We start from the raw sequence: 143,096 nt of genomic DNA, 5'->3' as shown, positions 1-143,096 counted from the left end.
GCAGTGTACGAGTCCCTGGAGTCGGCAGGTGTGTACGGCAGCCTTGGCGCCCCCAGCCCCGCCGCTCAGAGAGCCTTGCGTGGCACCGGTAGCACCAGCAGCAGCGCCAGCTTTCTCAGCACAGCCACCGAGGACGACCCTCTCTACCAGACCTGCCTGTACCAAGCAGACGGCAGCGTGGACTCAGACTGCGGCAGTGCAGACAAAAAGAAAGACCAGCAGCAGCAGCAGCCGCCGCACAGGCAACAACGTCTCCGACCGGCCAGCGAGCTCTTCACAACGGCCAAGACGCATCTGACCCGCAGCGCCAGCACGCGCAGCTACATGAGGGGGTCGTCGTCATCGTCTTCTGCCTCTGGCGAGAAGCAGGGAGGATTCAACTCGCTGCAGAGGAAGCCCAAACCGAAGAGCTTCCGCAGGCGCCTCCTCAAATTCATCCCGGGTCTGAATCGTCCGTTGGAGGAGGAGGAGAGCAAACTGTGAGCTGTTCACCTAAACAGATCCAAAGACTTAAAGCATCAGTGACTGTCAAACTAAACTGCCAAAGAAAACAGAGCAAGCAGTCCGGAAGAGTGAAGAAATCGAGACCAAAGTGTAAAAGCTCTACAGTTGCACCTCTCCTTCTTTGAATAGGTAGACCAATGAACATTTGGCTACATTCAGTAGCCTTCAGTGTTTCACAGCTGTACATAACTTTGTTTTCATTTGTTTTCCTCTTTAAGTTATTTATTTATTTTAACATGTTTGGTTTATGTACAGAATGAAGCATTTTTCAGTTTTTACTGCATGCAAGACTTTTATTTTGACAGCTGAATAAATGACCATGATCATGACTGTGTTTGTGCAAAGCAACATTTTGTAAGTTTGATATCTGCTTTAGATCATTCAAATTGATCCAGTTCTTATTTTTCTGCCTAAGTCACGGTCTCTAAAAATAAAACACGGAGCAATTATTTTGTGCAGAACTTGCAAGAAAAGCTGTTTTGTTCAACAAGCCACAACCGTCAGTGGGAATTATTGCTCCCAACTTAAATTAGCACTCAGACCTTGATTGTACACACAAATCTGTTTGTAATTTCCCTCCAGTGGCTATATGACCTTTTCCACATGGTGCTGTTAAATTTAGTAAGCCTTCAACTTTTCCTCCTATTTAAGAACGTTATCACCCAAGTTTTGGAGGTTACCGTGCGGTTTCAGATGCTTTGAGGGTTTTTGAAGTGTGAAGTCTCCAGAATGGAGGCTGTTGTATCGGCTCTGACACACTTTATTGTTGGGAGAATAGTGAGGAATGTGCGGAGAAAGGCATGACCCAAAATTCCAAACACAACCGCTTTCTTTCAGCTCCTGCACACCACTGCTGATTCCTCCTCTTCCACGCTCCCATATTCCCATGGCGGCTTCAGTTGTCCAAGAGCTCACTGGGTGTGTGTGTGTGTGTGTGTGCGTGCATGCATGTGTGTTGGGCGGGGGTTGCTTGGAGTCTTTTCATTCCTGGCTCCCAGCTGACCCATGAGGTCATGGTGGTCACTCTCTCTGTTGGCTCTGCAGCGCTGATCCCTTTTGTCCCCTGCCGCTCATTCACAGATGCGTCAAGAGTGTTGATGGTGAGGGATGGTATGCGGCCATGTGTTCGAGCCGGGGTCCTCTTCTTCATGCTCTCTTCTGACTGTTGTGAGAAGGGGGTGGACTGAAAAGGGACGCTAACATGAGGGATTGTTATGCAAGCTTGCTGATGCTTGAAACATGGGTGTAGATCGAATGGGCTGAACGCATAACGAGGTGATAATTAGTCAAGATGACGGTGCACTAAAAACAATACAAGAAAGGGCCATTTAACAGACAGACGGCCCAAACAAGGAGGGTGCAGTTGGTTGCTCAGCAATTAACCCAGTGGGAGGTTAGGAAAGAGGGGGGTGGCTATAGTCAATAATGCTGTTGCTAATGTTTGGATCTCGTCCTGGTGCTAAAAACACCACTGTTGATTCAAGGACTCAGTGGTGAATTTATTTTATCTGTGCAGCAGTGGGTTTGAAGGAGTTTGCATGCTCCAAAAGGACATAATGAACCACATCACACAGGGCACTGAAAGAAGAAAATGATAAACTCCTCACTCAAGACAGCTAATTGAAAAACAAAACTGCATTCATATAGTGCTCCCATTGTTTTTTATTCACTGCAAACCAACCTGTCGTGCTTCTTTACATGTGACTTCATACTGATTATAGCGTCAAATTAAAAATCATTAAAAGATAATGGAATGAATGGATTTTTGTTTTAATCACTCAATTTGCAGTAGTAGGACACAACTAGGGGAAGAGAAGTGCCCGTTGGTCCAGTCCTGTTTCCCGCCTGTCAGTTTTGAGATATGAGTTTTGAAAAGGGGAAACAGAGGGGCCTGTAGGACTCAGTCTAGCCTCTGTGGTGAAACAGTTCAGACCAGAGCGCTATTTCTCAATTGTCGCGTGCGTCACTCTGATGGGCCGTTACTGCCGCTGGTCAAATGAATGGATCGGTGCAGATGTTCTTGTTGGTTTAAAAATAAGGAAGTGGTTGGATGTTTGAGCACTTTTTTTTTTTTTTTACACTTCCTTTTCATAAAGGAAAAAAAGACGCCATACAAAAGCCACTAATTTTATTCTCGTGCAAGAAATGATGTGTTTGATGATGTTTGAAGCAGAAAAATTGTTAAAAAAAGGAAAGGTTGTGGCGTCATAAAGCGTGGGTGGCCGGTTTTGGAGTCGTGTGTCTGTTGTGTCTGATAGAGGGATACAAGCTTGCGTGGGCTGTCAAGGCACAGGATGTGGCTGACAAATGTGCCGGAAATCCACCATAAAGATAAGAGAGTACAACTGACTGCATGGTTAAAAAAAGACGGCATCATACGCATGTGATTATCTCTATGTTTGTCTTGTCAATATGTGCCTTTAACTAAGACAGAGAAGATGTGAGATGCAGTGAAGTAAGCAAGCACCACACTATAGACCGGACACCTGCCTCAGGAGGTGACAGGTGTGACAGAAAGAGGAGTTCGGGTCAGAAGTGACAAACGAAAGCCTCTGAGATGTCTTCAAGTTCAGCACACGTGGCCAACGAGAGGATGGTGACATGGATGATTAAGCAAATCTTCACACCCTCAACAACTGCAGCATCTGAACACTGAAATAAATGCAAAGTGATGTTTGATCTTCATAATCTGCATCTGAGATAAACACTCTGCATTTGGTTTCCCAGCAGCAGCAGCAGCAATAGCGAGCTGACACCTTAAAGTTTATAATCGTTGTGGCTTTATTAGTCTCTTTGGAGGAGCTGCTGATCATAATTTCCAGCAAACAGCTTTTTAATGAACAACACTGTTACACAATTCCTTATTTAACAGAACAGCTGTGTATTTTATTAACGCCTAGTACATAAAATGTTTTCCAGTAGCAACACAGGTCTAAATGATCTAAAGAACACATCTTAATATACATTTCCTGGTGCTTAATATAAATAAAGCAGCTTACATATGAAAGAATAAAAGAGCCCAGAAAATGTCTTATTATGAGTGATGAGGTCATGTGTGAACACACAATTTTCTGTAAGTTCTGTGGTTATTTTACATCAAAGATGTCTATCTGATTTTTTCCATTGCACTGGTTTGAAGCAGGCAGGCCTCAGTTCAAGAGAAGTGATATCACATGTTTCCATGTACCAATCAAGTTTATCATTAAAATAAAATCAGATGAAAGTTGTGGGATTGTTAGTTACCAACCACTGCCAACGAAATCTGATCAAACACCAACCACACAGTCCTGAAGATGAGCTGAGTATTTGAATAATGACAATATTTTTAGTATTTTTGTTTTAGGGAACTAGAGAACTGTGAAGAGATGCATCAGTGCAGAAGAAAAGCAGTTAGAGTATGTTAATGGTTCAGCTGGACTTGAAAAATTCTTATGTTTTTCAGGGCTGCATCTAAAAGTAGCTGAGAGATGTGATGGCCATCTGACAAAAATGACAGAATGATGTTTCTGACAGATCTTACGATCTCACTGGACAAGGCTGCACTAAACATGAATTATGGGTCTGGTAGACTCCTGTTAGGTCTGTGAAAGATGAACTGATTGTGTGTACATTGTAAAGCTTAGTTTACTGGTATTGCAGCGAACAACTAGGCTTGTGGAAACAGTTGCATGATGTCCTCTGTGGTGCTGAAGGAAACATTTGCAAGACTGATAACTTGTAAAGAACAACTGTATTGTTTGGTATGATGATTCTGACGGAGGCAACAAGCTGAAATGCACTGGTCTCACAACAAAGTTGGTCTTTATACGTGCATTTAAGTGTTGCTGGAGTTTTGACCTCTTGAAACTTTTTCCAATTTTCATCGCATCTGCTCTGATTTACATTTTTAACAGAAAACTGGAGTCAGAGACAAACCCATATCCCTCAGTGTGAAGCAACAGCTCTAACCACTGCACTACCAAGCAACCCTATAAATTCATGCTTATTATACTAAGGCTTAAAAATGTCATAGTATAAAACGTCACGGTTTAGAGTCATAACACATAAAGTATATTAAGGCATAAAAATCATCATAGTATAATAAGACATGAAAACGTCTAAAAACGTCATAATATGGTAAGGCAAAAAAACATCAAAAACGTCATAGTATAGTAAATAATGAAAACATCAGAACACCTCATAGTATATTCAGGCATAAGAATAGACATATAGTATAGCATAAAAATGGCAAAAATCATCATAGTATGGTAAGGCATCGAATGAAATAGTATTGTAAGGCTCAAAAATAATAAAAAAATAGTAGGCTATGGTAAGGAATGAAACAACATAATATAGCAAGGCATAAAAATGCCGAAAAAAGGTCACAGTATAGTATGGCATAAAAAGTCAAAAAAACATCATAGTATATTAAGGCATAAAAGGACATAAAAACGTCATAGTGTGGTATGGCATCAATTGAAATTGCATTGTAAGGCATATAAAATGCCAAAAAACATCATAGTATGGTGAGGCATCAATTGAAATTGTATTGTAAGGTATATAAAATGCCAAAAAACATCACAGTATATTAAGGCATAAAAGGACATAAGAACATCAAAGTATGGTAAGGAATGAAACAACATAGTATATCAAGGCATAAAAATGCCAATGAAATGTCACAGTATAGTGTGACATAAAATGTCAAAAAGTCATTACAATATATTAAGGCATAAAAGGTCATAAAAACGTCATAGTATGGTAAAGCATCAATTAAAATTGTATCGTAAGGCATATAAAATGCCAAAAAACGTCATAGTATAGTATGGTATAAAAATGTCAAAAAACGTCATAGCATATTAAGACATAAAAGATCATAAAAACGTCATAGTATGGTAAGGCATCGAAGGAAATAGTATTGTAAGTCACAAAAATGCCAAAAAGCGTCATAGTATGGTATAGCATAAAAATGTGAAAAAACATCATAGTATGGTAAGAGATCAATTCAAATAGTGTTGTAAGGCATAAAAATTCCAAAAAACGTCATGGAAAAGTATAGCATAAAAATGCCAAAAAACGTCATAGTAAGGTATGGTATAAAAAGTCAAAAAATCATTACAGTATATTAAGGCATAAAATGCCAAAAAACGTCATATTATAGTATGGCATAAAAAGTAAAAAAAACCATCATAGTATATTAATGCAAAAAGGTCATAAAAACGTCATAGTATGGTAAAGCATCGAATGAAATAGTATTGTAAGACACAAAAATGCCAAAAAACATCATGGTATATTAAGGCCTAGAAGGACATAAAAACGTCATAGTATGGTAAGGCATCAATTGAAATACTGTTGTAAGGCATAAAAATGCCAACAAACATCATAGTATGGTATGGTATAAAAAGTAAAAAAATCATTACAGTATATTAAGGCATAAAAAGTAAAAAAAACGTCATAGTATATTAAGGCATAAAAGGACATAAAAACATCAAAGTATGGTAAGGAATTAAACAACATAGTACAGCAAGGCATAAAAATGTCAAAAAAACGTCACAGTATAGTATGACATAAAACTTCAAAGAATCATTACAATATATTAAGGCCTAAAAGGTCATAAAAACGTCATAGTATGGTAAGGCATCAATTAAAATTGTATTGTAAGGCATATAAAATGTCAAAAAACGTCATAGTATAGTATGGCATAAAAAGTCAAAAAAACGTCATAATATATTAAGGCATAAAAGGACATAAAAACATGATAGTATGGTGAAACAACGTAGTATAGCAAGGCATAAAAGGTCATAAAATCGTCATAGTATTGTAAGGCATCAAGTAAAATAGTATTATAAGGCATACAAAATGCCAAAAAGCGTCATAGTATTGTATGGCAAAAAAATGCCAAAAAAACATCATAGTATAGTATAGCATAAAAATGCCAAAAATCGTCATGGTATAGTATGGCATAAAAAGTCAAAAAAACATCATAATATATTAAGGCATAAAAGGTCATAAAAACGTCGTAGTATGGTGAGGCATCGAATGAAATAGTATTGTAAGGCACAAAAATGCCAAAAAACATCATAGTATATTAGGGCATAAAAATGCCAAAAATCTTCATAGAATATTAAGGAATAAAACGTCATAAAAACGTCATAGTATGGTAAGGCATCAATTGAAATTGTATTGTAAGGCATATAAAATGCCAAAAAACGTCATAGTATAGTATGGCATAAAAAGTCAAAAAAACGTCATAGTATATTAAGGCATAAAAGGACATAAAAACATCATAGTATGGTGAAACAACGTAGTATAGCAAGGCATAAAAGGTCATAAAAACGTCATAGTATTGTAAGGCATCAAGTAAAATAGTATTATAAGGCATACAAAATGCCAAAAAGCGTCATAGTATTGTATGGCACAAAAATGCCAAAAAACATCATAATATATTAAGGCATAAATGGTTTTAAAAACGTCATAGTATGGTAAGGCATCGAATGAAATGGTACTGTAAGGCACAAAAATGCCAAAAAACATCACAGTATATTAGGGCATAAAAATGCCAAAAATCGTCATAGTATAGTATGGCATAAAAAGTCAAAAAAACATCATAGTATATTAAGGCATAGAAGGACATAAAAACGTCATATTATGGTAAGGCATCGAATGAAATAGTAATGTAAGGCACAAAAATGCCAAAAAACATCATAGTATAGTACAGCATAAAAATTCCAAAACTCGTCATAGTACAGTATGACATGAAACGTCAAAAAAACATCATAGTATATTAAGGAATAAAACGTCATAAAAACATCATAGTATGGTAAGGCATCAATTGAAATTGTATTGTAAGGCATATAAAATGCCAAAAAACGTCATAGTATTGTATGGCATAAAAAGTCAAAAAAAGGTCATAGTATATTAAGGCATAAAAGGACATAAAAACATCATAGTATGGTAAGGAATGAAACAACGTAGTATAGCAAGGCATAAAATGCCAAAAAGCGTCACAGTATTGTAAGGCACAAAAATGCTAAAAAACATCATAGTATAGTATAGCATAAAATTGCCAAAAATTGTCATAGTATAGTATGGCATAAAAAGTCAAAAAAACATCATAATATATTAAGGCATAAAAGGTCATAAAAACGTCATAGTATGGTAAGGCATTGAATGAAATAGTATTGTAAGGCACAAAAATGCCAAAAAACGTTATAGTATAGTATAGCATAAAAATGTGAAAAAGCGTCATAGTATGGTAAGGAATCAATTCAAATAGTGTTGTAAGGCATAAAAATGCAAAAAAAACGTCATGGAAAAGTATAGCATAAAAATGCCAAAAAACGTCATAGTACAGTATGGCATAAAAAGTCAAAAAAACATCATAGTATATTAAGGCATAAAAGGACATAAAAACGTCATAGTATGGTAAGGCATCAATTGCAATTGTATTGTAAGGCATATAAAAATGCCAAAAAACGTCATAGTATAGTATGGCATAAAAAATGTCAAAAAACGTCATAGTATAGTATGGTATAAAAAGTCAAAAAATCATTACAGTATATTAAGGCATAAAAGGTCATAAAAACGTCATAGTATATTAAGGCATAAAAGGACATAAAAACATCATAGTATGGCAAGGAATGAAACAACATAGTATAGCAAGGCATAAAAATGCCAAAAATACGTCACAGTATAGTATGACATAAAATATATTACAAAAACCGTCATAGTACAGTATGGCATAAAAAGTCAAAAAAACATCATAGTATATTAAGGTATAAAAGGATATAAAAACTTCATAGTATGGTAAGGCATCAATTGCAATTGTATTGTAAGGCATATAAAATGCCAAAAAATGTCATAGTATAGTATGGCATAAAAATGTCAAAAAACATCATAGTACATTAAGGCATAGAAGGTCATAAAAACATCATAGTATGGTAAGGTATCAATTAAAATTGTATTGTAAGGCATATAAAATGCCAAAAAACGTCATAGTATAGTATGGCATAAAAATGTCAAAAAATCGTCATAGTATAGTATGGCATAAAAAGTCAAAAAAACATCATAGTATATTAAGGCATAGAAGGTCATAAAAACGTCATAGTATGGTAAGGAATGAAACAACATAGTATAGCAAAGCATAAAAATGCCAAAAAAACGTCACAGTATAGTATGACATAAAATATCAAAAAAACATCATAGTATATTAAGGAATAAAAGATCATAAAAACGTCATAGTATGGTAAGGCATCGAATGAAATAGAATTGTAAGCCACAAAAATGCCAAAAAACATCATAGTATAGTATGGCATAAAAAGTCATAAAAACATCATAGTATGTTAAGGAATCAAGTAAAATAGTATTATAAGGCATACAAAATGCCAAAAAGCGTCATAGTATTGTATGGCACAAAAATGCCAAAAAACATCATAATATATTAAGGCATAAATGGTTTTAAAAACGTCATAGTATGGTAAGGCATCGAATGAAATGGTACTGTAAGGCACAAAAATGCCAAAAAACATCACAGTATATTAGGGCATAAAAATGCCAAAAATCGTCATAGTATAGTATGGCATAAAAAGTCAAAAAAACATCATAGTACATTAAGGCATAGAAGGACATAAAAACATCATAGTATGGTAAGGTATCAATTGAAATTGTATTTTAAGGCATATAAAATGCCAAAAACCGTCATAGTATAGTATGGCATAAAACTGTGAAAAAACGTCGTAGTATATTAAGGCATAAAAGGACATAGAAACGTCATAGTATGGTAAGGCATCAAATGAAATAGTATTGTAATACACAGAAATGCGAAAAAACGTCATAGTATAGTATAGCATAGATCTATAATTGTATCCTAAGCCATAAAATGTCATATTTTAGTAATGCAGGAAAACATGGTGTTACAGTAATACATTAAGTTTGGTAAGGCATAAAATCATCATACTATAGTAATGCATGACATGTCATAGTATAGTAACGCATAAAAATATCAAAAAACGTCATTGTACAGTAAGACATGAGAACGTCATAGTAAGTAAAGCAAAAAGCAGTAAAGCAAAAAATAGTAAAGCAAAAAATGTCACTAAACATCACAGTATAATGCATAAAATGTCATGATAATGTCATAGCATTGTAAGGCATTAAAACATCTAAAACGCCATAGTACACTCACACAGAAAAACAGCATACTATAGTAAGGCATAAAAACGTCATAGTATAGTTAGGCATAATTTGTCATAATAATGACATAGTATAGTAAGGCATAATAAAGTCTGAAAAAGTTACATTATAATAAAGTATTAATGTCATAAAATATTTCCGGAGGAACCCCATGCAGGCACTGGGAGAACATGCAAAATCCCAGCAGCATGGCCCTAGGTAGGGATCGAACCCACATTCTTCTTACTGTGAAGCAGCAACTCTAACCATTGAACTATGATGACATGGCATTGCTAGTTATCAGAATATGACAAATCGTAAAATGTCACAGTATAGTAGGACAGGAACACATCATGGTATAGTAAGACATAGAGTATAGTAAGGCATAAAAACATTATGGTATCATAATGCATAAAACATCATGGATTAGTAAGCAATAAAAACGTCAAAAAAGTTATAGTATAGTTATGCAAGAAAACATCAAGAAACATAGTATGGTAAAGTATAAAATTCCATAAAAACACCATAGTATCGTTAAGGCAAATAAACGTCAAAAAACGTGACAGTAAAGTATAAATGTAATAAAATATTTCTGGAGGAACCCCATGCAGGCATTGGGAGAACATGCAAAATCTTGACTATACGGCTCCAAGCAGGACTTGAACCCACAACCTTGACAATGTGAAGCAAGGGCTCTAACCATTGCACTACTATGACACACCATACACTTTAAAATTGTATAATAAGACATTAAATGTCATAGTTTAGCAAAGCATGACAACATTGTTTTATATTAATATGGAATTTATAGTAAGGCATAAAATCATCATACCATAGTAAGGCATAAAAACATCAAAAAACACCATAGTATAGCAAGGTATGAAAACAGCAAAACACCTCATAGTATATTAAGGCATAAGTATAGATGTATAGTATAGCATAAAAATGCCAAAAATCATCATATTATATTAAGGCATAAAAAGTCATAAAAATGTCATAGTATAGTATGGCATAAAAAGTCAAAAAAACATCATAATATATTAAGGCATAAAAGGTCATAAAAACGTCATAGTATGGTAAGGCATTGAATGAAATAGTATTGTAAGGCATAAAAATGCAAAAAAAACGTCATGGAAAAGTATAGCATAAAAATGCCAAAAAACGTCATAGTATGGTATGGTATAAAAAGTCAAAAAATCATTACAGTATATTAAGGCATAAAAGGTCATAAAAACGTCATAGTATATTAAGGCATAAAAAGACATAAAAACATCATAGTATGGCAAGGAATGAAACAACATAGTATAGCAAGGCATAAAAATGCCAAAAATACATCACAGTATAGTATGACATAAAATATATTAAAAAAACCGTCATAGTACAGTATGGCATAAAAAGTCAAAAAAACATCATAGTATATTAAGGCATAAAATGCCAAAAAACATCATAGTATAGTATGGCATAAAAATGTCAAAAAACGTCATAGTATAGTATAGCATAAAAATGCCAAAAATCGTCATAGTATAGTATGGCATAAAAGTCAAAAAAACATCATAGTACATTAAGGCATAGAAGGTCATAAAAACATCATAGTATGGTAAGGAATGAAACAACGTAGTATAGCAAGGCATAAAATGCCAAAAAGCGTCATAGTATTGTAAGGCACAAAAATGCTAAAAAAACATCATAGTATAGTATGGCATAAAAAGTCAAAAAAACATCATAATATATTAAGGCATAAAAGGTCATAAAAACGTCATAGTATGGTAAGGCATTGAATGAAATGGTACTGTAAGGCACAAAAATGCCAAAAAACATCACAGTATATTAGGGCATAAAAATGCCAAAAATCGTCATAGTATAGTATGGCATAAAAAGTCAAAAAAACATCATAGTACATTAAGGCATAGAAGGACATAAAAACATCATAGTATGGTAAGGTATCAATTGAAATTGTATTTTAAGGCATATAAAATGCCAAAAACCGTCATAGTATAGTATGGCATAAAACTGTGAAAAAACGTCGTAGTATATTAAGGCATAAAAGGACATAGAAACGTCATAGTATGGTAAGGCATCAAATGAAATAGTATTGTAATACACAGAAATGCGAAAAAACGTCATAGTATAGTATAGCATAGATCTATAATTGTATCCTAAGCCATAAAATGTCATATTTTAGTAATGCAGGAAAACATGGTGTTACAGTAATACATTAAGTTTGGTAAGGCATAAAATCATCATACTATAGTAATGCATGACATGTCATAGTATAGTAACGCATAAAAATATCAAAAAACGTCATTGTACAGTAAGACATGAGAACGTCATAGTAAGTAAAGCAAAAAGGAGTAAAGCAAAAAATAGTAAAGCAAAAAATGTCACTAAACATCACAGTATAATGCATAAAATGTCATGATAATGTCATAGCATTGTAAGGCATTAAAACATCTAAAACGCCATAGTACACTCACACAGAAAAACAGCATACTATAGTAAGGCATAAAAACGTCATAGTATAGTTAGGCATAAATTGTCATAATAATGACATAGTATAGTAAGGCATAATAAAGTCTGAAAAAGTTACATTATAATAAAGTATTAATGTCATAAAATATTTCCGGAGGAACCCCATGCAGGCACTGGGAGAACATGCAAAATCCCAGCAGCATGGCCCTAGGTAGGGATCGAACCCACACCCTTCTTACTGTGAAGCAGCAACTCTAACCATTGAACTATGATGACATGGCATTGCTAGTCATCAGAATATGACCAAGCGTAAAATGTCACAGTATAGTAGGACAGGAACACATCATGGTATAGTAAGACATAGAGTATAGTAAGGCATAAAAACATCATGGTATCATAATGCATAAAAACATCATGGATTAGTAAGCAATAAAAACGTCAAAAAAGTCATAGTATAGTTATGCAAGAAAACATCAAGAAACATAGTATGGTAAAGTATAAAATTCCATAAAAACATCATAGTATCGTAAGGCAAATAAAAATCAAAAAACGTGACAGTAAAGTATAAATGTAATAAAATATTTCTGGAGGAACCCCATGCAGGCATTGGGAGAACATGCAAAATCTTGACTGTACGGCTCCAAGCAGGACTTGAACCCACAACCTTGACAATGTGAAGCAAGGGCTCTAACCATTGCACTACTATGACACACCATACACTTTAAAATTGTATAATAAGACATTAAATGTCATAGTTTAGCAAAGCATGACAACATTGTTTTATATTAATATGGAATTTATAGTAAGGCATAAAATCATCATACCATAGTAAGGCATAAAAACATCAAAAAACACCATAGTATAGCAAGGTATGAAAACAGCAAAACACCTCATAGTATATTAAGGCATAAGTATAGATGTATAGTATAGCATAAAAATGCCAAAAATCATCATATTATATTAAGGCATAAAAAGTCATAAAAATGTCATAGTATAGTATGGCATAAAAAGTCAAAAAAACATCATAATATATTAAGGCATAAAAGGTCATAAAAACGTCATAGTATGGTAAGGCATTGAATGAAATAGTATTGTAAGGCATAAAAATGCAAAAAAAACGTCATGGAAAAGTATAGCATAAAAATGCCAAAAAACGTCATAGTATGGTATGGTATAAAAAGTCAAAAAATCATTACAGTATATTAAGGCATAAAAGGTCATAAAAACGTCATAGTATATTAAGGCATAAAAAGACATAAAAACATCATAGTATGGCAAGGAATGAAACAACATAGTATAGCAAGGCATAAAAATGCCAAAAATACATCACAGTATAGTATGACATAAAATATATTAAAAAAACCGTCATAGTACAGTATGGCATAAAAAGTCAAAAAAACATCATAGTATATTAAGGCATAAAATGCCAAAAAACATCATAGTATAGTATGGCATAAAAATGTCAAAAAACGTCATAGTATAGTATAGCATAAAAATGCCAAAAATCGTCATAGTATAGTATGGCATAAAAGTCAAAAAAACATCATAGTACATTAAGGCATAGAAGGTCATAAAAACATCATAGTATGGTAAGGAATGAAACAACGTAGTATAGCAAGGCATAAAATGCCAAAAAGCGTCATAGTATTGTAAGGCACAAAAATGCTAAAAAAACATCATAGTATAGTATGGCATAAAAAGTCAAAAAAACATCATAATATATTAAGGCATAAAAGGTCATAAAAACGTCATAGTATGGTAAGGCATTGAATGAAATAGTATTGTATGGCACAAAAATGCCAAAAAACGTCATAATATAGTATAGCATAAAATTTTGAAAAAATGTCATAGTATGGTAAGGAATCAATTCAAATAGTGTTGTAAGGCATAAAAATGCCAAAAAGCGTCATAGTATAGTATGGCATAAAAAGTAAAAAAAAACATCATAATATATTAAGGCATAAAAGGTCATAAAAACGTCATAGTATGGTAAGGCATTGAATGAAATAGTATTGTAAGGCAAAAAAATGCCAAAAAACGTCATAGTATAGTATAGCATAAAAATGTGAAAAAGCGTCATAGTATGGTAAGGAATCAATTCAAATAGTGTTGTAAGGCATAAAAATGCAAAAAAAACGTCATGGAAAAGTATAGCATAAAAATGCCAAAAAACGTCATAGTACAGTATGGCATAAAAAGTCAAAAAAACATCATAGTATATTAAGGCATAAAAGGACATAAAAACGTCATAGTATGGTAAGGCATCAATTGCAATTGTATTGTAAGGCATAAAAATGCCAAAAAACGTCATAGTATAGTATGGCATAAAAAATGTCAAAAAACGTCATAGTATAGTATAGCATAAAAATGCCAAAAATCGTCATAGTATAGTATGGCATAAAAAGTCAAAAAAACATCATAGTATATTAAGGCATAAAAGGACATAAAAACGTCATAGTATGGTAAGGCATCAATTGCAATTGTATTGTAAGGCATATAAAAATGCCAAAAAACGTCATAGTATAGTATGGCATAAAAAATGTCAAAAAACGTCATAGTATAGTATAGCATAAAAATGCCAAAAATCGTCATAGTATAGTATGGCATAAAAAGTCAAAAAAACATCATAGTACATTAAGGCATAGAAGGTCATAAAAACGTCATAGTATGGTAAGGTATCAATTGCAATTGTATTGTAAGGCATATAAAATGCCAAAAAACGTCATAGTATAGTATGGCATAAAAATGTCAAAAAACGTCATAGTATAGTATGGCATAAAAAGTCAAAAAAAACATCATAGTATATTAAGGCATAGAAGGTCATAAAAACGTCATAGTATGGTAAGGAATGAAACAACATAGTATAACTAAGCATAAAAATGCCAAAAAGCGTCATAGTATTGTATGGCACAAAAATGCCAAAAAACATCATAATATATTAAGGCATAAAAGGTTTTAAAAACGCCATAGTACGGTAAGGCATCGAATGAAATAGTACTGTAAGGCACAAAAATGCCAAAAAACATCACAGTATATTAGGGCATAAAAATGCCAAAAATCGTCATAGTATAGTACGGCATAAAAAGTCAAAAAAACATCATAGTACATTAAGGCATAGAAGGACATAAAAACATCTTAGTATGGTAAGGTATCAATTGAAATTGTATTTTAAGGCATATAAAATGCCAAAAACCGTCATAGTATAGTATAGCATAGATCTATAATTGTATCCTAAGCCATAAAATGTCATATTTTAGTAATGCAGGAAAACATGGTGTTACAGTAATACATTAAGTTTGGTAAGGCATAAAATCATCATACTATAGTAATGCATGACATGTCATAGTATAGTAACGCATAAAAATATCAAAAAACGTCATTGTACAGTAAGACATGAGAACGTCATAGTAAGTAAAGCAAAAAGGAGTAAAGCAAAAAATAGTAAAGCAAAAAATGTCACTAAACATCACAGTATAATGCATAAAAATGTCATGATAATGTCATAGCATTGTAAGGCATTAAAACATCTAAAACGCCATAGTACACTCACACAGAAAAACAGCATACTATAGTAAGGCATAAAAACGTCATAGTATAGTTAGGCATAATTTGTCATAATAATGACATAGTATAGTAAGGCATAATAAAGTCTGAAAAAGTTACATTATAATAAAGTATTAATGTCATAAAATATTTCCGGAGGAACCCCATGCAGGCACTGGGAGAACATGCAAAATCCCAGCAGCATGGCCCTAGGTAGGGATCGAACCCACACCCTTCTTACTGTGAAGCAGCAACTCTAACCATTGAACTATGATGACATGGCATTGCTAGTCATCAGAATATGACCAAGCGTAAAATGTCACAGTATAGTAGGACAGGAACACATCATGGTATAGTAAGACATAGAGTATAGTAAGGCATAAAAACATTATGGTATCATAATGCATAAAACATCATGGATTAGTAAGCAATAAAAACGTCAAAAAAGTCATAGTATAGTTATGCAAGAAAACATCAAGAAACATAGTATGGTAAAGTATAAAATTCCATAAAAACATCATAGTATCGTAAGGCAAATAAAAATCAAAAAACGTGACAGTAAAGTATAAATGTAATAAAATATTTCTGGAGGAACCCCATGCAGGCATTGGGAGAACATGCAAAATCTTGACTGTACGGCTCCAAGCAGGACTTGAACCCACAACCTTGACAATGTGAAGCAAGGGCTCTAACCATTGCACTACTATGACACACCATACACTCTAAAATTGTATAATAAGACATTAAATGTCATAGTTTAGCAAAGCATGACAACATTGTTTTATATTAATATGGAATTTATAGTAAGGCATAAAATCATCATACCATAGTAAGGCATAAAAACATCAAAAAACACCATAGTATAGCAAGGTATGAAAACAGCAAAACACCTCATAGTATATTAAGGCATAAGTATAGATGTATAGTATAGCATAAAAATGCCAAAAATCATCATATTATATTAAGGCATAAAAAGTCATAAAAATGTCATAGTATAGTATGGCATAAAAAGTCAAAAAAACATCATAATATATTAAGGCATAAAAGGTCATAAAAACGTCATAGTATGGTAAGGCATTGAATGAAATAGTATTGTAAGGCATAAAAATGCAAAAAAAACGTCATGGAAAAGTATAGCATAAAAATGCCAAAAAACGTCATAGTATGGTATGGTATAAAAAGTCAAAAAATCATTACAGTATATTAAGGCATAAAAGGTCATAAAAACGTCATAGTATATTAAGGCATAAAAAGACATAAAAACATCATAGTATGGCAAGGAATGAAACAACATAGTATAGCAAGGCATAAAAATGCCAAAAATACATCACAGTATAGTATGACATAAAATATATTAAAAAAACCGTCATAGTACAGTATGGCATAAAAAGTCAAAAAAACATCATAGTATATTAAGGCATAAAATGCCAAAAAACATCATAGTATAGTATGGCATAAAAATGTCAAAAAACGTCATAGTATAGTATAGCATAAAAATGCCAAAAATCGTCATAGTATAGTATGGCATAAAAGTCAAAAAAACATCATAGTACATTAAGGCATAGAAGGTCATAAAAACATCATAGTATGGTAAGGAATGAAACAACGTAGTATAGCAAGGCATAAAATGCCAAAAAGCGTCATAGTATTGTAAGGCACAAAAATGCTAAAAAAACATCATAGTATAGTAAGGCATAAAAAGTCATAAAAATGTCAAAAAAACATCATAATATATTAAGGCATAAAAGGTCATAAAAACGTCATAGTATGGTAAGGCATTGAATGAAATAGTATTGTATGGCACAAAAATGCCAAAAAACGTCATAATATAGTATAGCATAAAATTTTGAAAAAATGTCATAGTATGGTAAGGAATCAATTCAAATAGTGTTGTAAGGCATAAAAATGCCAAAAAGCGTCATAGTATAGTATGGCATAAAAAGTAAAAAAAAACATCATAATATATTAAGGCATAAAAAGACATAAAAACATCATGGTATCATAATGCATAAAAACATCATAGTATGGTAAGGCATTGAATGAAATAGTATTGTAAGGCAAAAAAATGCCAAAAAACGTCATAGTATAGTATAGCATAAAAATGTGAAAAAGCGTCATAGTATGGTAAGGAATCAATTCAAATAGTGTTGTAAGGCATAAAAATGCAAAAAAAACGTCATGGAAAAGTATAGCATAAAAATGCCAAAAAACGTCATAGTACAGTATGGCATAAAAAGTCAAAAAAACATCATAGTATATTAAGGCATAAAAGGACATAAAAACGTCATAGTATGGTAAGGCATCAATTGCAATTGTATTGTAAGGCATATAAAAATGCCAAAAAACGTCATAGTATAGTATGGCATAAAAAATGTCAAAAAACGTCATAGTATAGTATAGCATAAAAATGCCAAAAATCGTCATAGTATAGTATGGCATAAAAAGTCAAAAAAACATCATAGTATATTAAGGCATAAAAGGACATAAAAACGTCATAGTATGGTAAGGCATCAATTGCAATTGTATTGTAAGGCATATAAAAATGCCAAAAAACGTCATAGTATAGTATGGCATAAAAAATGTCAAAAAACGTCATAGTATAGTATAGCATAAAAATGCCAAAAATCGTCATAGTATAGTATGGCATAAAAAGTCAAAAAAACATCATAGTACATTAAGGCATAGAAGGTCATAAAAACGTCATAGTATGGTAAGGTATCAATTGCAATTGTATTGTAAGGCATATAAAATGCCAAAAAACGTCATAGTATAGTATGGCATAAAAATGTCAAAAAACGTCATAGTATAGTATGGCATAAAAAGTAAAAAAAAACATCATAGTATATTAAGGCATAGAAGGTCATAAAAACGTCATAGTATGGTAAGGAATGAAACAACATAGTATAACTAAGCATAAAAATGCCAAAAAAACGTCACAGTATAGTATGACATAAAATATCAAAAAAATGTCGTAGTATGTTAAGGAATCAAGTTAAATAGTATTGTAAGGCATACAAAATGCCAAAAAGCGTCATAGTATTGTATGGCACAAAAATGCCAAAAAACATCATAATATATTAAGGCATAAAAGGTTTTAAAAACGCCATAGTACGGTAAGGCATCGAATGAAATAGTACTGTAAGGCACAAAAATGCCAAAAAACATCACAGTATATTAGGGCATAAAAATGCCAAAAATCGTCATAGTATAGTATGGCATAAAAAGTCAAAAAAACATCATAGTACATTAAGGCATAGAAGGACATAAAAACATCTTAGTATGGTAAGGTATCAATTGAAATTGTATTTTAAGGCATATAAAATGCCAAAAACCGTCATAGTATAGTATAGCATAGATCTATAATTGTATCCTAAGCCATAAAATGTCATATTTTAGTAATGCAGGAAAACATGGTGTTACAGTATACATTAAGTTTGGTAAGGCATAAAATCATCATACTATAGTAATGCATGACATGTCATAGTATAGTAACGCATAAAAATATCAAAAAAACGTCATTGTACAGTAAGACATGAGAACGTCATAGTAAGTAAAGCAAAAAGGAGTAAAGCAAAAAATAGTAAAGCAAAAAATGTCACTAAACATCACAGTATAATGCATAAAATGTCATGATAATGTCATAGCATTGTAAGGCATTAAAACATCTAAAACGCCATAGTACACTCACACAGAAAAACAGCATACTATAGTAAGGCATAAAAACGTCATAGTATAGTTAGGCATAAATTGTCATAATAATGACATAGTATAGTAAGGCATAATAAAGTCTGAAAAAGTTACATTATAATAAAGTATTAATGTCATAAAATATTTCCGGAGGAACCCCATGCAGGCACTGGGAGAACATGCAAAATCCCAGCAGCATGGCCCTAGGTAGGGATCGAACCCACATTCTTCTTACTGTGAAGCAGCAACTCTAACCATTGAACTATGATGACATGGCATTGCTAGTTATCAGAATATGACAAATCGTAAAATGTCACAGTATAGTAGGACAGGAACACATCATGGTATAGTAAGACATAGAGTATAGTAAGGCATAAAAACATTATGGTATCATAATGCATAAAACATCATGGATTAGTAAGCAATAAAAACGTCAAAAAAGTTATAGTATATTTATGCAAGAAAACATCAAGAAACATAGTATGGTAAAGTATAAAATTCCATAAAAACACCATAGTATCGTAAGGCAAATAAACGTCAAAAAACGTGACAGTAAAGTATAAATGTAATAAAATATTTCTGGAGGAACCCCATGCAGGCATTGGGAGAACATGCAAAATCTTGACTGTACGGCTCCAAGCAGGACTTGAACCCACAACCTTGACAATGTGAAGCAAGGGCTCTAACCATTGCACTACTATGACACACCATACACTTTAAAATTGTATAATAAGACATTAAATGTCATAGTTTAGCAAAGCATGACAACATTGTTTTATATTAATATGGAATTTATAGTAAGGCATAAAATCATCATACCATAGTAAGGCATAAAAACATCAAAAAACACCATAGTATAGCAAGGTATGAAAACAGCAAAACACCTCATAGTATATTAAGGCATAAGTATAGATGTATAGTATAGCATAAAAATGCCAAAAATCATCATATTATATTAAGGCATAAAAGGTCATAAAAACGTCATAGTATATTAAGGCATAAAAGGACATAAAAACATCATAGTATGGCAAGGAATGAAACAACATAGTATAGCAAGGCATAAAAATGCCAAAAATACATCACAGTATAGTATGACATAAAATATATTAAAAAAACCGTCATAGTACAGTATGGCATAAAATTGCCAAAAATCGTCATAGTATAGTATGGCATAAAAAGTAAAAAAAAACATCATAATATATTAAGGCATAAAAGGTCATAAAAACGTCATAGTATGGTAAGGCATTGAATGAAATAGTATTGTAAGGCAAAAAAATGCCAAAAAACGTCATAGTATAGTATAGCATAAAAATGTGAAAAAGCGTCATAGTATGGTAAGGAATCAATTCAAATAGTGTTGTAAGGCATAAAAATGCAAAAAAAACGTCATGGAAAAGTATAGCATAAAAATGCCAAAAAACGTCATAGTACAGTATGGCATAAAAAGTCAAAAAAACATCATAGTATATTAAGGCATAAAAGGACATAAAAACGTCATAGTATGGTAAGGCATCAAATGAAATAGTATTGTAAGGCATATAAAAATGCCAAAAAACGTCATAGTATAGTATGGCATAAAAAATGTCAAAAAACGTCATAGTATAGTATAGCATAAAAATGCCAAAAATCGTCATAGTATAGTATGGCATAAAAAGTCAAAAAAACATCATAGTATATTAAGGCATAAAAGGACATAAAAACGTCATAGTATGGTAAGGCATCAATTGCAATTGTATTGTAAGGCATATAAAAATGCCAAAAAACGTCATAGTATAGTATGGCATAAAAATGCCAAAAAAACGTCATAGTATAGTATAGCATAAAAATGCCAAAAATCGTCATAGTATAGTATGGCATAAAAAGTCAAAAAAACATCATAGTACATTAAGGCATAGAAGGTCATAAAAACGTCATAGTATGGTAAGGTATCAATTGCAATTGTATTGTAAGGCATATAAAATGCCAAAAAACGTCATAGTATAGTATGGCATAAAAATGTCAAAAAACGTCATAGTATAGTAAGGCATAAAAATGCAAAAAAAACGTCATAGTATAGTATGGCATAAAAAGTCAAAAAAACATCATAGTATATTAAGGCATAAAAGGACATAAAAACGTCATAGTATGGTAAGGCATCAATTGCAATTGTATTGTAAGGCATATAAAAATGCCAAAAAACGTCATAGTATAGTATGGCATAAAAAATGTCAAAAAACGTCATAGTATAGTATAGCATAAAAATGCCAAAAATCGTCATAGTATAGTATGGCATAAAAAGTCAAAAAAACATCATAGTACATTAAGGCATAGAAGGTCATAAAAACGTCATAGTATGGTAAGGTATCAATTGCAATTGTATTGTAAGGCATATAAAATGCCAAAAAACGTCATAGTATAGTATGGCATAAAAATGTCAAAAAACGTCATAGTATAGTATGGCATAAAATATCAAAAAAACATCATAGTATATTAAGGAATAAAAGATCATAAAAACGTCATAGTATGGTAAGGAATGAAACAACATAGTATAACTAAGCATAAAAATGCCAAAAAAACGTCACAGTATAGTATGACATAAAATATCAAAAAAACGTCGTAGTATGTTAAGGAATCAAGTTAAATAGTATTGTAAGGCATACAAAATGCCAAAAAGCGTCATAGTATTGTATGGCACAAAAATGCCAAAAAACGTCATAGTATATTAAGGCATAAAAGGTTTTAAAAACGCCATAGTACGGTAAGGCATCGAATGAAATAGTACTGTAAGGCACAAAAATGCCAAAAAACATCACAGTATATTAGGGCATAAAAATGCCAAAAATCGTCATAGTATAGTATGGCATAAAAAGTCAAAAAAACATCATAGTACATTAAGGCATAGAAGGACATAAAAACATCTTAGTATGGTAAGGTATCAATTGAAATTGTATTTTAAGGCATATAAAATGCCAAAAACCGTCATAGTATAGTATAGCATAGATCTATAATTGTATCCTAAGCCATAAAATGTCATATTTTAGTAATGCAGGAAAACATGGTGTTACAGTATACATTAAGTTTGGTAAGGCATAAAATCATCATACTATAGTAATGCATGACATGTCATAGTATAGTAACGCATAAAAATATCAAAAAAACGTCATTGTACAGTAAGACATGAGAACGTCATAGTAAGTAAAGCAAAAAGGAGTAAAGCAAAAAATAGTAAAGCAAAAAATGTCACTAAACATCACAGTATAATGCATAAAATGTCATGATAATGTCATAGCATTGTAAGGCATTAAAACATCTAAAACGCCATAGTACACTCACACAGAAAAACAGCATACTATAGTAAGGCATAAAAACGTCATAGTATAGTTAGGCATAAATTGTCATAATAATGACATAGTATAGTAAGGCATAATAAAGTCTGAAAAAGTTACATTATAATAAAGTATTAATGTCATAAAATATTTCCGGAGGAACCCCATGCAGGCACTGGGAGAACATGCAAAATCCCAGCAGCATGGCCCTAGGTAGGGATCGAACCCACATTCTTCTTACTGTGAAGCAGCAACTCTAACCATTGAACTATGATGACATGGCATTGCTAGTTATCAGAATATGACAAATCGTAAAATGTCACAGTATAGTAGGACAGGAACACATCATGGTATAGTAAGACATAGAGTATAGTAAGGCATAAAAACATTATGGTATCATAATGCATAAAACATCATGGATTAGTAAGCAATAAAAACGTCAAAAAAGTTATAGTATATTTATGCAAGAAAACATCAAGAAACATAGTATGGTAAAGTATAAAATTCCATAAAAACACCATAGTATCGTAAGGCAAATAAACGTCAAAAAACGTGACAGTAAAGTATAAATGTAATAAAATATTTCTGGAGGAACCCCATGCAGGCATTGGGAGAACATGCAAAATCTTGACTGTACGGCTCCAAGCAGGACTTGAACCCACAACCTTGACAATGTGAAGCAAGGGCTCTAACCATTGCACTACTATGACACACCATACACTTTAAAATTGTATAATAAGACATTAAATGTCATAGTTTAGCAAAGCATGACAACATTGTTTTATATTAATATGGAATTTATAGTAAGGCATAAAATCATCATACCATAGTAAGGCATAAAAACATCAAAAAACACCATAGTATAGCAAGGTATGAAAACAGCAAAACACCTCATAGTATATTAAGGCATAAGTATAGATGTATAGTATAGCATAAAAATGCCAAAAATCATCATATTATATTAAGGCATAAAAGGTCATAAAAACGTCATAGTATATTAAGGCATAAAAGGACATAAAAACATCATAGTATGGCAAGGAATGAAACAACATAGTATAGCAAGGCATAAAAATGCCAAAAATACATCACAGTATAGTATGACATAAAATATATTAAAAAAACCGTCATAGTACAGTATGGCATAAAATTGCCAAAAATCGTCATAGTATAGTATGGCATAAAAAGTCAAAAAAAACATCATAATATATTAAGGCATAAAAGGTCATAAAAACGTCATAGTATGGTAAGGCATTGAATGAAATAGTATTGTATGGCACAAAAATGCCAAAAAACATCATAGTATAATATAGCATAAAAATGCCAAAAATCAACATAGTATATTAAGGCATAAAAGGTCATAAAAACGTCATAGTATGGTAAGGCATCAATCAAAATTGTATTATAAGGCATATAAAATGCCAAAAAACGTCATAGTATAGTAAGGCATAAAAATGCCAAAAAACATCATAGTATGGCATAAAAAGTCAAAAAACGTCATAGTATGGTATAGTATGGAATAAAAAGTCAAAAAAAACATCATAGTATATTAAGGCATAAAAGGACATAAAAACGTCATAGTATGGTAAGGCATCAGTTGAAAAATTATTGTAAGGCATATAAAATGCCAAAAAACATCATAGTATTGTATGGCATAAAAAGTCAAAAAACGTCATAGTATGGTAAGGAATGAAACAACATAGTATAGTATGGCATAAAAATGTCAAAAAACATCATAATATATTAAGGCATAAAAGGTCATAAAAACGTCATAGTATGGTAAGGAATGAAATGTCATAGTATAGTATAGCATAAAAATGTGAAAAAACATCATAGTATGGTAAGGAATCAATTCAAATAGTGTTGTAAGGCATAAAAATGCCAAAAAAACGTTGTAGTATGGTATGGTATAAAAAGTCAGAAAATCATTACAGTATATTAAGGCATAAAAGACCATAAAAACATCATAGTATAGACCTGTAGTAGTAGTATAGTAAGGCATAAAAGGTCATAGTACAGCAAGGCGTAAAAATGTCACAGTATACTAAGGTATAACATGTCATAGTATATTAAGGCATAAAAATGTCATGGTATAGTAAGGCATAACAACGTCTTCGTATTTATGGAGTCATTTTCATGGGTTTTTCGACAAAAATTAAACTCATAGGTTGATATATCCAATGTTTTATGTTTACTCCTGCTATCAACCTGACTGCTAGCCTACAGAAGACAGAAGCCAGGTTTAGCTTGCTAGTCAACGCTAGCTAACATGGTTAACATCAGGTGACATTTTTTTGGTGACCAATGTGATATTCTCACATGACTTGAGCCTTCAGATAGTCCCCGCCGTTTCAGTCAATCTAATGCTAGCATGACTAAATCGGTTGTCTTGGAGACATAGCATCTTCGAAGGCACATTGGAATGATCTAATATGACTTCACTCATATTAGATTTAGTTTTCTTACTTCTGGAACAAAACCTGGAAGTTCTGGTTTCATGCTGGCACTGTACGAAAGATAAAGCGTAATGAGCTGCATTATGGGAATTGTAGGATCCAGTTTGTTTGGAGCTAGAAATATACAAGTGAGTCAGGATATCTCAGAATCTGCTGCTGAAACTTTAACTATTCTTCCTTTCCTTTCATCTATCTTTAAACGTAATGAAAGAGCGATGCTAAATGACTGAACAGACCCTTTAAAGGAAAAGTGGGAAAAGCAATTAATACTGGGTTTCATTTAATAGCTCTAAATAATAAAGCAGAGCTGATTTAAATTCTCTTGGGTTCAATATGTCATTGCAGGATCTCTTAGATGCCAGTCCTAAATCTCAGGGTCAACAAAGATGTTGTAAAGTCCAGTGGGATGCAGATCCCAGCTTTGTGTGGTAGATGATGATCAGTGAATGTTTTACTGTAGCAGAGCAGGTAACCGAAGGTGAAGCTGTTAGCAAAGATAACAAGCTGTCCACAGAGAAAACTGAGTGGTGCTCAGTTATTGCAGCACTTCCTAGTCATCACCTCTTCATGTGGCGATCTCCAGTTACAAAGACCTCAAATTACTCCACCCTTCATCCACCCACTCAGCCACACCACACTACATATGCTTTTTAACTCTTTAAGAGGGTGACAGGTGTGACAGTCTGTGTTACTTAATATGCTTTTATTTCCCTTTGCTGCTCATATGTCAGACAGTCACCACTATTTAGCTTTAAGGCCAACACAGGAAACACAACAGCTGCATGTGACTAAACGGAGACTAAATTTAGGGGCAAATGAATGATTCATTTGTTTTTTTTAGTTCATTTTTTCTGCATATCAGTTGGTAGTAAAAACTACTACTTCCTGAAGTGGTGCATCATAGGCTTAGTGTTAATACAACACACATGGGACTTGTGTGCTTTATTAACATGCTGTTTCTTTTTGTCCTGCTTGCAGAGGCATCAGTACAGCAGATTTTGAATAAAGCTGTACATGTGGAGGGTTAAATCTGTAGGGTATTTTCTTGATTTGGAGTATGTGAGATGGCTTTCCTCAGGATGTGAAACATGTAGTGCCTTGTGTGAGTACAGACAGGCCTCAGATTGAACGTTCAGTTATTAAACGAGTTCCTCTTTTTCGTAATGGTTTTATGATGTTTGAGAACAGAGAGTCAGATAAGGAACCACCTGCTTGTTCTGTCACTTCCACCCTCTCTCACACCATGACAAACACACATATAGGCTTTAAAAAAAAAATGCCTGAAAATGTAAGGAGAACTATATTGTCTAATAGGTAAGTATTCAGATTTCCAATCAGTTGTTGTTTAAATTAATCCTTATTAGGTTATTGGAACCCACACTCTTCTATAAGTAGGCCAATAAATTGCCAATATGAATGTGCTTTTGTTAAAATGAATCTATGAATATGAAATATATTTCTCAGAATATAATATTTTTGGTTCCACCCATGCATTTAATTGTTGAGGACTGAGCCTCTGTTATATAAAACCTCTGACAGCTGTGAGTGTGCACACAACAACAGAGAAAGTCCTCAAACACAATAGCAGGAAGTGTCATGGGGTTATATCTTCATAACACACTGTGGCCCCGGTTTGAAAACCTTTCCAAGAAACTGTAACAGCTAAATATTTCACTTAGACTATTTACCATAGTCCAAGCCATCAATTTTCCCACAAAAATAAAGACCCAAAAACTATGGATTTGTGTGGTGTCTGGATCGTGTAGGCCTGTAAACATCCAGTCTTGGGTTGAAAGAAAGAAGCTGGCGACAGTAACTTCTTCCTGTCTCCAATGACAGGAAGTGGTGGGGATCAGCCTGTTCAGGTCTTTTTTTTTTTTCCAGGGGAGATGCTGAACAAATAAAACGACCACGTCCACACTGACTGAACTGTCAGTAGAGACAGACAGACGAGAGTATTGCCTCATCTCCCACCATGTCAGAGCAAATGAAATCAGCATGGCCTCTTGAAAAGCTGAGGCTGTGGAGCAGGGGTGTCTGGGCTTCAGGAATGTTGTAAACTGTAGTTTGTGTTCAAGAGGAGAGAGGATGTTGACTCACTAGGGTTTTTTTTCAAAAGTTAGCTCCCGGAAAACAGAGAGGATGGAGCCCAGAGATACTGTACTTCGTTCCCAGAAAACATTATGATTGCAATTAGTTTGAATTTCTCTGTGCTCATAGAAGATGAGACAATGCCTTTGTTCGATGATAACCTTAACAAATGTCACAAACAGCCCCTTTGTTAAAATGATACAGGGTGTAGTCCAAATGGACTTTGTGCATGGCCGGATTAACCTCCAGGAGGGCCCTGGGGCAAGAATTCGTTGTTGGGCCCCAATTACACCCAGAAGCCAACCAGTGATCTCTAAAACTAAAATGATTAGCTGATTAATTGATTAGTTGATTGACAGCAAATTAATTGTCAACAATTTTGCTAAATGATAAATAAAAAAAGGTTCTCAAATGTGAATATTTGCCGCTTTTCTCTGATAGTAAACTCAACATTTACACTATTTTCTGACATTTTGTGCATGGCCCTTTACCTGCTTTGTCCGACTGTCAATCCAGCCTTGACCTTGAGTATCCATAAAACCCAGTGATGTATCTTATGTATACGCTGTAGTGTGTGGTTCTACTATCTATAGACAGGTGCTTTTATCTGATGCTGTTCAGAATATCAGAATATTCTCACTTTTGCCCACACACACTCCACCTCAAAGTCTCTCTATCTCAATCCAAGAAGGTAGAAGTGAGTCATCTGCTGTGCTGTGATGATGAAGTCCCACACACACTCCACACTGATTTTTTTTTTTTTTTTTTGAGGGGGGTGGTGACATGCGAATGATGACTATGAAAGCAGACGCTCCGTAAGCTGTGTTATTATTTTTCTAAAACTACTGTACTACATTCTTTTTAAAGTGTTGGGAAATTAAGACGTTTACATGTCTGTCTAGTCACTTTGTTGTTTCTTGGCTGCTGCTTCTTCTGTTTTATTTTCCATTTAGTTTTAAAGCGCATGATTACTAAGCAGCATGTTTCTTTGTTTTTCTTAGTGAAGTAAATCCAGCCATTCTAAGGTCATTCCAGTGTTAGAGTCTAAAGACTAAATTTCATGACTCACTGTTTCATCTTTTGGTCTCTTCACTTTAACTAAGAGAGGAGCCTCTCGGGCTGAATTTAGTTCCATAACAGACAGTGACTATACTCTGCATGCTGATGAAACTGGGGAATTCACTGTGATTAGAAAAGAGAGAAAAAAATAAGCACATTGTGGCAAAGCTATTATCCATTTCCAGCTGAATGGCAGCTGTGGTTGTAACGGCTGACGTTTCTCTTCCAGCCTCTACAAGTTTCTTCAATCCCTGTCTAATACTGAAAACCAGGGCTTTGTATTGTTTGGGGATTTCGCTTGCATCAGTGCAATCAACCCCAGTGCACACACAAACTCTTTATAAAGTTCCCCTGCTTACTCTTAAACAACTGCCTCCTGACCTTGAACAGGTCCAGGAAACTTTGAGACAATAACAGCGCCATTTCATCCACAGACTGTATCTGGAAAAACAAGAGGAAATTCATTGAAGAGAGAAAAAAAAGTTTAAGAAGAAAAGGGGCCAAAGTCAGCTAAGAGCCAATATGTGTGAGTCACTGATGGCGACTGTCCCAGGCCTGGAGAGGAATCAAAACAAAAGCACCAGCAGCCCATCGCGGCGGCCGCACAGGCCTGCGAGGAGATGCCGGTTACAGGGAAGTTCCTGGAGGTGTCCAGCACTGACTCCTGGGTTTCTGGCTTCACCAAGTGTTTTTGGACCTTGTGTAATATTTCCTGTGGGACCTGGGAAAACATTCCCCACCCTCGTCAATGCTTCTGCTCAGAGAAAGCAGCGATGACCACAACCACGATGACACCTCCTGAAATCCAGAAGGAAAGAGTCACAAAACTGAGGTGTGAATAAAGGCAAAGGTGTTTCCTGTGACCTCATTGTTGTATTTGAATTGTTTTCTAATGGATATGGAAAGTACATTTACCTAAGTGCTGGACATAAATACAGTTGAGCTACTTGTATTTCATTTGAGCATTTTTATTTTAGGGAAATCCTCTACTTTTTACATCCCTTTTTACATGTAATTGATACCTATAGTTACTACTTTCGCATCAGATAAAGATTTCACATATAATAAGACAATAAAATACAGTGCAGGCTATTAAGGATTTCCGTGTGTAGTTTGGGCCCCTTGTCACATTTTAGATGTCTTTGAGTTGTTAACAGTTCTGCCAGAGAAACATTTCCCCCTTCCAAACTTCTCTGATGGTTTCATTTAAACAAGGATTTGAGGCCCAAAGAGGTAAAACTATCCCATATTTCAATAAAAAAAAAAAAGCAGAGATTAAAGAGAAAGAAAAAACTTATGTAGCAGAACTTTGTTTTACTTCTTTCCTCTCCCATTAATCATCCCACCAGCCCTCATATTTATCTTGTGACGCTTTGGAGGGACCCGACCCCTAGGTTGGGAAACATTGGACTAAGCTACTGAACTGCTGGCTTCAAAGTAGTTCAAACTTGCTACATCATGATCAGCTACAACAGGAAAACACTGCTTATCAGTTGATGGATGGATAACAACTTGAAAATAACAGATAACAGATCAGCCATGGGCATAATTTTTCTGCAGAATAATGCTTCTGTACCCTGATTTGAATATGACTTTGAGTGCAAGACTTTTACTATCTTTATATTGCCGTATTGGTATTGTTTACTTTTTGTTGCTTTCTGACAGAAATGAGCTGGAAGATTGGTACCACGTGCACAACTGTCCCTCAAATACAATGCTGTAGACACTACAGCCAGTTAGCTTAGCTTAGCACAAAGATTGAAAACAAAGGGAAACACCTAGCTTGGCTCTGTTTAATGGTGGCAAAACCTGCTTACCAGCACCTCTAAAACTCAGGAATTGACATGTTATATCTGTTATTGTTTTATCTGTACAGAAACCTGAAATATAAAAATTTGCCTTTTAAAGGTAGTTATCTGCTGGACTATTTCTTGGCTGTGAGCAGTTGTCAGGCATCAAGCAATGATAGAGCGAGGGGAAGAAATAGTCCAGCACACAACCCTCAAAAAATAGTGATTTGTTGTTTTTCACTTTGATTTTAATACAGAATAAACTAACAAGTATAATGAGTTCATTACTGAGCTTAAGAGGCGCTTGTAGTCATACTCTCCCACCGCTGGACAGTCAAGCTAGCTGTTTCCCCCTGTTTTCAGTCTGTTTGCTAAGCTAAGCTAACCAGCTGCTGGCTGGAACCTGAACCTCATTTAACTCTCCACCAAAAAGTGAATGAGTGTTTTTCCCACAATGTTGAACTATTCCTTTAAGTAAAGCAGTTGAGTACTTCTTCCACCACTTTTTCTTTCTGTTACTCAACAATCCACTTGTACAACCTGGAGTTGTACCAATAGTAGTAGTAGTCCGTGTTTGTGCCCCAGTGACATCAACAGATGTGTCCCTGAAAATAAGCCCAGTGCTGGACCAACCCAGTGTGTGTGGCCTAGTGACCGTGGTGGGCAGTTGAAGAGGGAGGAATGTGAGAGTGGGAAGGCTCAATGGGAGACATTCTTGTGACCTACAAATGGATGACAGAAAAGATTTTGTCCTCTGTGGGACAAAGCAAAGCGTGAGGACAGAACTCATTATTCAAAATATGCTGTGATGAAATGTCTCTGATCACTGGACGTAATTTTCTTGCGTCATTTTCCCTTAATGTAATCTGGACGTTCATTTATTGTTCAACACTGACTGTATACTTTGTGGAGTAACTCATAAATATTGATTCTAGGATATTGCATCTACATGGTGTGTATCCATGACATTTAATAGATTTCAATACATTTTTTAATTCCACAACACAGTCTCTGTGTGTGTTAGCAGCAATTTTCATATGAATACATCCCATGTCAATTTTCTTTGGTCCATATAATTATTGGTTGTGGTAGTTTTGTTGTTGTGTTTTTTTCTGTCTTCATTAATAACATATTAGTTTACTTGTCATTGTATTTTCTTGCATTTTTTTGTATTTTTCTCACAGCACAGGCTTTTTATGATCATTTAACATATTATGTTTTGTTATCTGTATAAATAAATAAAAATTAGTGGCCCTGTTGTGTGATGCATTGTTTATATTGCTGATGTTCCACAGCTGTTGATTAACCAGCCAAAACCAAGGAGACGATCAGTCTTTGAAATTAAAAGTTTTCATCCTTGAATTTTCCTTATGAGACAACAACCACGTCCTGTCAGCCCAGCAACATTGCATTCAGTGAGATGAGGTTAATCAGTCATGTTGGGATGCTGCCCTCCAGTGGTAAGTCGGTTCCCTAACATGCAAGTTATACTATCCACTTAGTTCAGGGTATAAAAGTCATAAAATGGGGAAAATCAAACTGTAGAAACTCCATTTCAGAAACAAACCAAGATTTTATTCTTTTTAACACTTTCATGTTTTCAGATATGAAATAAAGATTCAAAAGTGTCCCAGTAAGACATGATGACAGTATGACTGGGAGCCAGCATGTACATCACAATGCTTATTTACACCTGTGCTTTTCCTCCTGTGAGTATTAGGCAGGTATCTGACCCCCTCAACAGTTTCTACAATGTCCACACCAATGTTAAAACCTACAAGTTATGACAAAAGTAATAAAATCACCACAAAGCAATAGAAAATATCAATATTCCTATTGAACTGGTTAGATTTGTAGTTAACTTTTTTTCCCCCTATTTACATCCCATTACATTTAGGCTTTGATGTTCAGATATTCTGTCTATTTCCTGACATACAGTTCTTACTCTAGTTAGTTTTAGGAAATATAAATTGTGTGAACTGTCACAGGAAACTCATGGCCACCATCATTAGCACCAGTGACTCATTAACATGTAAATTACCTTCAGCAGTTTCCCATGATCCTTCAGCTGAACTCCTGAAAGTCTAAAAAAAAAAAAAAAGGCAGGCCAATTAATGAGAACATCCACTATCATTGATGAACAGTTGATTTATATCTCAATATATCTTAATTGTACATGATGTCTGATCTGATAGTTATTGCCAGTGTGAGAGGTTTTGTGTTACAGAGAGAATCTGCAGAGGAAGATTTCAGCTGCTGCTTTTACCAGATCAATGATCAGGGAACTTTGTAATTAAATGTAATGAAAGGAGAAGCTTCAGGCCTCTCAAAGTCAGCTGGTCAGGGCAGATTTTATATTTCTACTTAACAACATTTCAGAGAGGAAGACATTTATCTGACTGCTAGTTACGCATACTTTGTAGATTAAGATTTTCACATAAAAGCACATGGTCTATCAGCTTATAAAATACATTTTTAAAGATGAAACTGGTGATCCACAACATTTTTCAAAAAAGCAGCACAGTCACTTTTACTTCTGATAAGTATAAATGTTCTGAGTGATTTAAGGACTTATTATCAACGTTGGCTTAGAATATGAAACCTAATCTTTGACCTTGGAAACAGCAGTGGCAAAACAGTCCCTCCGCAAAATCCATTTAGTAGCTGGTCTGGAGCTTTCCATTGTATCACCAGTTGTCGTGTCACATTTCGGGGATATTATTTTACTGGTTCCAAGGCCAAGGAAAACTTCTGATCTCAAAATGTATCACACTGTTTGTATCTAATCACATAACCCACTGATATAGTGTGGTTTCTTGCTAAATGTGTCAATGCTGAACCACAGGCTTGGACTCAAATGCAGACACAGACTCCGTTCAAAAATCAGTCCTTTTAATCAGAAGGAGGTAGGTAAACAGGTGATCAGTCAGAAATGCAACAGTGTCCAAACCAGCAGGCAAAAGGCAAGGTCAACAGGTAAAAACAGGTCAGGAAACAATTGGCTCTAGACACTCACAAGGAAAAATGCTGGAACGTTATCACGAGGGAACAAGACGAACTGGCACAGAAGAAACAGGACACTAAGACTATATATTCAGGAGGAGGGGAGACAATGAGACACAGGTGCAACACATTAGGGCAGGGCTGGTAATCACACAGGAGGGAAACACATGAGGGCAGGAAGTAAAAGAGCTTGAAACGACAAGAGGTGAGTATCAAAATAAAACAGGAAGTACGAGACAAAGAACATTAGGAGAAACAAAAAGGTAACTTAACTTTCCAGACAGGGCGTGACGAAGTGAACATTTCCTAATGCCTTTATTTTTGCAAAACAAAGACAAATATTATACTTCAAGAACATTATAACCTTAATGAGAGCAGGTTTTTTTTGCAGGACTGTTGAATTAGATAGACTGCACACCTTATAAACTGCCGACTGAGTGTACATTGAGAATTATGCTTGAATGTCATGCTCCCAGGTTGCACCACCAGATGGAGCATGAACAGTATGTGATGCATCTTCCTGTTGGTGCAAGCATCAGCAAAAGTTGAGAACTCTGAAGTGACCACAGACATAATGGATAAGATGTCACTTGTTCCTGCGCTGACATGTCTGATAGTAAAAGTAGACACAGTCATACAAGTTGAAACGGTCATTAAAAACACAGTGACTCTGTTATGCAGAACAATGGATTAAAACAAAATGACAAAATATGACATTTACATGCAGCTCCGGAGAGGAGGTCATAATTTATGTCAACTGAATCTAAAACGTGATCCATCTTTTATGTGTGATGTCTGATCTGCTTTTCATGGAAAGTGGAACCCGATAAGGACAGCGGCGACTTAAGCCTCGTGGAGGAATGTAGGAGCTGATAGAAAACTGCCTCACGTGTTTGGTCAAAGAAAAGGGGAAGAGTCACAAGGAGGTTGAGTCATGTTTTCGTCATGGGTACAGCAGCTTCTCCAAATATGTCAGTTTCATAGACTGTGAATTCAGTTTTTTTTTGCAACGTATTTCATGTTGTGGTATTGAAGTATACCGCAGACATCTCTCGCTGACATTCTCCTACTTTTCTCATATCCATTTTGTTGAAAAAAAGAAAAATAAATGATCGATTTATTTTTGTTTCATTGTGTAGTTTCAATCAATACAAAAATGTGACTGGTAATGTGATGACCAGTATATTAATTTCTCATCTCTTTAAACTTATTTTCATTTTTACGTTTATCTTCAGTGAGCAAAAAAAAATGGAAAACAGTTCACATACAAGACAGAAATTACCCCTTCACAGTCACCAGGTCTTGACCCATTTGACCACCTATGGCAGATTGTGTTGTGACGTGTTTGACAGCGTTCACTTTAGTGGAAATGGCTCCATAGGGATGGCAATATACAGTATCTCAACAACTATTGGATGGATCGATATGAAATTTGGTTCAGCCATCGATGGCCCCCAGAGAAAGAACCCTGACTTTTCCTCTAGTGTCACCATCAGGCATTTTGGGGTTTTACAACAAAGCACCATTGTGCCTGAGTGCAGCCCTTTAATGTGGCTGTAGACTTAACAAAAGCTGGACTTTTTTAAGTAAGGTAGCATTTATTGCAGGGCTCTTGCAGTGCATTGCATTACATCACACAGGTATTTCTATATTTCAGGCTCTAGAACAACTTGAATAAAACATGCATGAATAAAACATACAAGGAAATACATACAGATATTCAAACACACACACATAGACATGAATTCATATCATTTTGCATGAAAACAATCCCCACTAGCACCATGAAACCATCAGTGTGACAGCTTAGCATGAAGAGGCCAGTGTCACAAAGGTATGTTTGAACCCGACCACCTTGTTCTGGATGTCCTGCCCACTGGGAGAAGCTGATATTTTGGGTGCAGCACACGAACTGTGTCAAGACGCAAAATTTATCTGGAAGTCCTAAGACAGACTGTTCTTAGACGGAGTAAAGGGGCTGATGTAACTCAACTCCAGACATGTTCACACAGAGTGTTAGGAGAGAGCTGAGTAATGGATTTGTGAAGTGACTAGAGGCTTATTTTTTTCTGATTTACATGCAAGATAGAATCTCTTTTCTATCTGACTGGGGCCTTGAAAGATAGTCTTCATTAAAGCCAAAAATAGCGGTGATATTAGGGCACTTACTATCACTTTTTTTTATCATGTGATGACACATAAAATCCGAAAAGTGTTGACACCTCCCTGGCTCACTAAATTACAGGCTACCGCTCAACAATAAAGCGTTTACCTTAAAAATTAGTGTATAAGACTAAAATGTCTTAAATGCAGGGCTAAAATCAACAATACTTGTGCATAAGCAGTGGATTCCTATGAGGTTCGGAAAAAGATGCAAAGCACTGCTGATAGCATCATCTCTGCATGATTTACATCTGTATGCAAACTACCAGCGATCTAATAGACAACTGACTTCAACAGCTATAACAGCTTTTTTTCCAGCCATAACAGTTGGAAATGTTTAAGTCAGGCTGTACATCTGTAATCTATATAAATATAACGCAGTGTGTGCAGCACTCACATCTGAAAATTACAGTATAAACTCACCAGAATCAAACAGGGATGTGTTTTCGGGGTATGACAAGCTGAAGAACTGGAGTATTTCTCCACAATGACAAACATCTTCTCAACACAAAAATAGCACTCTGAGGGGGCAACAGGTGGGGGGCGGAGCGCTGGCTGTGCACATGTGATAATACATAACAAGTACACGTGTGTGGGTGTGCAAGTGTATGAGAACAGTTGCACACAAAGTCCACATTTTTTGCACATTGCATTGTCAAACACAGACACTCACATCAGCCTGCACACACACACACAGATACACAATAAAATCAACATTACAACTTGACCAACAACTTTGTCCCTTCCCCCAAATTATTTGAATGTGCGCCCAAGGGAGATCCAAAGGAAAGATCCTGTTGATGTCACCAAAATGATGACAGTCACTCTTGGCAGGAAGAGACTGTGTTTGATAATCCAGATCAGATAACAAGTGAAATTAGTTTCTGTGCAGCAGGGAGGCCCAGTTAGTGCTGGCATGACATCACAGATGCCCAGTCATTCACTTGCTTCCTCCGTTGCATCAGTAGTTGTGAAAAGCTCTTCCTCCTTCCACAGTGACAGTATGGGTTTATTAATGACATTCAGAGTCAGAGAGCAAAATAGGCTACTGAGGCCTGCGAAAGTGACTTGAAAAAAAACAGTGTCCAGGTGGGGAGGGAAGTGCACGTCTGGGATTTCAGAGAAGGCCTGAAAAGAATGTGTGTGTGTGTGTGTGTGTGTGTGTGTGTGTGTGTGTGTGTGCAAATAAATGTAGATTCTAAGTTAGAGAAGCCAAAGTTTCTGAAGTTGTTTTACTGTGGTTTCTGACTGATCACTTCAGAAAAACACCTGTGCACCTGCTCATGCATGCAATTATCTAACCTGCCAATCATGTAGCAGCAGTGCAATGCAAGAGATAATGCAGACACGTGTCCGGAGCTTCAGTTAATTCTCACATCACACATCAGAATGGGGGAAAAATGTTATCTCAGTGACTTTGATCGTGACGTGATTGTTGGTGCCAGATGAACCTGTTTGAGTATTTCTGAAACTGCTGATCTGATGGGATTTTCACACACAACTATCGCTAGAGTTTTTACTCAGAAGGCTATTGTAACTCAAATAACCACTCTTTACAGCTGTGGTGAGTTGAAAAGCATCTTAATACGAGCATATCCAACCTTGAGGTTAACATTAAAAGCTGTAGAAAGCTTATTATTATCATGCGTCATTGGATTGTATTGTGCTATGTTGTTCTACCCACAGTGCAATGTTTTACAATGCTAAATTTTACCTGGTCCTAGGTTTCCTTTGTGTTGAGTTGATTCAACACATTAATCTGTTATAGATGCACAAAACTGAGGTGTTACAATTAGAGTGTGACAAGTTGCGCCTCATCAAGACAAGGCCTCACAACAGCCTACAGTTTTCATGTCAGTGGATGTTGGTCCTTTTGGTGCATATTCCCCAATACGTTTTCAATTAAATTAACACAAATCAATTCTCACACAGGAGTGTTTGGGACCCTTAGTGCACTGGGATAGTGAACCCTATCACTCACAATGAAAACGCCGGTGTCACATGCAATGTTTAAATGAGCCCTGCACACACACTGACTGATCTGTCTCACTTTCAATACAATATATCAATAATCTCCCCAAAAAAATTTAAAATTTAAAAAATTTCAATTTCACCCTGTTTCGCTCACATATAGATTCCATAGTTCAGGTCCATCCACGACGGCCGTGTGACCTTTTGACCTCGCTTTAGTGTAAGTGTATCCAGTTCCAATAGTCTGCATTGGAGGTTTGCAGGTCAAGAAATAAACTCGCTTTGACAACAAATGAACTCTATGCTGGGAGATACCGTAGTCCAGATAGAAAATGACCAGTGATTAAAGCACAGAGCTGATCCTCCAATTTGGTAATAAAATTAAAGATCCAGCCTTTATCCAGCAATTTAAACCTCAGAGAAGGAGGAGGCACATATTTAGAGGGTAGACCTAGTAGAAAAAGCACAGGATCTTTTTATTTCTTTATTTTGAAAATGCCACTAAATAGGTACTACTTTGATTGTTTTTATGATCTTTTTATGATATAGTCCAGTAATACTTTTTTATGTAGTGTTTAGCAGTATTTCTCCTCACTTTTACCATAAGACAGCAGGCATCAAAAATAGTTTTTCTCCCAGAAATAGAGAAAAAAACATCTGTGGCTTCCTGTTTACAGGCTAAATTATGAAATCACATTTTTCCATTTTATCATCAAAACTTAGCCAACAGCACTACAACAGAGATATTTGTTAAGTATGTCACTCGATAACGACGTTGTAACCTCGCCTCTACCTGCTAAAAATATAAAGTTTTATTTGGCTTTATTGAGTTTTATTTAGTTTTCTGGTTTTGTGTGTCTGTGTGTCTGTGCGTGTCGGCGGTTCTTTGGCGTACGCGCGTCAACGGAATCCCGGAGTGCGTCATCCAACGACTATTGTCCCATATGCGCGCAGTGATTGGCCGGGGGCTGGAAATCTCCCCGCCCACCGCCCAACCTTGTATGGAAACCTTTCTCTGACGTCATGGGTAGGGTAAAGCAGACGGTATAAAAGCGCTGTGGAGGTGAGCGCGGAGGAACTACTCTCAGCTGGGAAATACTGAAGATGACAGACGGTCGTTTGTGGAGCACAGATAGTTCAAACACCTGTAGACGGCCATAAGAGGTAAGAAATGTCTATGATTTCAATACAGTAGACTTATTTTTAGACGTGCAGCGATACTGACACCTGGCCATTAAAATGACTTTAAATCGGGCAGAAAGCAGCCGCCCCTTCACCATTTACCGACAAGAAAGTAAAGTATTTGAAGTTATATTTAGACGTGTTATATCCACAGCCCCTGCATGTGTCTATTAGTAGCCTATGTTTGCAAAATAAAAGTATTTTTTCTGCAATAGCAAAATAACTCCGCACAAATACATTGTGTTGCTACTTGATAGGTTGTTCAAAGCATCTTGAAGAACTCATAAAAATCTGCTCAGATGTACAGTACTTTGTAAAAGATTCAGGTACTTGTGAATAAAAATGCTGTAAAGTGGGGATGCTTTCTAAAATAGCACAATAACATCTGACAATAAAGGGGCTTAAGTGGGGTCCAGCATTATTATCCAATTTTCAAACGTGGAGCACTACATGGCAGACCTGGGACTACATAGTACTCCTGCACAGAAACACTGTGCACAGTGCAGAGAGAGGGGGAATGAAGGCAGAGCTGCTCAGTTTCACTACATGGACTCTTGACAGGTCTTGAAATTTTAAGATAAAGATCCGAAAAACAAGCTTGGTTTGGCTCTAATATTTTTCATGATGTCTTTTTCAGTCTTGCAGCCATGACTTGCATACACCCCCAACATGGATCTCAGCCCTATGAAAACAGCCTTGGCAGCTCGGAGCTTCAAAGTGCAGACTTTATCTCCAGGTTGGCTGTGGATATGAGCAGCCCACGGGACCACCTCTCTGCTCCATCCCTGCCAAGCATCAGCTCCCTGGTGGGCACTAACTCTGGCGACTTTGACGCATATTCATGCCAGTTCACGGCAGCCCCTGCCCACGTCACTCCATCGTCCGGCGTGGAGACCCCCTTCAAGCTGGATGACCTCCAGGTTTACAGCTGCTACCCTGGAACTTTCACCCTGAGTTACCCGGAGGAGGCTGTGTCCCCTGGCGGTTCAGACTATTTTGGCAGCCCCGCATCGGCCTCGTCTCCTTCAACTCCTGGGTTCCAGAGTCAGCATACGTCCGCCTGGGATTCAGCATTTGGTCCATACTCACCCAGTCCAGGATACTGGGCATCTGAAGAGACCTCAGTGCAACATGCACCCTCTTTCTTCACATTTGGTTCAGGGTCTGTGGAGGATATGTCTCACTTGGGTCAACCACACTTAAGAGATCAGGATCCTTTCACTTTGGCCCATCCTCTCCCATCAGCACTGACCTTCCCTGCCTTGTCAATGGAGCAAGCGCGGAGCCTTGATGGCAATGACCAGCTGGATGGAAGCTTATCGCCCAAATTAAAAAGCCCAAGTGGAAATGAAGGCTGCTGTGCTGTGTGTGGGGACAACGCCTCCTGTCAGCACTATGGGGTTCGCACCTGTGAGGGATGCAAAGGTTTTTTCAAGGTAATAAAATCTGACTTTCCTATACAGCCAACTCATTTATTTTTGAAACACACAAGGGTTCAATAAGAAGAGATAAAAATGGGCCATCTAACAGATTGCTTTGTGTCTTTTAGACCATTTTAGAGTAATTCTTCTTTTTACTTTACAGCGTACGGTGCAAAAAAATTCCAAGTATGTTTGCCTTGCCAACAAGGATTGTCCTGTGGACAAGAGAAGGCGGAATCGATGCCAGTTTTGCCGTTTCCAGAAGTGTCTAACTGTAGGCATGGTCAGGGAAGGTGAGTTCAGTACAAACAAAGATGAATCAGTAGAATAATTTGGATGATATAGATGGAATCAAATTAACATTGATGTTGTCTTTTTTTTCCCAGTTGTGAGAACAGACAGTCTAAAAGGAAGAAGAGGTCGCCTGCCTTCCAAGCCTAAAGTCGTCCAGGATGTGACGACCAATGTGTCTCCAGTGAGCATGATTGCTTCTCTTGTGAGGGCGCACATTGACTCAAACCCTGGCATTGGGAAACTGGATTATTCCAAGGTAGGAAAAAAAAGAATTGACATCCCTCCTTTTTCTAAAAAATTCTTTTGCAATAACTGATTGCTCTTTTAGGCGTCAGTCTGAACTTCTCTGCTGTAATTTCAGTACGATGAGACAGAAGTCAGTCCAAACCGGAAGGAGGATGCGAGTGACATCAAGCAGTTTTACGACCTTCTCACGGCCTCCATGGAGGTGATCAGGACGTGGACGAGGAACATCCCAGGTTTCTCCGAGTTCTGCTCAGAAGACCAGGGACTTCTGCTGGAGTCTGCGTTTGTTGAACTCTTCATCCTCCGTCTGGCATATCGGTGAGTGCAGCTTCCCACAGAACCTTTACAATGGATTTAGAGATATGCAACAGACATTATCATTATTATTATTATTATTATGACAGGATTATTATACAACTTACATGAGACATTTGATAACCAAGCTATTTCATTTTTTCTGTCAAAGGTCCAATCCTGAAACGGACAAGCTCATCTTCTGCAATGGGGCTGTGCTTCACAAAATTCAGTGTGTCCGAGGCTTTGGGGACTGGATCGACTCCATCTTGGAGTTTTCTCAGAGCCTCCATCGCATGAAGCTCGACGTTTCCTCCTTCTCCTGTCTCACAGCCCTGGTCATAATCACCGGTAAGAGCTTCACTCATATCAGGCTTTAACTTCTTTGTAAGTGACAAATCAGGATCAGAGTTACTCTCATCCAGCGAGGAAGAAACAGTTTCCATCAGGAATCTTGTTTCACTGGTGTTGACAATATAATGCTGCTACACACATGGGACAAACACAACAGCTGTGTGACAAAATATAACACGACCGCTCATATAGGCCGGAGAAGATGTCATAATTGACAGCAGCCCACAATGAAGGTTTTTTACGTTTAAAGCCAAGGGATTTTCCAGTGTAGTAGCATTAACACTTCCGACATGTCAACTCTAACGATGTAGTATTCAACTAAATATAGTTTGTTTTCTGTAAAGCTTCTTCTGATAAACTCAAGGTGTGTTTTTGGTTAAAGTGATGATAATAAAGCATAAGGCTCATGCTCAACATGTCTCTTATTTTCCTCTGCAGACCGACATGGTCTTAAGGAGCCAAAACGTGTGGAGGACTTGCAGAACCAGCTCATCACCTGCCTTAAAGATCATGTCTCTGGCTGTGGCTCTGACTCCTTGCGGCCCAATTATTTGTCCAGACTTCTCGGGAAACTGCCTGAGCTCAGGACTCTGTGCACTCAAGGCCTCCAGCGAATCTTTTACCTTAAATTAGAAGATCTTGTTCCCCCACCACCGATTGTGGAGAAAATCTTCATGGATACGCTTCCGTTTTGAGTGTGAAATGGGAGATTGACAATCTGCGATATAAAATCTGGAGTTTGTTTGAGAGCCAAAGAGAACAGACTGAGTGCTCATACTTCAGGTAGTATAAACTGAAACCGCAAGAACATAAGAAGAAGAATCATCCTGAGGGATTACGCAGCTCCACAGGAAAAGGGCTACTTTTGTATTATAAAGTGACTGAGTGATTAAACTTGTGGAAGCAACATATATATGGGGGCATTAAAACACGCTCTCACTAGTTTGTTTTTCTAAGAAATTGTGTACTCTCCAGATGGAATCAGACAGGCCAGCTCATGGACCAAGAGGAGACTGTTTACATACAACATGGTGCCATGAATGGAAACATTTCTGATGGAGGGAAGATGACTGCACTTTCCAAAAAAAAAAAAAAAAATTAACTCATATTATATCTGTACCTTCATTTCAAGGATGTAAAGTTTTCTTTTCAGTGACAACCTTTTTTGTGATTTGGATGAATGTAAATTGTACATAAAATATAAGACAAAGCATTATTGTGATATCTTTAGCTCAAGTATTCAAACAGATTTTCCAGCCCCCAAAGTGATGTTGTGAGTCCACACACGTCGGCATCTGAAGCATGAATCACTCAAAGATCCAGATTGGTTTATATTTAATGGCACCGTATGTATTTGGTGATTTAAAAAAAAAAAAAAAAAAAAGTAGGTTAAGCCTACATAATTATTTAGCATATCATTCATGTATCATGAATAGACATTGAGCAGCTAATATACTGTGTAACATCCAGTGCAGTCTTATACACTGGTCTTGTGTGTAAATTATTTTAAATCTGTCTCGAGCCTACAGGTGTTATTGTCACATGAACTGTATTCTACAGTCTGTCAAAGTGTAATTTTATTTTGGGTTTATTGTTTTTACATACTAAGAAGTTATATTTTACTGCAGCTAAACAATAAAATGTAAAACTGCATATTACAACTGCTTTGGTCATCTTTGCTCAGGCCTTTAGTAAGAACTATATTTTTTACATTGTATTAAGTATGTTAATCTGTTCATTTGAAAGTTGTTAAGCAGTGCTAAGTATGCTGCTGTGCCAGCTGCCTGTAACTTCTTCTTTTGGCAAAACATCAGAACATACTCCTGAAAAATGTACCCCTGTTCACCTCCCTCCCAGTTATGTGCTGCTCTCGTTTTAGAAGCCAGAGGTCTGGTCTCAAGTGACCCAGAGTACAGTACATTCAGAAAGTATTCAGACCCCTTAACTTTTTTTACATTTTGTTATGTTGCCACCTTATCCTAAAATAAGTATATTGTATACTAATGATATCTTCTTTTCTCATCAGTCTACTCAATACTCTATAATGACAAAGAAAAATGTTTTAGAAATTTTTGCAAATTTATTAAAAAGGAAAAATGACAAATGTTAGGTCAGGTGCCTTCCATTTCTCCTGGTCATCTTTGAGCCGTTTCTACATGTGGTGAATTCAGCTGATTGGACATGATGTGGAAAGGCACACACCTGTCTATATAAGGTCTTACAGCTGACGATGCATATCAGAGCAAAAACCAAGACATGAGGAGAAGGAACCGCCTGCAGAGCTCAGAGACAGGATTGTGTCACAGATCAGCGGAAGGCTACAAAAAATAACTGCTGCATAGAAGGTTCCCAAGAGCAGAGTGGGCCTCCTTAACTCTTAAATGGAAGGAGTTGGGAACAATCAGGACTCTTAAATCTGCCAATCTGGGCTTTATGGCAGAGTGGCCAAACGGTTGCCCCTCTAAGTGCAAGTTTGGAGGAAAACACCTACGGGAGTTTCAGACTGTGAAAACCAAGATTCTCTGATCTGATGCAATGAAGATTGACCAGTTTGGTCTCAATTCTAAGTGTCATGTTTGGAGGAAACCAGACACTGCTCATCACCTGCCCAACGCCATCTCAACGGTGAAGCATGTTGATAGCAGCATGATTCTGTGGGGGGGTGTTTCAGGGACAGGGACTGGAGGGACTGGTCAGTGTTGAGGGAAAGTTGAACATAGCCAAGTACAGACATATCGTAAATGAAAATCTGATCCATGAGCAGTCAGGATCTCAGACAGGGTCAAAGGTTCACTTTGCAAGACAGTGCAGAAGAGGCTTAGAGACAACTCTGTGAATGTCCTTGATTGGCCCAGCCAGCCAGTCAGGGCAATAAAAGATTATTTATAGATGATCCAAAACAGGCAAAGTCAGCAGGAATACAAAGACTCACGATCAATCAATGATGAACAAGATTGACTGAATCAACAGGAGGAATAACCATAGGCTGGAGTCAAGCAAGAGCACATGACCTGTAAGAACACACAAAGAAAAAGGCTGCATCCACAGTGGAGCTAACATATCAGCCAATATTAGCTAATCATCTTTATAGTAGTGTTGGTGTGTGTGTTAGCCAATAAGTACCAAGGAATTGCTGTACAGTGATGTTAATCCTGCAGTAACAGCTTTTTTTTGGCTACTCAGAGGCAGCAGAAACATGTTGTGAACACAACATTGATATATGATCACCTTTTAAATTGATATAGTGAACTTGTTAGCAAATAGTTGCTTATTTACACGTTCAGCAATTATGGAGCAACATCATCATTCATTTGGAGTTCAAGTATTTTAGCTCTATTTTTGGTCTCCACCATCTTCTGACACAAATATCTTTCTCTTTAGTTGCTAAATGCTCCACTACGTTCAGCAGCTTGTGGCTGACTGTGTCTGTCTGGTCTGCTGTGTGGTGCTGTGCAGGTTGTGTGCAGTGGGATTTTAAAGCTTTTTCTCTGATTGCAGCTTCCTGCTGCGCCCAAAAACAAAGCTATAACAGCAGTACACAGCACACTGGGGTGTAGGCATATATGTATGCATCAGTGTCACCAAGATGTTTTTCTGTAGATGTCATCTCAAACACTGAAGACTTAAGATTTTGCTCTTGAATTTATAAGTAACATCTAAATTATCTGAAGCTGGAACCAGATGGTGTCATCATTCTCTTGAGTTAGATTCTGAAATTCTCTGTCTGGTGTTGTAACGTAACATAATATAGTTGGAGGACTTGATAACCTTTCAAGTATTGGACTTATGCAACAAGAACAGTTGGGAAAAGCCAGCATCACTCTGATTACAGAACCTATGTGGCTGATGTTACACTGATGGCGATAAGACAGGATAAGACAGTTCTCTTATGATCTACAAAACCAGCCTCACTGGAAACTGGGGAAAGCAAGAGCAACTTGAACGCAGCTTGTTTGACTGGAGTATGAAATGCCAGTGATAATAGAGGATCACAAGCTTCACAGAGTTACAGGATTAGAGGCCAGCTCCAGAGACCAAACTGTCCACCACACATTGTGCAGGACTCTTATGTCTGTGAGAATATGAGAATGTCACAATTATAAAACGAGACCGACAGAGAGGCTTTGGTTTCACTTGCAGGCGACAAGCCTGGGGTGCGTGCTTGTAACTTGTTTGCAGGGTGTCCAGCGTGACAAGTTTCATAAGGGTCACATCTCAATGAGACCAGTAGTGTCATATTAACTCTTTGCTGTGTCACAAATGAACCAGAATATTAAGAGTGAACTATGAAATAAGCAGCAGGCAACAGGATTTAAACCTAAACATCATTTCATAGTAAAAGGTGAGGCCGGACACTTAGTTGCTTTCCTTAAACTATCAAATGACCAGCTGCATGCAAATGCATGCCCTAAGATGTAATTTATAAAAAAAGATTAGATTAATTCAATTAATGTGCTCTACAAGTCAATTTTTTTCAAAACTTTAAGAGCTTTTTTGTGTGAATTTTCTCACTGCAATGATAATTTGTCATAAAAAACACTGATTCCTGTGGGGACAAACATGAAGTCAAACTCAGAACCAGTGTAGACAAAATATAATGGTGTCTTATAGGGTGATGCAACTTTAATAATGCCATATTAAGAAAGGTATTTCAATCAAGGGAAGAGCAAAGAAGCTGGTTTTGTGACGGAGAATACCAGTTTTAACAAGTTCTTGTCTTTGCCAGTGTGTTGTACTGGACTCTCAGTCTGGAACAGGCTGTACTAAGGCTATTTAGTTTCATTTTATGTTGCTGGTTGGCAGGAGTGTAAATATGGATTTGGCATTAGATTTCTAGCCAAAATGGCAGAAAGGGTTTCAAATCAATTATGTTTTCTAACTAATCAATGGCCACAACAAGGTGATTTTAGAGGGAAATGGTCTGGTCTGGCATCTTGGTTGAAAAAACAGCATATTATTGAACAAACCCCATCTACATTTCCATTATAAACCTCTCACTTGAGATTAGACTATTTGACATTTAATAAAGTAGTGGAAAGTAACTAATATTTACTCAAGTACGTGTTTGGGGCACTGGTACTTTGCTTGACCATTTCCTTTTTATGATATTTCATATGTTGTACTTTTCACCTTCCTACATTTAATAAGTTATAGTTAAGATTGTTTTATATAAAACATGATCAGCTTATAAAACATGATGCATTTTTATGGATTAAAATATAAGTAAGTATATAACATGCTGAAATTTGTAAAATTTAAGTACTTTCTTTCATATGAATGCATCAATGATGAATGATGATTCAATAATGTAATTGTAAAACACAGGGATCAGGGATATTCTGTATGAGGACTTTTATACTTTAAATACTTTTGGTTGCTACTACTTTCGTACTTTTACTGAAGTTTAATGTTCAGTGCAGGACTTGTAATGAAATTTTTTAGTGTGGCATTGCATGTTTTATCATCATCTTCTAATGTATTTTATTCGGTGTTAATCTTTTTATATGTGCTTGTGTTTCTTTTATATCTTGTCTTGCTGCTTTTTTGTCTTACGTAAAGCACTTAAAATTGCCTTGTTGTTTAAGGGTGCTTTATAAATAAACTTGCCTTGAAATGCCTTTTTACATTCAAATACTTTTTCCTTGGACATTTTACAAAACTCGGACATTGTAAAACATTAAAACACCTCCCTCTCATGTACTTTAATGGACCAGGAGCCTTAAAAGTTTCTGATTTATGTCTGATGAGAGACCAGCAGACTGAGCTGCGGATACCGATACATTTCTGATCATTTTTCCATGTCAAGATATAATCATATTCCAAAAATATTCAAGAAATATCAGAGATAAACACCCACAGTATTTAGAAATCTGAGAACATCTGAGGAGCTATTTATGTCACTGCCTCAGTGCAGATTTTTTTTTTTTTTCCACAGATCGAGTCATATTCATTTGGCAGCATCGGCTCCTACATGGAGCTGTGGCCCACCGACTTGGGTTTTAAAGGGGTTGATATGACATTTAAGACAAGTCAGTGACAGTTTTAAAAGTTCAAAACTAATATGAGTTTCTCCACGTCACCCAGTAAACACTACAGCAGGTAACAACAGAGTAGAGTACATCTAGGAGGGGGTGGCAGTTCCTTGATAGATATGACAGTCTTACATAGACTAAAAGTTCTGCACGTACTCTGCCCTGAGGAGTCATATCTCATCCTTATAGATGGTGACAGGACAGCACAGACCACGCTTGAACACTTCCAATAATAGCCTCAACTAAAATAGACAGTCATCACATGAAATCAATAATGCCACTTAGATATGACAGAGCGCTGGCAGGTCGCCCTCACACAGGGATTATCCTGACACTCACTCGTCACTTGAAGCTCACTCCTGGAGCTTTCACCTGGGGCATTTTCTCAGCATGAAAAACTCTTGTGAACAGCCACATCTGGTCCTTTATACCTGGAAAGTGCCCATATTAAAAAAAAAAAAAAACTATGATGAATCAGAGGTGCTACTTGAATAAAAAGGAGGTCATCAAATAAAAATTATTAAGTTTTGAAAGGTCTGGGAAGTAAGCAGAGATAGTCATAAAGCCAGGTTGCTTCTCAAGTTACTGATGAGTAGCTAGCGCCATCCAGTGGCCGTACAATGACACAGTCAATATGTTCAACCTTCCTCTCTTGGGAAGAGCATCATAAAGATGGACTAACTACTAGAATTTATTATAAAAAGATAAACATTTGAATTTACCCCTAACCAGTCTTGCCGTCTATTTGTACATTGCTTTGTCTTCTGAAAATTTCCACTCAACCATGTTTGTTCTTATAAAGATCAATCACATTTAGACACTAAACAGGCGAGTTTCATGTTTTCAGTCCTGCATGAAGTGTCAGATTTTACACTTTAGGCTTGTTGACCCGTTTTGAGAAGCAATTAAAAAAAAAACAAAGACACAGATGATTAAAATGGTGGTTCCATAGGACAAAATTTCCAATAGCATACTAGGATAGTACAAGTATCTGTATCACTGACTAAAATAACATCAAATGATGCTGGGTTCCTATACTGTGCTCTCTGTAGCAACCTGCACTTTTCAACAACTTTGGCGCTTCTATTAAAAAAGCTATCAAATGAAATATCACCAGTTTAAGTTAAAATGTGTTTAGGTAAAAGTTACCTATTCAATCAGCAGGTGGGGTGAGTCTCATGGCGAGATCATTTCATGGCCAAATTGATACAGAAGCGAGGCGACGAAACCAATACAGATTCTATTACAAGCTGTTAAAGTTATGATGCAATTTCATATTTCAGAAATTCATTCCAGAATTTAAACATTTCTTCCTTTCCTCTTCAAACGTAAACATTATTGTATCTGTCATCGGGTCTCATTCCGAGTAGTGGACACTCGCCAAGTACAGTACATTTACTCAAGGACTGTACTTTAATGTAATTTTGAGCTAATTGTAATTAACCTGAAGGCATTTCTTCTGCTTTATACATCTACTCGTCTAATTTCATAAGAAAATATTGTACTTTCTACTCCACTACAATGCTGTAGTTTCTAGTTACTCTACAGTTTGTTTTTTTTCATACAAAATACATGGTCACCTTTGAAATTATGATTTGTTCCATGCAGAAATCTCTTATTTTAGTCTAAAATTGACCCCTCGCCTGCATGTTCTCAAAACTATTTCTGAAATCAGGGTTTTTCTTAATTGTGGTGCAAAGACAAACCTCAGACTTCTTGTTTCAAGATGGTCAGTTTTTAGACAGGTTCATTTGAATTAAAATAAACAAAAAAATAAACTTCACATCACAAAAATACTTTTAAAGGCAATAAAGGGCTGAAGACCAGATTCTACGCAAAGTTCTTTTGACAAGATCACAAGGTTCTTACCCCATTAGAAATGAACTCCCCAATAATATAATCTACATCACTATGAAACTGTCCGTTCTACAGTACCTTTACTTGATACTAAAAGTACATTTACCTGTTAATACATCTGCCCTTTTTAAGAGTTTGAACACATAACTTGTAATCGAGTCTTTTAACATTGAATGTATAATTACTTTAGATAAGTAAAGGATTTGGGGACTTCTTCAACCACTGCTCATTCCCATCCCAAATTATAGCCAAACTGCTCACACTTTCAAGTCATTTCAACATGTGATTGATTTCATTAATTGCCAGGCAAAATTATTTAACTTTTAATACAACACAGTTCCAACCAATACCATCTGTTTCTGTGTAAAAGATTCATGCAAGATAATACAGGGGAAAAAAAGAAGCCTTGGTGTGTGTATATATGCCACTTAAAAGTCACTACGCTTTGCATTTAGGTTATTTGCCACATCATGCAACTACAAATAAGATCTCTGTAACCTAGAACCAATATGGGAAAAGTTATATTTAACTGTGCAAATTAAAACCTTAATTGGGCAAAGACTTGTTAAAAACAAATTTAAAAAAAGATATCTACGCATGCATACATACATACATACATACAATAGAGTCCATTAAGCTACATGTTGCTTCTTTTTGGATTAATAGTAAGCACACATTATGGCTTAAACCCAGACCAAGGGAGGGTATTGGGTGCTCTAAAACTTGGACCAAGATTGTTGGTGGGCCTCATCTCCAGTCTGCAGAGAGATGAGACAAAATAAGTGCTGAAGAGCAAAGAAAATATGTACAAATAAGTGCTAAGAGCTGAGACAGAGTGGTGGAGCAGGCCACTTACTGTTGATTCAAGGATGGGTTTTTACCCCACACAAATGGAGCAGGAGCATCATCAGCCTCTGCAAAACAAAACACTCTGTTACCTTTACAGACACTGAAAATGAGTGAGTTCAAAGTCTGGTTCAGAGTACACTGGGGGAGAAAAAAGAATATTGTGGGAATCTCTACTGTGCATTGAATCGTTCACACTCAACCACTGATTTTTTACTTATATTAGTTAAGATATTTTTGTAAATACACTTGTTTGCTGCGAGTTAAATAAGATTGATACAACTCTCTGGTCTGTATGCTAAATATGCTGCAGGAGATGCTTAGCATAAAGACTGGAAACAGGGGGGAATGAGCTAGCCTGGCTCTGTCCAGACGTAACAAAAGCCACATATCACCTCTAATACTCACTAATTAACATAAGTAAAAAAATATATAATGAAATTAAGAAGTTGTGGTCACCAATCATACCTTTGTCCCAGTCCTCAGTCATGTTTGGATTTACCCAGGTGCTGACAGGGACCTGCCATTTCCAATGTCCATTTGTGCTTATACCTGTAAACGGAGCAGAACTCAACTCGGAAACACTAAAACACACATCGACTCTGGACCTGCAGGGTAAAGGGAGAGACGGTTAAGTGAAAATCTCACCATCCTCAGAGTCCACAGATATTCTGTCCTCACAGGTCTCAGTGTGGCGTGTCAGCTCATGCTTAGGGACCAGGTGGCGAGCATTAAAAGGGCAGGTTTTCAGCTCATTGGCCAGTTGCGGATGATTCTACATTAGTGGAGCAGAAGTTACATGGTCAAACTTGCAGTCAGTCATGGCAGGTATATCAAAGAAGATTCTGAAAAAATGTAAGTTCAAATTTAAAGTTTTGTTTCTCCTGATTTTCTTAAGACAGACAAATTATTCAATCAGGTTGACATTTTCTTACCACCTGTTTTCTGTTTTCTTCCTTGCCAGATGTTTTCCCTTATGGATGTAATACAGGGTCTAATACAGTTTGCAGCTTAGTTGATGAAACTATTGCAGAGTTTTACTGGTTGTAATTTTCTCAAAGATAAATATTTAAGTAATGATAAACAGCTCAACTGCTGTTTACATGGTCAAGAGTCAACTTTCAATCTCAACATGATAAACAGTTATGAACAAAGACGGTAAATACCCTTGGCTTTCACTCAGTTGCCAGTATAGTACTGATAAGTCCTTCATTCCAGCAGCTGTCAGACTCCACAACTCCTGCTCTTCCTGACCATGTGCAAACTTACACTTTTTCATGTACATATCGTGTGTATATTGTATATTTTTGTTGTATATTTCCATAGATGTTTATTCTATAGATGTTTATTTTTCTGCTGTGGTAAATGAATTTCCCAGTTGTGGGATAAATAAAGTTAATCTAATACAACAGTCCTAAAATCTATTTTTTTATTTTTTTTTTTATTTTATTTAAAGAGGTGTTAATGCAACATTGCAGTCACTTTGGAGGTGTTTCTAATATACAGTCTTCCATCCTAAATATAAATGATTTGAATTATTAGAAGGTAGGATTTATTGCAGGATTGTTGCATTGCGTTTAGCTGGGTGTTCATAATGAACTGGCAACTGAGTGTAAAATAATGCACAAATGCCAGTGTAAGAGAAGACATCTGAAGTCTTTCCCCATACCTATTAATGTTAGCATTAGTTGCAATAATACAAGTGCTTGACTCACCTTCCTGCACTTTATAAGATGGTAAGGGAACCGGCAAGCACGGATCTGGTGGCTCTTGTCAAAGGGGCACTGCAAAAGTTTATCTGGATCACAGTTCCCTTTTTCAGCTTTAAAATCAGAGAAGAACAAACACATTCATCATCATTAATATTTAGTAAAACATACAATAATTTAAAATGCTGAAAATTTGGGAGGAACAGCTTTAGTTTTACCAGTTTCCTCTGCCAGATGTGCCCTCTCAGCAGCGGTAGTCTTGCATGGACCGCTAGTGGTTCCAAATCTGAATGTGGTCGTCATCTTGAGGCGGGGATTTACTGAGAGCACCCTAGTTGCTCAGCTGGGAAGGTCAAAGAGACAATTCAGGTTAGCTTGGAATTTAGATAATAGTACTAAGACGTTGCTAGATGCACATGCAGCATTAAAAACTGCATAACCATGACAACCAATTAGATCATTAGTCTGCAGGTAATCCAACAAGTGTGCCACATTTTTTATCATATAATTGAGTCTTAACATTGAATGTATAATTACTTTTACTTAAAAGTAAAGAGGAGTAAGAGGATTTGGGTGCTTCATCCACCACTGCTCATTCCCATTCCAAATTATAGCCAAATTGCTCACATCTTCAAGTCATTTCAACATGTGATAAATTTCATTAATTGCCATGTAAAATTATTTCAAATCAAAAGTTTTCAACCAATGCCATTTTTTTTTTTTTTTTTTTTTTTTTTTTTTTTTTAAACAGTGAAAGATTCATGCAAGATGATACAGTGAAGAAAGAAGCCTTAGTGTGTGTATATGCCACTCAAATGTCACTATACTGACTACAAGTAAAACCTTTGCAACCTAGAACCAATATGGGAAAATTTAGATTCAACTGTGCAAATTAAAAACCTTAGTTGGGCAATTTAAAAGGAGATATCTACGCATGCATATACACACAACACTGTCCATACAGCTACATGAAGCTTTGGATATGCAGTAGTGCAATAAGGGTGCCACAGTGTGTTTGCTCGCTGGTTTTGACTAATGCGCAAAAAACACGAGCGCACTAAATGTTAGTTTGACTTCGACCCAAAAAAGGAAGCCTCGGAGAGAATAGTTTTGGTTTTCTTATTTCTCAAGGTTTTTCTGACATGCAAAAAGAGTTTAGTGTTTTGTGCGTATTAGCCACCTATGGAAAACGATAAGATACGCCACTCTAAAATTTGATTTGGTGGCCGCACCTGGAGGCCAAATGGTTATTGAAAATGTCGTCGCCAGCGGCCTCGAATCACCTTCTGGATGGCAGACACCACGTTTATATGGATTTAACTCCACAACGCGGCCCTCTGCATGCCATTTCCAGCATTGCACTTTCTAACCAGCGCTTACATTAACTACATCTCGCCAAACGCTGTCCTAAAAATCGTGCAGGAAAAGTTGGCCCGCAGCCAGGTTTTGTTAGCAAAACTTGGCAAGAGGCCTAGCTTGTAAAATGGCGATCATTATCAATATTGTCTGGGAAAACAAAGCTACATTACGTCTTTATAAGACAAAACACTCGGCGGTTGTGAAGTTTCAACAACTGCTTTTAAATACAGTGTGTAACATACAGTAGTAGTACTTTTTCAATTAAAATTATTCTGAAACCTTATCTCTTGTCCAACTCCAGCCCGAGACCTGTGAAAGTGTTTGATCAGCTTCAGCCCCGCCTCTCACTCACTTATATTCGCGCGACGTCACGTGACTTGAATTACAACGTGCTCATATTAAAACCTTAAAACCTGTTCGTAAGACATTACTATTATATTACTGCAACCAAAACATTATTTTGCAACGTGACATCATATATATAATTTCATAATGCCACTTTTTATTTCATGTCTTTTCTTATTTCATAGTGCAACTTTATTTCATGTAACTATTGTCACTTTTTAATTCATGTAAATTTTTATTTCACTAAAACCGCATTCAAATTAAACCAAAGGTTATTTGGGGCTTGCATCTCCATTGTAAAAATAAAATTGCATTATGATTGTATGGGCAGAATAAATATTTGAAGATGTGAAATAACATCAAATAAATAAAAAAGTTTTCTTTGTTATATGTATGCAATGGTGGAAGAACAATTAATGTACTCAAGAAAAGGCAGCAATATTCAGAGAATAATGATGTTCCTTTTTTTACTTTAGTCTGACATGTTATGCACGCAACAATATTAAAATAACTGATTATCAAATTAGATCATGTAGACTAAAATTATATGTGGTAAACCTGTGGCTTTGGAGGCGCTGGAGGTTTGGAGACCCTGTGCAGCTACAAACGTTATTCGGTCAGTGATCCAGTCGGGATTACGGTAAATCGGCGGCTTTCTGCTTTCCTGTGTGTGAGCGTCATTACGGTAACGCTGCGAGGCTACCGGGTGTCAAACATGGCGTTGTCCTGTTCGAGCCTGTGTAACCATTTGTCTTTGGTCCGACTGTGTGGTCTCAGGACAAACAGGACAACAAGTGGGCTTTATTCTCCATATGTGTCCTGTCAGTCCAGGTATGTCTAAAACTGTCTTCACCTGTCCACGATTTGTCACTTTGTTGGGACCCGCGCTAAGCTAGCTGTTCGTCTGTGTGGATATCAGCTCAACCGCTTTTTACGTTTGATAAGAAACATTTAACGTAGGTATAACTACCTGCTGTTTTTAGTCTTTAATATACCCAAACACAAGGGCATCCAGGTGAAACTCAGATTTCTACGAATTTAATCGGTGTCAACCTGGTAACAGGCGCCACTATTATTGTGCACAAGCCCGGAAACAGTATCTTACAGTCCAAAAGGTTACTGCTTGTCAACCGGTTTGATTGCAGTCATAACCCCGGTCTCCTTTAAAAGGTAACTGTAAATTTTACAATCAAGAAGTCAGAATGAGGGATACTGTAACAAAGTCACAGAGGCATAAACATGGTAAAAATGTACGTTTTTTTTTTTTTTGTCGTTATCTTTTTTTGCCTCGCCTATATTTTTGGCAAAGAAAAGTGGAATAAGTGGGCAGTATCAGTACCAGACCCATGGCCACAAGTATGAATTCTGTGTCAAAAGCTGTTGCATTGACACAGACAGAAACAGAAGACTTTGAGCTGTCAAACCATGTATAACTTGTCAAAGCTGTGTTAAGATCTCTCTGTTAAGGGATTGATATGAGTAGCTTTTTTACTAACTGCTTGCTTAAAAGCTTATTTTATCTCTATAAAAAGGCCCATCACCTCCACTATGTGGACACTGGATTAGAGACATCTGATAGATCAGCTGTTCTATGAAGAGATCTACAAAGACATTTGTGGACACTTGGCAAGACATATTTCAATTTTGTATAGTATATATTGTGCCACCTTTTCTTATTTATTTATCAACATAGAATAAATTTCTTCTTTCTTTTGACCAGTCTTATGATTATACAATGTTCAGGGTTACTTTTATCGACTCCCTGAGGAGGTTGGGGACTGTGGGGACTGTGTATTTTAACTGATGCCTGATAGATGTTTTTCTCATAATAATTTAAGTTATTCATGTAAACCTCTTCTAATTTCCAGGTTGGCCCTATGTAGACACTACTCATCATCGAAAGTGAGACGAGGTATTGGTCGATATGTCACCTCCAGGCTTCAGTGGGCAAATAGCAAATATGAAGGTTTCCTGCAAAGGAGATTCCCCCGCTTTTACCTGCTCTACCATACTTTTGTGGAAGGTAAAACCACTGCTCACTCCCCTCAGTGATATCCAATACTCAATTGATATAGAATCCAGATTGTAATTGATTGGTGTTGTGTTAGAGATTTTGAGTACCACCTTCTGATAAGGCAACATGGTACAATGACTTTATTATTGCCTAATAAATTGTTTGCTAATACAAATCAGTTATAAGCCGTTAATACGGACAACTTTTGGGGTGGAAGGTTGTGGAAAAAGTCTAGTACAACAGTATCACCAACTATGACCTCAGTACAAAAATATCTAATTTAATTAACACCTCTATGACATTGTCAACAAAAACCGAACATTTTAAGCATCATAAAAGTAATCTTGGTGGCTGAACAGTTTTATGAGATTTTACAGGTGTACCCAATGAAGTGGCCTCTGAGTGTTGATGGCTGTGGAGTCCAGGTCCTCAAGTTACAAAGCTGAATGAAATGACCATGACCTCCATGCTGTATCCAAAGATAGTCTACATAGGAATCACTCATCACCAATCAACGCAGTGGAGTTTAAATTCTCAGCATTTGGACACGATATTTTTCAAACATAATTTTTCATGTGAATTCATTATAATATAGTGGCAGACACTGTATCAGATATATACATTTTTTGTTAAAATGAATTAAAGTAATTTCATCATTTTGTGGTACCCCACAGAAACTGTACAAATGTGGTGGTTCGATCCCTTGCTCCTATTATTCACAAAGTGAAGTGTCCTTGAGCAGGACACTGAACCGCAGTTGCTCCTGGTGGCCAGGCAGCACGGTGTCTGAGTACGTGGCTGAGTGAGAGCTTTGTCTGAAGGTTGAAAAGTGCTCTAAAAATGCAGTCAACCTCCATCAGTATTTTCATTATCGTAAACATTATTGTTATCACTGTGTCATTGCAGGATTCAAATTACTGTTCCAAGATACCAAAGAGGTGAGGAGGATAAAAGCAAAGATGTCCACTGGAGTAAAGTTCCAGGATTTGCCCTACAGAGAGATGGAAAAACTCAGACAGGTGGGTCTCTTTTTGATAAAATGTACATTCTGAAATTAGGCAAAACATGCTATAAATATTACTAAATTATCCTTTTAGTGACATAATGCATCAGGCTTAATGGAAAATGAGGCTTTGTTGAGACACTAGTATTTCCAATACATACTGTATTGTGTGAGATGAACACACCAACTGTGTTTACCATGGTCTTATTTGTTAATGGCAATCACACCAAGGTATAATGATACGTTTTACAGTGGTACTGATGTTTAAGACAAGGAGGGAGAACAATACTTGATTTTTTTTTTTTTTGCTTGTCATTGTTTCACTTGAGGTCTATAATGTTTATTATCTTGCAGCGGCTTTACTTACCTGACATTTGTTTCACAGTTTCGCAGAAACATGATCAAAGCCATCCCGCTGGTGATGATATCCATCCCCCCCTTTGCCAACTACCTGGTTTTTGTCTTGATGTGAGTTACTTTGAAATAACCATCTTTTCATTTCAGTTGGCATCCTTTGATTCATACTCAGCAAAGCATTTTGAACTTATTGATAGCCTCCAATAATATAATGTTGATTCTCCTAATAATACATTGTTCCCTACAATGTATTGGATCGTCCTTCCTGTTCTGTGCCTTGATACATATTCTCCCATCACCCCATGTGTCTCTCCTCTCTCTGCTGTCGTCTCCACCTGTTCATTGCCAGGTACTTTTTCCCCCGCCAGCTCCTGATCCCTCACTTCTGGACTCCCATGCAGCAGGTAGAGTTTCGGGGAGTGTATAATTCGCTCAGGGCACGGCACCACTGGCCGGTGCTCAAAGGGCTTGAGTATTCGAGCAGTAAGGTCAAAGACGGTCAGCTACAGACTCGCCTTAAAGACCTGTGCACTAAAGTAAGTGACAATGTGTTGATAGGAACACTGTAATATGATAAAAGTGCTTTAGCAGTGTCACGTTCTGTTTGTAAAATACATCACATAGTGCAGCAGACATGTATTTTCCTTCTCACATTATATTCTCTTTATATATTGACTCTATATCTCAGCTATAAATTCCACTTCTTTGCAAATACGCTTGAACATAGCCTAAATTGATGCATTCACGTTTAATAAATTGACTGAACAGAATATAAATAACAAAAATCAACAGTTATCTGACAGACACCAGAACCTGGTCGTACCATCTGTTTTAGGTTCACACTTAGCCTGGTTATGAAGTAAATACGTTTAGCATCATCTAGCTTTATTTAATTAAACCCAGTAACTGTTACATGGGTAACTGAACCAACTGAACATTGCTGGAAAGTAACTAGTACTTTTACTCAAGTACTGTACTTAAGTACAATTTGAAGTACTGATACTTTACTTGAATATTTCCATTTTCCGCTTCTTTTTTTCTGAGGGAAATGTTATACTTTTTACTCCAGTACATTTATTTAACAGATTTCATTACTAGTTACTTTTCAGATTAGGATTTTACATAAGAGAAACGTGATAATCTTATAAAAGGTAATTAATTGTTAAAGATTACAGCAGTTGTTTCAAAACTTTTTTACTTGTGACCTGACAAATTTCTCCATGCGTATAAATAAAACAACTGACCGACATTTACTAATTTACTTATTTTATCATTTGGTCTTGAACAACTATTAACAGAATATTTAATTTGCCCAAACTTTTGAGTACAACTGTAAATGGTGAAAAGCAAGATGATCCTGTATCCAGTATGGCAAGAATGTGGAATAAACTCACTTTCACTGCATTTTCAGGTGCAAAATGGAGCGACTCCTAAAGTGTCTGAAATCCTTGCTGTTCGAAGACTGTTTTCTGGACCCCCTCTGGGCATGAAGAGGATGCGCGTGCATCACATGGTCAGTAAAACACACTTCACTCACATCCTGCACAAAGGGCTTGCTGAACCCAAACGCCACTAGACTATCTCTTCTGTCTGTTATCCGGGTCAATCAGAGGCACATCAGCCCCCTGCTCTTCCTGACGCCTCGCCTCCCAGGTTTCCTGATAGGCCGGCGGCTGAACAGCCACGCCCTCGAGCTGCTGCAGCTGGACCGGGCCCTCAGCAGGCTGGGCCCTCACCAGCTCAGTGACTCTGAACTCAAACAGGTCAGTCACTCTGTGTATTCACCGGCCAAACATGATTTATATGATGAACACTCTTTATTCCTCTGTAAGTTGTGTGTTACAAATACATATTATCTCCTTCTTTCTAGGCTTGTTATTTAAGAGGGCTCAATTCTGATAATCTTGGCATCAACCAGTGTCGTGAGTGGTTATCCCAGTGGCTTCAGGTGTCCTCCTCATTGAAAGGTATTCTCATTTTCAAGTGCAGTATTGTTGCAATTTTGTGACTTCAACCACAATCAGGTGGTGTGTCTGGTTTTTCTGATGTTTAAAAGAATAGTTAAAAAATTCAAGAAGTAGTTGCTTCCTTACTTGGAGCTAGATGAGAAGATCGAACTCTCGCCTAGTTTACCATAAAGACTGGAGACAAAGAAACATTTAGCATTGCTCTGTCCCAAGGAAGCAAAATCAGCCTACTAGCACCTCTAAAGCTCATTAATTACCACATTATATTATTTGTTTAATCTGTGCAAAAACAAGTGTACACAGTTTCTGCAGGTCATTAAAAGGTTAAAGCACTGAGCACTGAATTCATTTTTCTTACAAATGGCCGTCTAAGGTATTAAAAAGTCTGTTTTGCTATCCGACTGTAGGGTGTCAGGACGTTGCACACAAAAATGGGATTATTGTGATCAGTGGACTTTGCTGCAGGAGGCTGTTCAGTTGTTTTTGTGGAGTTTCAGTCAGCAGCATCAGACCTGTAGCAAACACTCACTACTGCAAAGCATGAAATTGTTTAATTATTTTTATCCAGGTCCAAGTCAGATTAATTAAATTATTATAAATTCTTGTTACACAATGCAGGGAAGTACTTGAAACTGTGACAAAGTAATGAATACTTTATACTATGCCATATTGTCCCTACTGATTTTCCATCATACTTTCATGTGTTGATTGTAAAAAAGACTTGTATTCTTCTAAAAATTGTACTCTGTATGGTATTTAAAGCTCTTAAATATGTTGATTTAACTCATAAATCAACATGACATGGACCAGTTGAGCACCAGAAAAATGATTGAATTAAAAAAAAATTATTTATTTAATCATTTAACTGAAAAAAGGGCTGAACAGTCTCCTGCAGCAAAAGCCACTGTTGCCTCAGCTTTTGGATCTATAACCAGATTTAAAGAAAAAAAGAAGAAGCTATAACCGATGTTACTGTCAAATGTTCATAAGACTTTAAAACCTCCTATTCCTAATGCCTTTTTTTGAGGGAACTAAAATGTCAAACTATTCCTTTAACCCTGTCTTACTGACACACGTTTTCTTTAAAATGTGATGTTAACTTTGTGCCTCTTTTTGTTTAATTTTTTGCAGAGTCAGAGGTGTCACTGCTTTTGCACACCATGGTATTTCTCTCTGCCAACTACCCAACTGGTATCAAATGGTCCCGCTGACAGGAAGCCGGACACAGTCTGCATTTGTGATTACGTTCTCATTTGTGCACTGAGCAGCACAACATCCTAAGAGTTGTCAACATCTCCCTTTTGCCAAGTAAAAAACATGTTTAAACTGTTCTTGGCAAGATTTTTGGGTTTCAAAAGAAAAAAAAAACTGCCCGCCCAAAGCTCAAAGTAGGTCTGCCATAAAGACAACGATCCTGTTAATTCTAGACACTGTGGCGTTGTCGTATTTGTAAATTAAAGTTCTTGTCTTAGCTATGAACATCTCTACTCATTTGAAGTGACGAATACAAATACAAGTACATACACAGTAAACAGAATTTCATTTGAAACAACATGGTGACTATGGAGTGGTGCGGGATTCTGCTTTACACAAGATTTATTTTGGCTTAAAAATCTTGCTTAGTGCAGTGAAACTAATTGTGATGCACTGAACTATATTTAGTGGTGATGTTGAGGTAATATGATTGCCTGTTGCTGTATCTCAAGCTTGTTCACATTTTAAGGCACAGACTCGTCATCTGTTTACTTCTAAGCTAACACAAATTCTTACAAAGCTACAAAGACAGGAAGATTTTGTGAAGTGAAAGTTCAGCAGAACTTTCTGGTCTGTTCATGTCTTTGCTCGAGGAATGGTGCAATTGCTCTGACACATTCCATTCATAAAAATACAGATACAGGAGATAGCTTTTGTGTGAGCATACTTATACATATTTGTTCACATCAAACATGTACTGTATTTTCTCATACCTTACTTTGTGCTCTGCTCTTACTTTTTTTTTTAAAATGCGGATAATGCTGGTCACGTAAACACGTAAAGAGGCATTTAATGGAAATAGTCTTGATGAAAGGAACAACTGGTCAACATCACGAAGCAGTAGATTACACACAGGCTCCTAGATAGACACTTAGGTGACTCAGCTGCAAAAACTTCCCGGCTTGTTGTGTGGGTGGAGGAGCTAAATTCGTTCTAGATGAATATCGCTCTCTTAAACCTTCTTGAAGATGCAGCACAGAAGTTGCTGTCTGAAAAAAAAGCTGTTATGGCACTTTATTGTTTACTTGATGTTTTCAAGCTTTGGAGGCCGAATGACATTAACTTATCTTGGCGAGACCACATGAGCACAACATTTAATTCAAGCTTTTTGCCTGTTTCAGGGTGACAGTTTTTCAAAGAGGAACTGCACATCCCTTGTGCTGGTGTTTGTTGTGAACTATCAAGTAGGAAATGTCATTTGTTTCCTGTGCCTTTCACAAGAACTGGCACAATACATCTGAAATATGAGTTGTAAAACTTATATTCTGTTAATGAATTTTTCTTTCTTTTTTTTTTAAATATGTGATATTATTTGCTCAAGTTTTGAATGTTGTGCTGCTGTGCCAATATTATATACACTGTCATGGATTTGTGTCTGAAATAAATACCTATTTGGTGCATTTATTTTCCCTGTTTGTATTCACACTCACAGCAAATTCTGATGTAATTTTAAGAGTCTTTAATAAAAATAGAAACCAACAGCCAGCCTGAAACCAGCTAGAAATAAAAACTTCATTGCCAAAACAGATCCAAAATGTTTCTACCAGAATAAGCAAAGTAAAATATGTTAGAATCCCTCGCAACCAACAAGAACATACCCTGCCAGTAAAGTGGGCATGAGCCTTTTCTAACAGTTTGGATTCCTACACATGCACAGTATAGAAGCAGAGATATTGCTAACCTATGAAAACATCATTCAAAATCAATACAAGGGAAAATATATTGTTCTGTGCATTATATCTGAATTATAAGATGAACATATTTTAAGTCTCCAAATGAAGCTCCCAATAAGCGTGACCTCACCAGCCAGCTCCTACACAGGTGTGAAGCTGAATCACATGACTTCGTAGCCACTGCGGATGCCTCTCATTAACATGCAGGCGAACACAATGCCCATTATCTGGTAGGAAAACACATCACACACAAGGAGAGGACATTGACATTAGCATTTCTGAGAAATTACATTTTTCTTAATCTGCCTGCAGTAAAGTTAGATTTTTTTGCAATAGAAATGGTTCATAACACACTGTAACGTAGTTGTGATCAAATATAGCTGTTTTTTTTAACAACACTTCCCCAATAATTGGAGGCTGGTGTGTAAACAAATAATGAATGACAATACCTGCAATAATATAAAATATGTCTTGATAGGGGAAGTTATAACTGCTGATGATTACTGAAGCTTTCGGCTACATTACAGTAAATGTTTGTGTAGTGCTTATAAAAGCTGAATAGGGGGACTTATAAAGTATAAAGTATAGCAAAGATTTACAACAAAATAAGATAGATTTAGATCAAACCTTTAAAATGACAAATATAACAAAAAACACATTTTAAAATACTATTTTTTTTCATACTGTAGTTCTGTGTCTAAGAGCATTAAGTAGTTCTGTACATACTGCTGTCTGGTCAGATTATGTTTCTAACGCAACATGTTTTTGTTTATTGACGTTACATACCTGCAGGAAAGCAATAACAAGAGCTGCAACTATCACCCACTGGATGTTTTTCTTCAGGACAGCCTCCAGAGCATCATGACAACCCTGCATGAGAAACACAGAAAAGTTAGATCCAGTCTTCGCACTCCATTGGTTGGGTTGTTCTTTGAGACACTTTGCCTCTGTGTTAAACACTGACTTTCTTTTTAAAGGTTGTGTTTTGTTGACATTATCTCTTGACATTGTTTGAAATATAGTTCATTTTATTTATACAACCCAAAATTACAAATCATACATTTGCCTGAAATGGCTTTAAAGACTGTACAGCATGACGTCAATCGTTCCTCCGATCCTCATATTTAACCCCAATATACACAAAAGTATTGAAGAGAGCTTTGCCACAAACAAAGCTTGTGTGTTTAATATTTCATGTTGTAGATGTTATATGGGCTGCGTGTGATCAAATATATTCATCATTCACAGACAAAGAAATAAATCTCATCCACCATAGTTTGGGGTCAGTTATACCACAGAGAGGTGTTATTTACTTGCACTTGTGTCGGGACATGCAACACACAAATACTGTGTGTCTTTGGCACAGACTGACATTATAATCCCGTTGGAGTCACGTGTCTGTCTTATATTTACTTCCTGTTGGACTCCAGTTTGGTCTCAAATAACTGTGTCTTTAGTTTGGTAGATGTTGGACATTTTCCAGAGTTGAGACATAGTTCTGTGTGAGTTTGTCAACACGCAACTTCACACTAGAGCCCGACGAATAGAAAATCAGTCAGAACAACGTATCAGCCGATATTAGGTAATCACGGATATACCGATGTTTGTGTGTATGTCCGTCAATAAATAAACTGTAATACAAAAATCCAAAGAATTGACTCAAGGGAATCTAGAAAGAGTGTAGACAGCTTTTACATAGTTTGTCCATCAGAGAGAACTGACAACTGTAAACTGTCCCCCTCAGTACAAATTACTACAATGGGAATTACAAAGGGGAAAAAAACTACTTGCACTGTGCGCAGCATGAAATCAGATAATGGTTGCTTGTGGCATGAGTGGAAAACACCAATTACTGACTGTCTTCTTTAAAAAAAACATTGTGTTTGGCTGCACCGTTAACAGATACATCCGTTGCTTTTCTGTTGTATTTCTGACAGTAGCCTAGGCTTGTTATTGAACCACACTTGCTGTTACCAGCAGTAACCACAGGTGTTGTAAAATCAACAGGGACCGAAAGCTTGAGGATTTTAAATGTAACTAAATCTCATATTTGTTGACTTCATAACATTTGTCATTAGGGTTTTACCTCCTGGTGCACTTTGGCAGCGTCTGTCATGGTTCCGATTCCACAGTTTGCAGTGACATTCACGCAGCATGAGTCAGGCACTGAGGTTCTGTCGGGTCTGAAGTTTCTCCAGTCAGAAGAACTGTTCACACCACAGCATTTCAACTGAAAGTGCAAATGAGTCAAATGCAAAATATTTAATATGGAATTGCCATGTATCAGGCCACACATGACCAATGTACTGTGAAAGGACATCACTTGTGTTAACAGATGGTGCAAAGAAAAACACTGTCATGTCATATCATGCAAGCCGACCAACAGGATGCAGCAGTGTTATATGAAGGTGTTGTCAGACTAAGTAAACAGTGAGTAGGAGAGTTTACAGTGAACTCACATCCCTCTGCAGTTTATCCACACTGTCTTTGAATTCATCTGTGCTGTTGTTGTAATTGGAAATCATGTCAGTGAGGCTATCCTGGACGACAGTTGAGAGCTAAACGGGAGACACAACATGGCAGCAAGTTAAACCACAACTTCTGCAGGGCCTTAGATAACACACAAAACTGTGAATTTATAGACTCACTTTGTTTCTGAAGACGTATCCAGCAATCGCAGCTGCAATCTCAACAATGATGATCAACGAGAGGAGGATGGCAAACTGGAGGAAAGCGACAAATTAAAAACATTATACATGTTTTGCACACAAAATTCCAATTCAACGTTTATGTTGTCTTATGGTTAACAATTACCGTTGTGACCATGCAGTAGTTCTCTTTCCAGGCTCCACAGCAGCCGAAGAAGGCGATGAAGAAGATCACCACACCGATTCCAATGAGGACGATGGGAGCTCCTGAGGCTGTTGCATCACGGATCATAAAGGTTTTGTGCAGAGCCACCTGAACCAGGACTCCCACCACGATCAGTGCTAGACCGCATAACTGCATGAAAAAGAAAAGATTAGTTTAGTTAATTTCTGCTATTTTCATGTCATACAACACGTTTCTTTGGTCTGAGTGTTTAGTGTAAAATATAATGTTTTATTTGATTATCTGGTAACACTATGAAAGCAAAGAGAAAGGCTGTAATAAGTTGAATTTTACTGGCAACTAAATACCTACTTATGAAATGTGTCTTCTACTAATACTAAAATACTTACTGTAATATTTATTCATTACATTGAAACATGTGACTTTGACAGTCATCAATCTGGATTGACGTGGTTTGAATTCCCTTCTTTAAAATTTCAAGGGGAAAATTTACTCAAACAAACAAACAAACTGAAGAAAAAAAATTTAAGTGCCCAGGTTTTAGTAGTTATCCCAAGTAGATGTTTTGAATTGTGGTATCAGAATTCAAGCCTGATTAGGATGCTTAAATCTAATTTAAGCAGATTGATCAACTTCCAATCTTTGGATCCAATAGCAAATTGAAAACTATTTTCTAAATTACTGGACACAGAGTCCACAGCCATGCCAACAGCTCTTTGAAGCTGGACCACAGTGATGGTGGTGACCAACATTTTGAATTTGCACAACTTAAAAAGGAAGTTCTTAACACCACAATCAAACGAAATGACTAAGCACTAATGAAGAAAGGGGCTTGCAAAACTCTTCAGTTCCTGTATGCAAATGTAAAATGATCTGGTGATTACAAGGACTAACTCTGACTGCAGTAGGAATACTAAACATCAAACATAAGAGTTTATGTTCTCCTAGTGACCAACTCTCCTCATCGCAACAGGATGAACTGCACTATAAAAAGTACTTATTATGGCTGTATTTTGTGTACAGATGGTGCAGTGTACTAGTATGTGCAGAGAAATTCATCATTTTTTCAGCATTTCCATAAATTTGTACTAACATGTGTACTATATGTGTTAAAACAGACGCATACATGATGATACATCGATGACAGTGTGAGGATGAGCACATCACTGGTCAAGTGATAGGTCAAGCTGAACTCGAGGCAGGAAGTACTCAGGACATGTCATCGTTTCTGACCTCACTATAGTGTTGAAATGAGCATGACAAACAGACTCACTCTCCCCACAGTAACTTGGGACGTGGTTAAGACTTGAGACTCACAATCGTGTGACCTACTCCCACCACCTCCCACCTTTTCATCCCACCTTAGATATTTCCTGCTTTTCCTTGTTTTATATTATATTAAACTGAGTTTTAAACAAAGCATTTCAACATCGCCCTGGACTCTGGACATTTTTCCCTATTTTCTGCCATTTTATACACCAAATGACTAATTGAGAAATAATCGTCTGATTAGTCAATAATGGAAATAATCGTTAGTTGCAGCCCTTGACTATTGGCAGGGCAAATCATTTTAAAGACGTCACCATGGGCTTTGGAAAGTTTTCATGGTCATTTTTCACAACCTTTTGATATTTCACAGACTCAACAAAAAATCGTTAGATTAGTCGATATTGAAAATCATGATTTGTAGCAACCCTAATTCAAATAACTTGTTTTGTTTGACCAACAGTCCCAAACCCAAAGTATTACTTATACCATCATAGCAAACTAAGAAAACCAGCAAATCACATTTGAGAAACTAGCACTAGCAGGGGTTTTAGCATTATAACTTTAAGAAATTACTTTTGTTCCATATTAATTTTCAGTTGATCTATGAATCAACAAAATGTTTCAGCTTTACTGATAAATAATCAAAATATGATGTAATAAACTTGTAAATGCTTATGTGTAATTTGTGAGTCAGACTAATCCTTTTATTAACCTCTTTATCCCTCGTACATAAATGTCACCCAGCAAAAACAAACATCCTGTCATGACGTAGAACAGGATAGAGACACAAATTCATCTGTGGGTTCTTATAGAATAAGCGAACTATATTTTTTCTTCCTGCATTTAATCAGACTTGGTTCTCTGTAGCAGCCTTTTCTTTACATCTATTAAAAAGTAATATAGTTAAGTCACTGTACACAAATGAACAGAAGCCCCAGGAACAGCTCCAAGCCAAACTGGTCTTACTACTCTACAGTGTCTACAGAACAAACGAAAAAAAACATAGGAAGTAAAATGACCAGAACCGCTCCTGTCAGGATAAAAACCTATGCATTTACACTGGCAGACTGTAGACATAACGTCCGGTGACACATTATGAGCCCAGTTTGTTATGTTAACCGTGTTAAACCCTCGCTTTAGCTGAAGACCTGCCCTTGTTGGCACCACCAAAGTCAATATTTGAGCTTGAGTCAAATAGGTGGCTAATGGTTGACGTAGGAAAATATAAAGAAGTGAACACAGCAGGCAAACAGCTCAATGGGTCACATCGATCCCACAACAGAATAGAATAGAATGAAACCCAACGACAGAATAAGATGTTTATCCAGGTTGCTGCCAAATTTTTTGCTTTAGCTTGACTTTAATTTTTTTGATGAATTTGTAGAGCTGAAATATTTGTCGATTAATTGATGAGATGATTGTAAACAAATGAACTATTATCACTATCTGTTTATACTCCAGCCTACACTACAGTTACAGTTGTTGAAAGATACATTAGTTAACACTTACATCTACTTACAACTGAATGAAAGTGTGTTACAAACATGTACTAAATGTTTATACACTGCTTATGTTAATATTAATAATGGAACTAATGTTAAAAATGTGCGCTGAGTAAAGAGAATAAACACAGTTGTACCACCTTACCCTATTTAGCATTCATAGGCATTGCATAGTAATTAAATAAATGGTTTATAACACATTATAATGTAGTTGTAAGCCCATGTAACTAAGTGTACTTCAACAATTACAACTCATCTTGTGGGTTCTCAAAAAGAGGATGCTCAAAATTATGTCTTAATCGGAGAAGTTATAATTGCTGACAATTACAGTACATTAATAAGACCTTAAGATGCAATCATATTTGATTGCAACAACATTATGGTGTGTTATAAACTATTAAATGTTTATATTCAGCTTATAAATCCTAAATAGGGTGGTTAAAGTAAAGCATTACCATCAACGTTGAAAGTAATTATTTGTTACAGCCCTTAAAATATGCAGTGTGAAGAGAGAATAAATGTAGCTTTGTCATTCTGTACTTCCTCTTGTCCGGTGTCCTGTGTGAAATGATTATCAGATTTTTCCTCAGTGCAACAGTTTACAGTGCAAACAGCACTGTTTAAAGCTGTAAGTGTCATTGTGTCGGTGAGGGATGGAAAAAAAAGAAAACACGTTGATCTGGATGAGTCACATGATACTGTTACACTTCTGAAATCTGGTCATAAGATTCACATTCCATCATTCCACCTCTCGCTCCCAAGCCCTCAGACACACCATGAAGAAACTGCAAACAGGTTACAACCAGGAAACGTTAAGTTTAGTCCAGGATATCGGCCACGAATGTTCCCACGTTCATGTTCCACCATGCTTTCGTTAATGTGACGTGAACAAATGTAAACAAACATGTGAGCAGGTCTACAAGTCTTCAGGAAGAATAAATGAAGCCGGTATGTCGGAGGTTATGTGAGCGTGTGTGTTCATCAGCTGATTTTACAGATGATTACATAGTGCATGTTCCCCTTAAAGAAGGGTAACAAGGCCGTAACCCAAAGCTCAAAGTCATGAGGCTGGCAGAAAGGAGAAATGTCACAAATGTAGTCCTGCAGTGAAATTATTTCAGACTGCCTATAAAAGATAAGCTGATTTGCCTCAATAAGCCAAATCCCACTGAAAAACATAACCTGGTTTTATTTTCTGTTTGCTCACCCTCACTTCTCAGTATAGTTGAGTTTAGGTGTGATCCACGCCCACTCTGCTGCCTTTTTTTGATAGTTAATATTTTAAAGAACTGGTTGATTGTCACTCACCCAGAAAATGAAGTTGAAAAAGAAAAGCAGGAACTTCACACATTTCATTCCCCCCTCTACACCCATGGCTGATGAGAATCAATTTCCTGGAAGAAAAAACGAAAAACAAACGTGTTAAATTTTATTAACTTTCCCAAGGCAGAGCTACTGTACATGAACATTACATCAGCTGTAATATGAGCAGCAGCACACTGGAAGATCTGACTCATTTTTAGAGGCTAAGTGACTGGTGCAAGCTTTAAGCTATAAAAGGCCTTGATCCATAAAGACATGTGACAAACGTAACTTTTTATTCTCTATAAAATACGTAACCCAGTCAGCCATAACTCTGACTTTGTTTGACTGGATTTATTTTAACACCCAGGCGGCAACATACATCCGTTACTCATTAAAAGACCAATCACAGTTTAGAGCAGTAAGTGACTTTGCATTAACAGTAAATGGGCATTCAAAAACAGCAGGGTTGTACTTCATCAAACAGGGGGCAGGTCAAAGAGGTTAAATCTGTAAAGGCTTTTACAGCACATCACATGGACCATAAAGGATCAAAAGTACGACATTTGAAGAGGAAACAGAGCCTTTCCAGCCCGTTAATCACCGCTGGGTTAGCAACAACACCAGCTTTGTCACACGCCAAATTACATCAGGCAGCCACTTCTCTAATTTAATTTGTTAGTTTTACAGCTGCGTTCGTCTTAAATAAACTCCCGACAGCTAAACTGTCCCTGTTTCCTCCACGAGTGTCGGAGAGGAAACAATCTTTTTTGACTACTTTGTTTGTTGCATCGTTAGTTAAAGGCTCGCTTCCAAAAACTGGATGAAAAACGGTTTGTAAAACGCAAGAAAAGTTCGCTATTTCGGCGGGTTTTTAGGCTTACCTTTATGAGGAAGTCTCTAAAGTCCTGCGAAGAGGGGCGAAAACAACTGTGAAGTGAAAATTTCGACAGACTTGTACCGCTTCTAGTCCCTCCCACCCTCAGCTTCTCAGTTCCCAACCTCCTCCGCAACTTCCCAGTATATTGACCAAAACTTCTTCTGCTGACTTCAGGGTCTCCTCGTTAAACACACAACTCTTGCCTGTGACCACTAGGTGAGGCCACTGACAGTCAATGCAAGCTTTTTTTTTTACTGTTTTGTTTTTTTTTTACAAACGAAAAGTTTTTTGTCCAGTTTACTATAAAGCGCATGAATCCGTATTTGCAGTTAACCTGTAATCAGTCTGATTTTATGGAGCCCCCCCACCCCCATGGCCTGGTTACCATGTTGAGAGGCCCCTGGGCAAAAATTTGTTGTGTGCCCTCACTTAATTAGATATATGCCCTGACGGCTCTAACTTTGCTTTAGCTCCACCTATTGTGTTGAAACAGCACTTCATATGACTTAGTTTGTGGTAATTCCATAAAACACAACTTTATTCGAAATAAGCTCCATATTAGGACAATATAATCTAAAATAGGTCTTAAAAATAGATTTCGGTGCAGGATCTCTCCACAAGACAGGGCCAATACATTGTGTATATAGGTAACTATATACACAATAGTCAAAGTACAAGTACCTCAAAATTTTACTTTAGTACAGTACATGAGTAAAGTTATTCGAAAGAAACGTTTGACAGAAAAGGCATCTTGTTTCCCAGACAGGATCAGATATCTATAATGAATGTAAAGTAAACAAGGCTACTACAACCAGGATTTTAGACTACCCAAATCAAATCAGGGCTGCAAGAGGAGCCAACAGTAATACTACAGATGTGAAATATATGAATCTGATTGTCTCCCCCTTTTCCCAGGCCGAAAAAGAAACATTATTAATGGTGATTCAAATTATGTTGTAGTAACAGGAGATGAATCATATCCTCAGATGTTTCCTTTCTTATGTTCTGAGTAACACCCTCAGTCTGCTGAATAACTTGAGCAACATTTTGTGACCACTCGACTTTTTGTCAAAATGCAGGTTTTAATTAAGGTTATGAGTTGAATTAAAATCATAATTTGACATTGTACTTTACTTTTAAGCCAGAAATCTTTTGAACAAAGTAAACATCATGAGTGTCCAAATGTGTGTTATGACCAGAAATGATTGGTGTGTTAGGCTGAACAAAGTCAACTTGTTGCTCAAGGTTATGGTCATGTGGTGAAAGTCACAAGTCTTTGTGAATGCTATGGAAGAATTCAGTATTGAAAGGTCACACTTTTATGGTATAAACACTTTGTTCCATTTCCAATCAATGATCATTTGAGACAAAAAAAAGTTAGGATGATAATTGCTTGTCAGAACTATGTCCTTGTAATTGTTAATGCAATGCTCAGCGGGGATGTGTGACTGACACTGCATGTGTTCTCATATTACTGTTGTTAAGGTGGATGAAGCGGACCAAATCGTTGACCTCAGCTGGTCTTACTCTATAACAAGCATATCAAAAAACAAACACCTGAGTGGCCCACAACCATGAGCAGATAATGAACCGATAACATCAGTCTGACCCGGTTTACTCATGTTCAGGAATTGAATTTGGTTTGTGTCAATAAAGAAATCAGATTTTCATTTGACTGGTTTGTGAATCGAGTGTTATGGTTGGTTTCTCTGGGACATATCTCAAAACCTTTTATTACTAAGTTTTACTTTTCCACTTCTAATATATATTATCTCCTTTTCTTGTTTATTTTATTTTACTATAGCTTAATCCACTCTTTATCTTTTTTTAGTGTATTTTATTCTGTTTAATATTCCTTTATTTTTATGTGCCTGATTTTGTTTAACTGTATGGCTGAAATGTTTTAATCTTGATTTTACCACATAAAGCACCTCATGACATTTTTTTTTACAGGCTCCGTTTAAAAAAATTATTAAGAAGAAGTGAAGAGCAAAAATATATTCTGTGTATTTTGTTGATATAATTACAGTAATGTAAAATTATTTAATTGCTTTCTAATTATACAATACTACACAGGAAAAATAGAACAGAATATAACAAATCAATAACTTGCAGCAAACAAACTGCACACAAATTGCTCAATATTCAACTTATACCATCATGTGTTTGGACCGCCACATCTGGACAATCTGATTGAAGGTAGGTTTTATTTATCTATGTTGTAACATGTTGTCACATACCAGGAAAAAAATACGCTAACAATGGACCATGAAGTGTCCCAGTAAGCCGTTCCAGTAAGAGTGCACAATACAAAAGCCCTGAACCTGGGTCACCTAGACGGACAACGGTTTTCAGTAATGTTATCTGAGGTTACAGTTGTGCTTTTCATGCATGTAATGACATGAAATATCTGCTGTGATGAAATGGTCTTACAAAGCTCAGTGTCCTTAAGTCCTCAAGCGGATGGGTTTTCATCAGACTGAGAGTTGAAAAAGTCAGTGTGCAAAACACATGAATATCTGTTCAGCTGCTGAGGCCAAAAAATAAATGTAGATACTTTGTGTTTTACAAAGACTCACAATCCTGTAGAATTCTCTCATATGAAATATTTTCTATATTTTCTAATACTTTCTTACATCTAGTAAGTGTTTGGTCCGCAGGTACAGTAATCTATTGTTCTGTGCCTACACATCTGAAAGGCTTTTGTCAATCTACTTTGCTGCTTTAAATATGATTCATTCAACACTTGCAAGGTGAATTACTCGTTGACAAAAAGATGCAACATTAGGTAAATCCAACCTACCTGAGGCAACATAACATTTGATGCTCCCCTTTTGAAACTGTGCCCTTGTGTAAATACTTTGGCTTCCAAGTGCATGCCAATTTATCTTCTAAGCAGGAAACACAAGGCTAAAACTTGGCATTTATTTCAGAATGAAGTCCTGTTTCACCCGTGGATCTAAGAAAAGGTTGGTAGTTGCCATATAGTGGTGTAGAATTATAGAGACGTAATTTCTCTGTTACTTCACTGTTCATTTTAACATTGTCTTAAAATGGAACCTTAAAATCCTTTACTGGCCTTAATGGTTGCACCCATCATGGTGTTTTTATAGGAGGAAGCCACTGGTAAGCCTTTATTTACAAGAGCAGCTTATCTTTCAGCCACTTCCACATCTCTCTTTGTATTTACTTACTCCACCAATGTCAAACTACTACTAATACTGCTCTTGTCTGCACCAAAGGTAAAACAGCAAAAGAGAAAAAGTTTCCAAATGAGTTGAGCTACAAAAAAAACTTATTGCAATCACATAAAATTATTTTAAAACACATGACTGACACTTTATTGATTGATATGGGCATATTCCAGTGGTTTGAGAATTTTAAAGTAAATTATGTATTTGTAGTGCTTTGTTAAAAGGTTTTATAATTGATCAAAGAAATTATCAAATGTAACGTTTATCTCTCAAAATGTTGTTCTCTACCCTCTCAGGTCTATAGACTGGTCGTAAGGAAATGTTTTAATCCAACCAAACCATGTAGAGACGTTGAACGTACACTCGTAGTGACGACATCTAGTCTGGTGTTGTGATTGGCTGAACGGCCTGTCACTCAACCGAAAGCCCAGAGGAGGAAGTGGCGGGACAAGACGTAAGAGGAGGGACATGGTGCTCTCATCATGGCGGGATGCATGAAAATGATAAACGGTTTCAAGTCTTCAAGGGCTAAATTAAAGGTTTTCATGGTGCTGCTTGTCTGTTTACCTAAAACCTCACTCCAGGATACAGGTAAGAAGCAATGTTACGCTGTAATAACAGAGACTTTAATTTAAATGATACGTATTTTAAATAAGTAACATTGCTCTAGCTAACCCCGGCTAGCTTGTTTTTGGTCTTTGCTGAAGTTAAACAGTAGTTACTTTATGTTAAGATAATTCATATATCCTCATAGCTCGGTTACTTCTGGCTGTCCTCTGATTGATACTCTGTATAAAGGACAGACTTAATGTCATTTGGCCATGTCTTTTATTTTGCTGTTGTAGATTTGCTGAGCACAAATCTGCTTGAGTTTACGACTCGTCCTCATTTTATTTTTAACGTACTAATAATAAAACACCTCCTCAGTCCTCACTGATCAGGAACGTGTTTATATACACAAACTAAAACTATTGCAGTCTAATACAACTTTCCTGCAATAAATCATATCCTCACGAAAGTCTCAATGTTCAGTCTTGGTTTTGATTTTGGTTTTGGTTGAAACTGTTTTAGAGAGGTGTTGATTCAACTTTATATCCATAATTTAGGGGTTGAAGTTTGTGGTGCTGTTGAACTGTATTGCATTAGTTTGATTGGTGTTCCTATTATATTGTCTACCCCATTCAAATCAATGAGGGTAGGGTAAACAGCAGACACACCTCCCTGTATTATGCAATACAGTTCACAACAGCACCACAAATGTGATCACATGATCAAACAGTTGAATCAACACCTCTCTAACACAGTTTTAACACAACCTGAACATTATAACCTCCACGAAGGAGGATTTTATTGCAGTGGTGTATTTAACTGCATTAGTGTTAGCTAGGTTAGCTAGCTCCTATTAAAATGACAAGTGAGTGTATGTGCAGCTACAGCAGCTCACAGGATATTAAACTGAGTGTGAAGGGAACAACCAGGGGATAAAGACAGTTCTGACAGTCTTTATTCAGACTCTCAGGTGAGATTTCAGTCCTGTATGAAGTGAGTTATTGGGTCGATGTTATCTTGAGGAAATAGAAATGTTTCACCAAAAAAGTTTTAAAGTTTGTTGTAAGTAAACATAAATAAAGCAAACTGCACTGTATATAGCGAGTTAGGGAGATATACAGTTGCATGCCAAAGTCTGACCCCCTGGTTCCTGTAGCAAGTTAAATACAGTAGGCAATATTCATTATTCTTAGTAGTCTAACTTACAGTTTGGTTTGGTAACAAACCATTCTTCATTGAGATAGGCCAGCTTAGGAAGTAACATGTGATGCAGTCTCAGTGTTACATGTCTGCTTATCAAACCCAGGTAACAAACATCCAATAATTGATCTGCTGGACGGAGAGCAGTCTGTTTTGTCAGGATCCAACCGGTTCTGTTACAAAAACTCCATAGTGCCAAGCTGGAGGCAAACATGGACAAGAATTCAGGTAAGTTACATGAACCTAGAGTGTAAGTTTTTTTTTCTTTAACTGATTTACTCACAAAATGAGAGATAAAAATATGAGGTAATGTTCAAGAAAAAGTGATGTTATCACAGCTCCTCCTCTGTCAGTCTGGGTATTTTGGGGTAAATTCTAACTAATGGGCAAATGTGGTTTAAAGCTTTACAGTTCCTTAAGGTCTGTTATAACCGAAAATTTCTGACAGATCAAAATATGGAGTTCAAGCATGTTCAAGGTGGAAACTGTGGAAGGTGAAGAGGAGCTGGAGGGGCTGGACCGCTTCAGTTTCTGGGGCTGGTTTCAGAGCTTGCTACGTGAACGGCACAATGAAACCACAATTAACATCAGCCTGTTCAGCAAGAAGACATGCTTCAAGATTGATCCCATTGAAAGAACTCAGTACACTGTCAAACCTGTCCGCAGTAAGTGGAAGACAAAATCATTTTCTGATCATTGACAGATATTACATGTTTAATATGCTTTTTTTTCCCTTTTTTTTTTTTTCCTTGCAGAGTTTGATATTTATCTGTTTTTGGTTTTCCTCTCTGGGGCGTTGTTGTTCGTCTTTGCAGACTCACTCAGCAGGTAATTTTTATTTAATGTCTGCTTGTTAGAGTTTTTCATAATTCTTACATGTTATCAACAATTGTTTTCTCTCTTACACAAAGGAGTCAAATTTTTTTCTACTCTGCTGGTATGAGCACAGGCATGATCGCCTCTCTCATCATCCTCTTCTTCATTTTGGCACGCTTTTTGCCAAAGGTAAGGTACTTCATATTCCTCAAATATCTATGACTTTATAGGTTAAATCACTTTGGTCCCTTAATTATCTTAATTACATTGTGTTTGTTGCTTCCACAGAAAAGCCCTTTCTATTTGTTGATAGTTGGCGGCTGGTCCTTCTCTGTGTACGCCATCCAGCTTGTCTGCAGGAACCTCAACATTATTTTGCGAGAACACTGGCACATGGCATTAGGTACCAACTCATATAAACACTTTATATAGGTAGTGACTTTGTGGAGTTGGAAACATCAGACCAAAGCAAGGCTCTTAATATAAAAATAAAAAAAATTAGTAAGCTATTTTGAGACCATTGAGTATGTAACTTAGTGTTGTATATTTCCCACCTTGAGACTTAAAAAATAAACTGTGTTATGTTTAAATATACTGGTGTAACTAATGATAATTTTCATTATTGATTAATCTGCCAGTAATTTTCGCAATTCATCAATTAATTATTTTGTCAATGAAATATTAGAAAATAATGAAAAATACTTATTACAATTACAATTTAAAATTCCTTATCTTTTCCGAACATCAGTCCAAACATAAAGATATTAAGTTTAGGTCTGCAACTAACAATTATTTTCATTACTGATTAATCTCAAGTATGCATGCTTAAATCTACACACAGTGCTCCCTCACTTTGAGCCTGGTAATTTGTATCCCCAGAAGACATACAGTACATGTAATTGGTTGCAGGCCAGAAAAACGTGTAAAACATATCAGACAGAATATTGTCACTTTTACAGATGCTGTAAATAACTGTGCAAATTCAGCATGCAGGCTTTGAATTGCAAAGCTCTCCACTATGTTAGTTTTTCAACACTGTGAGTCAATGTTTCTGTTTTTCTTTTCTTTTTTTCAGGTTATGTAGCCGTTGTGGGATTCATCAGTTTTGCTGTGTGTTACCGTTACGGTCCTCTGGTGGATGAGAAGAACATTAACATCTTGTCATGGACGCTGCAGCTGTTTGGCCTGCTCCTGATTTACTTAGGAATTCAAATTCAGCAAGTTGCATTCGCTATCATCGTGGCAGCTTTGTTTTCCAAAAATCTGGAGTACCCAGTCTCTATGATAGTCATTGCATGGAGGTGGGTGTTTTAAAGCTGACAGAAGGTGGCGTAAGAGCACTGCACTATATTAGAATCTACTCAGTTGGTATGGCATTCCTGACTGTTACTGTATGCAGAAGACGTTTTAATAATGTACTAAATTTATTTTTAGATAATTTTTGCTATTTTGTTTAGGAGTCATTTGTTTTTGAAAAGTCTTACATGATGCCTTCTTATTTCAGCCTCTTAGATTTGTCCACATTGACAAATTAATGAACTACTGAAGCTCATAGCAGTGGTATACAGTAACAGCCTGTGTTATATTGCATTTCCCCAGTTGACATATTCGGTTCACATGATTTGAATGTTTTTGAACACTTGCTGTGTTGCGCAGGAAAATCAGACAGTGGGTTCACTGGAAGCCAGAGCCACGTCGCCTGTTGACTGAGGAGGAGTATCAGAAAGAGGGGGAGGAAGAGACTCGACGTGCACTGGAAGAGCTGAGGAAGTACTGCAACAGCCCCGAGTTCAGCCCATGGAAGGCAGTGTCGAGGCTTCAGTCCCCGAAAAGGTGCCTATTGTGATTTTTTTTTTTTTCTTTTTCTTTTTCTTTTTATTCCTACGGATATAATTTCAAATGTGTTAAAGACACATGATGTGTTTAACACATGGTTGAAGCTCAGTTCCAGTCTTGGTTTAACAGGAATAGAGAGACACTGCTGATGTTCATGTATGCTTACATTGAGAGCTGGCTTATACGTGACTACACTGTTATCATGAAGAGAAAATATTACTGTCATTCAATTTATTTAATCTGGGTTATTTGACACCAATCAACAGAAAAAATGAGACTAGACCATAATACTGACTCACCAAAAGTAGGACCTTCGAGGTACAGTACAAATGTTTTAATACTAGAATCAATTGAAAACCCAATCACTACAGACAGGTGGTCTCCCTTTTACTAATTATATGACTTATAAAACTATTCGTCTGCACTTGTGATAATTTAGGTGTGTCCTAAAGAAGGTGAGTACTTTTTGAACAAATTAACAATAGTTCATTTTGTTCAGAAGGACGAGGGTTATTGATATAGTGAGTGACAATGAGATATACCAATCGGCTCATGTGCAAGCCTTACTAAAACAGTGATACAATTTTACTCATTAGTAGTGTCAAATTTGAAGTACATGTAAAAAAAAAAAATGTTTTACAGTAATTGGTTGTAGGTCTCATTTCACTTTTTTGTTGAGGTACATGGATATGGATTTTTCCAAAATACAACATAACTTGTGCTAAGAAAATTTGCCAGAAACTAAAAATGTCAACTTCAAGGTGGAGCTGGAGAAAAAGTCAGTTCCCTAAAGTGAAAACAATTCATGCTTAAACAGTAAGGTCATATTCTTTCACAGAAGTGTAGTCAAATGTCCTTGTTCTGTTGTAAACACAAGTGTATTTAACATGTTACACAAACTGTGTTGCTGATACACAATACTTACTATATTCCACAGGTTTGCTGATTTTATTGAAGGGTCACCTCACTTAATGCAAAACGAGGTGTCTGTCCACGCGCAGGAATACGGCTTTGGGGGATCGTTTTTTGAGGATGAATTTTTTGACACCGATGACGAGGAAGAAGACATGATGCCTACGATGAAACTGGAGTGAGAGAGCACAGTGTTGGAGATGCATAAAAACAGGAACAATTCTTATTATTGCCTTTCAGAAAGGTGGTTGGAGAACAGCTCTCCATGGCTACTGTGCAAGACTGACTGTGAGCAATGTACTGTGGAGGATGGTTTAAGAAAAGCCTGCGTTGTCACCTCAGTCACAGGAGCCACATGGTGTCCTGGCTTTCAACAAGTGATTACTTCCATTTTTCTATTTATCATCTGGCTTTCAACAAAAAGTCACTGACAATCACAGGCAGAACACTGAGGTCAGATCTGTTATCAACATAAAAATCTCTATGTAATGTTGTCTCAAAGAATGTGCACTAAAGCCAGATCTCTTCTTTTTAGGGAACAAAGGCATTTGTTAAAATTGAGCTTACAAATACACTGAAACCCCGGTAAGAGGTCAAAGCAGGTCAACTTTTCCTGGGTAATGGTAGTTTGAAGTTGTGTCGTCTATAGTCATTGGATAGAAAAAGGTTTTCGTTTTTAAAACAATTGTGTTTACAGCCATTAGGCTCTAAATTGGCTCACTGCAATGAGTGTCCAGATGTGTATGTACATCACGGTCATAAGGTCGCACCTCTCTGAACAGTAGCACGATAACGGTGGTAGTTATTATTCCAGCTTTCTGCTCGTGGAGAAAACGTTTGGTCCTGTTTGTGTTCCACATTTTTCCATTCATTTTAATTGACATAAAACAGTGGAGTGTCACAGTATTTTGAATAAAAAAATTATTTTGAGCTCTGATATGCATGTATTGGTATCATTTTATAAAACTGTTAGGACTAAAAGGTTCATTTATAATGCACTTTACTAAAATAGGATTTCTTAAGTTAAATTTTACTACAAAACATTTGAGAGGCAAATAATGCAATTTTGACTTCACCAGTTTTATCTGTCCGCTATAGGTAGGTCAAAGTTTTACGTATAAAATGTTTGGTCAGTCTGTAAAATATAATGCATTGTTATAAACTACTTAACAGTTTATAAAGTACTTTCCATCACCCAGATAATCCAGTAATGTAACTCTGATTGGCCATTTTGCTGCCTAATGAATATTTATTCTTTTGTTTCAGAAAGTTTATTTTGAGAAATTGGTACTTTTACTTACATAAAAATTGAATATTTCTTCCACAGTAAGATGTTCAATACCTGACAAACAACAAATGATTACTTAAATTTTCTATTAATCATTTACTCTATAAGATGCAAAAAAAACCAAACGAAATACAAGAGTTGCCCACAGTCAGAGATGGCATCTTCAAATCATTTGCTTTTTCCAAACTGTCCAAAAAATTGGACAATGGACTTATGAGTAAATAACATATATTTGAAACAAATTCTTGCATTTAGGCTTCATTACTTCCTAATTGTTTCATTGGTGGAGTACATAAAAGACATTGTTATTAAATACATAACCAGTAGGGGGAGGACAATGAGCATGAGGTGGAATTTCCACTTTACAAACAGCAGAGGGCTGAATTGCATCAAGCACAGCAATTCCAGAAGTTGCGTTTGATTACTATCACAGCAAATTGTTTGAATCTTCAGGTTTGTAACATGAATCAATCAAAGTAAGCATTATGAATGACGTCTTTTGTTTTTCCCAAGTGAGAAGGCATTTTACTTTGAAAACTCTTTTTTTGAAACTTTTTTTTCTCGGCTTTCTTCCTTTGGGCCTCTATTACATCTTAAATCTCATGTTTAAATGTGACTTCAATGTAGAAATTTCTGACCTTTCTCATATCTGCACATTCCCTCTGACATGTCCTGTGGTATCTGTAAATCTGTGTCTCAAAAGTTAAAATCTCAAACAAGGTGATGATAAGCGTACACTTGAATTGCATGTGTCATACTCTGAGTCCCTTGTCCTGTGCACTGCATGCCCTCAGTTTAAAATATACTGCCTATATCTAATACCTCTCATCAAGCTTCACTGACTTCATTTCAATTAAAAGTGGAAGTAGAACTGGGGAAAACTGCAGTGGTTGACCTAACTTGCTGTTCAAGCGAGATAGCGTTATCTTAAATCAGGCAGCTCTCAGTATATGTTGGAGAAAAAAAAACATTGTGACATCCAGCTCAACCGGCCTCTGCGTCCCACCTCTGGCCTCTTAACATTAAATGTTGCAATGGTTTTGTACTTGAATACACGACACGTTTGAAACAGCTGATTAAACTAGCATTATTTGCATGCGTTTCCCAGGCTCAGGTAGGCATATACAACAGTGTAATCACATTCACATGCCGCTGCGTTTCCTGTGTGCTTCTTTCCCAAAACACACGTCACTAATATGGAAACCTCACTGCAATGCAAACATGACCACATTGCTTGAGGAAGGGGGGAATCCCTTGGATATATGAACATATTGCACTGTGACACCCCCACACACACATTGTGGCTTCATGTAAAGTGTCTGGAGTTCCCCATTGCTTACAAACTAGCCCACAACTGATCAATTGATTCTTTAAACCTCCACGAAAAAGGATTTTGGCAGTCTTCCTACTCGGGCATGTGAAACAAAGATAAGACAACCATGTGTGCACATCATGTAGCTGTCACTGCTAATTTTATAAACAGGAAAAGACATCCAGATTTGAAATCAAACAGTAAATTATATAATCATGTGTATCATAGCAAAACAAAGACTGCAGGGTTTAGTGTAGGCAAGTATATGCATGCTGCATGTAATTCCTTCATAGTAAATCAAGAAAAAAAAAAGCATGAAAAAAAGGAAATTTGAAACTATCATTAAGAACCTGATAACTAGACACTGACAGTTGTACTGTAACAGAAAAGCTGAGACAGAGCAACAAATATACATCACGAACATACATCAGAAATGTCAGTAAAGAAGAAATTTACTTTCAGCAGTGGTGCATTTACTTTTCTTTCAAGCTGCAAGAGGCAGCAAAAACTGCAACTTCAATATATTACTCCACACAGTCTGTACAGTTAAGACAAATTGAACTGGATCTCTCCTCCTCAAACTCTAAACATAAAACAGTTCAGCAGAAACAAACAAAAAAAAAAAGTAGTCCAGTGTTGGTCCTTAAAATCCAGTGTTCAGTCAGTTCTCAGTATTTATTGATCCCAAATATCCGCACTCCATGAAATTGAGGCAACTTTGGGAGGAGGACACTAAGGAGGGAGCTTGTGTTGATCAGGAAATGTGTGGGATCATATTTTGTGTAGAAACTGGCAAGAATATACCTTTAGAGAGAGAGGAGAATATTGTCAATGTAGCACCAATACATCAGGATCAACATTTATGCTGAGGCTTTCACACCAAACGGATACATGACAAACACTGAGGATCAAGTATGTAGGCAACAGTGAAAATACAGTCCACAAGTAACCAATACCAATCGAAGTAACCAGATCAGAGGTTGAGATTTTATTCTGCAGTGCTTTTGGTCACCATGATAAATGTTTAGCACTGTGTCGCTTTCTGTGACAGCTCTCTGAATTTACTGGTAACTTTAAGAATTAAGGCAGAAATTAACATTTTAAGATTGTGCAAAACATTGTGCAATCAACTGTCATATTTATTTCACTCAGCAGTTCAACACTGTGACACAAAATCAAGTGTATTGCAACAATCTACTACTACAAAAAGCAAAAACTCATTTAGATTCATTGTCCTGGACACGTAGCATTAGCACAATATCGTGCTGTGCGAAACCATCAAGCTAATATTTTGGATCCCTTTAAAGGATTCGCATTTTAAAACGAGTCAGCTGAAAACAAATAATAGTGAGCAAGAGAGTTAAATCCACCACCATCATCATAATAAACTGTATATGAGCTGTGTGAGAGCAAAAAACTTCAGTCAGCCTAAAATTGTTCCAAACTGAGTCGAGACCCATTCCAGCCAACTGTTCACATATTTAACTACATGCTGATTTCACCATCTTAATGAAAGAGAACCTGCAAACTTCCCAGCACTGCAGTCGACCTTTAAATGTAAACACCATACACACTTACAGAACGATTGGTGAGATGGTGAGGAATTTGCGCGAAGATGTGAACTGGACACCGTAGTCCATCTGTTCCCAGTGTGTAAGAAGACGAGCTTTCCCTTGGTCTGGTGTCTCAAAGGGAGTTCCCTTCACTGTGTGTAGAAACAGGTACATCACCTTACGAGGAGAAACCACACAGCAGAGAAGCACAAACACTGTTAGCCACAAAGACAAATAGGTTTCCCCCCAGTTTATACTTTCCAAAAACCAATCCTCCACAGAAGCTCATCTGAATCATTATCTGTCTCAGGGACCCGCTCCAACCAACAGGATGGAGACTTTACACGCAAACTCTCTAGATCAACAGCTACAAAGATGTTGCATTTACATATTGGTTTGCAACATAATGATTTATAGAAGTAGCTGCAGCAAATCAATAATTTGAATATTTTTATAATTTTTGATGATAAAAACAAAGAACAAAGTATTTCACATCATTTCACTGCATCAACAATAGAACATACAACAATAATAACATGTAAAAATAGTTTTCCTCAGTTTTTTGTGGCTTTTTAAGTTTTCAAAAGTGGTAGTAAGAAAGCTGCTCTACAGAGCTGATCATTTTTATAGTGAAGTGGGAAAATGTAATGTAAAAGAATTGAGTCAAATCTAAAAATTTCTGATGAATAAAAAAAAAATTAGGAATGTCTAATCATCACACATGCAAAGATCATATAAAAAATCTAATAAATAAATAAATAAAAAGGAATAGTTTGACTATATATGTGGGTGTTGCTTATTTTCTCTTGCTGATAGCTGAGAAGATCAATACCATTCTCATATCTGTCCCTTACATATGAAGCTGGAATCAGGAGATGGTTATCTTAGCTTAGCATGGCTATGAGTAAATGTAACCAGCATCTACCAGCAACTCTGAATCTTAAAATCTCTTCATGCTAAGCTAAGTTTAATCTGTACCTTCATATTGTTGTAGTTCAGATACAAGAGTGGTATCCATCTACTCAGCAAAAAAGCCAATAAGCACATTTCCATGAAGTCCAACTTTACCTTTAACACACAGCAGTCCTGCTCATTGACATTAATTGTCCACAACGTCTGATACACCAAGAGATAACATATTAGCCTAAATATAGGACAACCCCCCCTTTTTTGAGGACAGGAAATACTTTCACACAGGAGATCCATTTACACTCGTCCTATCAGGAAATTTTCCCTTAAATAACCTTAATCTAAGAAGAAGAGAGTCTACATCACTGAAGTCCGCCCAGCTTTAGCATTAGGGCTGACTAACTCTAAAACACTTTCTCCATTCAAGAAGAATATTTGTTTTGGTGAATATGTAATTCAAGGCTAGTCCTTGAATATGAGACAACCTCCACTTTTTCTACATTACTTTCCAGAGAAAAATATAGTTTCGATCGGCCAAGACTGTATTACGGAGGATTGATAACTTTGTCAAATTTTAGTCAAATTTAATGGTATATATTGTCCTACCCTAAAAATAAATGTGCGTTTCAGATATGTAATAAATCCTATATAGTCTTGAAACAATTCATAAAATGCTCTTGAAAGATGAACTCAGTTTCACATCAACTTGACAACTGTCTAATTGCTCAGGTTGTGAGAATTTCTTCTTCGGAAAATGCTCTACACCACCTGGAACAAAGAAATTGTAATTCAATGCAGTTGCTCATATTTTTTCATAATTTTGACTGACCAGGTTGTGGATGACATTGGTAAGGGTCCAGACAAGTGGCACAGTGAAGAAAGGTATGCTGAGCAGGACGACATGCAAGACAACGGTCAGGAGCAGGTAGGTGAGCCATATCCCTCTGCTGTTCATCACCCGTGTGTTGGGGTTCACCTCGCTGTGAGCTACGCCCACATTCATCTTGAATACAGAGAGACACACAATGTAAGAGTTCAGGAGGCTGAAAACAAAGGTCTGCAGTTTCTGCAGAGGTACCCACGGACCTTTTAATCCCTTGTGACGCTCGACATCCAGCTTCTAAAACAAGCTAGCAAGCAGACAACATTTTAAACTTGAGAAGAGAAAACCTGGTGACTTGGGAACCGAAGGCATATGATAAAACTGCTTACAATGGTCATGTTGATCCACCAAAATTATGTCAAAATCATCATATCCTACACAGTTTCCTAGTGTCATGATGTAGGGTTAACAACAATGCAGAACTCTGCTTATGAAACAAAGGCTTCATAATGTCCTGCCATTACCAATCATTACAGAAGTGGTAATGCAGCATTTACAATGACTATAACCATCAGAGAGGCAATAAAAATGTACTCATGGAAATCAAATTTTTTCCTTCTAAGTCTGTTGTAGCAGATATTTTATTCATTTATATACAAGAAAACTGTCATGTTAATTTAAGGGGACCAATTCACACATCTGACCATTATTGTCTTCAGTTAATCAGTCACTTCTTAGCTTGATTAATCATTTGGTCTCTAAAATGTCAGAAATTAATCAGAAAAGCCCATCACAATTTCCCAAAGCCCATGATGATGTCATCAGTGTCTTGTCTTATCCGTTCAACAGTCCAAAACCCACACATTCAATTTACTATCACATTAGAGGAAAAAAAGCAGCAAATCCTCACAGATAAGAACTGGAAATAGAAAATGTTTGGCATTTTAGCTTGAAAAAACTGCAATGATTAATAGAATGAATAATCTGCTATTTTCTATCGGTAGTCTATTGGTAATTAATGAATGAATTAAGAAATGTACATAGTTATGTGTTAGTTTTACAATATTATTATTATATTTTACTTAATTCTGTATCATATTTTGGTCCTTTGTAAGTGGTAATTGAGAAGAAATTCTCTGTGGTCATTCAACATACATTTGTGTGTCGACAAGAGCTGAAATCAACTACAGCTGTGATGACTGGTTAAAGAAATATGCAAGGGTTTTGATGTACACTATGAAATGTAAATGTTTTGAATTGGGGGCCCATATAGTTTTGTTGGTGGGCCAGATTTGGCTCATGGGCGACTATTCCAGCATCACTGCTGTTAACGATTTAAAAAATAAAAAATAAAAATCGCATCTTTAAAACAACTCTGAGGTAATGACCCCGCCCGTCTGAGCTGTTCTGGGTCATTCAACACGCGCTTCCTCTCACATCACTCAGCGACAACTAGCCGCAACATTCAAGCACTAGTCCGAACAAACAAAACAGTCAAGACGTAGAATTAAAGTTAAATTTTGATATATTCTTCTATGACATGACAGCAAATGTTCACACAACGCCCACACCTTTTTAAACGTAGAGTAACAGTTAACGTTAGGTATTACAACGTTCGCCAGCTAGCTAACAGTTGCTATCCACAGGTTGATATGCTAACGTTACTTCAAAATCAACTACGGTGTAGCGGTTGCAATGAGAAGTTATTAATGACGGGGTTAAAACCTTCTTTCGAATTGTGAGCAACCTGTCTGGCCCCTGTGGCATTTCGAGGTTTAAAACTTAACATTTCAACGGAGCAAACTGTACCTTCCAGCGTTGTCGTAGCTCACCAGGAAATTCCTTGTTTTTTCTTTAACCCCGCCTTCGTTAGGTTCGGGCTTGTTCCTCTGCTGCGGCCGACATCTGCCAGAAAAAAAAAACTACTGTCTGTGTCCTCCTGCCCCTAGCAACAGCAGGTAAACAGGTGAGCGGGGGAAACTGCATCTAGTTTTTGCAAAGTACAGTTTGTCTTCCAAGAAATTCTCAGGATGCCCCTGTAGATGTGAGCAATATTTTATTATCAACCATGTGTCAGCACAATACCAGGAGGCATGCGGATAAATGCTTTGACTTTGCTACCAAGCTTTCACAGCTTTTATCCATCTTTCAGATCAGCTTTTAGAAAACTACATTGTAGTCCTTTTGATTAACAATTAATTGTTTAACTCATTTTTTATTAACAAAAATGCCTGGCTTCTAAGATGTGAACATTAGTTAGTTTTATTTATTAGTTATCCAGTGTCTATGGTAATGAACTCAATATTTTGGGGTTTTTAACTGTTGATCAGACAAGGAAGGAAGGGATTTGAATACGTCAGCTTGGGCTTCAAGGGAAAATGATGGGCATTTTCACTGTTCTCTGACATTTTACTGACTAAACAATCAATCCATTATTAAGGAAAATAATCGTGAAATGTATTGATATTGAAAACAACCATCGGTTGCGGCCTTCTGTGATATATTGCCTTATCATGTGTTAATTCCTTGACACATAGAAAAAAAAGGAAAGCAATTATTTAAAACATAACTTAACAACAGAAGGGCACAATACAAACTAAAACAATTAAGGTCCTAAAACTAGATTGTGACAGTCTCTATGCTGAACCCACTTGATTCAAAATGAGCATGAATTTTTCTTCTTTTGTGTATTCATTGCGTGAAGTCTTACCTTTATCCCTCATGACAACTTTTGCTGTACTTTGTGTTTCTATATCATCCATATCACTCAAAGTGCTTTACACAAGAAGGGTGCAGGAAGTGTCTGAGTGACACCCCTCTCCTCATCATGGTTTATATTGTTTGAGTTTTGACCAGAGAGAAGACCATCTGACAATTTCAATTTCACTTTAAATGCTGATAGTTGAAGTTTGTAAGGCTGAACAACCTCTAATTGTAATTCATGTCAAAGAATAGGCCTATAAGTTGCATTTCTTACAGTGTACTACTGCAATTTTTACAGTTATACTAAATATAATCAACTATGTAATATTATAGGTTAAGACAAGACTATTGATTTCTACTCAGCATCAGCAAGTATAATCCTGAAATATAATGAGTACTTTAAGTTTTGGTAACCTACTTAAAGCATATTTTGATGTAAACTTGTTTTACTTGTAACAGTATTTCTACATTGTTGCATTGCTAACTTTATGGAAAACCTCTAAGTACTTTTCCCAATACTGTTGAGAAATGTGATGAAATGGTCTTTTAAATGTTCATATCTGACACTTTTTATTATTGTGCAAACAGTCCAAAGGTCAGCAAACTGAATGGCATATAGTAGTGGTCAAAAGTGGTTTGAAACCAATGTTGGAAAGTACTTAAAGGGTAAGGTTTTTTTTTTTTATGATATTCTGTCTGTGCATCGAAACCCTGATGCAATGTTTTTCTCTGTGCCATTGAGTTCCATTGTTGTCCAAAAAGTTTACTGGGTGACAAGTTCCTTCATTAGAATAAAGGTGGGCTTTCATGGTTATTCTGAGTTAATACCATGTATACTGTCTTGCTGCTGTATATAGTCACCAAAGCACCAAATCCATACCTGAAAATAGCCCTGAACAAAAGCAGTATTTACTTTATGCTACTTTATCCCACTACTCAAGGCTCTATTACCAGGCAAATGGGCCTCAGACTCTGCATGGGCCTTAAAGCCCCATGTTAATTAAATGTCTGCTGGTTTTCATAATTTGATTATTTGCAAATGTTTTAGGGAATTTGTACTTTGAAAATACAATATCAACTAAGGCAGCTCCTACATTATTTGATAATTGTGTGACCATATTTTGTAGATCAAAGTCTAGTTTAAAGAGGTTTATTATTTATAGTGTAAATAAAGTTGTTGAGAATAAAGACTCTTTCCGGCATGGGACTACTGGTTGAATGGGAAACTGAAGGTGTGAAGGTGTATACAGACCACATTGCTCAGAGGGCAATAGGTGAGGGGTCAGTAAGAGCATGTTTTTGCCTCACGGCTAAATGTTAAACTGGCCATGCCTCTACTCCACTATAATTCATCTCAGGATGTATGTAGTTTTATTTCAATATACGTATATCAAATGTACATTTTCTCAAAGCTCAATAAAGAAACTGCATGTGGATAGAATAACCAGATGGCAATGTCTGTTGTTTTTGAATTTATCCAGTGAAATAAAAACCTGACAGATCAAGATTTCTCATGACATAGATGCAACAACCCTGTTATTCAAGTATTGCCATGAAGCAAAACTGCTCACTGATTTTTGTAATATGCCATGCCCCAATAGAAACAGTGGTATTAAAGGGGTAGCTTTCACTCTATATTGTGGTGCATAAGAAATCTTTGGTTGTTGACACCTGACCCCCAGACTGAACGTTATGTTTGTGCATCAGGAAACCTCTGGCCCCAGCTTTTTACCCTGAGTGGTTTAAATTCACAAATCAAAAGCAATATACACTTGAACAACACTGTTCGTAATCAATATAGAAAGATTATGAAGCCAATTTGTTGCAGTGCAGATCATTATTGTGGAGCTCACAGACAAAATGATGTTGGTTGCTCTTTTAGCCTTTGAGCGAACTCATCCTGAAGTTTAACTAAACAGGTTTTTCTGGTGTAGAAGCTGAAATAAAGAGTAAACAGTGAAAATCTATAGACTTGATGACTGCCCTGAAGTAGCAGCACTGAACTGTGTTTAAACTAAGATCAAATCTTACTGAAGAGCACTAACTGTTTAATGAAGCAATAAACTCAAGCGTGGAAATTCATTCATGAAATAAATTCAAGTCATGAGTTCTGACAGGGTGAGTGACTAATACACGGGGAATGAAAACAAAAACATGCATACTGTTACTGGCATGCCGGGATGTTTGCTTCCCAGTAGCAGAGCAGCGTGTAAATAAATTAAATGAGGAAGTGATGTCAAATTCACACTAGCAATGACCCATGGATTACATGTGTGGGGCAGCATGCGGAACTTCGGTTTGCTGAGTTCGTAATTTCTTGAAACATCAATATTATACTGACATTTTATATTGACATGTAGAGAGCTGTGGAAATGTTTTATGCAGTTTTATGCAGTGCTTCAAACAAAGTGCAGTAAGACAAAAATCAAATGTTGAGATCAGGGCTCTGAAGGGGTCGCCGATCAGACTCCTCCCTAACTGTATTGCAGGATGAATAAAAATCTGACGTGAAAGGACATCATAAAATTTCACAAGTGAGTTACTGTAACATCATCCTCACACAAACTGTAGAGCAGTACTGATGGGCCCGTTGCTTCTCGTGTTGATAACATAATAAACCTTTCTCATTGAGAAAGACCTTCCCTTCTCTCCCCTTTGGGATGATTACTACATTCACTTCACTGTGACCTTCAAAGATCAAAAGCAAGTTTCAGACTTCACTTCTAACAGTTTTTTCTGTTCAATCAGCATTTCAGCTTCACAAAGCAGCTAGTGTGTCTTGTTACATGCTTACATTGATACTGCTCTTGTTCTTTCATTGCAGACTTGTTCCTACTATGTATGCATTTATTTCCTTTTGTATGTGCATTTTATTTGATCGTACATCACTATCCTCTTACCTTTCTTGGGAAGCACTTTGTAAAGTCCGTTTTTAGATAAGAGCCAAATAAATAATTTCCTCCTTTACTGTCATGGTCATGACACATATTCTGACACTTCAGCAGCAGGACAAAGACAGGATTCATGTGGGCTTAATATGATGAGAGGTTGAATTCATTCTGGATATTAAGTCACTCTGAGAACAAACATCCTTGTTGAAAAATCCAGTGCCTTTACACTGAGCTCAATGCTACTTCTTCTTCCCCTTTAAACGTGACACCTTCCTTTTTTCCCCTTGTAATTACTAAGACTATATTGTTGCATCATCAGAGTGCGAAGAAGCTCAAGAGAACAAATCTGTGATAGTAGACACACTGACAGGGAGGAAGTTTGCCGGAAGTTGTGGATCTCCACAGGGCAGCAGGAGTATTTTAGGAAAGCACAACTTCCTCCTTATCTCAGCACATTTGTCTGGGTGCTGTTTTGGAAATTCATTGAAACAAAAGAAGAGTATGTCAGTGCAGGTACCTTTGTAACTTTCCTTAGTGTGGAATAATTTATCATGACTGCTTTATGTGGATGGAACAATCACTATATATATATTTAAATGCTCATTTATAAACAACACGTAATAATGATATGTTTGATGATTGTTTATTAAGGGCATTGTATATTTTCTGCATGAAACATGAGAGATAAATACAAAAGCATAAATTGATTTAATTAAATATCAATAAATAAATGCAATAAATATAGTTTAAATAAATACATTAGATCATAATTCCATTGGAAATACATGGCAGAAACCAGAGTGGAAACACTTCTAGCTTCATGATCAGCCACTGAGTGCTGTACCAGATGCTTTTGATCAATGTGATCAAATACAGGATTCTTGTACAATTCACAGCTGCATGTCAGCGAACACGAAAACATTTAATGCTTCTGCTTGCATATCTGAGCGGAGTCCTCCGCGTGATGAGCCGGATCCCCGACGGCAAAGACACGAGCGGTGAGGATGGAGAAGGAGAAGAGTCTGTCCATGGTGTATTGGCAGAGCAGAGCCTCCTTCCAGCGAGCAGAGGATCCAGAGGACTCAGACGACTTTTCTTTGTTGTGGGACTTCAGTAGAATGAGAGAAGAAAAAAAACATTAAACATGAATATCTGAGCCATGAGCCAAAAAAAGTCTGATGATAAAACACAGCTTTTAATGCAAAGTCATATGAGGCTAAAGCATGAAAATGACACCTGTCTCTGCCAAATCCTTGTTGGACTTATAGTAGAACTGGTCTTACCTGTTCGTGATGCATCCCTCCCTTCGACCCTACACATCTTCTCATGTCTTTCTGCAGCTTCATCATCACTGGTTTCACTTCGCTGGCAAACACTGAGCAGCTGTTAAATTCAGCAACATCATTCACAGCTGACAGGTAGCTCTCGAGGACTAGGAGTATCTTCCTAGTACAATGCTGAAAATCGAGAGAGGAACTTAAAAACCACTTTCTTTTCAAGTTGCACTTAGCCTATTAAGCATATTCTCATGCCACAGTCATTTGTACTGATACAATAGGCATAGACTGACATTAATGTCGTGTTTCTTGTACGTATTGTTAGTATGTGTTGCTTACCACAGATTCATGTCTGAGTGTCCCAGGAGCACACTTGTCTCTGGACTCCATCCACTCAGGTGAGATGTTGAAATTGATCACATCTTTGGATCCATTTCGTGCCTACAGACCATTTGAGACAAGACATGCTCAGTACACCACTTTATATAAAATAATCAAGACATAAAGCAATAAATTCCGGTTTATACATCAAATCTAAAGCGAAATATTCTTAATGATGCCAGAGTACATCTATTATAATTTGCTATTTCCAGCTGCTGTATGACAGTTATTTCCGATATTTTGGGTGTATTTTTGCATTAATAATTCCAAACATTCTCAAAAAAAAAAAAGAAAGAAAAAGAAAAAGAAAAAAAGAAACACTTACCTTCTCTGATACAGCTTTGGCGATGCGATTAAGCTCCAGAGAGCTGTGCTGTACAGCCGCACATGCATCTTGCGGCACGGCTGGGGCGCAGGATGCAGCCGTGAAAAGCATGAAAAGAGCAGCGCAAGTCACGAAAGAAAAATTCATTTTGGACTGTGTTGAGTTGTGTCCAGAGGCTCCTGTTGTGCGCTTGTCCCTGTGAATGATGAGTCCTCAATGTCCGGCGCGGCTTTTAAATGTTTTTGAAAAGTGCCAAACCGGACTGTGACTCAGTGCAGGGTTTTCCTGGGCATCCCTCACGTGAGTTCATGCCGAGTGCAAATCAGTAAACACGCAACACGCGGGCAGGAAGACTCAGAACTGGTGTTTGGTTAATATTAGGTCACACAACAACCTCATTATATTTAGGTGGTTGTTAATAAATATAAAAAGAAACAAAGAAAACAAAAACAAACTTGACTCGCCTGTTGTAGCCTAGTCACAACATGTTAAACAATCAACAAGGTTATTTATATTTCAATAAGATCAACATTTGAACTGATTTAATCACCTGATATCTGAAATGATTTAGATGTGAGTGTGTTGTGTGTGATAGATAGACAAAACCAGTGCGAGTAATAATTCACCAAATTACCAAGATGTGGTTTAATCAAGTTTCACATCTATGGCTGTCCCGAGGAAGTGAGATTAACCTTTACATTTCGGGGCGATAATCAACTGATTGGACAAACTTTCCATCTGCCCCTGTTCTCTACCAGAGAAAAACCTTTGCATTTCAGCTGAATTTTTTTCTTCAGAGAACTGATAAGGGAAGACATAAGATGTGGTCACACTTCCTATACTTTTCCCATTTATGTTCTGTTATTTTTTATATAGAAATAAAAAATATACCTGTAACTAAGGGTTTGTAATGATTGCATTATTGACCAGCCGGTACGATATTTATTTATCCATCTAAAACGTTAGAAGCTAGTTCAAATTAACACCAAACAATGCAGGTAGCTACTGAATTTAAACAAAAAAAATACTGGCTTTATGTTATGAATTCAATATTGTGAATTACTATTAACCTCTAGCACTCTCCCTCCTTTTAATTGAATGTTTATATTATTACCATTTTAATGCATTTGTGCATTTGTAACTATATTGTACACTCTCAAAATATTAAATAAAAAAGAAATGTAGATACTACTTTTGATGCTCAAGTGTATGTAGTTTTTTGGGTAGGGGGTCCCAGGGCAAAAATAATTATGTGGACCTCTCACTCTCTTTGTTGCCTTAATTACACATCAGAGCACATGGCAGACTCTCAGCTCAATTGTCAGACAAGGTCCGGGTATCATCAGATAATTTGTCATTCATTTCTAATTTAAAAAGAAAAAAAACATAAATCTGTTATTTGTTTCAAAACCAAAACAGATAAACTGTTATTTTGTCTCAGAATCAGAAAACGAAAAACCAATAAAAATCAGTCCGTTTTTGGTTTTTGGCAATTCCTTTTATCATTATTTTTGTTTGAAACCAAAAACCGTATTCACATGGTTTAATTTGATTTTTAACAACAACAAAAAAAAAAACATACCACGTGGTTTATTCCTTTTTTTGTTTCCAGACACAAAGCCAGAAAATCAAATTCAACAAATGTTCAAATTTGTTTTCTTGCAAATTCTTTATTTTTTCATTTCTCATTCGTCAAACAGTAGAGCTGCGGACAGACAGGAAGTGAAGTTTTAAAAAAGTCAAAATAAAAGCTAAGAGGATATAAAAGTGTGACATTTAGCAAGCACATGATCACCAGGTTAATGTTAGTAGATATATATAAGAATAAATTAATGAATCAATAAATAAATAAATAAATAAATAAATGCATTCGTAGGCTACACAATGAAATATCTTATAAGAAAAGTTTTCACCACAGCTCACCCGAGGCTTTAGACAACACTATTTGTGAAGGACCATACAAGCAAATTCCATATATAGGCTATTGAAACACGCTACACAACTAAATAATATATCACACACTTTTTGGATAAAATATATTAAATGTCACAATAATTAAAAGAAAAAACAATAGAAAACATTTAATTGTGTAGCCTATGTATGCACTTTTTCATTCATATTCAAATTGTACTTGGTGGTGCAAATTTAATCAAATCGTGTAGACAGAAATCATACGGAGTAAACCAAAAACAGTGTAGCTGCTCTTGAACGCACCACTATATGGTTTTTTCCCTGTGTGTGTTATTGTTGTGAATGAAGTGAGCATGGACTCCTGTGCGGTAAATCGTATTTCAAGAATAGGTTGGTGTAAACTTTACATCGACGTTAAGACTCTCCGTCTTTGAAACTAAGTGACACATAATCTTCAGGAATATGGCTATTTTTGAGTAGAATTTGAGTTTGTGTGGCCCAGTTTAGCCACAACAGTCTGCTGTGAAACGATGCTATCGTTAGCTAAGTTAGCTAAAGTAAACGGCATCTAACTAGCTGCCCGTATACTATAGTAAGACACTGCTGCTGCAAGTGAAGAAACGTTGGCGTATCTTTAGTACAGATTTCACTAATTAACACTGTAGGTTTGGCTGTGGAGCATTTGCTAGCACTTAGCTTTAACGTTAGCTTCCGGGGCTAGCTACTGCTAGCCAAGCCAAACCTAGCATTAAAACATGCCTGAAGATACGAGCTGATAGATAGTTTGACTAATAATGAGATATATTAAATGAAATTTGTTTATTCGCCAGGGTGGTACTAGCCCCAGTTCGGGTGGTAATAGTATTCACAGAAGTTGCTATTCCTCTGCAGGTTGATTTAGCTGTACTCATGATGAACTTTGACGGTCTCGACGCGGGGATGGGTGAGTACCCCCCCAGCCTTCACGGTACTCTGGAGGCGGGTATGGAGCCATCCATGGACCCCCACCTTAACCCCAACCTACTGCAGGGTGTGGAGCTTGATCCAGAGGGGTTGGCTGTGACAGTCCCCGAGCCAGTGCACCTTATGGAGGGGATGTTTTCTGAGCTCCACAGTGTAGTTTCAGAAGTTGGCATCCCAGTCACTGCAACCCATTTTGATCTTCAGGAGGAAATGCTCTGGATGGGAAACCACAGAGTAAGATCCCTAATTATTATGGAGTATAGATTGCTTCTGAGGCATGCATGTTGTCACCAGTTCAATGAAAATTCAGCAATACTTTTCATCTGTTTATTCCCTTTATTTTTCTCTCCAGGGTCATGCAACCTCATTCTTTGGACCTACAATGGGCCGGTATTCTTCTTTCCAAGTGCACGCAACAGATGACATTCGACACATTCAGAGTTTGGAAACAGGCGTGCTGTTTCTCTCTAAGTGCAACCTGAAATGCTACACCCGTGGGGGCCTTGTCATGTTTGATTATCCGTAAGTGTCACTAAACATTGATAGAAACAAATGTCTGCAGACAACCACAGCTGTAAAATTATTTTAATTTTTCATTTAAGTAATTGATTAAAGTTCATGATTATTTTAATGTATGTGTGCAGGATGGAGGAAGCAGCTGATATGCATAGTCTCCTCATGACTGACAACAATATGTTACTCATGGGCGGATTACAAAACTATGTGGTTGAAGTTGACTTGAATACTGTTCAAGAAACTCAAAAGGTGAGACATTTGGTTTAAATTTATAATCATCCACAGATACTTATACCTTGATTTGCCACAAAATATAAGAATAACGCACTTAAAAACAAGTGATTGACTGATTACTTTTTCGTTGCATACTTGAAAGTTCACTGTTGAGGTACCAGGAGTGGCAATAATGCGTCAAACCAGTCGTTTCTTCTTCTGTGGGCACACTTCTGGGAAGGTAAGGATAACCTTTCACCTTGTTTGTGAAAGATTTGAAAGTTTTCTGGTTTTCACAACTTTCACGGTCTCCCTCTGTTCAAACCAGGTAACCCTTCGGGACTTGCGTACTTTCAAGTTGGAGCACGAGTTTGACGCGTTCTCAGGAAGCCTCTCCGACTTTGACGTTCATGGAAATCTTTTGGCCGCTTGCGGGTTCTCCAGCCGAGGACTGAATGGGATGGCATGCGACCGTTTTCTCATGGTGTACGACCTCCGCATGATGCGAGCCGTCACTCCACTTCAAGTGCATGTGGACCCCCTCTTCTTGCGCTTCATTCCTACCTACACGTCACGCCTGGCAATCATCTCACAGACAGGTACCAGTCAGTGAATGTGTGGTCTCATTCATACCAGTCTGTCTGTCTGTTGACTTGGAGAGCTTGGTCAGTAAATGTGACTCATGCTTTCTTATGCTAACACCAAGATTTATATTTTAGCATCACACTGAAATAGTGATTACAGTGGAAAGGTTTTCTATTTACATCTACCTGTACATGTTCCTTGGAAATAATTGTCCAGGTTACACATACAGTACTTGTGTTGTGAAACCATTCCCACCACAGATTAAATGTTACCTCCTGTTTCTTTCTCCAGGTCAATGCCAGTTTTGTGAGCCCACTGGTCTCGCCAATGTGGCGGACATTTTTCATGTCAACACTGTGGGCCAGTTGCTCATGAGTTTTGACGTCTCATCCAGCAAACAAGCCTTGGCCTTCGGGGACTCTGGGGGGTGTGTGCATCTGTGGTCTGATGCTCCGGAGGTTTCATTTAATGACTACTCTCGGGAGACAGAGTTTGCGCTGCCTTGCCTTGTGGACACGCTGCCTCAGCTGGACTGGAACCATGACCTGTTGCCCCTCTCGCTCATCCCAATGCCGCTGACCAGCACTGAGCCGCTGCTGTCAGACTGGCCCACAGCCCTGGCTACACCCAGCCCCAGGTAATACAGTCTTGTATATTACCCATAGCTAATTTGCTTATGATTGGTAGTGATGATACTAAATAAAAGTCGTAACACTGATTTATGAATTAACAGTGTGTTACACACGATAAGAGTAATCATCCCACTAACAAGCAGGCCAGGAACCTATGACTATGGTGTTTCCCAAATCGAATCTGTACATTTTATTTTTAATTGATTCCTTTAGCTGGGCTTTAATCCAAAGCAACACACAAGTGAGTGACAGCACTAAAGCTTCATTGCAGTAGGAGAGTAAGGAGTAGGTACATTTGCAATTTCAGACATGCTGAACCTATCGGTGGTTACAGTAACCACATAAAAATGTACATTAAATGTACATTAAATGACCTGTCTGGTGATATTGTCTTTGTAGCCAATCTCTGATAATAGCTTATTCCTCTGGGCCATTGACCTTAATTAACGTAAGTGTTATGAGGGTTTCACTGGGTGACATGTTCCCCTTCATTACCCTGAACATGAACACTGTAGTTTAGCTCAAATCTATCACCACTGCACTTAATATGCACCTGCACAGTTCCCATCATATAATCTATTTACTTCTGCTTGAGTAATGGTTTCTCTAAACCATATTGTTAAGCTGATTTAGGCAATAATTCAGCCTTTGTTGAAAATGAAACTATACATTTGTGCCCAGAGATTTACGTCTTCAGTGGGAACCAGTGAGCTTGGGGCAGAGTGCCGCAGCCGTGATAAGGAAGTTGGAAAGTATTCAAAGACAGACTAACACATTGTTGGTTTTAGTATTGTAGTGGGGTTTGTTGACAGTAGCAGAAATATAGAACTGGTGGTGCAACTTGACAATGTGAAACCAAAATATCAAACTGCAGCTGCATAAAAATGCAGATGTATGATCTCACTCCTCAGACCATAAAAATATTTTGTCACAGTGTGGAACTTGTTAATTTCTCCTTTCTGGTGATATGGTTGAATAATTCTGTTGAAGTGATGTCAGTGCTTTACTCATAGGTCACATTAGGAAAGATTTATGGAACAAATTGAGCGGTCAGAGCGGAGACACATCTCCAATAATTTAATCACATTTTACTACCAACAAGGAATGATTATAAAATCTGACTTGAAGTGTTTTTTATTTGATTTGTTTTTTGCTGCTCAGATTTAATAAAAGTACTTTAATACCAGTTTAAGTGTGCCCAAATTTGAATGTGGTCTGCCATAGATAGTCTGATTACTCAGTTGGAAACATTGACCAACAGACATTTTTCCTAACCCTTTTTGTTCACTGCTACCATTTAATAAAGGTTTTCATTTAAAACACATGGTTCTCTCCAACAGACGAGCTCCTCCTGTAGACCCAGAAATCCTGCGCACAATGAAAACTGTGGGGTTCATTGGTTACGCAGCCAATCCTCGTACCCGCCCTCGCAACCAGGCATGTAAAAACATACAGTTTACAGTACTGTGCAAGACGTTTAGGCACTAATAGTAAAGAGAGGATGTTTTCAAAAACAATACAGTAAATAGTTTTCATTGATTAGTTAACTTCATACAAGTGCAGTTAAAAAAAAATATGTTTTGACATAATTCAGCATTTGGGACATGATGAATGAAACACTAAATAATTGAGTACATGGGCAGATTTCTACAAGGTGTATTTTGGTAACAGCCTTGGCATTGTGTCTTTTCCACTATATTTAGATGCAGACAATATCCACATTTTGTTGTGTTCAGTGTCATGTTATTAAAAATCAATTTTCTGTCACTGGTTTCAGGTTCCTTATAAGATTAAAGACGTGGAGCTTGATTATGATAATTACAACCAAGTCCCTGAATCACCAATTGGACGTGATGAAGAGCCACACCTCTACATGGTGCCCAAAAAGTACAGAAAGGTACGATTTACCATATTTTATTGCACCGTTGGTTGATTTTTGTGTTATGATAATTTTTTTTGCTTTTGCTGTGCAACAAAAAAGAGGTTTTGATTGCTGAACTCTGTATGATGAAGACATCTTTGTGCTGTATCAGGTCACAATTAAATACTCAAAACTTGGACTGGAGGACTTTGACTTCAAACATTACAACAGAACCTTGTTCGCTGGCCTGGAGCCTCACATCCCCAATGCTTACTGTAACTGCATGATCCAGGTGAGCAACTAGGAAGGTTAAGTGTGCTTTTCCTCTTCCTTTGTTCAGTCAAATTTATTCTTGAAATGTTATTTAAAAGTTTTCTCTTACTCATGCAGATTTGTTTGTCTCTGTTTTGTGTTCTCACGTTAGGTATTATATTTCCTGGAGCCAATCCGTTGCCTAGTGCAGAATCATTTGTGCCAGAAGGAGTTTTGTTTGGCCTGTGAGCTGGGTTTCCTCTTCCACATGTTGGATTTGTCACGGGGAGATCCATGTCAGGTAGCTTCTTTTTTTCCTTTTTTTTTTTCTAAATAACTGTAGGTGGATGCCTGTGGCAAAGCAGAGGTGTTATAAATGTCTGCCAAATGAATCACTGGAAATGCAAATGTAAATTTTTATCCACATCTTGTTGTAGCTGCACATTGTCTAATATGCAGATTTCACAATGCCACTTCTCCTCTTTCTTCCTCTCAAGGCCAGTAACTTCCTCCGAGCGTTTCGCACAATCCCTGAGGCATCAGCGCTGGGCCTGATCCTGGCAGACTCAGACGAGCAGACAGGGAAGGCCAGACTGGGCCGTTTAATCCAAAGCTGGAACCGCTTCATCCTTACCCAGCTCCACCAGGAGACACAGGAGCAGGAGGGCCCGCAGGCCTACAGAGGTGCCAGCAGCAGGTCAGAGCAACAAACACAAACAGATGTCAATATCCCAGTTAGTGTAGAATCAAATAATTCCCTGAACAAAGCCCATTACAATCTGGAGGTGTTGAGGCACAACGCTTTAAGTTAAGTTTAACTTAAGGGAAATGTGATCATTTATTTGTTAGTGTTGTTTTGATGATGCATTTCTTGCAGTTCTCTGGGCTCCTCTGGTGAGTCTGCCATTGGAAAATTGTTTGGATGTGAAGTTGAGAACAGCAGCCTGTGTCGCTGTGGCAAGGAGACAGTCCGCTCCTCCCTCACACTGCTCTTCACCATGCATTACCCTGAACAGAACTCTCAAGGTGAGTTCCAGGTGTGCTTGGACAGTCTTGTGTAGGCTGAGCTGTGCATCTGCACAAAGACAGATGAAATAGCTCTCTGTTTGTTGACACTAAACAACATTAATGTCATTTTGACTCGTCAGAAAAGACAATAAAGGAGTTTGACTTTGCCGAGATCCTGAAGAAGAGCATCTGTCTGGAGCAGAGCACCCAGGCGTGGTGTGAAAACTGTGAGAAGTATCAGCCCACAGTGAGTTACAGCCATCATTCAGACAAATCAGCAGTTCATATTAACAGATAATACATTTGTAGTCTGATTTGAATCCATTTTGCAGTGTGATAATGTCTTTGTGTACCACTGTAGGTGCAAACACGCAACATTCGATGTCTACCAGATGTTCTGGTTATAAACTGTGAGGTGAACAGTGCTAAAGAGGCTGAATTCTGGAAGGTTCAGGCCGAGGTAAACGGCGCTCATTTGGGTTTTATGACAAGTTTCAAATTCACTTGCATTTAATTGCATGTTTCTAGTCATGTGAATTGTATAATTATTTGGTTGTCGTTGCCTTCACAGTATGCCTTCAACAAGGCCATGCAAAAAGAGGCGATGGAACCTGCAAAACCTAAGGAACCCCCACCAATGCCCACCGAGTGGTGCTTGGAGTAAGACCCTTTTTTATCAAAGAAATAAGGTTACACGTGAATCACATTACTGCTTAATTTTTTCAATTAATCAATTAATTGTTTAGTTTATAATACGTCAATTAAGAGGAAATACCCATCATAATTTCACATATTTCTTCACATTGCTTCTCTTATCCAAACGACAGTCCCAAACTCAAAGATTTACAATGACAACAATGAGAGAAGAAGAGCAAATCTTTATATTTGAGATGCTGGAGCTGTCATACTTTGAATATTTTTGTTTTTGATTTAAGCAATTAGCAATTTAGTTGCCAGTTAATTTTCTGTCTATTGATTGATTATGTCAGCTCTACAAATAACATCATTTGTATCAGTTGAATGTGTCTTAACACCATTTGCTCTACACACTCGTGCAGTGGGGAGGAGTTGTGCAGTATGGAGGGCTTCACCTTCGACACTCGGGCAGAGGATCTGCGCCACGTCTGGATCCCTCTCACTCTCAAGATGTCCATCAGCAAAAGTCAGGGGCTGGAGATCAGCAGCTGGCCTGAAGGAGAGGAGGTGAGGGGAAAAAGCATTTCCAACTGATTCATCTTATTTCGGCTTGCATTGTGGTGTTGAGCTTGACATGTAGTTAGTGACTCATCATATTGTCTCCACACCAGTTAAGTGCTGCTGAAGAGGCGGAGGGCGCTTCTCTCTATGACTTGGTGGTCACGGTGCCCCACATCCTGGACGCTCGCACAGGTGGAAACCTGGTTGCACACATCAAAGTGGGAGAGACCTACCATCAAAGGAAAGAGGTGAGTGAATCTTAGATTAGAAAATTCTGGGTCTGAGAGAGACATGCCACTGGGCCGCATCGATTCTGTGTTTGAAAACTAACCTTTAACGTGATACATGTGTTTGTTTCAGGGAGTCACACACCAGCAGTGGTACCTTTTCAATGATTTCTTAATTGAGCCAATTGACAAGGTAATTATTTCACCACTTATTTACATTATGGTAATGACATGTTATGTTTGCAGCCATGTGAAAATATTGTCTTTTTTCTTCTGTCAAAGACTGAAGCTGCACAGTTTGATGTGAGCTGGAAAGTTCCAGCCATCCTATATTATTCAAAAAGGAACTACCATACCAAATACGACCTGCGCAGTAAGTTTTAGGACATCAACTCTTGAGTTTTCTACTTGCGGGTTTGTATTTGGTGCATTCATTTAGCTACTCTCGCTTTTCCGTTTGTCTCAGTTAAAAATCCCATAGACGCCAGTGTGCTGCTGACAGAAGCTTCGTTGGCTCGGAAACAGAGGAAGAGTCACGCCACTTTCATCCCCCTCATGGTCAGTGAGATGCCGCAGGCAGGTGACTTGGTGGGGCTGGACGCAGAGTTCGTCACACTCAATCAGGTGAGTCTGGGTTATGACACTGCTGTCTGTCTGATCCTCTACACCTATTCTAGAAACCGGTTTTCTTGTTTGCATGAAGCTGTAACCTGGTTACAAGTGGAAACAACGTGTCCAGAGAGAGTCATAAAGTAATAGGTCAGGGAATACTTGGAACACTCTGCCATAATGAGTAATGATATGTCATCCAACCATATTTAGAAGCTAGAATATTTACAATAATTCTGTGTGTTCACCTTGGAAGTTTAGTCATAGAGAGAGGTGAGATATTATGAGTCACATACAGAAACATACTGAGGCCTCTGGGGCTTCATGAGCTTCATTGTAAATAAGGTTTTATTGTTGGACTGTGCTCAGTGGAAAAAAATAAAAAAGAATATATATATGTGTGTGTGTGTGTGTGTGTGTGTGTGTGTGTGTGTGTGTGTGTGTGTGTGTGTGTGATAAAATCTTCTTCATGTGATAATACACTGTAAATAAACCTAACTCATGAATGTGTGCCTGCAGGAAGAGGCAGAGCTGCGCAGTGATGGCACCAAGTCGACCATCAAGCCCAGTCAGATGTCTGTAGCCAGGATCACCTGTGTGAGGGGTCAGGGGCCCAACGAGGGCGTGCCCTTCATCGATGACTACATCTCTACTCAGGAGCAGGTGAAAGGCGGCAGAATGAAAACACCAAGATGCAGAAAGAAGAACAGCAGAAAATAAATGCAAACATGACGTCTAGAGGAATATTTTTGCTCTTGTAGAAACTGAATACACTTGACCAGATTATTATGCTGGGAGGACACCTTTTCCCATCACTGCCTCTATCATGTTACCTTTATTGTCATTAGACAGTGTGTCCTTTTGTTAGTGTTGATAATGCACTCACAGGCGTGATAATACACTCGAGTCAAAACTGAAGAAAGCAGGATAAGCTATCGGAAGTTCATTCAGTATCAAAATATTCGAAGGACATGGAGTCATTTCAAGCCACTCAGGAAAGTGAAATGAGTAGCAGACACAAATGAGCAAAGAGGTTGAAGTGTGTTGTTTTATGTTTGCACTTCAATTATTACATGATGCACAAACAGTAAGAATCACAGGAACATTTCTTCATCTTCTTTTATTGTGCTCAGATCAAGATGATTGGTTACTTGTCCCTTCTTTCTTGTTTGTACGCAGCCAGGTCAGAGTACCCTCTGCTGACTTGATAGAGAAGTCTATTTATTAGTTATGTTGCAAACTACAAAGTCTAATATTAACCTTGAAGAAGTGCAGCGCTTTCTCACACCTGTTCTGGTACCTAACCTTCACTGACTGTTTGCTTGTCCAGGTGGTCGACTATCTGACACAGTATTCTGGCATCAAACCAGGAGACCTGGACGCAAAGATTTCTTCAAAGCATCTGACCACTCTGAAGTCCACCTACCTAAAGCTGCGCTTCCTCATCGACACAGGAGTTCGCTTTGTTGGTCATGGCTTACAGAAGGACTTTCGGGTCATTAATTTATTGGTATGTTATTTAACAACTGCTATAAGTCAGATTTGTTTTGTTGCCTGGTTTGCAGTCAGATTTTCTCTTTGAGCAGTCATGATTCAAGTTTCTTTCTCTCTGCTCTTATTAAGGTTCTCAAAGACCAAGTCATCGACACTGTCTACCTCTTCCATTTGCCCCGCAAGAGGATGATTTCTCTGAGGTTTCTCGCCTGGTACTTTTTAGGTCAGTTAAAATGAAAAAAGTTGAACATGTGCAGGGATGTGAGAAATCCAGTGCAAATTCCACATTTCATTTATTTTGTTTATTTTCTGTTGTAAACATTAACATGAGCCTTTACTCAAATGTTAATGCACTGTTACTTTATATTTCATGAACACAAGAAATAGGAAAATATTAAACTAATACAAAAGTTTGGGAACACTACGAAGTCGTTACTGAGTAACCACCCACCCCCCAGCTTGCAGAGGCTTGTTGTTGCAAGCGGAGAGTCTTTCTATACGCACCTTATTGCTAAGTGATCATCTGACATTTTCAAGTCAGAAATCTGAGGACAGATGGTCCATTTAAACATCCGTTAGTCAACAAATCATTGAGTTGACTCAGTTTGTTCACCTCTAGCTTGAATAATTAGTATTGTGGTCTGTCCACACCCTCGACTATCTCTAGGAATAATTCAAAGGGGTGTTTGTTTTTGCATGGGAGTGTCAAGGTGTTAATCCCTGTTAATTTCCAAAATCCTGATTGGGAACTGGTGCTGCCAGAAAATGTTGCTGTAGGAATCACGGTGACTAATCATTCCTCATTGTCCTTTTCATTGGGCAACTCCTGTTCACAGACCTCAACATCCAAGGGGAAACCCACGACAGCATAGAGGATGCACGCACCGCTCTGCAGCTGTATAGGAAGTACCTGGAGCTGAGTCGTGGAGGTGGGAACGACGAAGTGAGGAAGATCCTGAAGGGGCTCTATGAAAAAGGTCGCCAGCTGGACTGGAAAGTCCCCGATGCGGACACAGGAGATGGTCAAGGTAGCCCAAAAAGTACGACCTAATGTTGATTTAGACGTAGGCCTGTGTAAATTAAGTGATAATGAGTTTAGCTGGAAGGGCGTCGAGAGAAACCGTCTCGGTGGATTGAAAGCACTGTTCTTCCTTCAACAGGTGCTGCTGTGTTTCCCTCTGTGATGGGGCTGTGAGCCGTACCATGCCTTGTTCCACCTGGACAGGTTTCGACTGATCTCCACGAGTTCAGTCAGTGTGATATTTTGTACTTATTTGCATTTATTTTTGCATTGTGTACAGTGTTAACAGAGGACTTTGTTGCCTGCACAGTCCACTGCAGCTCAGTGATGTCACAGTTTTAATCATGTCACAATTTGTACTTTTCATTTAGGTTTTCAGAAAAAATTTAAATGATTTTGTATTTTATGATTTTGGAGCCTTTTGTAAAAAAAATAAATAAATAAAAAAGGAGTGTGTTTTTTGGTGCATGTAAATAAATAAATGTGTCATGAGCTCTGTAAGATGCATCATGTTAATTTCAGGAAGTGGGAATATATTTTACATGAATACATGATAAAGTTTATCAAAATAGACCTCACTCTGGTCTTTCACAGAAGTCAATTGAAATTTAACAATAAGCTTCCTGGCCCTTTTATGAAGTTGTGCGTGTTATGCGTACTTGGTTTCAGATTTACCTGTTGATTTTCCTGACAAGTCTGATAACATCTGCTGGCAGATTTTGGGTCGTTCCCAAGTGGTGTAGTACCTCTGGTTGCTGTAAAACACAGGCACATTCATCACATTTCTCAGAATTTAAAGTGCATGTTTGTGTAGATGTATTTCAAATCAAACAATCATGTTCTTTCAAGTTAAAAAATACACACAAAACAAAAATGAATGAATAAATGAAGTCATGAGAAGACATTTAGTCTGATCTACCCATTTTTATGTTTTTATGTTGTACACAAGAAAAGTCTGTTCCTACAGAATTAAATTAAATATTAGGAGTCTCTGAGGAGTACCATGAATATTGACAAATGAAATTCCATATTATTTGATAAAGTGCTCTGCCAGATCACATACATTTTGTTGAAGCATCACTTTTACAGCGACCGATTCTCTCAAGTGTCTAATAAACTCTGTCGACAATTTACATTTTGCTGTTTGCTAACAAACATCTCTCATTTGAATTCAAAGATCTGCCTCCCATTGTTCTTTAACCAGAGCACTATTAATCTTAGAATTTACTGCAATATTACAATTCTTGTAAGAATATTTTTAATGTTGTTTCCCGTCCAGGATAAGGATCGTATGTCCAGCCTTGAATTCCCCCTCCTGATTCTGTCTGACTTAATGAGTGTCGCTGTTCTCATGAAAAAAAACTTCCTCTTCAGCACTTTTGCATCTTTGATGAATTTTTGCATCAGAAATGTCACTGAGACACTTTATCTTTTCTCTCACTTTCTGTTCCACTTTAATTTTTTAAGAAAAGGGACCTGATCCATGATCATGACATGATGGGTGGTGTTAATTTATCTTAACATACAAAAAGGTTAAAATGTTTTGAATCAGGTTCATAGCAGCGAGTCCTCAGTAAACAATCATCCAAACTCCCTTTTTACATCCTTTAGGCTACAAGTAGTCAGGTGATCCTGCTGTGAAAACAGCACTAGACTCTGATGTCCAAGCAGCGCTCCTGTAGTGAAATCACACCATCGAAACATCTGCTAAAAACAGCCCAGGTGATAAATACTCACAACCACTAGGCTACTGAAGTTACATCTTTTGACTCTTTAATATCTTTGAATATAAGATGTTGGGAAAAACAGAAACATATGGATGAAGACATGTTTTAATTTTCCATTTGCTGCCTCAATGCAACTTCAATCAGACTACCTGTTAGGACAATACACTATACTTAATGATGGAGATATGTTGTAATGTAACATGATGTAACACAGGTGCATTGTATGATCTAAAGGCAGTGGATGGAGTCAGGTCTTTTCCCAATGACAGTGAGGACACAGAGCTTCAAGGCAGTGACATTTTTTAAGCCAAAAATGATCTGTATTTGCCATTTAACATGCACTCAGTGGTCATGTTGTTGTGTACACAGGTTAATATCAGTACAACAGTTCTGCAATAAAGTTTAGGAGTTCTGTGTTGAATTAATCAAATGTTTTAGCACTGAGGTCATAGTTCAGTAGTTCAGTAGTTCAGTACAACACATGGGCCCTTTCCATCAAGGCAGATAAGGGCAGATAAAGCCAGAGTGTAACCATGGTAACTGATACTGCTGAGATAGCCAGCTCCGTAGCAGGCTAACTGTCAAGCTTCACTTAGCTGTGTTTCAATTATTTTTCCTGCCAACAAAATCCCAAAAGACATTTCCATCAAGTGTCTTTTTGCTCTCGCATCATTCTTTTCATGTCTGTGTTTGGTCCAGGAATACTTTTTTCTTTAATTGTGTAGCTGTGTGTTTATCAATTATACACAGTAGATTGATGTGGTTATTTATGTAGAGGTTTGAAATTGTGCATTGTCATATTAATAATATAGGCTATCAATCATATTTATGAATTATAAAATAAATAAGTATCTTAACCTTCAGCCACAAATCTAAGTAAATGGATGGAATATTAAAATGATCAATCTGCCGATTATTGCCTCGTTACCTACAGTGGTTATTGTGTAATTTGGCTAAGACTATAATATACTAGGCTTCAGTGGGCAATGTACAATTAAACATTTCTTTTTTATTGCCTTTAGTTTTGATAGCCACAGTGAGAGAGAGGATGACATGCAGGAACTTTGATGTGCGCTGTACTTTGTCATCAGCGCAAAGAGTTCTTCAGTTACTGCTCACTGATAAACTTCTCCACCCCACCTGTTGTTGTAACTGGTTTATTTTTACTTGGCATTACTTTATTCATGTATTACACAGGATGGGTGGTAACCCTAATCAGCAGCAGTTGTTCCGCTGCTAAGAACAAGACAGTTCTTCTTTTCCCTCCTTTCTATTCAGCCCCTGAATTGGGACATTATTTCATAATGTCTTATTTATTTATTGTACAGTCCGTGTGCGCTTATAATGCATCTTGTTCAAGCTTGATTTGATTAAACCTTGACTATCCGTTTGTTAATTTGTGTTAATTGAACGGCTTGAGCCTGAATTGAAAGTCGACGTTAATTCTAACCGGGCTTTTTCAAGCTAGCGCTGATTTCCTTAGCGACGTTTATGGAATACCCCCCAACTTTAACTATGACGTCAACAATTAACAAACAGAATGTGATGAACTCCATAAAGATAGATGTTATGAGAGGGGCGCTGTATTGAATTGAAACAGACTGTGCAGGTGTACCTAATGAAGTGGCCACTGAGTGTAGGGTGGAGGTAAAGAAACTGGAGAACAACATTTAGCCATGGAAATGTTGTATTTATCTTTTTTTAATCCTCATGCAAAGGCTGAAAATATCATCTGTTGACTGAAATCCGAAAACAAAGAACTTTTTGCGTTGCAGAGGGTTAATGAACATTTGGTTGCTGATTGACGGTAGTGGAAAATACATTTACTCGAGTACAGCACTTCAGGGCATTTGTTGGGTGCTTGTACTTGTGAGTTTCCATGTTCTGCTACTTTAAACTTCACTACGTCAGAGGGAAACACCCCCACTTGTTTAACAGTTTTAGTCACTTTTCAGATGAAGATTTTACATAAACGTGATTTGCTTGTAAAATACAAAACATTCTTTGAAATTTAAGCTAGCCGTTCCTAATCTATTTGACTTGCAAACCCTTACAAAAAAAAAAAAATCAGTCTGTAGTTGGGGCTCCTGGACAGGTTTCAGATCAGTTCCACAAAAGAAACTTTTCCCCTCTAAATTTCAGTTTTAACACGTCACAAAAAAAGCAAAGATTAGAGAAACAAAAATGACAACATATGTGTGCAATCTTGTGACCTTTTGGAGGGGACTGACTCCTAGATTGGGAACCACTGGACGGAAATATGTAACTGTGTATAAAGTAGATAAAGCAGCTCCACCCTTAAACAGTAAAATGCTACTGATGCAGGATAACAACAATGCAACAATCAGTCTCTGGAGCCATTTCTCAATTTTTTTCTGTACTTTTACTTTTGATATTTTAAGTACATTTTACTGTTTACTTGTGAAGCAGTGCAGGACTTTTACTTATAAAAGAATATTTTTACATTGTTGAATTGGTACTTTTTAGTAAAACATGAATACTCCTACCTCTGCTGTTTGATGAGGTCCTCCACCAAGCTGCCCTCTCAAAACTCACATTTGAACCTTTTTTCAGTGTAGTGACGCCCTCTGCTGGCTGCACCTGCTGTTGTGCACAAGTACTTAACGTCCAATTCTTTTCCACACAGGTGTTTCAAAGTTTACTGATGTAGCTCATCCTCGTTACTGTGTTAATGCAAGTCACCTGTGTTAACCTTCAGTCAGTAGATTTTACTTGGAACACTATTTTCAGTGTTTCACCTACCTCCTGGTTTGCTGACATACAGTCTAATGAATGCATTTCCATCCATTACATATTAATATAACCACAAAAAAATAAACATACACATTCAGTATTGCAAACTGTTTATTTGTAGGAAATGAAAAGTGTGCCATTCAGTGAAGGGGAGAAAGAGGGGGCAGGGGTGTTGGGGACGGTCGATGTCTTTGGTCCATACTCTGGTGGAGGGGATGTCAATGAATCGGTGGGAGACAAGAAAAGGCACTTGAGTTTACAGTTGTCTCAGAAAAGTTGTCTTGAGAAGGACACAAGGTCTACTGGAAGAAATGAATGAACTAGATGTTTTAACCTCCATTATGCCTAGTATGAATATCACATACAAAATGCCCTATGTGAGCACAAAATTATATAGCTACATATATGTATATACAGTAAGGAATCTGAAAGTAAAGTAGGGTGGAAAGAATGAAGGTGAAGTGTTGGATTTATCCCCTTTGGATTTCTTTACAGGCTGAGGACAGAAAACAAAAAGGCAGCAATTTTTTTTCTTTTTTTTTTTTGAAACAGGACGAAATTATTTCTTTGGCGATTACCTAATATTCCTACAGTTTGGAATGTAAAACAACAAAAAGTGGTTAAAGTGAGACAGACAAAATCCCAGATGAGAAAACGACTACTCTTTTGAGTTTTGATTATACAGGTCCTGCGTCTCTAATAGTAGAGACGCTGGAATAAAAGCTAAATTGTTTGTTAATCATCTGTCCTGCAGCTTTGATCAGCCTAAACCGCAACCCCAACAACTTCAGTCAATAAAAATCTTTGTGACATTATAACCAAGTCACCGCCTCTGAAAGCACTTACAGGAATAGTTTCACCAATCTAGGAAATACACTTTTTTGCTTTCTTACCTTACTGAGAGTTAGATGAGAAGACTGATACCACATACAACACCCCTGCATGGCCAGACTGACTTCCTATTGACCTCCACTGTACATGGTAGAAGTTGTACTCTAAAGCTCAAATGATTAGTTGATTAAACCATTGACTGTCAGAAAATTCATTGGCAACAATTTTGATTAGTGATTGATATTTTTGAGTAAACATGCTTGTGAAATGTGAATAATTGTTTGTTTCCCTTTTTTCTATGATATGAAATCAGCATCTTTGGGGTTTTAATTGCTGGTCAGACAAAACGTGAAATCTGAATATTCACTGTTTTCTGACATTTTATACATTAAACAGTCAATTATTAAAGAAAAAACTGAAATATTGATAATAACAATTGTTAGTTGCAGCCTTACAGTAGTGGAATAATTCTGTCTTACCTGAGGTTTTCTGTTAATTAAAAAAAATTAAAGCAATTTGATGATAAACGACAAATGAGGTCAATATAAACAGCCATTACCCCCGTTATACTGTGAATCGTCGTGTTACACTTACACCTCAGTTTTTCTCTCCTCTTTCCTGACCCTGTTTCGAAAAAACGATCCTGGATGGCTCCATAGAGAAGCTAAGGGAAGCAGCTGTCCATGGCTCTTCCATGGAGGTGGAGGGAGCTTAACCAGATGTACCCAAGTTATTCTTCATCCCTGAAGACTTTTCTCCCATAAAACTGAAAAAATACAGTTTGAAAACTCTTTCCATAAAGTGTAAATTAAACCTTTGTGATATTTGTCTAAGTGACTTTTTTAGCATGGTGCCATGTTCTCCTCATTGTGCTGCAGTAAGCCATAATGGCATCATCACTGCCGGAGAAGTTGTTGAGGTTGTTTCCCCAACAGCCACAAGGAGCAACAATGAGCCCATTTCACACTTGGTCGTCAAGCGACACAAACGTGAAATTTATTCTTTATCAAAAATGTTTTCAGAGTGTTTTTCAGTTTTACAGGAGAAAACACTTGAAGATGATGAAGACTAACTGGTTGCTTTGGTAAATGAACATCTGGGTTAAAGAGGGCTGCCTGTTTCCAGTCATTATGTTAAGCTAAGCTAACTGGCTTCTCATATATATCATCATGTTACAAGAGTGGTGTCAATCTTCTCATTGAACTCTACACAAGAAAGCAGAAAAAGAACATTTTTTTGTTAATATCCTTAAAGTCAAACGCATATTTACCAAAAACTGCGAACAAGTTCTCCACAATATTCACTAATATAATTATTGAAATAAAGATTTTTTTTTTTTATCCTATCTCATCTTTAAAAAAAACAAAAAACTAACAAAAAACCTCTTATGATCAGAAATTCCATGAAGAGGGGTGAGAGCAAAATTTTAAATTCATTTCTTTTCCTTAATTTCTTTCTCGAGGGAAGACGACACATGAAGAAAATGCAGCAATAATGTAACAACCGCTTTTACTCAACAGCCTTGCAGCTCTGCCTCGGTACAAAACTACAAGTGAGAGATGAGAAAACACCAGCGGTTCCTGTCCCTAAATAAGCACCCACTGCGAGAAAACGCCTTGAAAACAGGCCTAGTCAAAATATCAGCAATGAGGTATTCACCAGCTTTGTGTTCACAGACTGTGGACACTACGAAGAGACTTAACCCCAACAACAGCCTTCCAGCCTTGTCTCCTTTGCAGCCATAAAAACGACCTGTGAAGTCCAATACCAACCTTCCATCAATCAATTTTACTTTCACAGATGGGATAAAGTGAGTATATAAAAAGGGGAAGAGTAGATCTTGCACCTTATTCTCACAAATATATTTATAATTCACGTCTGCTCTACAAGTACCATCTGTTTTTAGAAAGCCGACATGATGCAGACATCCATGTTTCTAGAAAGGCAAATGTGAAGTCTCTCTGTGACTAAAGGCAAGCACGTCATTAATATGCCATTCATGTGCATATAACAACAAAAACAAACTGAACAAACTGGGTGGAAGAAAATCCACCTGAATAAATGTCGAGAACTAACTACAAAACATCAAGTGGACAGTTTCCTTTGCTGTGAGTTTGAACATATCATTTAACAGTTTTCTACAAAAGGTAATGAGCCCTCTCATTGTTATAAAATAACTGACAGCAAGCCAAGAACAACAGCACACGTGATGACCACGTTGGCCGGTGGGCAATAAATCACTGCCTTAGGCAATATTTAAAGGAATAGTTTCGCATTTTGGGAAACTATTTTCGCTTCTCGCCGAGAGTCAGATGAGGAGATAGCTAGCACTCCCACATCTGGATTGGAGAGGGAGACAATGAGCTTAGTTTAGCATTAGGACTGGAAACAACGGGGAGACAGATAACCTTGCTCGCTCTGGTGCATAACTCCCCATCAAACCACCACTTGTAGTTTTTTTTATGAAAAGATAGAAAGTGTTAATAAGTGAGCTATAAGAGGAGCTAGCAGGAGGAGGATGTTAAATTAAGACAGGTAACGGAGCTGTTTCCACCCCGCTCCTGGCCTATATACTACTCCTGTCTTTAGCTTCATACTTAGTTTAGATACATGAGTGGTATCCAACTTCTCTAACTCTCGGCCAGACAGCAAATGAGCGCGTTTCCAAAATGTTGGGAACTATTCCTTTTGAGAGCAACTTATGAGTTCCTCTCAAACAAATCTAAGTCCTAGCGTTAACAAGTTCCCTACTGTTTGTAGCAGCCATTTGAAAAGCTCTGGATTACAGTTTGATATGTTTCTTTTTTTTTTTTTCTTTCTTTTTTTTTTTTTAACCTTGCGAAGATTAACGATAGTCTGTAGTGTTGATTGCATGTCTACTCTCCTGATGACAAAAATCCCTGTTCATGCTAGAACAACTTTTGCACTTTCACTACGCTTTCCACGGTGAAGGCATTGAAATGGTTCTGGGAGACAAGAAGAAAACAAAACAAGATTTGAGGTGCAAATCAGAGAGCTGACATAAGCCACAGCAAAAATAGAAAGTACTAAGAGTTCAACTTCAATAGTGCACAAATTGTTGCAGATAGTTCTGTCAGTCTCTGGCAGACTGCTCAACTGCAGAAGTTAACAACAGACCGACAATAGCATAGCAATGAGATCTCTCAAAGGGGGGCTAAGGATAGAAGCTGTTACCTATACCGGGATGGGAGGGATGCAAAAAGGAAGAGCGATTAGAGAACAGTGAGAGCTTTTCAAGTTTGAAGGATGAATGGATGTATGATGCAGAGAGGTGGCACTACAGCTCAACTGATGGAAATATGTAAACTTGTATTCTATTCTTCATTGAAAGGAGTTAATAGGGGGGTGTGTGCAGGGTATGGGATGGGTACAGGGAGGAGAGTGCAAGGGTTAGTAGATGGGTTTGATTAAGATGAGGGTTTCCAGCGTCAAGGGCAGTGCGTCCGCGGAGGCCTCTGGGGCAGCCCGTTGTGAGAGGGTCGGTCTTGGTTGTGGGAAGGTCGGTCTTGGTTGTGGGAGGGTCGGTCTTGGTTGTGGGAGGGTCGGTCTTGGTTGTGGGAGGACGAGGAGGAATGGGAGGGACCCCTCGAGTTGTTGGAGTGCTGTGAAGTATGACCACCGTCACTCTGGTAGCGGTGGTTAGTGCGACCGGCGTTCCTATCATGGTAGGAACCGCCGTTATACCGCTGACCACCCGAGTGAAAACCTTGTCCCTGGAAAGTACGCCTGTTGCCCTGGAAAATCTGCGGGGAGATTTAAAAGTCAGTCAGTATCTAGAAGTTAATTAAATCTCTGGAGGGCATCAGCATCTGTGAAGTGTGAAGCTGATTCATGATCTGAACCTGTTTGGTTGGTGGGGGGCGGGTTTCACTGGGGGTGCTTTGGGTCTGGGTGGGAGAAGGAGTTTCCAGCAGGCTCGGGCTGGCGACAGAAGAGGATGTGGAGCTACAGCGGGACCGATTTGAGTAGCCTGTACGTGGATGGTAAACTGTAAGAGAAACAACAAGGTAAAGCACTTACTATACAACCTGAGACTGGTCTTATGAAGCAACATTATTACATTAGCTTCGTAACTGCACTGTGAAAGTCAGTGTTTTCTCACCACACAGTGACGTCACTCTTAAACAAACCAGCATGACTGAAAACACTGGTGGACGAATTTCTTGAAATTTATAATCACCTTACTTCGCAGCTGTATATAACAACATCGCTCAGTAACATAAGTAATCAATTAACCTGACCTGGACCCACGTATGGATTACTGAACAGACAGGCAAGACCATCACTAAGAGACACAAAACAGCTAAAAAAGAAACTAAAAATGACCAGAGAGAGAGAGAGAGAAAAACACTACAAAGAAACAAACAACCACAGAAACAAAAAACCCCAAAAAAAACAACCACAAAGTGTGGGAGTCCTATCTAGGAGTGCTGGGGGACCTTTTACTCGTCTTTACTCAGGAGCCCAGAGTCTCGTAATCCTTCCAAGCCTGGACCCAGACAGGAGGCAGAAAATTGGTGGATGAATTAACCATTTAAAAAATAACTTATTATTATTAATTTCCAAGCAACTGTCTCCTGACAGCCAAAAGTTATGAATAATGTACATACTGTATAGCAGGATTTTCATACACATGAACTTCAGGTTTTTATTAATGCTAACATTAGTTGTGTGAGGGGTGGTGGGTTCTGTGCTGCCTGTTGAGACCCATTCACAGTTCATTTCTCAAAACCTGGAGGAGCTAAATTTAGTGTAGTTCTGGTTAGAGTGGCTACTGCTGCACGCGGCACTTCCTCACTCTAATCCACGTGTCATTATCTATGGCTGACAGCATCTATCGCAGTGTGGATTGGAGCTCTGGAAATGTAAGGATGAATGTCACATACAAATTCACCTTTCAGTATTAATTTCACTGGTTTCCAGCAAGCTGCTTCATTTCTCAGTCCTGAGGCTGTCCATATGTAAGCTATCATGACATTGTGGCAATGAGTTTTCTATCCCCCTGCTGCACATGTGTCATTGATTGCAAACAGGAAACCCGTCCATATTAGGGATTTGAAGGGGTTCTAGGTTTTCCTTGGCAATGTGGAGCAGGGTACATATAATCCTGTTTCATGGGACAGATCACTGCTTTAGTTCGGCAAATTTATGAGTTCTGAATGTGTTTGTACTAATTAGTAGCAATACTGATTACCTGGCTTTCTTTAAAAACACATAATGACAGTGTATTATTTTAACATACACAGATGAGCCAAACCATTATCACCACTTACAGATGAAGTGAGTACAATTGATATAAATTGATTATTGACATATATATATATACATAAATGCTTGATAATATGTATTTTACACACACACAGCCTGAGGACGATCAGTGGAGCTCCAACATTGCTCCATTTTGTTGGCTATTAGACGTCACTACTTTTCAGTACCAATTTAACTGTGTCCATAGTAATAGTATGGAAAAGTATTGACCTCTGAGAGCTTCCAGACAAACAAGCACTGACGCATTTGAGAAGATGATATTATTTTATGATGTCAGATGAAAATGTGAGTCTTACTGAACAATATTACTTTCGGCTTTTTTCCAAAAGTTTTGTCTTTTTCCAAAGACACAGCACACATCTTGATCTTGTTTTTGCATAGTACAATAATTTGCTTATTAGTCACTGTCAGTGTGTACTTCCAGCCTGCTGTCTGCACTGTACCAGCTGCTGTAACTGTGGGTGTCTGAGACATGACATTATCAACTGTGGAAAGTGATCAGCTTGGTCTTGTATTTTGTGATGGGTGGTGGGGAGGGTGTTATGTATCGTTTAGGATTACTAAATGGGAAAGGGCAGATTTTCACTTGAACACAGATAAGGAATGTAATAAAGGAGATCCTGTACCTGATCCAAACGTCGAGATGCTTGTCTTCAGCGGTTCAAGATCAAATGTAAATCTTACAGCTTTCCCAAGGTCCTCATCGTATTTACGTTCACTCACAAAGTGCTGCAAAAAAGAGATAATCAATTATAATAACAAAATCATTATCCAAGATGCAGCGGGTAAATGCATTTTGATTTGCCGTTTTCTTTCAGTTGTTATTTCTGCTTGTGGTTCACCTGGAAAAGACAACAACTTACTGCAAATGAGCTTTTTAAGTTGCTTGAACAATTAACAGCCATTTCACATTTAGACTCTGACACCAAGTCAAACACTGTGAGACAGAGACACATGAGGCCAAACTGGAGCAGCAGTGTTTTTCAAAGTACCTTGATGTCTGCACGCAGTTCAGTCAACTGCTCCTCAGACATGGATGCTGACTGGTCCGTCAGCCGTCTGAGCTCCTCCGCTCTCTTCTGTCGGGCGTCCAAAATCACCACTGGAACACACAAACAACACGTCACCTTTAGCAGATATTCAGCTGGTCTTAATGTACAATGTATGAAACCAACAAAAGTGACCTTCCATCTTTCAGATGAATTTCAGTCCAATCAAAAACTAGTTTACAATGTATTTGAATATCTTTAATATCTGTGTCCTGTAGGTGTCTGCCAGCACTAAAACTCACTCTTAATTACTACTAGTTAGAGCTGCAACTAACAATTATTTTCATTACCAATTAATCTGATAATTTTTTACTTGATTAATTAATTGTGATGTTCAGTTAATTGTGATATTAGAGAAAGAAAGCAGCAAATCCTGCTTAATAAATGAAACAATTATGAAAATAGTTTGAAGATCTTGATCTACTAATCAATGAATCAACTAATTGTTTTAGCTCTGACTGTTTTGTCCAACGGTTGAAAACCCAAAGATACGTAGTTGAAAACAAATAAATCCTCAGACCTGAGAAGCTGGAAGTAGAGAATATGTGGTATTTACGTTTTATTTAATTTATTATTATAATTCTAAATCTTATTTTTTTATTTTATAATGATATTCCTTGCAGTCCTGATAAGTTTCATTTTTCCTCAGAGAATCCAGCTGCGGCGTTTTGAAATGAGAAGTACAAAGTGCAGCTGACTCAGCATCTGTAGGTAAACAAGGGTCAAAGATAAAGGCATTTTCAAATCAAGATAAAATGTAAGTGCTGATGTGAAGGCACTGATGTAAGCGTCATCACACACTCAACATGTCTCTTTGCACATTTAAACCTCATTCAAATGTGTTACTTCAATTAAATCTACATCCAGTAACTATACAGTTAGGTCAAGAACAGTGTTGCATGTGTCAACAAGTCTTGTGAATGTGTTGCCTTTTGATCTACCACAGAAAGAAAACTGGAGCATTGAGGCATCTCTGCATACGTCTACAATGCATGTCTCTCTGTTTGACTCGGAAAGTCTGTGCAAAACAGTGAATCTACACAGAAGTTTTTGCTTTTTGATCCAGAGGGACTGTCACAAAACCATGTACCCTTCATGTAATAGCTGCATGTTTTTCTGATCTTGTGGCTGAGCTGCAAATGTAAGAAATACCATAAGTAGCCACTGTATAAAGAGCTTTTCATTTGTTTTATATTTCTAGCAACGGTGTTCAGCTGTTTTTACAAAAGATCATTAAATATCAAAATCTACACTACATCAGACCTGAAATGATTAGTTGATCAACCGAAAATGATTATCTTATTTTGATAATCCTTTAAGTCACAAATACCAAAAATACCACAAAAACCCTTGAAGACGTAAAGTTGGGCTTTAGAAAACTGTGATGGACATTTTTTTTTTTTTTTTTTTTTACTATGTTCTGGTATCTTATAGACCAAACAATTCATTGAAAAAATGATCGTCTTGCTAGTTGATTTGACCTGAAACAAATGATCGATTAGTCGTCTGTCAGAATATTTACTGGTAACTACTTTCATTATCAGTTAGTAGCTGCCCTTGACTCAATTTCCATCGTTCTGTGTTCAGTTGCTATTACATGCATTATTATACACAAGCACAGATGTGTGTGGAAACACACAAGAAAATAGCTTCAACAGTCTCTTCTCCCTAAGTGTTAAGAGGTAGCAGGAGCAAGTAAACAAGCAAATTACACTGTGCTTTATGAATCACTTTTAATTTGCTTGTTTCGTTTGGCCTGTAAATATTTGTTCTGTTAATGTAATCGGCTTGTTTACAGAGAACCCAGGTCTCTGTGCAGGATCTGCAGGAAGTTTGAGAAGTTTGAGATACTGACCCAGGAAAAGCATTTTGTGTGTCAGTTAATGGAAAATATTTTGAAGATCACCATTGAAGTGATTTTTTTAGATATTGATGATGGGCAGATTAATGACAATAATCAATAGTTTCAGCCCTAAACAGTACTGGTATTTGGTACCCACAGTACCACAGTAAGATTGAACAGGGATCATTATATCCTGGACTGTACTTAGCAATTCAGAGAACATCTTTTTTTTTTTGTTTAGTTATACAAATGTCATGAATTGAAAACATGCGGGTTGAGGGCTGTTTATCAGTAACATCTTTTCCTCCAGGAGAGCAAGAGGGTTGAAGGAAACCTGTCAGCACAAATGTAATGCAGGAAGGAGATTAGTGAAAAGGAAAATTTTGAGGAAATCTGGCTTTTGTGATGTCCAAGAAGTACTAGAGTTTCTCCACTTCCCTCTCAATTCCCCACACACCTTGCACAAAGACAACATTGAGTCTCCCTTGACACCTGACACTATTCACTTTTTCCAGGCCTGGAACACACAACACTCTACACTGAGAGCACAGAATAATGGAGAATGGCCTACTTGTACAAATATGCAGTCTTGCTCCGTCATGTTACATACACACTCACACAGTGGTATGCCCCAGGTATATCAGGACCCAAAGGGCACCACTGCAGGTCTGAAGAAACTGGGACTTGCTGTGCTACAACAATCCCTTTTTTCTTCTTCTCTGGAAGTGATTTAGGCCAGATTCTTCAGGCCCTTGAGTCAGCTGATCATATTATATGAAGAATACTAGTAGCTCCTGGGTGGTAAAGTATGCGACAGGCAGGGTTTTGGTTCAGTCTACATACTGGAAATTACAGTACTTACTGGCCTCCGCTTTCACTTTATCCATCTCTGCCAGTAGAGTCACTTCTCTGTCCATTAAACTAGAAAAAAGAAAAGAAAATAAGGTTCATTTTTCTGTAGTCACTCCAAGATAAGAAATATTGTGCACGCTGACTTTGCACTGAGATTGCAGAGCTATTCCAATAACATTAAACAAAGAGGTGGTTGCATCATCACTTTGGGATCAGAAATGCAGCAGCATCAGTGAATGACGATGCAGAACAGCAAGTGCAATACAGTTAGTACAATATTTAAGCAATAACTCATGAGAAGAAGTGGCAGGTGTAATGCTGTTCCCCCTTTCACCATCATCACATGATGCTGTATTATCATTGCATTATTGCGGTGCATTAACCTACAGTTTTAATTCTGGTATCCATGATGAGCTGCTGAGATGACTAAGACACAAAAAGCTGAGGGAAAAAGTACATTTAAATTATGCAAAGAAAAACGGTTCCATTACTTTGCGCTAGTTTCAGATCCAAGTCCAGTTAAAGGTACCCTGTGGAGTTTTTGACAACTGGTAGCGCTATAGAGCGATGGGGGTCCACGACTTTTGTTTGTAAGGACTCATGCAGGCGAAGACACACACACACACACACACACACACACACACACACAGACACACAGACACACACACACACACACACACACACACACACACACACAGGTGGTGGCAGTGGAGAAGAAAATGGCTTGCAAACAAATATGGATGTAAATGAAGCAGGATTTCTTTCATGAGGAACATGTTTCACTCACCACTGTTGTCAGGTCTCAAGGATACACACAATGCATCTTGGTGAGGAACAGTGAATTAAAACATATCTTTGTTTACAAGAAAACTCCACTTGGTATGTTTTAGGCCTCAGCATGCTTCAAACAAAGTACCTATTGTATCATCTGATAGGGTCTTGAAACACAGAATATTTCTTTCTTTCTTTCTTTTTAACTGTTTTAAAATTTTAAAAATAGGCAATCTGGCAATCATGCCCACTTTACACAGCAATCAACAAGGAGTGCACGGGTGAGAAAGTATGCAGGTTTTGGATGTCTCCCTCAGGCTCCTTTTTTTTTTCTTCTCTTTAAACAAATGTTACCATGAATGCCTTTGAGGAGAGACTTGCCAAAAATGGGCGCCGGTCCCCATTCCTCTCTCCTATTTCTTTGTGATTTGTGAAGACAACACAACATGCAAAGACACAGAACTCTACAAGGTATCAGGGAGGTGGTGTGATGCAGTCGGGGGGGAGAACATGACAGCAGGCTTTTGTGCCCAGCCTTCGAGTGTGGTATTTGGAACAGATATAAAACATGGAAATCTAAACTACTGGATAACGATACAGCCCTGCTCTGATCCTGCGGATAAACTGTTCTGCCTTTAGGTCCAATTATGCTGGATAGCTTGTTTATCTTGTCTGGTGGCTGTTTGTAGGTTACAGGTACGTTGTGTTGCATGAGGTTCTCTATCATCTATCTTTCTAAAAAGCTCAAGTATGAATTAGGATTTTCGTCCATTTTCTGTGCTGGCTGCTAACAAGTCAACAAACAATGTTAGTCTTAGCCACAAAAGTGCTGTAAGAGCCTCATGGGAACTGAAGGTGTTGAGCACTAACAGAACAATTGCTGTTTTATATTTGTTAAACTGACAAAGTGCTCAACTTTTACAAGTGCAGCAGCTGAGAGAGAGAGGAGCTAAATGGATATCCCATTCAGCTCAAAATATCGACAGGAAGCCAGGGCATCATGTTTCAGCTTTTCAGAGAGGACGACGAGGGAGCTCTCCATGAGCAATACAGCAGATACTAATAACACTTAACAACTTACTTAGTTGATTGAAGAATATATAGTTAAGGAATACATAAAAGAGTGACAAGAGTCTTGTTTATAATTGCTGATTCAAAGATAAACCAGGACACACTGACACACCTCCTCAGTGATGAAGCCGGCAACAGAGGTAGTCACAGAGTAAGATTTACTGTGTAAAAGTGGGAACCAGCATGACGGGACAGGACATTGACGCTGTTGTAAACACCGGCATGCTATCTAAAAATCACACAGTGTGGCAACTTTATGCTTTATACGGCAATATAGCAGGATCTGTTATAAGACGCTTCTATAAAAGCGACCTGAGGTTTAAAATATAGAACGGTCTGCTTCCTGTTATGCAAAGCTCTGCCCCAGAGTCACCAACAAGGACAAAAGTAAGAAACAGCCCTTTGACTCACTGATGGTAAAGCAAAACTTACATAAACACATAAAAATACCATGGACAAAATATCATGGAGCACAAATTTCCCCTTTCAACCAAATAGTTCCAGGAACTATGGACCTAGATGAACAAATCTAGGAACTAAAAATCTTTTGCGTACTCCTGTTTGTTTTAATCCGTGTAACTGAAGAACCACAAAGATCGGGAAAATTAGAAAGGCTACAGATTGAAAACTGACATCATCATTTAAAACTAGTTTTCACACACAAGGATAGAAGATAATCCACATGGTGCTCTTTGTATTTACTGTTCTGTGACTCATGAATATCTGATACAGAGCTGCAACAATTAATCAAAAACTTAAATAATCGGCAGGTGATTGATGGTGAAAATACTCGTTTGTTGCAGCTCTAGTCTGGTTATTTATTTCTGCTTTAAGGTGGAATCATGTGCCTGTCTGTTCTTCTTTTCAGAGTTTAATCGTTCATTTCAACATAATGCTGCCACAAGCGATCTTCTAGCAGAGCCAAGGAAAAGCACTTTCAGTTATCGCCCATCTTATCATTGTCTCATTCATTTATGTTGACGAATCAGAATTCTTTCAGTAGTGTAACTACTGAAATGTAACCGCCATGAAATTATTAGTAAGTAAAGTTTTATTTCTTTTTTTCTTGCTGCTTCCTCTCAGTTCACTCACTAGCTCTCGACATTCTCCTCTTCTCTCTCTCTCTCACTTGTTTTAAACTAAGTGAGACACCAACGACAAAGCTGCCTGTGTTTTTAACTATAATTAACAACAAGAAATGTCCGACCCTCATCCAAATATCAGTACTTCCTTGTTTCATAACTGAAGTTATACACAAGTTGAAGCAGCTGTGGTGTCTGTGAATGACTAATTGGTGATGACCAGCCTCAAAAATCCCCCCCCCTCTTTTAAGTTCCTGAACCATCAGAAAGTAGCACCCGCAGAGCAGGGACTTCTTCTACATCTTGAACTTTCATAAAGGAAATGAATTTGTTTTAGTTGAAAGGCCGTTTACTTCATGAGCTCCTCAGAGAGATTCTTGGTCCCATGGGAGAGTTTCTGTGGTAGAAATAACTAAAAAAGTGTCTTGTTGCACCTCATGTTTCAACATGCTCCAAATATTTTATCACCTCAAGATTCAGCTGCGGCCATGACCAGAGGCAGATATGAAAAGAAATGTACATACCAGCTCTGTAGCTCAGCAAACGTCTGCTTCATCCTCTTGATTGAAGAGTCCATCTCCTCCTTGACCACCATCCTGTAGCGAGTCAGTGAGGCAGTGCATCTCTGCAAGTCCTTCACAGAGCGGTCAATGTTGGAAGCTGAGGGGCAGACATTTAAGACATGTTGAAGAAAAAAAAATGCTGCAACACATTTTGTCCCTGGTTAGGTTTTACCTGTTCCTTTGCAACATCTTGCATTATCGATTATTGCATTCTTACAACGAACTACATTTCAGGGGAAGGTCATCTGTGAGACAAGAGTTATAGGTGTCTAACCTATCTTCTTGACTGCTGGTGATCCTTGCTCATCAGTGGTGGATGCTAATGAGGAAGTGGGGGGATGTGAATTTGAGCCTGGCCTGCGTCGGGTCTTGTTGCCTCTAGGACCCTGGCCATTCCTCCCTGCTTGCTGAGAGGCGGGACTTGGAGCGCTGCTTTGACTTTCTGCTTCAGCACCTGTGGGGAGACAGATTACTATACAATAAATAAAATAAGTAGTTTCAAAACTTACTTTCTCCAAAACTGCTTACAACAGGGTTGAGCCACAACAGTTGAAAAGATTCATATAATTACATCACATTTGTGACAGTGTGAAAAGTTGTCTTAAAAAAGGTAGATGACAAAGTGCTCTCACTTTTCTAAGTCTGTAACTTATTTTCTTATTGTGTGCACTCATGAGAACATAAATGTGGCTGTGTCAGTAGCTGAATGAAGTGACCTAATCCATCAATGTCATGTCTTTAGAGCAACTCCATACTGTGACAACGAAAAAGGAACATGACATTAGATGTTCAAAAAACATTTTCAAAAAGCAAAGTGGTCCATGATCGGAGGCAACTCCAGGAAATGTGACAGATATTAGATGAGAGAATACTATTACAGTAGGTGCCAGACAGTTGGTGAATGCAACAAGCTCTTAATGACTCAAACCTGGAACTTAAGTACTTTTAAGTACTATAAAGAAACTCAGAGCAGACTTTTATCGATAATCTTCATTTTAGCATGGTAGCATAAAAAAATACAAACAAACAAACTAGCCCTTCCTAAAATCCCTCTGCTCTTGCCTCTTTTGCTTTTATTACTCATCACATTTTGGCTGAAGAGCTGTTATTACCGGTGGTTTCGGATGTAGCGGGTTCAGAGTCCAGCTCGGCTGCATCCAGGGAGGCAGAGTCCAGCTGTTCACTCAGAGAATCAAGTGACTCTCCATCCATTACTGATCCGTTGGCATGAAAGCCGTTCATCTCATCCTTGCCCTCCTCCGGTGATGTGGCCTCAGGTGGAGCAGGCTCTGCTGAGGGCTCTGGCTGAGGCTTGGGCTTCTTTTTCTTCTTGGGCTGCAAATGGAAATATCAGTGTCAGACTGAATGAGGGATACTTTAAACATAAAGAAGTACAGCAATTAGCTTCATGTATTTCATAATTAAGAGCGACAAAAATGCCAAGTCAACAAAGACACATTCAAGCTTCCTGGTTCCCACCTTCTTTTTTCCAGTGACGTTCCACTCTTTCAGGATCTCAACTGCACTGCCTACGGCATAAAGCAAACGCTGACGACAGAGGTACACGGTGACATTTGACAGACTTGTAACACCCATCTCAATATCGAAATGCCCTAAGGTGTTGTTGAGACTGCCAAATGAGGAACAAAGTGGTCTGACGTACATTTTTGTTCTATAATTAAACCTGCCAAACTGAAGGCATGCGTGACACTCAACTTCTGAATGCAAGGCATGGAATGCATTAGAAAATATTTGTTCCCAAGGTGAAGCAGCAGCCTTGTGGGCAGCAAGCAGGCACGACTAAATTAAATAACTAGCTAACTACAAGTGGGAAGTGTATTGGAAATATATGTGGAATTCTAGTAGCGTATTTGTGGAAGTAGGCATTTGATAATACTAGCATACATAATATAAAGTGGGTTATCTTAAATCTTTTTCTTTATGTGATGTAAATATGACTGTTCTTTAGGCATAATTGTTGTAAAATATGCAATGCCACCAGTTTTATGGTGAGGTATAAGGGAGCTCTGAGGGCCAATTATTTACCAGTGTTGAGGTCAAACACTGACGTCATCATACCTTCTAAGAAAGCTTGAACAGCCTTGTCAACACTGTTTTCAAAGTGCTGCAACACCAGCACAATCTCATTGTTGCTTTTGTTGGGGACAACTGCCCTGACAGCACTGATCTGTAAAAAGAAAAATAAACAAATGAAGCACCAATTGTTAGAGGAACAGGTTTTTATGTACGGTAATCCAAAAAATTTTACTCTAAATTCACACTGAATATGTTGTGACATTTAAATTATAATTGGCTTAAAAACGCAGCACTGGACTCTTGGTCTTACTTACATACTACAAAAGCGAAAATACAAATATTTTAAGAACCTGTTTTGCAAACAAGTAAAAACACATGCAAGCAGCTGAACAGCAGAGTTGCCATGTGTTATTATTTCTTGAACAGCTATCTATAAATCATATCATTATTTTTGATTATTAAAAAATGTGTTAGCAGTTTTGGCACTACCTACTTTCAATGTAAGGCATGAAAAACTCACAAAAACATTAGACACCAACATCTAAACAACCTGCCATGAAAACATTATGACACCACAGTAAAACTCTGCAGTGTCCCATTTTCTTTACATTGTTCCATTGTAGATTAACAGCTTTAAAGAGGACGAGGCTCCCTATTATCAGACTACAAAAGGACGTATGTCAACCAAAGGAAATTCAAGTTATCTAAGGTGCGTAGCTATTGAACATGTCAATAACATTTACAGACAATGATGAATTACCTCCCATTAAGACAGGAATAATCCACAGTTCAACACCAACCCTAAACCTTGCATTCTTCCTTCAGCAATACTATAACTGTTACTCATGCTCTGACAGCTTGCCCTCGTGTTTACTGTTGCCAAAAACCAGCTCACTGGGAAACTGTTGAGCAGAGCCCACAACTAATGTTGCTGAATGTCAAAGAGTCCACCAACACAGAGTGGAAATGTCTAACTTTTGGAGAATCCCATAATATTTCCTCAAATGTAGAGTTCTTTGTTTGAAATGTAAGCCTTCCCAAAAAAAAACAACCTGCCGGCTCTTTGTGCCAGTCATGTGCAGTGAGTGTATGCTTCTTACCTTCTCCTTCATCCTCTCAGCTGTTCCTCCTTGGGACATGACCATTTTCGAGCGAGTGTCAAACACCACCCCAGACGTATCTGGAAAGATATAATGAACACTAACCTCCATTTTCTGTTCAGGCCTTGACTCGTATTTGCAAACCACTGTAGAAAATCATTTGCAAAACAAAACAACTTTCAAACATCTTCAGAGATTTCCTGAAAAGAGTTGTCGGCTACGTTTGTGACTCCCAATCATGTTGTACTGGCAGGTGTGTTCTTGTAAGCCATTTGTTGTCATCATTCAAAGTACAAAGACACATGAACAACCATGTTGATCTATCTGAACAAAACCGATTAACTCCTTAATAGTTTGCAAACAGACTTCATTTGTTCCCTGGAGGCATAAAGTGTCTAAAACAACACACAATGAGAAAATGAAGGAGCCGGCTTCACTGCACACTGCAGTGTGGAGGTGGAAGGACGTGTTATTTAGGCATCTAAGCACAGCAACTTCAGTTAAAAGCACAAGCAGCGCGCACTTGTGAAAATACAAAGAAACAAAAACTCGTCACATCTGTGCCTGTACAGTCTTGAATCTGCGTCTGATTTAAATGACTAATAACCACCAAAGGCCTCCAAAAAGGCATTCTTCCAAAAAGGAACAACCTCAGGGTTCCTTCTATCAGAGGTGGAATAAAAACCGGGCCATTCAAGAAACAGCTGAGTATGAAGAGTCAGGGCAAAGTCCGAAGTTAATCTATGGCCATTTATGGATGAGTCAGAAAAAAAACAAAACTGTTGGACCCATGTAAAAGTTGATTTCCTCTTTGTAAAAAGTATTTTTGTACTTTACACCACAGTCAGAGTTTTAGGACGACTCCTTTAGATTGCATTTCAGAACAATTAGCACAACTTTACTTGCTATATTAATTAATTAAGTTAACCTTCTGTAGCCATTAAAACACCAATGATGACTTCTGAGTGTGCCTTTGTACAATTAAAGCATACAAAACATTTAATACAAATTTTTATTCATCTCAATTCTTTTTTTAAATAAAAAGGTTTATAAAACAAATACATACCCTTTTGGCTGTTTTTCTTTGCCATATTGTCACACAGATGTATCTGGGAAAAGTGTGGGTTTATACTCCCACAAGACTGTAAAATAACCCTTCAAATATGTTTAAGCTGGTGTTCAAATAAGGACTCCAAGTGCGATAACTTTCAGTTTGAATTTCTCTTCCTAGAGATGCCAACAAGGCTCACTACTGGCGAGGGGGCTGAAAGAACAACGTTCAGATCAGTCCTCCACCTTTTAGGCAAAAATTCAGGTTTTCCTCTTGTTTCTTCACCAAGTTGATTTAAATCTGTGGAGAAAAAAAAATGAGAAAAACATCTCAGCCGTGTTATAGGAACTAGTGATCAAATATGGATTCATGGCAGCTTATCAAATGTAGAAACATAATTTACATTTGAAAGTAACTGTAGCCATGTTGTATGAAGCAAAAATGTACAGATACCAAACTTCCACTTTTGTAAGATCTGAGAATGTGAATGCAAATCAAATGAAATCCATTTCCCCTGGCTATAAAATATGAATGAAAAACAGATTTCAATAAATTATTGTCTGTCTGGCAGAGCATTCTCGAAAAAATCTGCAGTTAATATTGTCCTTGGCAGGAGCACTGAATTTAGTTTGGGGGAAAAAGTTAGTAGGGCTGCACAGAAACACATCTTTGAAGGGTTTTCCTTTTTCTCAGCTCTCTGCAGGAGTGGTAGTTGATAATGTTATGAAGGCAACACAGAATATTTGTCATGCATTAACAGCCTGGGCCCTTTGAATAGTCTGATGATGATGACAGTATTAGCCACATTGACATATAATAGGCATGATCAAAAACTTCCTCAAATATTGTGAATTTTTCTGCAGCCAAACTGATGGCACAGATTCTCACATAATTAGGTCAGTATTATATCTGAAATGAAGATTTCTAAAACTGCTTTACCTTGCCATGTGGTTTTAATTTTTATACAATCCACTACAGTTCCTGTAAGTGAAACATTAAAGTGGCTCCTGGGGAAGCTGACTGGCCTGACAGTCACATTTATAATACAGAAAGGAACCATTTGTTTTTGGCAAATGTTTCACTACAAAATGGATCAACAAATTTAGTTAAACCTTATCACTATTCCTTACTCGGCTTCTGCTCTCAAATAAAACCAACACTTTATATTTATTTAACAATCAGAGAAATATTTTTTTCCCTACATTACACAATGAAAAAGGAATTTTGATTTGTAGTGGGAAAAGTAACATCTGCAAGTCTCTAAAACAAAAGGATGCCATCACTAAGCTGAACAATCAATACTGCACCGCTACGTCAGACTTGCTTGCTGACTGCTGCCATATCCGAGTCTGCTTTAATTATGTCCCCTCCAACCTTAAAAATGCTTGAACCAGACGTCCAGTGATCTGGACCCATTTTTATGGGCCAGCTGTTTCCCTCTTTTAGGTTTCCCTTTCTGATCCTGGTTCTCTAGAAAGGGAAACCTAAAAGCTGTACAAACCCACACCCCTCTGATTAGTACTTGGCATGCCACAGTCCTGGTTCCACCACACCTTTACAGACGTCAAACTCACATAGGAACAATCAACAAGTGACACTGCAACAGCCAGTCATGCAAACACTAGGATGCATTATGTTTATCAAGAGGGATGGTGCTTGAATCTTCAAGAGAGCCAGGTGCACTTGTATTGAAAGATGCTATGGTGCTAATTCAGCACTCAAATAAACTTGCTCCAAGTGAAGAGGTTGACCAGGTCTAACCAGGAGGATATGAAAACTAGAGGAGCTTCTGTCACACTAAGTAGCCACATACAGTCAGACTCGAACAAGGTTTTCATTGACGTCCACTTCAACTGGAAATATTTTTCATCACCACTGCCAAATAACTCAATCTCCTGACAGAGAAACCAGTTATTTCTGTGTTTATAGGCAGTTAAACACGGTGCATTTCTTATTCCACGTTAAAATGCTAAATATCCTTCATTAAAACAGGTAATGTTAAGTGGTAGAAAGATAATCAGATGGAGATCACTGTCATCACTTGCCGCAGCGTAGCTAGCATCTTAGATAATATATTTATTCAACGCCCGTGTAACTTGGCTTGCTGCAGAAGTCAGATCAGCCTTCGGGTTTTACTGCAAGACAGCTGTAAATCACATCCAAACAGACAGGGTTTCCTCAAATCTCTGAAAATTATAACCTTAGCTTTTTGCGTCCTGCCCATTAAATAGCCAACTTCGTGATAATGTTAGCTAACTAACCCTGTCTGCTGAGCGGTGTGATTTAGATTTCTTAACACACGAAAATGTTTTTAAATGATAGCTTTTCTAACCCTAACATATTCTTACTGAATTTCACTTGCACAATAGAGACTCTACTTCAGTTCAGAGCAGCTCATTTCACATATTTGGCTCAAGTCCGGAGGTTACGTTAACGTTAGCTAGCTAACATTACCTAACGTTGTATGATTAGCTTTGCACAGCTCTGCGCTACTGACCGCAATAATTTGCTGATAACATTACAACACCAAAACCACCATGACACAGACTTAATGCAGCATAAGGTAGAGACGCCTTATTTATTGACAGACCTTTGAATTGAGCCTTAGCTAGCACGCAGTTAGCACACTGCTTGGCTTTTATTATTCTATTCTCTGTTTTAAGGCTAACCATAACTTAGCTCCTCAATTAAACAAATAAAATACTATTAAAGCATTAGTGTTCATATCAGTGATTAGTTCACTGTGTTAGTTGTTAAACGAAATCAAATACGTACTTGATGCTGGCAAGAAAACTGATCAGTAGATTCTGGAAACGGGTTACCGCAGCTCCTACCGCCAGCCGTCTTTAATGCCAAGTAGTCTGCTGTGGGCAATATTTTCCTCGACCAGACTCCCTCCGGGTTGCCAGGTTGCACTCAAACATCCCCCCTTTTAATACGTTTCAACTGTGGATCAGTTTTCATTGTTTTGGCAAAAAGTGCATTTAATAGTTGCTGAATCACTGTTAAACTGGCCTTTGAAATAACCCTTAAGGGTACTTGTAACCTTTGACTCCAGTCCAGAAGATTGTAGTATCTCAGTGTCTGAGGTATGATTGGTGTAAAATGTTCTTACTTAATTTGTTATTCTGAGAAGAGGATGAGTGAGTATGTTTCTCCCCATTGCAGTTTAGTATAAAACGCCGTTGTGCAAAGGGGTAGTAATGCAGATTGTATGATGTTTCTCACTTGTGGTATCTGTGTCCTGGACCCAGAATAAAAGCATTTATTATTTATTTATCAAATACAAATGAAAAAAAATAAATTCACATAACATGTAATTAATGTAAATTAGACTGCAATTTGCTGCACTCTCACACATAAGGAATTAAAAAATAAAAATGGAGGAACTCCTGGGCGCACCTATTGTCATTCCTTGATGAAAGAGTGGTGCCTAGTGAAGAAATTGGGCTGGCATTGGAATCGCATTTTTTTCCTTCATCCGCATGTTTCCTTAGTTACACTTCACACATACAAATATTTATGGAACATAATACAATTTCACACAGACACAAACAAATACAAATATGGTCCTGCCATGAACATGCACACTTCCACTTACGTCTTCCATTGTTTCTGGTCCGTACCCTCTGTTGTGTTTATGTGTAGTGTCATCTCCTTTTAGTGTGATTTACTTTTCAAATTAGTATCTTACTAAATAAAAGCTAAATAAAGAAGAATTGTGTACAGTTCTGCCTCAGTGACATAAGAAAATGTTACTCTCGATGCATAGGTAAACTTGATGATTATCTCTACCAGAGTTTTTTTTTTAAAACAAATTTTTTGCATGATTTTCCCTCCTTTTAAATATTATCTTCACTTATGCTGTCACAATGTATGCTACACAAAATAAATAAGCTGCTGCAGAAAAGCCTACAGTGAAAAAAAAAGCAAAAAGACAATCATTAATACAATGTAGACTAGTCGTTTGATGATTTTGCAAGAGAAAACATTAGATCAGATCTAAATCCATTAGTCTCTCGGAGTCCAAGGTGACATCTTCAAATGTCTAGTTTGTTTGGGCAACAGTCCGAAATCCAAACATAAGATCTTCCTATTTGTGACACTGAAAACAGCAAATTTGGGGATTTACTTACTGAAAAATGACTTAAATGGGTAAGTGATTATAAAAATAATTGTTAGTAGATAATTTTTTGTCAATCAACTAATCAATTAATCATAAAAGCTCTATTTTTGACATGGCCAGTGCAATAGTCCAATTTAATTGCGCAAAAGGTACATGTGTTTTGAGAATTTTCTTTTTCTCTGAGACATTCTTTGAACGACGCACAGCTTTTTTAGATGTGTTTATTAATGTGACCTTGTTTGTCAGCTCAGCAACTGTGTTCCCAAAGTCTCTGACTTGAGAAGTGGGACAGAGAATCTAGGTTTAGATTTCTGTTTCTGTGTCTCAGGTCCCAGGACAATTATCAAAGGCTTGTCTATGTTAAGTTGCAAAAAATTATAAGGCATGCACAAGTGTATATCCACAGTGCAGTAGTCTATAAAGTTTATTTGTTTTTATGGAAACTCATCTTTAAAGGGCAATCCTAATGATTTAGTATTGCACTTCCATAAAAAATAAAACAGAAAGGATCCAAATCACTACATTATAAAATATTCTAAAGTCAGCAATGTGGGTCACTAGACAATCATCATACATACAATGGTTTTCAGAGACTGTACTTTGTACTTTTTTATTTAACAATTATAGTTACTAGTTACATTTTGGATATTGAATACACAACACATGATCAGTTTGTAGAACATGATGTGTTTTTATAGATTAAATAGCCCAACAATGTATGAAGCAATTAAATTTGCTCCAGCTTGACCAGCTACAACTACACATAGTAGCTTTGGCATAGTTTTTTTCCATGCTGGATGCTCTTCATGACACAACCCTGAGTTCAAAGAGTTGGGTATGAAACCACCAACCCAAGAGTCAGCGGCCAATCTGACCCTGTACCACAGCCCCCACCTACAACATTAAAATACCACTTACATATTAATACATAAATAAAAACTAGTACTTCTCTAAGTAAAATGAGCAATTAATAACTTTTACTGGTAAATTGAGCAATCTTATAGTGAGCTATTGCTACTTTTACTTGAGTAAATTATTCGATACCTGTTACCGATACCACCACCGCATGACGTTTTTTTTTTTTTTTTTTTTTTTAATTAAAAACGGCTAAACATCCAAACCTGGCAACCCACGATCCACGTCGTCATTTCCGAAGTCGAAGAATAGAGTTCGCTCGGTTTGTGATCCTGTACCGCTCAATTATACGCACAGTTTCGTGGTCGTTGTTTGACATCCAGGGCCACTGTTCACTTTAATAGCTGTGTGTAGATGCTGTCATGACATATCTCACGTGGAGGGAAGAAACAAGTTTAAAGCAAATGTTTAAAAAGCTGTAGTTTTTACTGTGTCGGGTCTAAGTGAGCGGGGGGACGTTTGGGGACATCGTCCGACTAAGGGGAGCGGAGCCGCAAGTTACTCCAAAATGGCAACCCCGTATGTGACAGATGAATCTGGTAAGGCTGCTGCATGTGCCAGACCATTGTCTAAATGAAACAAAACCCTCTTCATTAAACACAGATTCTGCAATCGAGGCCGAGTCTATCTTTTCCATTTGATCGTCAGCGATAACATGTTTAACGACGCTGTTTTGCAGCTAGCTGATGCTAATCTTAGCTGAACTGGCTAACGTTATACTCTCCACTATAGCTTAGCTTGTAGCTATCGCACGTCCTTACTTAACAGTGTGAAAATAGTATTATATATATATATATATATATATATGTACACCGCTGGCAGGAACACATTTACTTTATTACTTTTGAATATTTAACAGAGTTTTAATTAGCCACATTACTTTTTTGTATAATGACCGAACAGTGGACACATTAGCCAGCAGCTAACGTTAATTAGCTTCTTCTCTTGTAAATGAGTACATGTTGTGATCAAAGTATACACACAAAAACAACCATCGCGATATGTCTTTTCACAGAAACAGTTATTTTGTTTTGTATTGACTAAAGTTTTGTGTGAAAATTGGGTCTTCGCGTAACTTTTAGGGTTATTTGGTCGCTAAAAAGAGAGAAAAAAAGAAACCAAGACACTTACATTAACTAGTAATGTGGGTTATTACATGAGGATCAAGTAGGTATTGGTCAGGAATTTACTCTTCATCCACAAGCCACAACAGTAAGAAAAGTTAAGAAAAGCTCCAGTTAAGTGAATATGACCAGGTAAAGTAGCAATGGGAGATATGGATAAAATCCTGTATCACATCGTAGTATCAACATGAATCATAACGCAGTATATATATGGACACATCATCCACCCTTACTATGTAAATATATTACAATTTTCATCAAAAAATGATGCCTACCTTAAAATACTGTCAATAGTATATTGGAATATTTCCCAGCTCGAATACACAACGTGTTTTTCTTCTGCCTTTACATGCCCTGGGTTTTTAGGCTTTGGATGACATTTATTCAGTGTTAGATTTAATGTGTGTTTACAAGGGAATGGAAGTTATCACACACACACTAAGCTTGTCAAACCAGAGATAAAACCTTGCAGGTTGAAGCTTCAGAGCTTTAAGCTCAGCATGCACAGTGACATCTGGTGGTTGCAGCCCTTCAAAACTGCACAACCTTGTTCAGAGGTGCTGCAGTAAATACACATATTATTGTGCAGTATTCTGCAGTAAAATCTGTAATAAATGCCAAAAAATGTCTAAAAATCCTCCATATGAAAAATTTCCATTGACATGAAAAATGAATGCACCTTAGCAATGTGGTTTTGGCCTTGTGTCTGCTTTCGGTCAATGTTAATGTGACATTGTGAGTTGCAAAGTTATGTGATTGGACAATGTCCATTAAAACTTTACTTTTTTTAAATTTTGAAATTATTACTTGTATCAGGTGGAAATGTTCAGATACTTATGATTAGGTCTCTTACTGTACATCACCATATCTTAGTTATTCTCCTCTCTTATTATCTCAGTGTGCGTTTCACTTGAGCCTAAAGTTTAGCTGTAAAACTTTCAAAACGTCAAACTAAAGAGTGTTGGTTTCAGGCTGACCAGAAATATCCTCTCTTCCTATAGTAATGTTCAGTGAGGTCATCCCCAGAGAGCAATTGCATTTGAGCCATTGAGTGCAATTTCAGCTGATGATTAGCAACACACTTTTGTGGTAATTAGCAGTTATTTGATTTATTTATTGGCCAGAGTCAGTTAAAGCGGCCATTTTTAATCTGTAGTCCGAGGACAAACTTTACATTGTTAACCTGAAAAACAATATACAAATATAAATTATTAGAATTATTGTTATGATATTTTAATATTCAAATAGGTTTATATGCTTGCAGAAAAACAATAATGGAGGAGGAGAATATTGCAGTTATGTCTCAGTTTGACAAACCTCCAAATGGATCCAGTGAGCTATTTTCATTATTTATCATGAAGTCAAATCCAGCCCACAGTTGACAAAATACCTTAAAATAACTTCAAATCTTAAGTTTTTATTCATGTAAACATGTTAGTGCTCTTTAAAACGTTGTACCTGTCCTTCAGGGAAATATATTGCTGCCACTCAGCGACCTGATGGAACATGGAGAAAGCCGAGGCGGGTGAAGGACGGTTATGTCCCCCAGGAGGAAGTCCCAGTGTAAGTGCGCTTCTTCTTTCCCTACAGTCGTGCACAGCACACTCTACACAACGATTAGTCAATCGACAGTAAATAGATCTCTTTTGATTATGAAATAATTATTTTGGTCATTTTTAAGCAAAAATACCATTTTATTTTTTTTGCTGATTCCAGCTTCTCTAGTGTAAGAATTTGATGCTTTTCTTTTTCATCTATTATAATAAACTGAATATCTTGGGATTTCGATTGAAGGTCAAACAGAAAATGACATTTGAGATTTTCTCCTCGGTCTGTGGGATGTTCTAAGAAGAACTTGCACTATTTTTCTTGACATTTTATGGACTAAATGATTAATTGATTAATGGAAGACATAACCAACAGATTAATCGATGATGACACTAAGTTACAACCGTAGAAATCAGTAGAGGATTGCAATAAGTATCTCTGATCGATTACAATTGTCCAATAATCATTTACATACTTTTACATTTGAGTAAAGTGGAACATTTGTCATTTTTATCCTCTCACCCAGTCTCTCTTTCTTGCTGGTTTTAGCTATGAAAACAAGTATGTGAAGTTTTTCAAGAGCAAACCAGACCTGCCACCTGGCCTGAGCCCGTCTGAGGCAGCTCCACCAAAGCAGCAGCAGCAGCAGCAGCAGCAGAAGATCCCCGGTTGTGTAGACAGTGAGGGAGCCAGTCTCTCAAAATCGGCCAAACGCAACATGAAGCGTAAAGAAAAACGAAAACAGCAGCAGCAACAGGGCCAGGATGGAGATGCAGATGTAGAATCGGTGAGCGATGCCGTGGAGAATGTGTCCATCTCAGAGGGTGGTGAGTCCGCGAACAAGACGGCAGCGCCAGCTTCTGCCTCGCCTCCCGATGACGACTCAGCAGCAGCAGCTGAAAAGGCCAAGAAGATCAAAAACCTGAAAAAGAAGCTTCGACAAGTTGAGGACCTGCAGCAGAAAGTGGACTCAGGGGAAATAAAACAGCTGACAAAGGATCAGTCGGAAAAGCTGGGTCGGGCGAAGGCCTTACAAGATGAGTTAGAGCAGCTCGAACGTGATTCTTGAAGCAATAAAGGACAGAGGAGTCAGACAGACTGAACATACAAACTACACACTGAAACACAGGGACGGGACCTTTGCAGCTTTGTGGTCATAGCTTCCATTAAACGTATTCTACCTATTTGATATTCATTATGAACTTTGGAAGTGAACACAGTCCCAGCGCCTTCCAAACAGAGAACGACAGGATGTCACATCTTCAGAACTGACCAGCCTGTTTTCTAGATTCAGACCTCTACATAACATCATGACTCCTGCTCATATACTTGTATTGGGCAGGCCATTCATTTCTAAATCTTTTAAAGAACTCATTGTGAATTGTTTCGTGCATGTCTGTCTTTTCCATTTTGTACCTTTCATAGCATCAGGTATCACTTATACATAAAATATATAAAAAACATTTTCTGTTGAAGCGAGTACAGTTTGTTGACCTTTCTGCTTTAACATTTGTCAATGATTGGATGGCTTCTTGTGGTCACACTAATGTCGAGTCTATACAGTCATTACATTAATTAAAGTTACATTCTGCGTAAAATGTTTATCTCATATTGCTTTTTAGGAGTACAGTTACATGAATAACTGGGGATTTATTTTGGAAGGCAGGACGTATATTTATAGAAAAACTATATTTTGGTTTCGTTGGGTATTTTGGAAACAAGCTGTACACTTAAAGGATGAGGCCGGTGATATTGTATATTTTACTTGTTGTCAACATCCCATAAAAAGACCAAAACCACCAATGAATTGATCCTGCCAACAAGTATTGTCTGTGCAGCCAAAGCCTGATAGAGCTTCTTCCTTTGTGCCATAGAGTTGCACTGTGATCCAAAAATGATTAAAAACACATCAATGACCCACACTGTTGCACCGAATGACATTTATCCTGATAAACACGGGCACTGCAGTTACTGACTTGGTCTTACATACACCCTGTTGCTTCTGTAAGTACTCACTAGAACACCAAATGTGTATTAATCCGTGGCTGAAAGTAGTCCCCAAAAAACGTGCTGTATCCTCTTATTTGAGTTGAGTGTAGTGAAAACTACAGTGACCAGCTGTTTTGGGAGATGACTAATTATTTTCCAGAAATTTAAACTATGCATTTGTGACCTGTCTTTATGATTTATCTTCAGTAGAAGCAAATAGACAATAGAAAGATTTTATTGCCCTGAGTTAAGCCTGTCAGGCACCACTTAAAGGGGCACTTCACCATATTGCTGTTGCATATTCATAAAGTTGGGGAGCTGACAAAAATCAGAATAGATCATAAATAGAATAGTTAACATGTGGAGCCTGAGATATCTTGATTTAGAGTTGGGGTTACGCCCCAAAACACTGGGTCCTACATTTTCCATAAAACAAGTCAGTAGTTAGTTTTGTTTGACGCTCCCTGCTTGGTAAACACCCATGTCTTTTAAACACGACACTGGTTGTAAGTGTGTGTCCTTTTAACTCTAATGTATATACTGGTCATTATAGTATATGCTGTTTTTTGCAGTATGTGTAAGTGAAATCATACTTTACTGTTTTATACTAAGAGGACATTTTTCTAATATAGGCTACATGTACAGATGGATGTCAAATTGTGACTTTAGACTAAACCACTGCCATTTACACTTCAATACACGCAAAATAGATTTCCAAAAATATATATTTTTGTCTTTCTACAGCCGCCTCAAGATGCAATAATTTTAATTTCAACCACCCAAAAAATCAGCAAACTCAAAAACTCCCCCAAAAAAGCTAATTTTAGCGTTGTATATTTATACAGGGAAATTGTTTTTTGCAGTATTGTGTCTGTCATTTTGTCACTTTTCCAGTGTGAACACACTACATACTGAAAACCTGCTTGTAATTAGTGTGTAGTAGGGAACTGGGACACAGCTTAAGGTTTTGTTCTGCTCAGTCAATCTATTACAATCAATTCAGTTTATGTTTGCAAAGGAAGAAGTGTTTGTGCTACACCTGAGAGGCAGAACCCAGGGCAGGAAATCCACTCATTGGTTAAGCGATAAAAGATAACAGATAAAACACGCCCTCTACTGGTGAGAAATCTGGGACAGTTGTTAAATTTAGTAACTGTAATTGTCTTAAATGTGTGTGAGCCGAGGGTCTTTCCCGTCTGTCCGCTCAGTGTTTACGAGCTGTATTCCACAATGTTAAAGCAGAACAGGAGGCGTTCTCTGTCTCCATTCAGAAGATGATTCGAAGCAATGGTTTCACGAGGGCGTCATTGTTTCTCCATGAATGGGCTCCTGCCTTCAGAACAATATAATTAACTGTTGTCTCATGGAGGAAGTGTGGTTAGTTGTTTTCTTCACAGAGCTGCAACCATGAAGTCAAAAATGTTCAGATTTATGTGGAACATGTTTCACAAAAATAAATCACAAATGAGTAACAGCAGCTGTATTTCTGATACATCTGTTTCCTGTCTGGAAAATAATTCACTTCCAAAGTATTGCAGATTAATTGAAGTTTTTTCCACCACAATGACATAAGACATCACCTTTAATAGATGGTGGGCAGTTAATCTGTTTAACAGAGCTGATCCTTCATTTATTTGCTTCCTTTGACGTAAACAACATTACTCGGAAGTTATTCTTACAACACTTGGAGACAAATGGCTTTAAATGATGGTGTAAGGAGGCGTGATCGTGATGTTAGTGTCTGAAATATGTATTGGTTTTTGTCCTCCACACATTCCTTGTAAAGGTTTATTATGTGGTTTTGAGGGCAGGTCCTGAACAGACACTTGATGGTATAAAAACTGAAACCCTAAACTTGGACACCAGCTTCAGCTCTGATACAGGGACCCCAAGAAGAACTAATACACAGAGGATGGACGTATATGGAGGAACTACAGTCATTTTGATTAACAGTTGAAAAAAATCAAATTTCTGTGTTGGAATCCAGTCGGGAAAAGTTTGTATTTCTCAGATACTGGAAAATGGGATATAGACTGGAGTTGATGGTGCTTCTTGTTTTGATGACAACAGCTTCATCTGTTGCCCTGAGCAAAGAGGAACTGACAGAAGCTCTGGTAAGAAAATGCAGAAAAGTGGAGATCCTGAAACATCACTTAAAATATTAATGTAAAAATATAAGTCTCTGAGTTTAAGACTTTTTTAGTATATTAAGTATATTTTTTGGGGCTTTTTTATGCCTTTATTCGATAGTACAGTAGAGAGACAGGAAATGGGGAGGCAGAGAGAGGGGGAATGACATGCAGCTAAGGCTCGAGCCGGGGCCGACTGCAGCGAGGACTGTAGCCTCTTAGACCACTACGCCACACGATGCCCCTGAGTTTAAGACTTTTAAGAAGTTTATCATTCAGCAGAGAAAGATTTACATTGAAACTTCATCTAATTTTGCTTGTACGACAACTTCCACAGCAACTGGATTTTAATTGTTTATAGCTAATTATTAACTGATTGTGATTATAGGCTATATAATCAAATCAAATATTGATGGTGCATTCGGGCAACAGAAAACTAAATAATACTGTCAATACTGTTTGTTTTACGGAGAGGAAAAAGGTTATTCAATTGTTAGCCATTATAAATGACTGTGATCTTGTTTGTTTCATTTCACTCCTCTGAGCTTTGATATCTTGAGTAGAGATCAATAAAATGGCTTTCTACACTCAACCTTTTTGACACATATAGTTACTAAAATGCTTTATAGATTAAGATTTGATATATAAAACATATTCTTAATCTATTGAGGTTGCATTTGTGTAGATAAAAACAAGTTGTTAAAATTAGCTCATTAATTACAACATTTAAATCCCGTTTACATCCGTATCTTGTATCTAGGCGTATTTAAGGACGTATGGTTATCTACACATCCCACTGGACGGTAAAGGCCAAAACCATCCACCTGAGGAAATAGCTGAAGCAACAAGGTGACTGTCTTTCATCCATTTTTCTACTTTGCAGAAGTAGATCAACATGTTTTTATCCGTTTTGACCTTTATCTCAGGTTTGTTTGTGTATTTGAATCAGTACAAATGTCTCAACATTTCCTTTCCATGTCAGAATCTTTCAGAAAGTGACAAACCTGCAAATATCAGGGAAACTAGATTCAACCACACTGGCAATGATGAACAAACCTCGGTGTGGCCTACAGGACTCTTTCAACAACAAGTCTCTCAAATATCGAGTCATGGGTGAGTAACTGCCTTAAAATGACATGTTTAGATTCTTGATAAAGTGCATAACATGTGTAAATATATATATATATATATAAAATGACTCCAGTGTTTCCTAATTACACAGGTTACTGGCGTAAGAAGATGCTGACCTACCGCATCTATAATTACACTCCTGATTTGGGTCCGGGAAAGACCCGCTTGGCCATCCAGAATGCATTTAAGTACTGGAGTGCTGTGTCGCCTTTAAAGTTCAGGGAGCTGCAACACGGAAGAGCAGACATCAAAATCTCCTTTCACAGAAAAGATAAGACATGTCCAGTTCCCTTTGATGGGCGAGGTAGGAGCGATTTCCTTAATATAAAAACTGACATTAAAATTGAACGAACTGATGGGATCACCGGATGTTTGTGAAAAGTTTCGTGATCTCAGTGACACATAAAACAATGGCAGGTGTAAATGAGATGTTCTAGCATTTGAGTTCTTGCTTTATCTTCAGGCCGTGTTCTAGCCCACGCCGACGCCCCTGAATCAGGCATTGTGCACTTTGATGAAGACGAGCTATGGACAGAAGGGAAGAGCCAGGGCTCCAACCTGAGGATTGTTGCAGCTCATGAGATTGGCCATGCTCTTGGCCTGGGCCACTCTCAATACTACAGTGCACTCATGGGACCTGTATACAACGGATACCGCTCAGACTTCAAGCTGCATCCAGATGACATACGAGGGATCCAGGCATTATATGGTGATGTCATTATAGCATTACATGGCTAATATATGCATGCTCTTTGAAGTATAAGTAATGCAATGTGCAGTATTGTCCCTTTTCAGGAAAGCCAGAGAATAGTCTTCCATCCAGAAATCCAGGTCAGTCAGTGCCAGGAGGAGTTATTGCAGATCCTTGTAAAGCCACACTGGATGCAATTATGTTGGGTAAATATGTCTCTGCTTGTTCCGTAACAAAAGATATTAGTTCACTAACTTCCCCCTACAGGGAAATGTATCTACAGATATTTTTTCTCCTGCACTGTGTTCCCATATAGGTCCTTTGCATAAGACATATGTTTTCAGTGGTCAGTATGTGTGGACAGTGTCCAGCTCTGGCTACAACTCTCCCATTAAGATCTCTGTGCTGTGGAAGGAGCTGCCAGGGAGCCTCAACGCAGCTGTTCACTCTCAGCGGACTGGCAAGTCTTACTTTCTGAAAGGTGGATTCAATTTCATAGTTTCAAAATTTCTCACAGGTGCATGATGTACAATGCTGGCAGGATCAGTAATAATCAGCGTTTTTTTTTCCTTCTAAATATCCTTTCACAGATGACAAAGTATGGAGATACACAGACTTCAAACTTGACCACGGCTTCCCCAAACGCTTGACCAATATCCCTGCAAATATTGACTCAGCCTTGTACTTCAATAAGAACAAAAAATTGCTATTTTTCAAAGTAAGTGCTAAAGATATGCTTCAATTTATTTTGTGACATATGTTTTTTGTTGAATATCCCGCTTCAGGAGAATAATGTACCTCTCGTGTTAGGGATCTGGATACTGGCAGTGGGATGAGATTGGTCCAACAGACTTCACTTCATATCCCAAACCTACTGGGCAACTCTTCTACGGGGCACCCAGCAATTCTGACGCTGCATTAATGTGGAAAAACGGTCATATATACATGTTCAAAGGCTCTGAGTACTGGCGTGTAAACCAGAACCACCAAGCGGTGGAGAAGGCCTATCCTCTGGACATCGCCTCACACTGGATGCAGTGTGACGACTGAACCACCAGAGGCCACCAGGGATTCAACACAAACCTTATCCTGCTGAGTCAGCGTGAAACCAGGGAGAGATGCTCATTTATTTGGAGCCTGGCAAATGCTTTCAAAGTGTTCAGCATGCTGTGTGAGGCTATTATTAGTTTTGATGAAATGGGCATGAATTCAACAAAATAATAAATATTTGTAAAATGTGATGTTTCTTTTTTGTGGCAATAGGATATTATAATTCAAAAAGCTGATATTAGCAGACATGAAATGGAAAAAGACACTGAGACCTTGTGGTGTGTGATTCAATAAGATTGGATTTTGTTATCTACTGATCCACTACACTGCCCTGCGGACACAGAGCAACAACCACTGAGGCAATGATGTTGAGAAAAAAGGGTTTTAAGTTTTCAGGCTGGTTGACAAAAACAGCAAACAGATAGAGAGATTGTAATCTGTAATTGTGTGTCTAGGCTGATTATTTTACCCAACAGAAATCACTGCGATTGAACCCACACAGTTACTAAAAAAATGCAAATACAGAACTGTGCCTTTGGATAATCTTGACAGACCGCTCAGATAAACAGAATTAACTGATTATTATTTCTGATTTCTATTTCTGATTATTATTTACAGTCCACAGCTTGGAATCAAGTGTTTGTGTTTGGCTCTTTTTGAGTAATCTTATTACTTCTATTGAAATCAATATAATACATTTACAATTTGATAGATTTAAGTATGTGATTTAAAAGGTAACTTAACCACACCAACAGGAGTAGCATGGAAACAGAGGTAAGTCTGCAGTAACTGCAATCTGTCTAGTTATGGCTAACTGGTGAGATAGCCTCCGATTCTGGTGGAATTCATGTTATTTTATATTTGCTAGCTTTAAATCACATGTTCAAAATGTATTTAATTAAACAAGAATTTAGTGAACTAGCCCATAAGCTTGAATATACAAGAGACACAGTGTTTTCTCCTCCGATTGTCCGAACAGAGCGTAGCATTAGAATCTTAACGGGCTTTTGTGGGTTTGATGTAAAGTCAGTGATAATTATTAATAATTAATAATAATCAAGCAATAAAATTGAGGATCAACAGCTTATAGGCCTCTGTCTATTACACTGTTCTGTCAAGAGCCTGTTTACTGTTTACTGCTCTCCAACTGGAGTCGCAGTGCAGTAACTACAACCTGAGTACAATGCAGTATAAACTGTGTTGTACCTTCACTTTTATGTCCGTTTTATAGTTAAATTTGAAAAGATATTTTCATGGAAATTACTAATTTCTATGGCAAAATATTTTTTATATAGTAAAAGAGATGTAACTTAAAAAAATGTCTGTATGAGAAAAAATGTCTGTACGAGACTGTAAATGTTGGAAAGATGAAATAATACATTCTACGTAAAATGTTGAATTCATAAACAATAAAACAGACAACTGATCAGTTCAGCTTTTCTTCCCACAGTCTTACTTGGTCTGGTTTGAGCAGTAGTCTGTGAAACTGACATTACTGAGTCAGTTTACTGATGTAATGACTCCTCTTTGCTTTTGCTATTTTGCTACTTATAATATTTACAATTATCTCATAATCGCCACCTTTGCCCACAGTGGCTGTTTTATACATAGCTTTGCTTTAACACAAGACAATACTCCAAAAAACTGTTAGTATCAACCTGAGCTGCTGCTGTCAAATCAGTGGTTTATTGGATCATTGTCCAGCATTCCTCATTTTTCTGATGCATGTCCTTCACTTTATTGCATGTGCTGGTATGAATTCACTGCTTGTAACCTTAAAACTTGAACTTCAAAACTGTTACAACCCAAACTAATCTAGACACACACTTTAGGTCTATGTTTGTATCCAAAGGCATCAACAGCTTGCAAGAGAATGTCGTAGTATTTGGAGAATATAACGTTGTTATGCAATTGTGTGGAAAAAGACAAAGAAGTGTCTGTGAGATAAAACATTTAAAGGATGTTGTGATCATGAGTCTGACAAGTGTCCATGTTGCCTTATTTCTTCTTGTCATCATACAGAGGATGATCTCCAAGCATCACACTGTGTGTGCATGTTGATGATTATCTGGCGAAGCCGGTTGCGGTGGATTCACGGCAGCAGTTGAATTGTTGAATTGTTTCCGTGGAAGTGAGCAGTTCACAGACTCAGATAAAATGTAATGGATTCCTTTAGATGTATGTAGTTCACAAATAATTGATGCTGTGTTTCTTTCAGACTGTAAAAACAGGGGAGGCGGCAGTCAGAGGCACCATGGAGCCTGTCTCAAAGTCAAAGTCAATTAGAGCATGTGTGATAGTGCTGACGCTGCTGGTGGAGGAGCCTGTTCCCATCTGGCGCTCCTGAAGGCTCTGGAGGTAACTCTGAAAGGCAAACAGGAAGAAGACGCATTGTTATTACACTGACCATCCGCTGTCATTTTACATAATGACAATTTACATAATTTACTCAAGTGCTGTATTTATTTTGAGGTATTATTTTTAATTTATGCTGCCTTGCACTTCAACATGATGGGAAATACTGGACTTTTTACACCACTACATTTGTTTGACAGTTTCAGTTGCTGTTGCTGTTATTTTGCAGATTAAGATTTTACATACATAACATGATGGGCCTATGAAAAACGATTCATTTTTGTAGAGCTGAAAGTCCCCACCAGCACATTAAATAGTTACTACTACACATTAATGTAGAGATGCAGTGTTTAGTCAGTTAATGGATCAGTCAGTTGACAAAA

At 37.4% G+C, this 143,096-nt stretch overlaps 12 protein-coding genes and 1 long non-coding RNA gene across 16 annotated transcripts in view; 7 read left to right on the top strand and 6 right to left on the bottom strand.

Annotated features, from left to right (window-relative positions):
- Window positions 1-833, top strand: part of tamalin (trafficking regulator and scaffold protein tamalin) — an 11,224-nt gene extending 10,391 nt beyond the window's left edge. Inside the window, exon 8 of the mRNA XM_056385622.1 lies at window positions 1-833. This exon is cut by the window's left edge and continues 20 nt beyond it. Coding sequence (XP_056241597.1) covers window positions 1-483 — 483 coding nt within the window. The 3' untranslated portion in view covers window positions 484-833.
- Window positions 834-27,978: 27,145 nt separating this feature from the next.
- Window positions 27,979-35,680, bottom strand: LOC130175157 (uncharacterized). Its single transcript, XR_008828707.1, has 3 exons — window positions 35,638-35,680; window positions 32,090-32,132; window positions 27,979-29,056 (listed from the first exon to the last, which is right to left on the bottom strand). It is a non-coding gene; the product is annotated as an uncharacterized LOC130175157 (long non-coding RNA).
- Window positions 35,681-38,207: 2,527 nt separating this feature from the next.
- nr4a1 (nuclear receptor subfamily 4, group A, member 1) lies at window positions 38,208-42,637 on the top strand. Its single transcript, XM_056385773.1, has 7 exons — window positions 38,208-38,349; window positions 39,005-39,803; window positions 39,952-40,081; window positions 40,175-40,338; window positions 40,444-40,646; window positions 40,795-40,973; window positions 41,415-42,637. The coding sequence occupies exons 2-7, from the start codon at window positions 39,015-39,017 to the stop codon at window positions 41,669-41,671; spliced, it is 1,722 nt and encodes a 573-aa protein (XP_056241748.1). The 5' UTR covers window positions 38,208-38,349; window positions 39,005-39,014; the 3' UTR covers window positions 41,672-42,637.
- Window positions 42,638-49,175: 6,538 nt separating this feature from the next.
- zgc:56699 (uncharacterized protein LOC405758 homolog) lies at window positions 49,176-53,283 on the bottom strand. 2 transcript variants are annotated; one of them, XM_056384771.1, is made up of 7 exons: window positions 53,059-53,283; window positions 51,639-51,763; window positions 51,427-51,533; window positions 50,360-50,486; window positions 50,180-50,263; window positions 49,722-49,779; window positions 49,176-49,623 (listed from the first exon to the last, which is right to left on the bottom strand). In XM_056384771.1, exons 2-7 carry the CDS (start codon window positions 51,721-51,723, stop codon window positions 49,542-49,544), a joined length of 543 nt encoding a protein of 180 aa, XP_056240746.1. In that variant the 5' UTR covers window positions 51,724-51,763; window positions 53,059-53,283; the 3' UTR covers window positions 49,176-49,541. The 2 variants fall into 2 exon arrangements, with proteins under 2 accessions (XP_056240746.1, XP_056240747.1); XM_056384772.1 differs by lacking the exon at window positions 53,059-53,283 and having other exon boundaries at window positions 51,639-52,077.
- Window positions 53,284-53,672: 389 nt separating this feature from the next.
- On the top strand, window positions 53,673-61,119 carry letmd1 (LETM1 domain containing 1). The gene is made up of 9 exons (XM_056384769.1): window positions 53,673-53,955; window positions 54,993-55,147; window positions 56,045-56,157; window positions 56,527-56,609; window positions 56,848-57,034; window positions 57,910-58,011; window positions 58,109-58,261; window positions 58,369-58,465; window positions 59,597-61,119. Exons 1-9 carry the CDS (start codon window positions 53,840-53,842, stop codon window positions 59,674-59,676), a joined length of 1,086 nt encoding a protein of 361 aa, XP_056240744.1. The 5' UTR covers window positions 53,673-53,839; the 3' UTR covers window positions 59,677-61,119.
- Window positions 61,120-61,163: 44 nt separating this feature from the next.
- cd63 (CD63 molecule) lies at window positions 61,164-69,332 on the bottom strand. Its single transcript, XM_056384770.1, has 8 exons — window positions 69,182-69,332; window positions 68,304-68,389; window positions 64,207-64,395; window positions 64,041-64,115; window positions 63,852-63,950; window positions 63,479-63,622; window positions 62,179-62,262; window positions 61,164-61,619 (listed from the first exon to the last, which is right to left on the bottom strand). The coding sequence occupies exons 2-8, from the start codon at window positions 68,367-68,369 to the stop codon at window positions 61,554-61,556; spliced, it is 723 nt and encodes a 240-aa protein (XP_056240745.1). The 5' UTR covers window positions 68,370-68,389; window positions 69,182-69,332; the 3' UTR covers window positions 61,164-61,553.
- A 3,474-nt stretch (window positions 69,333-72,806) lies between these two features.
- Window positions 72,807-78,621, top strand: nemp1 (nuclear envelope integral membrane protein 1). Its single transcript, XM_056385483.1, has 9 exons — window positions 72,807-72,962; window positions 74,227-74,348; window positions 74,569-74,785; window positions 74,876-74,948; window positions 75,032-75,125; window positions 75,225-75,339; window positions 76,012-76,237; window positions 76,593-76,769; window positions 77,710-78,621. The coding sequence occupies exons 1-9, from the start codon at window positions 72,854-72,856 to the stop codon at window positions 77,864-77,866; spliced, it is 1,290 nt and encodes a 429-aa protein (XP_056241458.1). The 5' UTR covers window positions 72,807-72,853; the 3' UTR covers window positions 77,867-78,621.
- An 848-nt stretch (window positions 78,622-79,469) lies between these two features.
- On the bottom strand, window positions 79,470-85,517 carry ormdl2 (ORMDL sphingolipid biosynthesis regulator 2). Its single transcript, XM_056385484.1, has 4 exons — window positions 85,379-85,517; window positions 83,576-83,749; window positions 81,863-82,014; window positions 79,470-81,088 (listed from the first exon to the last, which is right to left on the bottom strand). Exons 2-4 carry the CDS (start codon window positions 83,747-83,749, stop codon window positions 80,953-80,955), a joined length of 462 nt encoding a protein of 153 aa, XP_056241459.1. The 5' UTR covers window positions 85,379-85,517; the 3' UTR covers window positions 79,470-80,952.
- Window positions 85,518-93,360: 7,843 nt separating this feature from the next.
- Window positions 93,361-104,086, top strand: pan2 (poly(A) specific ribonuclease subunit PAN2). 2 transcript variants are annotated; one of them, XM_056384056.1, is made up of 26 exons: window positions 93,361-93,447; window positions 93,949-94,254; window positions 94,373-94,542; window positions 94,665-94,785; window positions 94,913-94,990; window positions 95,078-95,348; window positions 95,626-95,971; window positions 97,307-97,403; window positions 97,744-97,863; window positions 98,000-98,119; window positions 98,252-98,380; window positions 98,577-98,776; window positions 98,957-99,105; window positions 99,228-99,334; window positions 99,449-99,547; window positions 99,659-99,747; window positions 100,146-100,290; window positions 100,395-100,532; window positions 100,645-100,704; window positions 100,794-100,884; window positions 100,978-101,135; window positions 101,640-101,783; window positions 102,451-102,630; window positions 102,744-102,837; window positions 103,451-103,642; window positions 103,775-104,086. In XM_056384056.1, exons 2-26 carry the CDS (start codon window positions 93,967-93,969, stop codon window positions 103,807-103,809), a joined length of 3,621 nt encoding a protein of 1,206 aa, XP_056240031.1. In that variant the 5' UTR covers window positions 93,361-93,447; window positions 93,949-93,966; the 3' UTR covers window positions 103,810-104,086. The 2 variants fall into 2 exon arrangements, with proteins under 2 accessions (XP_056240031.1, XP_056240030.1); XM_056384055.1 differs by having other exon boundaries at window positions 103,451-103,654.
- A 4,128-nt stretch (window positions 104,087-108,214) lies between these two features.
- spats2 (spermatogenesis associated serine rich 2) lies at window positions 108,215-128,530 on the bottom strand. Its single transcript, XM_056384057.1, has 13 exons — window positions 128,431-128,530; window positions 125,671-125,955; window positions 124,605-124,684; window positions 123,547-123,655; window positions 122,947-122,996; window positions 122,580-122,802; window positions 121,742-121,921; window positions 121,429-121,564; window positions 117,991-118,049; window positions 115,229-115,338; window positions 114,863-114,965; window positions 112,811-112,956; window positions 108,215-112,711 (listed from the first exon to the last, which is right to left on the bottom strand). The coding sequence occupies exons 2-13, from the start codon at window positions 125,693-125,695 to the stop codon at window positions 112,397-112,399; spliced, it is 1,536 nt and encodes a 511-aa protein (XP_056240032.1). The 5' UTR covers window positions 125,696-125,955; window positions 128,431-128,530; the 3' UTR covers window positions 108,215-112,396.
- A 2,396-nt stretch (window positions 128,531-130,926) lies between these two features.
- On the top strand, window positions 130,927-134,831 carry pym1 (PYM homolog 1, exon junction complex associated factor). Its single transcript, XM_056385116.1, has 3 exons — window positions 130,927-131,235; window positions 133,290-133,383; window positions 133,918-134,831. The coding sequence occupies exons 1-3, from the start codon at window positions 131,205-131,207 to the stop codon at window positions 134,435-134,437; spliced, it is 645 nt and encodes a 214-aa protein (XP_056241091.1). The 5' UTR covers window positions 130,927-131,204; the 3' UTR covers window positions 134,438-134,831.
- A 149-nt stretch (window positions 134,832-134,980) lies between these two features.
- LOC130174876 (matrix metalloproteinase-19-like) lies at window positions 134,981-141,787 on the top strand. Its single transcript, XM_056385113.1, has 9 exons — window positions 134,981-137,471; window positions 138,247-138,335; window positions 138,469-138,599; window positions 138,709-138,921; window positions 139,081-139,326; window positions 139,413-139,514; window positions 139,625-139,789; window positions 139,899-140,026; window positions 140,119-141,787. The coding sequence occupies exons 1-9, from the start codon at window positions 137,379-137,381 to the stop codon at window positions 140,356-140,358; spliced, it is 1,407 nt and encodes a 468-aa protein (XP_056241088.1). The 5' UTR covers window positions 134,981-137,378; the 3' UTR covers window positions 140,359-141,787.
- A 230-nt stretch (window positions 141,788-142,017) lies between these two features.
- LOC130174878 (transmembrane protein 198-like) overlaps window positions 142,018-143,096 on the bottom strand; it is a 6,363-nt gene continuing 5,284 nt past the window's right edge. For both annotated transcript variants that reach the window (XM_056385114.1, XM_056385115.1), the window contains exon 5: window positions 142,018-142,722. In XM_056385114.1, coding sequence (XP_056241089.1) covers window positions 142,573-142,722 — 150 coding nt within the window. In that variant the 3' untranslated portion in view covers window positions 142,018-142,572. The remainder of the gene's footprint in view (window positions 142,723-143,096) is intronic.

The sequence above is a fragment of the Seriola aureovittata genome, chromosome 9 (assembly GCF_021018895.1).
Source record: "Seriola aureovittata isolate HTS-2021-v1 ecotype China chromosome 9, ASM2101889v1, whole genome shotgun sequence".
Classification (NCBI taxonomy): Eukaryota; Metazoa; Chordata; class Actinopteri; order Carangiformes; family Carangidae; genus Seriola; species Seriola aureovittata.
The sequence above is the reverse complement of the archived record's forward strand: the minus strand, read 5'-3'. Positions and strand labels throughout refer to the sequence as shown.

Bases quoted from the DNA above. Each gene is read 5' to 3' on its own strand.
- nr4a1 (XM_056385773.1), top strand. From the start codon at position 39,015: ATGACTTGCATACACCCCCAACATGGATCTCAGCCCTATGAAAACAGC. The intron at 39,804-39,951 runs GTAATAAAATCT...TTTACTTTACAG, and splicing joins GATGCAAAGGTTTTTTCAAG to CGTACGGTGCAAAAAAATTC. The intron at 40,647-40,794 runs GTGAGTGCAGCT...TTTCTGTCAAAG, and splicing joins ATCCTCCGTCTGGCATATCG to GTCCAATCCTGAAACGGACA.
- ormdl2 (XM_056385484.1), bottom strand. From the start codon at position 83,749: ATGAATGTGGGCGTAGCTCACAGCGAGGTGAACCCCAACACACGGGTG. The intron at 82,015-83,575 runs GTCAGTCAAAAT...TCTCCTCGTAAG, and splicing joins CCAATGTCATCCACAACCTG to GTGATGTACCTGTTTCTACA. The intron at 81,089-81,862 runs GTAAGTGTGTAT...CTCTCTCTAAAG, and splicing joins ACCATCTCACCAATCGTTCT to GTATATTCTTGCCAGTTTCT.
- letmd1 (XM_056384769.1), top strand. From the start codon at position 53,840: ATGGCGTTGTCCTGTTCGAGCCTGTGTAACCATTTGTCTTTGGTCCGA. The intron at 56,610-56,847 runs GTGAGTTACTTT...GTTCATTGCCAG, and splicing joins TACCTGGTTTTTGTCTTGAT to GTACTTTTTCCCCCGCCAGC. The intron at 58,012-58,108 runs GTCAGTAAAACA...CGGGTCAATCAG, and splicing joins GGATGCGCGTGCATCACATG to AGGCACATCAGCCCCCTGCT.
- zgc:56699 (XM_056384771.1), bottom strand. From the start codon at position 51,723: ATGACGACCACATTCAGATTTGGAACCACTAGCGGTCCATGCAAGACT. The intron at 50,487-51,426 runs GTGAGTCAAGCA...CCACTAATGTAG, and splicing joins ATCTTATAAAGTGCAGGAAG to AATCATCCGCAACTGGCCAA. The intron at 49,780-50,179 runs GTATGATTGGTG...TTTGTTTTGCAG, and splicing joins GACTGAGGACTGGGACAAAG to AGGCTGATGATGCTCCTGCT.
- nemp1 (XM_056385483.1), top strand. From the start codon at position 72,854: ATGGCGGGATGCATGAAAATGATAAACGGTTTCAAGTCTTCAAGGGCT. The intron at 72,963-74,226 runs GTAAGAAGCAAT...TATCAAACCCAG, and splicing joins AACCTCACTCCAGGATACAG to GTAACAAACATCCAATAATT. The intron at 74,349-74,568 runs GTAAGTTACATG...AATTTCTGACAG, and splicing joins AAACATGGACAAGAATTCAG to ATCAAAATATGGAGTTCAAG.
- cd63 (XM_056384770.1), bottom strand. From the start codon at position 68,369: ATGGGTGTAGAGGGGGGAATGAAATGTGTGAAGTTCCTGCTTTTCTTT. The intron at 62,263-63,478 runs GTAAAACCCTAA...TTTCTCATGCAG, and splicing joins CTGCCAAAGTGCACCAGGAG to GGTTGTCATGATGCTCTGGA. The intron at 61,620-62,178 runs GTATGTAACGTC...TTTTCCTACCAG, and splicing joins TTGTTATTGCTTTCCTGCAG to ATAATGGGCATTGTGTTCGC.
- pym1 (XM_056385116.1), top strand. From the start codon at position 131,205: ATGGCAACCCCGTATGTGACAGATGAATCTG. The intron at 131,236-133,289 runs GTAAGGCTGCTG...CCTGTCCTTCAG, and splicing joins GTATGTGACAGATGAATCTG to GGAAATATATTGCTGCCACT. The intron at 133,384-133,917 runs GTAAGTGCGCTT...TGCTGGTTTTAG, and splicing joins CCCCAGGAGGAAGTCCCAGT to CTATGAAAACAAGTATGTGA.
- spats2 (XM_056384057.1), bottom strand. From the start codon at position 125,695: ATGGCAAAGAAAAACAGCCAAAAGG. The intron at 124,685-125,670 runs GTATGTATTTGT...ATATCTTTCCAG, and splicing joins AAAGAAAAACAGCCAAAAGG to ATACGTCTGGGGTGGTGTTT. The intron at 121,922-122,579 runs GTAATAACAGCT...GTCTCCCCACAG, and splicing joins CGCTACATCCGAAACCACCG to GTGCTGAAGCAGAAAGTCAA.
- pan2 (XM_056384055.1), top strand. From the start codon at position 93,967: ATGATGAACTTTGACGGTCTCGACGCGGGGATGGGTGAGTACCCCCCC. The intron at 95,349-95,625 runs GTACCAGTCAGT...TTCTTTCTCCAG, and splicing joins GGCAATCATCTCACAGACAG to GTCAATGCCAGTTTTGTGAG. The intron at 103,655-103,774 runs GTACGACCTAAT...TTCCTTCAACAG, and splicing joins TGGTCAAGGTAGCCCAAAAA to GTGCTGCTGTGTTTCCCTCT.
- LOC130174876 (XM_056385113.1), top strand. From the start codon at position 137,379: ATGGGATATAGACTGGAGTTGATGGTGCTTCTTGTTTTGATGACAACA. The intron at 138,336-138,468 runs GTGACTGTCTTT...TTTCCATGTCAG, and splicing joins GAAATAGCTGAAGCAACAAG to AATCTTTCAGAAAGTGACAA. The intron at 138,600-138,708 runs GTGAGTAACTGC...CTAATTACACAG, and splicing joins TCTCAAATATCGAGTCATGG to GTTACTGGCGTAAGAAGATG.